We start from the raw sequence: 144,179 nt of genomic DNA, 5'->3' as shown, positions 1-144,179 counted from the left end.
TAAGTATAACTTGGTCTAGTGTAGATTTAGGTAAAGTGTGTTTCTTTACTATGTACTTTTGTAACTTACAATCTAACGGTCATGATATGTTCTAGACATGTAGTGATCGGACGATATATTCTCTCCTCGGTATTACCGACACTTGATCCGTGGCTTAACACCTGATTGGTCCATGATCTTTATTTAAAGAGCATGGAGGGTCATTTGTAAGGTGACCGTTCATGAGATAAGCTTATGTAATTTTTCTTTCTTTTATTAATAAATTTCCTGAAGTTGCCACATTGGCTGAGGCCGTGGACAGTTTCCCTGTTTGAGGGTTTTAACCACGTCAAGAATACACCAGCATTAATATGTGATCTGTTTGTGAGCGGTGCCCTTTGGTGTTCTATCTGAGGAACTTCCCTATAAATTCCTGCAATTTCATCAACCATGGCCTCTTTACGAAGTTTTCCATCCTCTAAATCTATTGGTTCCCTCATAGTTCTATGATCATCATCAATAATAGATAAAGAAAATTTTGAATAGAAAGCAGTTGGACTATACCTTTATAGCTATCTTCTTTCATGAACTGATCTTCTCATAGCCAAAGTTTGTGGCTCTTCATCTTCTTATTCCTCTTCTGCTGCAGAGTCAGATTCTTCCTCCTTTAGCTCAAGCTCTATCTTCTAGCTATTAGGAATTCATGTTTAGTAATGTCTTTCACCTCTCTAAACACCACATCTCGGTTGTACACAACCTTCTTTGTTTATTGGTTGCAAATATTATAACCTTTTAAACCATCCTTATTCCCAATAAAGATGCACTTTTCAAATTTACTATCCAACTTTGTTCTTTTCTCATTTGGAACAAGTACATATGCATCACATCCAAATACCTTCAGATGTGAAAGAGAAGGTTTCTTACCAGTCCATACCTCTTGTGAAGTCTTATCCTCCAACGATGATGAAGGTGATTTGTTGACCAGGTAACATGTAGTCTCCACTGCCTCTGCCCATAATTCTTGTCCTAACCTCGCACCACTAAGCATGCTTCTTTATTTTTCCATCAACATTTTGTTAATTCTTTCTAAAACTCCATTTTTTTGAGTTGTGTATGGAGTAGTCTCCTACCATGCTATACCACACTTCTTATAGAACTCTTCAAATTTATTCTTGCAAAACTCTCCACCACAATCTACCCTCATCACCTTTATCTTCTTATCTATTTGGTTTTCCACCAAAGCCTTAAATTATTTGAACCTGTCAAAGACTTATATATATATTCTTCCTGAGGAAATATATCCATGTATTCCTTGAGAAGTCATATATAAATGATACATAGTACATAGACTTACCCAGTGATGGAATAACACAGGTCCAAACATATTACTGTGCACAAGCTCTAATATTTGTTTCTCCCTCTTAGCACCAGAGGGGAAACTCACCTGATTCTGCGTCCCATGTACACAATTTTCATAGAAATCAAAATCCGGAGAGAAATTAGACATACCTTCTATCATACCATTACCATGAAGTATTCGAAGGCCCTTCTCTCTAATATGTTCAAGCCTTTCATGCCATAGCATGGTCTTTTCTCTAGAGACCACTAGATTTTCTACTCCACTTTCCGGAACCACAGAACTATTGCACCCATCAATAACAGTGATACCTTGAAGCTTGTACAGAGTTCCAATCCGAACTCCCTGCATCAATATTAGTGCTCCCCAAACCATCTTGTAGGTATCTTTCTCGAACATTGTTTTTACACCTGCATCATCTTGCTTTCTTATAGAAATCAGATTTTTGGTCAATGCAAGAATATGCAGAACACCGGAAGTGTTCTAATCCTTCCACCTTGCAACTTCAACTTGACTTTTTTGTAACCAATGATTCTAGCCTTCCTTTCATCCCATAAGAGGACAACACCACCATCATATTTATCATACTCACAGAACCAATATCTATGGGGAGTGAAGTGAAAGGATGCACCCAAGTTAATCAACCATGCCTCATGATCTACATGTGTACTTGAAGAAGAAGCCAAATACACATCCCCACCTTTATCTGAGGTGGTTTTTTCCTCTGAAGAAGAAGCATCATCAAATCCCTTTCCTTTCTCAGGAGCTTTAGATTTACAGTCCCTTTTGAAGTTCCCTTCATTTTTGCATTTCCAGGACACCTTTACAAGTTTTCCTGGATATTTAGATCTCCCATTCGAGGACTTATTTTTGTTTTTGTTCTGAGACCGTCGCTATACAGAGAAGGCATCACCATTCTGGCCCTCCATATGTTTCTGTCTCATCTCCTCTAATAGCAAGGATGAGAATATTTCATCAAAATGCAAGCCAGTTTCATTGCTACCTATTGCAACAACTAGACTCTCCCACGAATTTGGTAGAGAACACAACAAATTGATGCACTTATCTTCATCTGAAATTTTAATGTCAATAGATAATAACTGGCTTACCACAGTATTAAATGCATTTATATGATTTGTCACCGAGTCTCCATCTTTCATCCTCAGGTTATAGAGTTATTTTTGTAGTAACAGTTTATTCACTATAGACTTAGATTGGTACAAAGTCCCTTAGTTGTCCCACAAAGCCTTCACCGAAGCTTCCCCTGATACATTCAACAATAATGAATTTGAGACACATAATCGTATTTTTCTCTTTGCCTTCCGATCCAACTTCAGCCAGTCTTCAGCTGACATTGATGTTGGTTTAATACCCAGATCTACTGCGATCCACTGATATTTATCCACTAGCAGATCCTCCATCTTGAGTTTCCACAACTCAAAACTCTGACCATTAAATTTTTCGATCTCTATATTTCCACTGCTTGACATCTTTTTTCACTAAAAGAATTGATCCCGTAGATTTTCCAATAAATATAGTCTACTATAGGCCTGAGAAAAACCCCTCAATAGAAAAGGTTTCCCCTTGAAGCCAAAACAGCTCTGATCCCAAATGTAGGTTTTAACACCGTACATAAAGTACTTGTATAGAAATTCTAAAAACAGAAAATACATAATGGGGAGAGCATAAGACATAAAATATATAGTACAAAGATTTTCCCCTTGATCCCTAAACCCAGACTACCAGATTGAATTTTCATTATGTTCCCTTCAATGTTACAATACATATATATACATGTCGAAGCGTCCATAAACCCCAATCCATTAACCTTAGATTAGAACATAACCGTAGCTCCCTTGATCGGATCTACAAAATACCATGGAGAGAAAATCATCATGCCCAAAACCATGTGTGAAATCCATGCACAAAACCATAGGTAGGTATGCCCACCTAATATAGGATCCAAAAAAACATTCCTAGGGCACTACCCCAGATTGCTTACATACCCCCCTGTAGGGGGAGGGGGGCTAGTCGCCCCCCCATGACCACCTGGTAGCACCCAACGCAATGTACAAGGTGGGCTACCACCCCTCTGTGCATGGGGTAGTCATGGAAAGAATATAACACAACCCAAAAAAAAATTTGCGGTAAAAGTGCTTAATGAGTTTTGTTTTTATGTCTTTTTCAAACTCTTTAAACATGAAAAGGACATTGATTTACCCCTTCATTAGACTTCTAAAAAATTAAAAAATATAGCACTCATTAAATATGATGAGACCGAACCACTCCTTAGGGTTTGTTAAAAATAATTTGGAGGACTCATCTGAAGGATGAGCTTACATGACAAGAATATGTTATCGTCCTCAAACTTGTAAAAAAATAAAGAGGTGCTTGCTAGTAATTGTGGGGGGGAATTGGGAAAAGGTATTCATTTTACTTTCATTATAAAGGAAGCATGTCACTCTTGAACACGACACTCTGTTAGACTTGTGCCCGAGTTTGGAAAACTATTTGTCTTATAGTTAATCAAACCCCATTGAAATTCTTGAGCTCATTCTGAGTATTATCATTCATTCAAACGACGCCAAGTCATTTGTCGTTTCACTATGAGTTCAAGAGAAGTTCAACCTCTGTTTATGTTTCTTTGCAAATTTTAGCCTTTAGTCACATCAGTCGTCGCTGAGTTAGTCCTTGCAACTATTATTCAAAACTTGACATTGCATTTCGTGTTGTAGGCCCTCCTACGATGGGTCATTTCCTATCGACTTCAACTCATTATCTAGGAAGTTAATCTAGAAACCTTCAGTACCTTGAGGCCTGAATTTCTTAATAGTAGGTTTCTTGCCTTCAACGATAGGTTCTGATCATTGGCCTTCAATCGAATGATTCTATGAGTGTTCAACTTCAGATAATCTTTTCGCACTTGTTAATGGTTCAAATGATTGATTGGTAATCAAGTGATTTATACCATTTCCGATTTCGAGACATTCACTCACATGGCTAGATTCGTATTATAGATTGAGATATGGAGATCAGGACCCTAGATCTAGTTTCATCAATCCAAGTTGTGAGGAGTTATATGTTCATGATTATGTAGACAAATTCATAGCTGATGGTTGTGCCCATATTGTGTCTACTATTGATATGATTCTTTATTTTTCTATACTTGGTCATTGAGTTAGTTTTACTCTGAGTATGGGAATTCCTACCTGAGTGATGATTATATATTGCATTGTAATCCTTGAATATTTCTTGCACGTTTCCAACCATTGTCTCTTATCCAATTTTTGGCATGATAAAGCACTTTAATATTTAAAAATTACTTTTTATACTTCATACTTTAGGGGTCAATTTGTTACACATCATTTTTTCACCATGACACTTGACTACTAAAATGGATCTCTCACCATCCATAAACATGTTCCATTACAGCCCCGTAGAAGTCAAACAATAAAAAACTCCTAAGGAAGTTGTGAATTTTAAGTAAAATGTCTTTATAACTTATTTAGTATGACCTGCGTGCTTTTCCTAGTCAGTTTCCATGCATTTTCAGTTTCTATCCTGAAAACCTTTACAAAATTGTGGTCTGTCTTCCGTTATAAGCAACACACATAACTCAAAGAAAAGTAAAAATAAAAAGTGAAGTTCAGAAGCATTTTTGGGCGACTATATCCCAACTGAAAGATTTTGGGTGATATCTATTCGAGAAATGCCCCTCATATCATGGAGCTAATTCCCTCTCATCAAGGAACCATAATCCCCCAATTAGAGGGTCTCATCCTTCTCTTTTGGATCCGAAACTTCTTCCTCTTGGCCTATAGATTGACTACAAGCTAGAGGGATTGAGAGGTTCAGAAAATATACCCCTCATGCTATTGGATTTAGATTTGAAGGCTTATCATCTAAGGAGAGGGTTGGGGCTAGGCATTTAGGAGGAACCTCATGACATCAAGGCAGAGGTTGTAAGGCCCTTCTTTATCCTTGAATTACTAAAAATGAATCTCTTTTTCCATTTTATTGCCTTATTGAAATGATGAATGATTTATGTCTCTTTTCATATTCATTAAGATGATTTCAATTTCTAATCTCCTTGATCATTAAATTAAGCTTCTTTGAATTGTTATGTTGCATATGCCTTTGACCTTTCTTATGTCTGTGATTACAGGTCTTTTTAAGAATTGAGAAGCTGCATCGGGACAGAGCATGGATCTCCATCAAGCATTTCGCCAATAGGTAAGAGGATTATCCTCCTTCTCTTGTATCTACAATTTAAACAAAGTAAGCTTAGGAAAAGAGTTATTCAATTGTTTGTATGTTTCTAGTTTCCTTTAGGATATAGGGAGATCGCTCTTGTCAGCGATTTATCCGCGTAACAATTGCCCATCTTATTCACCAAACGGAGATTCATGAAGTCCTTCAAGCCCAATGCTATTATTTGATAGATTCTTGGTTTTTTTTTTCAAATATGGAAGGAGTCCTTTGACATGGTTGGTTAATGTGAATTTAACAGCTCGATATTAAATAACAATTCCATAAGTAACCCTACTTCTTAGGACTTGCAAGTTTTTCCAACATTGCAAGGTTTTCAAACTAGTTCCATTGTCTTTGTTCCTAATTAGCTACAAGATGGATTTTGTTTCGGCCTCTAATTACTCTTTATAAGTTCTTATACTTTTTATTTTCATCTCTTTTTCATGTTTTCTCATGGCATGCTTTCTTTCATCCTTGGGGATCTCAATATGAATAGATCAATTTCTACATAGCATCAAAGTTGTTCTTCCCTTCTTTTCTTCCTTTGCAGGGAAGTTATACCTTGGAAATTGAGGTTACACTAGAAGCCAGCAACAATGTGGAACAATTCAAATCTGGTGCACACTCTTTGGAATGGACATCTAGGTGGACAAGAATGGGCAGAAATTTTAGTTTTTCTTGAACATTTAACACCTGATTTGGAACTTAAAGATGAGTATGAGATTTATTTGGAGGATCACTTGAATTCTTTGAGGATGACAAGACAAGATCGAAAACAGTTTAAGCTTGAGCTAATATCAAGGAATCGTTTCTTTGTTTTTTTCCGAGTGACCTAATCAACCAATCTGTTGTTACTATTAAACCATAATTTATTTTTTCTCTCTTTAAGGAGTACAAATGACAAGCTATTTAAGAGTTCGAAGGTGGAAATTTAAATTATTGTATGCATTGAAATCTTAATAGATTCACATGCAGGTTGTAAAGTACCTAGTAAGCCTCATAAATAGCATTTACAACATCCTTGTTTCAAAATGTTGCACAGTTTATACCACAGCTCCACCCCGCTCTCTCCATTTTTTAATAACTTTTCTCTCTTTGGGTTCTCCATAAACACATAAAAATGAATTAGAGTGAACACAAGAAACCTGTCGTTTAAACCACCTTCAAGTAGTAAGACTATTTGGCATTTGCACGTTTAAAAATTAATATTCACAATAAATAATATGCATCGGAATGGACACTAAAGAAATGAGTTGTTTTGTGTAATTGTAGTGTGTCATCCCATCTTTTTGCTCTCTGTAGAGAATTGCTAAAGGTACTTGTTGGCGTAGACACTGGTTTCACTGAAAATAAAAATTAATGCATGTTGGCGAATAATTCACATTTTCACTGGAGACAACAACAATTTTTCCCTTGCCATCGCCAACAAACATTATGTTGGTTTTTCGTTTAGAAATTTTGACAGTTTCAAGGTACAGTCCAGCTTTGACATAGATTATGTATTTTCTACTTCTTAAATGCGAGGGTGCCTTCTTGACAGCGTCGGTTATGCTTACATAGTTGCCACTGCCATCCTGGGCCACAACAGCATCAGGGTTTAAGTCTGCAGGGGAAAGCTGTAGGAGTAAACGATCAGTTGCCGATAACCACATAGGGAATTCCTTCATGTCATATCGATCCAACAACCCATAATGGTGATAGAATTCCTGATCCAGACCAGCGTTATGCCCCTCATCTTTCTTGAATTCCTTATCTAGACTACTGTTATTCTTTTCTAACATCCATCGAGGATTTTTTGGAACTGCAGACTTATTCGTCTTTTCACTAGGAAAAGCATTATATTCCAAGTTGTCCATCGTTATTCCCCTCATCTTTCTTGATTCCTAATCGAGATCAATATTATTCTTTGCTAACATGGGGAGAGGGGTTTTGGAACTACAAACTTATTCATATGTTCATAGGGAAAAGAAACATTATTTTCCATGTTGTCGTTGCTGAACAAGGTTTGGAACAATGCCGGGGAATTTTTCATCAAGTGGGATAATTTTTTGGATTCTTTGTATTTCATGGGTTCTCATTGCCTCCAATCAAGTTATGGAAACCCTCAATGCAATGGGATTCATAATTTCACCCATGACATACCCTCGAGGCATGTATCATGGTTTGTGAGAACGACACTGAAGAGCGAGATTCATACAAGGTCTTCATGTTGACTAACCTGGCGAGATTGATACAAGGCCTTCATGTTGACCACTGTGGCATTAAGATGATATATTGTATCGTGCAGTAGCTCCACACAATTTTGTAGGCCATACATTCATCTCTGCAAACAGGAACACAGGCTGCAACATTCAGAGAGTATGAAGCAAAAGTTGCTCCACGGTTGCTTGAACAAAATATTCGCTGATTAATACCTAGATATGTGACCTGCGTAGACATGCACAACATAGGCGGTATGTATACAAGTCAGTATACTTAGCAAATTCGACAATAGATATGAAGATGAATTTTTTTTATGTGCAGCTTACATAAATTTATAATATTTCAATTGAAAATTTATGATTTTCTGTAAGTAGTTTATATTAATTTACAAAATAATGGAAGAAGTGAGAAAAAATAATAAAAGTTTAGTCAATTATTTTTTATTTTTTACATAAATTTACATTGTTTTAATTAAAAGTTAATGGTTTTTTAATGAGTTATATATATATACATATATATATATATCAAAATATTTGGGATCCAATTTATTTGATTGGATGAAAATATAAGAAATATGTTCGTTGAAAATCTTTATATATTTAAACAAAAAAATTATAAGCATATGCATAACTCTAATCATAAATTAGGTTGCCAATTTTCTTTAATGAAATTATGAAAATATTTAGCCTAAGTCATATTGGAAGAGATCTTGGCCCAACCAAGTCTATGTTTTGACGTCTATTATTGAGTAGGAACTATAAAAGTGCTTTTAAACAAGCCCAATTACTGAGCCCAACCACCAAAGACTATTTCTTTCTTCAACAATTTCTTCATGTAATTTGGTAAGGTGACAACATAGATCTCTAGCCTAATCTAGACACGACACAAATCGTGATGCTCTTCAAGTATAGAATAGAAAGAGCACAGATGTGTATATTGCCATACATAAGATGGGCACTAGGTTCTTCGAACCCATCACAAGTACCTACAAGCTTCACTTTCTCAATGAATTCAATGACCTCTAGGCTCATAACAGTGAATGGTATAATAAGAAATGGTATCATGAGAAATTGGCTCTAAGCAATGTATTTACAAAGCCTTTATGCAAGGTTGTGTCCATTAATTTTGCATTTTATTCCTTTTACAAGGGAAAAACTTAAGAGTAGGATATGTAGCATTGTGCCTAATTTCAGTTTTACTTTTGTTATTGGCTTCTCAGAAGTGTTTAGTTTAACATAGATTACTTTCAAGTAGATTCACAACTCATGATAGTCTTGAAAAAGTATTTGGAATAACAACTCTAAATGTTTGAATAAGTTTTAGTTTAGAGTACTAATACAAATAAATGGTAGAGCTAAATTTATTTATTACTTTTTGTTAAAGGAAATAATTTGTGTTGCAAAATAAAGAATTTTAAAATAACCAACATCTAGATCACATAACATATCACATCTTTTTCATCTATACTATTCTTAGATATTTTATACTTTACCGCATTTCTTTTGCAACTTGTGATACAATTGCTAATTTTAAAACATTAATACTATCATTCTAAACATAAATATTAATAATCAAAATCAAAATCATATGATATACATTAAATTTTAGTTATATATTTTTTATAAAAATAATTAAATTTACATAGATAATGATACCTATATTTATTTTTTTAATCTATCATTTTTAACAATTTCATTTTCATTTCGTTTTTTTTTCCATACTTATGTTACTTTTATCACGCAACAACTTGTTTGACGTTATCCTTTTGTCTCAATCTATATTAACATACTTGGACAGCTAAATTGAGATATACATAATGCATTAAATTAAAGCTATAGATAACAATATCTTAATCTATTTGGTCATATAAAATGAGATATGCATAACGTATTAAATTAAACATAAATATAGTTAAAGGATGAAGATGTTCGCATTTAATTTTATTAGTATTATTATTTTTATATCTAATATTGATGTGAAAAAGTGTGGAAAAACCATATTTTTTAAAATTTAATTAGTAATTTTTTAAATTTTAAAATAAATTGAAATTAAATTTTTTGGGTTGCTAATTTTTTTTATAGTATAAAATTTATAAAAAAAATTACACATTTAATGATTTTATTACATAAGTTTGATAGATGATGATTAAGATGAATATATATATATATATATATATATATATAGATATATATATTTCCATTTTTTGAATGGTATTTTTTAATGATTAAATAGATTCAATCCCTTGAAATAACATAAATATGGAATTCCAACAAATATTTTCTCCATTCAAAATATACCCTTCATAAAAAGGGTCAAAATGTAAAAAGCTAATAATAAGAATAAGGATTTAATTTTTCAATTGCTTTATATAATATTGACATTTTAATAATAATAATATTATTATAAACAGTCATATATAATATGTAAATCGTTGACATTGATAGAATTTTAAAAGTTGATATAAAATTATCTTGTTTCCTTTTTTTTTGCCGGTGGAAAAAGTTGCACTTTCTTTATTAATAAAGAAACTGCTTTTTGCAAATGCGTTGCATATACAATATTCAGGCGTGGCCTGTCTACAACCAAAACATTCAAAAAATGTGTTCTACCTCATGTGTGAGGTGTTTCAAAAAATAGTCTATGTAAATGTTATGAAGCTCTTCGCAGAGAGCCCTTACTGTGTTGTAATATAAGGAAAATAAAACAGTGAATAATTACATATGGACTTTCGGACTATGGATCCAAAAAGCAAAAAAATACAATCTCATTTGTGTATTGTTCATGTTCCAAGCTCTATGAACGGCCTATGGTAGTACTGATAGATCAACCAAGTAGTTTCGTCCCTGTGCACCGCCTCCTTGGATAAGATGTCAACTGTTGTGTTGCATTCCCAGTAGATGTGATGGCATGAGAAGACATCAAAATAAGCTATGAGTCTATGTGTTTCATCCAAAATATGTTTTAGAGAGTATGCATTGCATTAAGCAGTTTTATTTATCCAATTGCATATGATTTGTGAGTCACCAAATAACTGTAAATGATGGCAGTTTATGGATAATGGAAAATGAATGAGGTTTTTGGCCGCAATGAGCTCTACAAAGTTGTTTGTCCCCCTTCCCAGTCCCATTTGTATTTTAAATACATGGGATACATACAGATGAAGAATAGCCCCCCCTCCGCATCCAGCCTCCTATGCTGATCCGTCAAAATATGCCCATGGATGAGCTGAGTTGATAACTTCTGGTGTTATGATCCTATGGGTCGGCTGGTTGTCCTCTTCAGGTATGGAGCTGTATTCGGCTAGTAGCCTGGTGGTAATGGAGGGCCAGTGGGGGGGTCTTTGATGAAAAATGGCTTGGTTCCTGGCAATCCATATGGCCCAACTAATAAGAAGCAGGATGTTTTTTTGTCTGACAGAGTTAGTTGAGCACCAGTTGTTCCATGCTTCAGAGAGATGAGGACCCTGCCATTTCATTGCAGAAGAGATCGAACCGAGGAAGCCATTCCATAGTTCTTGTGTGCAAGGACATTTGAGAAAAAGGTGTTCGGTATCCTCATTGTCACTTTTGCAGAGATGGCACCAGAATGGCCCTGAGAAAGATCTTTTCATCAAGTTGGCCCCAGTCGGGACTTTGTTGCAGAGGATGGACCACATGAGCAATTTTGTTCGAGGGGGCGCCTTCAACTTCCACATCTCCTTCCACTTCCTGTGGTTTGTGCCTCTCCATGAATACTTGGTAGCCTATCTTGGGGGAGTAAATACCATGTTTAGCATGTGCCTAGATAAGCTCGTCCTTGCCCTCAGTTATTCTGATGTGGGCCTCGGTCAAAAAATTTGTATAATTACACCATTCCTGGTGCCAACATCTAGGGATATTTAGATCGATGGCAGTTTTCCAAGCTTGCTGAAAGATGGTAGTATGTGCCTCATCTGTGATCTGATTAATGTGCACAATGCCATTGGCCTGTAAATGTCCTCTCAGGCCCTCAGTGAGCCTGTGAGTGTTACCACAACCCACCCAGGGGTCTGTGCCAATCTGTATCTTTGTCCCCGATCTAATTCTCCATGTCAGGCCACTACGAATGAGCTCCTTAGTGTTATTGACTGCCTTCCAGATAATAGAGATGTTATTCATCCTGGTGTCTTGTTTGATCCAGGCTTGCACACTTGATGGATGGATGTATTTGGACACTGCTACCTTCATCCAAAGACTATTGTTGTTAAGCAGTTGCCACCCTAACTTTGCAGCCAAGGCTTGTGAGAAGGTATCCAGCCTCTTAATGCCCCATCCTCCCCAGCTCTTTGGTAGGGCCAATGATTCCCAGCTCGTCCATGCAAAAATTCTCCCCGGCTGATTCCCTTTCCACAAGAACCGACAACATAAGTTTTGTAGGCAAGACAGGATGCCTCTGGGTATCCAAGCCAATGTCATCCAATAAACTGGTGTAGCTTCTAAGACAGCCTTGATGAGTACCAGCCTCCCCGCCCTGGAGAGATATTTGTGGTACCAGATGTTGAGCCTCTTCTCCACTTTTGATATGAGCCATGTCCAGTCAGCTATCTTGTATCCAAGGGGTTTTAGCCTATATCCTAGATATCTCAACCCTTCTTCAATTAGCACTTCTGCAAAAGTGAATCTTCTGAGAGCAAACTGGATCTCGTACTGAGAGCATCCGGTGGCAGTAATTGTAGATTTTGCCTCATTTAAGACCATGCCCATGGCTTTTAGGAAGATGCCAAGGGATCGGTGAAATGAAGTGGTGTCCCCAATACCCCCATTTAGGAGGATCAGTACATCATCCACAAACAGCAAGTGGGTGAGGGTGCAGTCTTCAGTAATTTTGATTCCCCTTATTCACCCTTGTCTGCAATCCTCTCCAATGGTTCAGCTGAGACCCTCCATGATAAGAAGGAAAAGTAAAGGGGAGAGTGGGCATCCTTGCCTCAGTCCTCTTTCTGCGTGGAAAAAAGGGGAGGCTGAGCCATTGATAAGCACGCTGAAGGATACATTCGTGATACAACACAGGATCCATTTGATGAAGGAGTAGGGGAAGCCAAGATGGGTTAGCAGCATATGAAGGTAGAGCCAGTTTACCCTATCAAAAGCTTTGGACAGGTCAATCTTCAGTATCATGCCTTTGAGTTTCCTGGTTTGTACAGAGTGGAGGAGTTCCTGTGCAGTGCCAATGGCCTCATGGATTTGTCTGTTCTGGAGGAAAGCAAACTGTTCCAGGGAGATATGGGCGGATAGTATGGGCTTGAGGCAATTTGCAATAATTTTAGCAATGATCTTATATATGCAGTTGCACAGAGAGATGGGTCTGAAGTCATCAAAGGACAAGGGCTTATCAGATTTGGGGATGAGGGCTATAAACGTAGAGTTGAAGCTCTCCCACATTCTACCCCTCAATCGACATTCTTCTATCAGTCGCAGAAGGTCTGTTCCCAGAATGTCGAAAAAAGTTGTGTAAAACTCGACTGTCCATCCATCCGGTCCAGGGCTCTTGTCTTTTTTAACCATTTGAGGGTTGCTTCCAATTCTCCCAGACTCACCTCCTTAGTCAGCTCCTGCTCCGCTTCCTCATCCACAAATCTAGGGAAAGTCTGTGCAATGCGCATGACCTCCGCCAGGGTGGCGGTTGAGGGCTCCTTGTAAATTCCTTTGAAGTGTGCACTTGCTAGAGATGCAAGTCCCCGAAAGGTTTTTACAGAGGTGCCATCCTCCTTCTTGAGCTCCCATATAGTGTTAATCGCCTTTCTCCCATTTGCATGTCTGTGAAAAAACTTAGTGTTTTCATCTCCTTCTTTGAGCCAAATGGCTCAACTACGAAGCCTCCAGCACTCCTCTTTGTCTTTTAGAATTTGTGCCCTTTTTTGGAGGAGGGCAGCCAACTTGTCCTTTTGTTCTTGTGAGGTAAGTATCCCCTCCGAATCCTCCTCCATTTTAGCTATTTCTTCTTCTGCTAATTTGAGCTGGTGCTCGTCCTATTCTTTTTTCCTCCTGGCCCACTCTTTTGAAAGCTCCTTCAGGGCATTCATGTTTCATGCAAACCCTTCTGCAATGAGGCCTTCCGAGCCCACTGGGTGGGCCTTCCAATAGTCACTGACTGCCTTCAAATAACTAGCATCCTTTAACCATGTAGAGTTGAACTTAAAGGGAGCCTTTGGCTTGTTATGGGCAGATTGTAGTTCCAAATAGATAGGCCTATGATCCGAGACCCCTCCCGAGCCAACCCACTGTCTAACGTGATAGCCTCTATTGACCAGAGCTTCACGAATGAGAAAACGATCCAATCTTCTGGCCAAACTGGCCTCTCCAGTTCTATTGTTCCTCCATGTAGGCTGGATCTTTGCAGTGGGAATGTCAATAAGATTGTGGGAGTCCAGTAAATTCTCAAAGAATACCGACAGAGAATCCATTTGAGCATTAGGTCCCCATGACTCCGCATAACCCATCGAGAAATTTAGATCACCTCCGAGAATGATATTGTCTCCTTGCATGGTGGAGGAGGTGAGCAGATTCCTCCAGAAAGCCTCCCGGTCTCGGCAAGGCCCATAGATGTTGAAGAGCCTTAAACAGGATTCCAGGGTCGACGAGTAGATGTCAACACCCAAAAACCCTACCCCTCCCCAGACATTTAACAACTTTATAGAATGGGTGCAAAAGCCTAATGATATCCCCCCTGATCTGCTATCGCATCCAGGGAGTGAAAGGACCAGTTCGGGAGCCAGGATTCCAGGAGGGGTGTGATGGAACTAGCAGGTCCAAGTGTTTCTTGTAGAAAGATGATGTCCACAGGTTCAGTAGATAACAGTCGTCTCAGGGCTAGTTTTTTCCCAGGGCTAGCCAGCCCCCTACAGTTAAAGGAGAGGATTTTCATGGAGGGAGGGGGGAGGGGGCATCCTCTGCTCTAAGACCCCAAGGGATTTTTGTCTGTCTACCTAAAACAATCTCTTCGCCAGCCCGATGTTTAGCCTTGGTGAGATGGGAAGGCCGACCACGGGGAAGCTTTGGGAGATAAGGGAAGGGAATGATCCCGAAGCCGACCGCATCCTTGCCAAGTGAGCGAAACTTAGAGCGCGTTGGATAGCGATGGTCTGTGCAGGGGGAGGGCATCTGAGGGGAAAGAGGGAGGGACTCCGGAAGAGTGGGTTGGGGAGGAGGGTCCACGGAGGGAGGGGCCACCATGGGACAATGTAAATTGGGGAAGGGATGCTGTGAGGGAAAAGGGGGGGAAAAGGAGGTCAAGGGAGGGGGGAGGGAGCTCATCGGACCGCCCACAGGGTGGGAAGTAATAACATGAGTATGCAATGCAGATACATTAAGATTATCACAAGCAGAGATAACAGAAGGGGAGATAGAAGGAGTCGTACCCACGGTAAAAGCCTCCCCTGAAGCCACCCGAGCTCTCGTCAACGGCAGAGAGGGTGGCCTGAGTGGAGCTTTTCCTTGCTTCTTACTGGGACCTAGGTCAGCATATTCAATTCCCTCATCTGCATCATGTATTGGCTATTCCACTGATGGCTGCACTTGCTGGGTTGGCTCCGAAGGGGCCTCATTATGCTGATCATTTTCCTTGTCCTCTGTCCCCTTTTTAGGTTTAGGGGGGCAGTCCCTGTATACATGGTTGATCTTATGGTAGCATCAGCACCTATAGGGCACACCTTCATAGTCCAAAATTTGCTTTCTGGTGAAGTTCCTCCACTAGATAGTGATAAACTCTTGTAGGCCTCCTCGCGTATCCATGTGTACCAGGATGTGTGCATAATACATCTTCCCTGTGACGAGGTAGGATTTATCCGAGCCCATATATGAACCAAGCGAGTTCCCAATTCTCTTAAAAATCTCTTCCGACCAAAAGTGTGGGGGAAGCCTTGGCAACCTGACCTAGATTGGTCCTATCCCCAGCTGTTCAGATTTTGGATCGAACAGCGGCGACCATCGCTTTAGGTGGACCGGAGCTTGGTCGAAATGCCAGTATGAGGATAGTACCTAGTTTGTATGGTCTGGTCGAGAAAACCTGAAGGCGAACCAACCTCGCACGAATGTCTGTATGGTGGGTAGATTTGCAAGTCGATGGCCCCATACCTCGGACACCCATGCCTTTAGTCTTTCAGCTGAGTAGTTCCGACCACGAATCCTTCTGACCAGGACCCTATCCACGATATCCATGGATTCCGCCAACTGTATGTCTTCCTCGAGCCATAGGATGATGTCATCTATCTTCGATTTAAAACACTTAGACTTCTTCCAGGGCCTCGCCTCCTCCGATAGTGGCACCCTCATGTCCAAGTTGCTTCTAGGGTTATAGAGATCCTCAGGGCCGAGTGGAGGGGACGATTGAGGGATGCCTGTGTGGTTCGAAGGGCTGTTAGGGTTTCTAGGGAGGGGTTCAGTACTATCATCCAGAGTTGGAGGTGCCGAATGCGGGGGAGCTGACGAGCAATGCAAAATGGAGGAAGGTCCACTTGTGAGGGGAATGTAAGGAGGGTCAGCCCAAGACTCTGTGAGGTTAGGGTTTAGGCAACCCATAACAAACCCTAACAAGGACAGGGAAGCCAACGGGGTGGAGAGGGACGGCCAGGTAGGGGGAACGTCTGGTAGGATGATCGGGCGACCAAACGGCCCTGAGATCGGAGGTAGGTTAGCAATGGCCTCATTCAACTCACAACTGAACGGAATGCGGTCTGCCCTTTCAGAATGCGGCGATGTCCAGACTGAACCTTCCAGCAAGGGATCCTCCGAATAGTCGACGATATCGAGGTCCATTGCTGTCGGGGGAAAGCTAGCGCTAGCTACTTGTAACCGACAAGGAAAGTTGATAGTGAGGGGGAGGCAGCCCTAAACAGAGAAACGTGGTAATGGTAAAAACTGACGTTGTAAATCGCAGTAAACCCTCTGCAGGCCAGGAGAGCAGGGTTAAAGGAGGGATGACCGTAGCCCTAGGACCAGACTACGTGGTAACCCTCACGCCTGCCATCTACTGCACATGTCTACCTCCACGGCCAATCAGCCGTACTCGCCATCGCCATCATGCTTCAAAGCCATAGCGTCCGACCCAACCTCCCTCAGGTTTATCTTGTTTCATGTGGACATGGAAATATTTTATTTATAAATAAGAGTGAGAATGAAATATTACATATCTCCATTCTATTGAGTTGTAATATCAAAAACTAAAGCAGAACTAGTTATAGTGGGACTATGTAATAATTTTAAGTAAAAGAAACCAAATATGTATATTTGTTTTCTACTTTGATCATAGTTGATATTAATTTTTAAGTGAAATAATATTTTATTTGAATGTTAAAAGGTACAAGTGTGAACTCCAAGCACCAACTGAATTACACGTTGCCTTCATAATGGGCTATAAAATGAGCTTCTAGACTCAATAATTTTTTAACTATTATTATTATCATTATAATTCTAAAAATTTATTCAATTTTAATAATTTTATATTATTTAGAATATACAACATATATTTAAAAATAGTATAAAAAATAAAATTAATCATAATTAAAAATATATATATAATATTAGCCTATAAGGTATAGAATAGATGATGATGGGCTACATTATTATTATTATTATTTTTAACCACATGGTGAATGGGTAACTGCCAGGCCTAATCTAGGGGAGACCTAGGATGAGACCTCATAGGTGCCACTATAACACCAAGAGCATAACCAACCACTTGCAAGTCGGGTATACTAAGTTCCTATGACTTTAGCAAGAGCAGACTCATGAGAAAGGAGAATCCGCCCCTCTAGCCACCACCACAACAGGTCATTGTACTCAATGAGATTTGAACTTCGGTCTGCCCGGGCTTTGCCCATGTGACTTACCGTCAAACCACACATCACTATACGATGATGGGCTCTATTATTAAGAGACTCCTTGATGTGATGCCATAGGACTATTGGAATCCCCAAATAATTTTGACTATTTAAATGCCCCTAGACCTTGATTTCTCAAGAATTAGCTCACAATCATCTCAAAACTCACATCACTTAAAAAAAACAAATTCAATTTAAAAATCTTATTCAATTGCAAATATATGAATTCTTTAATATTAACGTATCTTGTATATAAACAAAGATATCTATTTATTTTAATTATAATCGAAATAGATGAATAATTAATTAATCGAGTGAGTTGGATGATTAAAAATATATATATTTTAAAAAAAATCATATTATTTAACAAATATATCATAAATTTAGATTATTATTATAATAATAGAATATAATAAATTAGACAGTAATTGGTTCTAGTAAACAACAATATTGGGAATACGACGAAATTTGTATACCATTTTGATACCGAACTTTACCATAACCTTACAATTTTCATTATTATTATAATCACAACTGCGCACATTATAAAGTCATGGCTTACGCATATTCGATCACTGTATATCAATGTCTTCGTTGTTGTGTCCGACTTCAGTTGGCCTTTTGTCGTGCTTATCATGACTTCTTAAAATTCGCTTCCTCCCCACTATATCGCATCGCCATCTTCTTTTATCCAAAACCCCAACTGTCTGCAGCAGCCAGTACGGTAGATTATGTCCATTGGTAGCGGTACCAATGGATTCCACTTTTGAGTTCAGTCCAACAATATCCGATTGCATGGATGGAGAAGCGCTTTCCGTGACGATGTCGCCTGTGGCATTCCCAAATGCGAGAGGGTCAAGGAGAAAATATAGTTTAAGAGATATTTTTGTGTGTAGAAGTAAGAGCGAGGGCAGAAAGCTGAAGAGGGATGAGATGGAACTTTCCTTTTCAAGCTATGCAAAGAGGTCAATATTATCAGACAAAGAGGACGCGACCGCTTCGGCTCAAGGAAAACCTGGCCAGAAGAATAAGATGACCGACACCACTGCTAACAGAACTGCTAACAGGGAGGGGATCCCGGTGTCAGCCCAGGAGCTTCATTGTATATCGGGTCCCAAGAGGAGGGTGGTTCGGGTTTCAGCGCACGAGCTTCACTACAAAGCAAACAGGGCTCAGGCGGAGGGGCTGAGGAAGAAAACATTCCTACCCTACCAACAGAGCTTGCTCGGCTTAGCTGTGTTTCTTTTTTTTTCTAAAAGGTCATGAAGTAGGTCAACAAAGGAGAGAACTTTGTTCTTTAGAGTGGTAAGATATTGTACTGTGCATTCGTTAAAAAGGTTTCGGTCATATTGTACATTAAAATGGGGAAGATACGATTGGATTGTATATTATATTAGTTTTTATTTATTTTGATGTTTTAAACGTTGAAAACTAATGGGAGGAATTTATGTGTATGAGTATTTTAATGAAGGTTTTAATTTGTAAAATTGCAGATGGAAAAAAATTTAGAATCATTTCAAGGTCTTGAGTCCCAAACTCGTTATGAATTACCACGATTCCATATTTTATATATCAATTACTTTCTGAATATGCAATAATTGTACTAATTATGATTTATATAAGAAATTTACGTCTCTCATAAGTTGACTTACCATGTTGATCATCATGATATGAGTGGATACTATGTCAATTTTTATTACTCATGCATATGTGGACATTGAACAAGACTTAGAAGGTTCAAACTCATAACTCTAGTTGAGCGTAGAGGGGTAGACATTCCATTCTATGTTATCATTAAGACAATTTTCAGGTTAACCTTATAAAGAAAATAATAAAATGATAGCTAAAATAATAATAAAAAGTTATGAATTTTTGGAGGAAAAATAAGAAAGTTGCATCTTTTTAATTGTATTTTCTTATTATCTTCTTATAGGTTTACTTAAATGTTGAGTGTAAGCACATATTAGATGTGTACTTTTTAAATTCTACATTAAATGAGTACCTACTTTGGATACTTTTGAGTAAAATCCACAACCAGAAGAATTGTAAATGAATAAAATAATAAGCCAAAAATATCATTAAAAAAGCAATTTTCATCTTTTCCTTAAAAAATATGTACTCTTGGGTATGTCAACAACATCTTGAATCTTAGATCTTAGACTTTTGTGATCCATATTGTAGATAGATGTCTTTCTGATTAATCACATCATTAGGATTTGGTAGAAATTTTGAACCAACTAATGTGGTTCCTTAGGATGAACCTCATTAGTTGGTTCTAAACATGGACCAAATCCTAATGATGTGATTAATATGAAAGACATCTATCTTGAGTCTTATTGATTTTATTGTTGTGTACTTTTCTTCTGTAAAAAACCACGTTGATTATAGGAAATGTATGATGGTTTAGGTGGATGTTACACTCGTCATCAAGGAAACACAAATCTTTTCATGACAGTAATGAGTGTAGGAACAAAATAAATAGATTGTGAGGTATTGGTAAATTGAAGAGTAACATTAGTAAGATTTGATCTAAATTAACATACATACATACATACATAGTCATGGTGAATTAGGAACTTGTTGGGGTTGTCTCGAGGAAGCCCAAGATCAAACCTAGTAACTGCCACTATAACACCATGAATATGAATAGATATATATATATATATATATATATATATATATATATATATATATATATATATATATATATATATATATATATATATATATATAGATATATCTAAGTCTATGGATTTCTATTAATTTAGAAAAAAATTACATAGCTGCGAATAGTTCTTCTCCCCTTTTACTAGATTTGTTGGCTAGAAGAGAGTAACAAAAATAGATATCAAAATGAAAATCGATACTAGATAACCACCACTCACAAGCCCATTGGAACCAAAAAAGACCCAATATGTGAATGCGGCCCACAATCATTAAGGGTTAGAAGATTTGAGGGTTCTCCGGTCTAGTACCACGTGATGGGGGGGGGAGGGGTCTAAAGTCACAATGCACATGTTCTTCCATCTGTTCCAACCTACCTTCCAAATGCTCCATCTTAATGTATATCCTCTTCTCCCCCCTGTGCATTGTAGCTAGATAATACTACATATGCCATTAGTTTCATTGTAAGTTGTTCATGAAGCTAATGACAACATTCCTATGATTATGTTGATCTCTACCCAACTGATCTAGGATAAGGGAAATATTTATGAATTGGATTATAAGTGCATCGAAAAGGTGCGGGGGCGGAGGGGGACAGTTCAACTCTACAAGGTGAGTTTGCGAGATTAGGGTCTAGTGTTTCCCAAAGCTCCCTTTCCTCCATTATGTATGTAGCCCTCTGTCCGCTCACACTAATTTCCCTTTGCACCCTTCCTCATTGTCAATGCATGGGCACTGAGATGTTCTTAAATGGCCTCTAGAAAAACTAAGACCAAAAACTTTTCAAAGTTGAACTGCCACATGTCCCCACCAAAAATCCTCTTGAACCACAATGCCACCCTACTTCAACATACCTCCTATACCAGCTCACCGTGCCAACTTTGAGTGGGATGGTCACGCCGACCCACTTCCAAACCATATTCCTTCAAGGTTTTCTCCAGTAGACAATTATGATACCCCAAGCTATGAGCTTTGTATTCAACATCACCCTAAATTAAAAAAACGAGTCCCTTAAGGAGACTCTAATGACTCTAACAAGAATATAGCTTTAGAATTAACCACCCTAGAAATACTTCCAAGCATTGAACAAAGAGGACCACCCTCTCGTGCTCCTAGGGTCTCTGCAACCTATAGTGGTGGATTCTAAGTGCAAACCATAGAACCTACGTGATAAATCACCATCGCTCGAGAAACTAACCCCATAATCCACAGAGACTTCAAAAAACCAACTAACAACCCCAAAAGAAACCAACACAACACAATTACGTGTAATTGACCAAGAAGACCAAAAAACAAACCAGAAAGAACTCCTAAGTATCGTGAGCACCAATTTAAATTATATATTCTCTCTATGTGTTGGATTATTTTATATTCTTTCTATGACTGCCCCATGCGCGGTGGTAATAGGGGGGTGGAAGCTACCCGTGTATGTTGTGCTGCGAGGGAGTCACAGGGGTGGTAGCCCAGGGGCAGTGGTCGGAGAATTTTTTTTTTTGGACCCTATATTAGTTGGGTGGATCTACCTATGGTTTTGTGGATGGATTTCAAACATGGTTTTGGGCATGATGGTTTTATGTCCACTGTATTTTGTAGATAGAGTCAAGGGAACTACGGTTATGTTCTAATCCAGGGTTAATGGATTGGGGTTTATGGATGCTTCGACATGTATATATATGTATTGTAACATTGAAAGGAAAATAATGAAAAATCAATCTCATAGTCTCGGGTTTGGGATCCACGGAAATCTCTGTGTATATCTGTTTTATGTTTCATGCTCTTGTCATTGTTTATTTTCTATTTTTAGAATTTGTATGTAGGTAATTTTTGTATAGAGTTAAAACCTACAGTCTCGACCATAAATTCCACCACATTTAGAGCCCCTTATTCAAGAATAAACTCCAATGACACACTCACATCTCCTAAATAAGAAAAGTCTTCCCTTTTTAAGAATCAAACTAGCAATCCATATTATAGGACATGGAACCTTATGAGAGTGTGAGACACAAGAATACACATACATTTCCACTTCCATAATATCGTGAAAAACCTCCACCACATTAGCTTCAATTACATCCTACATTGAGTGCTATGGCGATAAGCTTACATCCCTAAGTCCCACATTCTCAGTTATTGGACCTTCTTCGTTAGCTCTTCTCTCCACCTACAAACTAATAAAGCATAAGTAGCCTCCCTCTCAGACTCCCATGCCCAGGTTAGCACTAACCAAATTTCAACTTGCATAGATAAACTACTTCTTGCACCTCCCTCACACATGCCCATAATAAAACCCATAAAGCTCATAACAATGCTCACCGCCTTCATTTATATCTTACGTCTAGGTTTTGGAGTATTCTCCTACGTTACTTTCAATGGTGTCAACTTGCCATGTTTCCTATGCATCCGCTCACACGGTTAATGGGGTGGCGGCCCCCTCATCCATCCTCCATTACCACGATCCACCAGCCCCATCATGGATTCCTTCTTTGTTTCCACTGCATAGATCAATTATTCTATCCCGCTATGGTTCATTTGGGCAGGCCAATGGGATGAAAGTTCTAGGTTGGAGTCTTCACTGCCCGAATTGGCTAACAAGTCCGTTGCTTTATTTCCAAACCTTTGTGAATGAGATGCTATTGGATAAGGGAAAGAATTAGATTCAGGATCCAAGTCACTGGAATTTTTAGTCGCTAACTCCGGACTATTTTAGAGACCAGAGATCCATTGATAAACCTCTGAATAACATTAATGATTGAGTGATACCCAATTCTGCAGCTAGTAATAATACTCATTCCATCACGATGAATATGGCCATGTTATTATTGTTGTACCCACAATGTCCTCTATAAAAACTTAAAGTGTTACCTTAGTCATCACGGAAGATTCCCCGTACCCTCGCAATCCTCGTTTTCTTTTGGAGTCCCCATCGAAGATAAGCTTAATAAAACCTACGAGAGGAATGGATAACCATGAAGGAGAAGAGCGAGGAGCCTTGGAGGGAGATGTCTTTTGCTGCCTATCATTATATCATTAGTTTAAATTATTAATTTATGTGGTTGATAATTATATTATTAATATTAATAATCACTATTATTAGTTTATCATTAATTAAATAATATTCTAAGTAATTAGTTAGGATAATGGAGTTATGAAGAAAGAAGATATTAATAATTTATGATAATAATTAATAATTTTTATGATGATGTTACTTTTAGAAATGATATTAAATTTTATTAGAAATTAGAATTTTTTATTAATGATTAAATTAAAGGGTTGTAATATAAGAATATCAATATAAAATTGTGAAAATAGATGAGATTAATATAATTAAAAATAAAGAGATTGATATTAATTAATAAAATAATAAAAGTCATAATACAATTATATCTAAATTATAAGAGATTAGTATAAAAAGATTATCTATTAAAATAATAAAAGTAATTATATTATTATTACTAACTACTTAATAAGTATAACTACTAACTATTACTTAATAACTATTAATATAATAACTTGATAACTCCTTATCTAATATAAAAATATAAATTTTAGAAGTTATTAAATTAATGATGTGAACAAAAGAAATAATATAAACGAGTTATTATTATTATAAATTATTTGCCATATGTTGTTATTAATATCGTTAGTAAAAATTATTAGTAACAGTTTTTAGTAAAACTAAATTTATATTGGAAAAAGAAGTTTAAATAATTTGTAACCTAAAATATTAATATAAAATAATAATTATATAATGTTAATGTTTATATTTAAAATGTTATTCAAAATTATTATGAATTATTTAATGATAATGTTAATATAAAACATTATCTAGAATAAGAAGAAATTACTCTTAATGATCAAATAAGGCATATTAATGTAAAAATAATATTATTAACTATACATTGTAGAAGATCAATATAATGGAATTAATAAAAATTATTTAAATTTAAAAGTCTTAGGGAAGATATAACTTGAGTATTTAAAATAAAAATATAAGATTTGTGTAAAATTTTGAAGAGTTAAATTTCCAAAGAATAAAATTAAATTAAAGATGTAATATAATGAAATTTTATATAAGGTATTATTATAGATGATCGAATGTAGTGAATTATGTAATATAAGGATTATTAAGTGATTATTTGAAGGAGTAGTCTAACAAGGTAGAGAAATTGTCCGGATGGTCAAAAGTGGTTGGAATCCGGGAAAAAAAAATTCAAAAAATCTTGTAGAGACAGTGTTTGAGTCGTGTTTTTGATGGTGGAAATGGATTGAGCACCATCAAAAACGTTTAGAACACTTAAAATTTTGAAGTTTAACAACTATAACTTGGATTTACAAAAATCCTTGTTGCATTTTCTCTAAATATAACTAGAATTTCTATAACTTTCCAGGCAACTCCTCTGCCTCGTTAGACTAAGCGTTATTTGAATGGGAGAATGAGTAATTTATAACTATTTAATTCTTTAAAAGGATGGAAATATGAAGAAAAACTTAAAAAGATTAAAGCAAGAAAGAAATTAGGGTAGAAAATGAAAGGGTGAAAAGAAAAAAGGGGGAAAAGAATCCAAAGTAGTTAATGGAGTGAAGGTGGGTCCAAAGGAGAAAATTGAATAAAACTAGGACAAGAGAGGAAGGGTTACAAGTGGTAGGAACATTGATATTACTAGAGGGAAAATGGATAGCTAGTTTTCAAGATTAACTTTTCTTATAGGTGTCTTCTTGGTTGAAATTGCTAGGGTGTTTTTCATTTCAAGGGATTTTCTAATGATGTGACTAGGGTAGAAGGGAAACGAAGCCATAATTTTGAAGTCATCAAAATTGATGAGTTGTTTAGTATTGTGGGAATGTTCAACTATAACCAATTTGAAAAATCGATTATGTTGGTTTTGAGCATTATGCTCTTTTAGCCAAGCCTTAAAGAATCTTCTTGTTTAGACAATGCATGCCTTACCATAGGAGCAAGGAATTCAATTTATCCCTTAGTCTGGCATCATCGGATGTGACATGTATTTAGCATACATAAATGGTTTTTAAAGGGTGATGTGAGGTCTAAATAAAGTTTAGATGTTCTTTTTTTCTATAACCCTTGTGCTGTGCTCAGTGATTCCATGGATGTAGGGAAGGGATACCCTAGTGATTTGGGTATATGTAGGGTATATTTTGGATTTAGGTTCTATTGTAGAACAAAAAATATCTTTTTAATTTGAGATAATTAGTAATCATTGGAAAGTATATTTTTTGTAATGTGGGTTTCTCTTTTTCAAGGAATTGGGGTGTAGAGTTTGAAAAGGTGTGGGTGACCAATCTATTAAAAAATATGAGCTTTGGGTAGGGTAGTGGTGAGAATTAGCATGAGGGTAACTATATGTGTGAATCTTCATTCTATAGACCTTTTGGGAGAGGATTCCATAATGATTGTGCATGACAAGAACATCAAGGAATGGGAGAAAACAAAATTGCTTAGTTTCCACGGTAAAATGGATTTTGGGGCAAGTTCCATTAAGATGGGATACAAAGGACTCTATTGTAGGAAGTTCATGGGGAAAAATTACAAAGGTGTCATCAAAAAACCAAAATAACATGTGTGCTTTAAATGAAAGGAATTTAACGCTTTCATCTCAAAATGTTCCATGTAGATGTTGGCGACAACAAGGGGAAGAGAAGATCTCATAGTTGTACACTATGTTCTTTAATAGAAGATTCCTTTAAAGGTGAAGAAGTTGGAGGAAAGGAAAATGTCGATGAGATTGAGGGCCTCAAAGGAAACTAAACGTGAGATAATATTGGTGGCTTTATGGACCAATATTTTGATGAATAAGGAGATTCCATAAAATCTCACCATGATATCATGCTCATTTAGGTGATATTTTTTTTTTTTCTTTTGGATAAATTTAGAGGAGTCCTAAATGAAATGGGGGGTATGACTAGTAGAAGGTCTAAGTTTTTGCCTAAGAAAATGAGAGAGGGCATGGATAGGTGAACCAATTGTGCTGACAATGGGTTTAAGGAGGGCATATCATTTTATATATTTTGGGTTTCATTTATATTCTAGGGATTTGAGGGTTATTAGATAGGAGTTGTTTTTGAATGGAAGGTCTAGGGAGGAGGATTTTAAATATTTGGTAACAAGAATATTAATATAATTAAATGGGTTGTTAGCAAGGGATTTGTAAGAGGAAGCTGAAAGGAGGCCAAGAATTGTAGATTCATAGGCATATGTATTCATGACCACTATAACATTTCCATTGTGATGTTTTAGAATAATGATGTTCCAGTTGTTTTTTAGGCTTTTAAAATAAAAAAAATGTTAGCAATTTCAACCGAGCAAACAACCATAAGCTAATTCAATCCTGGAAACCAACTTTCTATTTTCTCTCTAGTAATCTCAATAGTCCTACTACTTCTAAATAACCCTTGGTCTCCTGATTTCCTTTTCCTCTTCTAACCCTACCTTCAGTCCATTAACTAATTTTTATCCTTTACGCAAACCCCCTTCCCTTCTTTACCTCTCATTTTCTACCCTAATTTCTTTCTTAATCTAATCCTTTTATGATTTCGTTCATATTTCCATCCCTTTAAAAAATTATGTCATTTCAATTTCCCCTTCCCCGGCTCAAATAATCACTTGATAATACTAATATCTCCTAATTCATTATATTAAATAACCCATAAAAATACCTTATATTAAACTACATTATATCACATCTTTAAGTTAATTTTATCCGTTGTAAATTTAAATGATGAAAACGTTTATTCATATTTCATCTTTGATTTTAAATACTCAAATTTATATCTGGAACTTTAGATATAAGACATTGGACTTTCAATAAAAAAATTAATTTCATTTTATTAATCTCCTACAGTTTGTAATTAATAATAATTTTATTATATTAATCTTAATTAATTTAATGATTAATAATAATTTCTTCTAATTTCTAATAACATTTTTTATGTTTAAATTATCATGGAATAATTCTTGATAATTTTGAATAACACTTCTAACGTTGATATTATCATTAAATTATTATATTATATTACAAGTTATTTAAACCCCTTTTCCTAACTAATTAGTTAAGAATATGAATTATTGTTTATCAAAAAGTTTTACTAATAATTTTAATCGATAAGATTATAATAATATTGAAAATAACATATATTAAATAAATCATAATAATGATAATAATTCTTTATATTATTTTCTTTGTTCACATCTTTATTTTGTAATTTTTCATTTTTTTTATTTGATCAAAATGATTCTATTAATTCAACAAAATTTTACAAAAAATAGACATGCTAGCCCCTACTCTCCCAACCTCACCCCAATCAGTTTTTTTGGCTAGGAGAGCATAAAAAAACTCGAGAAAAACCTGCCAAGCTTCACAAGATATCAACCACTAAAGAGACCATAAGGCCCAAAAAACAAAGAGAATGAGAAGACAACTACTATCCATCAAAGGACAAGAGGTAAATCAGGAACATGACTAGATCCATGCGTATCTGAGGGACAAGGGTGACCATGAGCATGAAACTCCACATGTGCTACAACCGCCTCCATCTGATCTAGGAAATCATTGCTAGATCGTTGGCTCCTTTCAAATGGAGTCCAAACAGTCTATGGTATCCAATTTGCTCTATTGTAAGTTGTTCAAGAAGGTGATGAATTCATTAAGGTCATCATGTCTTTATTGTTGCATCTGCTCCAACATTTCGAGATTATGCCTCATCTAAGAGTATAATTATTCAAAACTGGGAGGCTAGTCAACAAGACCCAAGGAAAGGTCACGATCTAAGCCAATTCCCCATCAAACTTGGCCCTCAAACCCCCATTGTCCACCATTTCTCCTCCACATTGTGCATGTTGGCCCTGCGGACCCATCCCCCTTTTAGCCCAACCTCTCTTCTTGAGAATTGCTATAGGCACACAAACCACTAGAAAAGAAACCCTACAACAACACATGCACGAGCCTGGTTCCTATTAACATTAGACCACTTCACCCTGACAACAAGATTGATAACACTACTCTCCACAACCACTTGCGTCACCAGAACATGACTCCTACTCCTCCATCTCTTGTCAAGAATAATACTCTCTCCAATTTCAACAGGGAAATAGTCCATGCCCTAGCCAACACCCAAAAACTATAAATTGTAGAGATATTTGGCCAAGGATATCATAATACACCATACCACCAGAAAATACAAGGAATTCCACAAGGATCACTCGCACGAATGGGACCAAAAGAAATGAAAACTAGAAACTAAACCACAAAAGTGGACTTACCTACAGGATTGTGCAAGTGTGAGAGTGCGTTCACTCGGAACACCACTATGTAGCCATGAAACTCTAACAATTCCATTGTCTTCTCATGCCCGAATCCAAAATTATGTGTCGTAGCTTTACCTTAGGATCATCCAAACAATCTTACCTTCCCTCTTCAATAACTTCCCATTGAAAAACAAAAGTATTGTGCACAAGTTGGTTTCGTATGCATACTCAATGATGTATCAGCCATCCTTATGTTCTCCCATACCAAAAAACCAACAACAGAGGAACCAAACTATCATCAAGTGCTTATAATCATGAGATCACTTTGCAATGTATCCAAATGTCACATGCCAGGTGTCCTGGCAACTCTTTTCAACATTGTCATTTGTCATGAGATGGGTTCCCTGTCACATTGGTGTACACCAGTATTACTTAGTTCTTTCACCCCCATCGAGGTCTCCATGTCTATGTCTAGGAACTCTTATAACTAACCCACCCAATGAGAAAAGAGCAATAGGGCCCAGTTCTAGGAAATTCAGAGACTTTGGTTCTGAATGCCCCATATGGAAAGCAAGGTTGTAGCATTGTTCCTAGTTCACAATGAACGGTTGGTGATAGCATAAGGAAACGAGAGCACTAGGGATTGTATTATTTGAACCAAAAGGTATAAAATCCATATTTTGATAACCTTGTGAATATGCGAGATCTTCAAAACTTTTTGGATTATAAAGAAAACAAGTTTATAGTCTTCATCAATTTGAAGGCATAGAAAGCCCCACTCATGATAAATGGTAAGACCATGTAGAAGAGTAATGAACTCAGCTGCATTCTTTCTAGTATTTCTATAGTACATTCCATAAAAACCAAGACCTCTACCCCTATCATCCCTAAAGACTCCTCAATACCCTGCTGACCCTAGCTTCCCTTTCAAAGAAACATTTAAGTTTAGTTTGATTAACCCTGTGGGGGTTCAGGAAAAACTATAAGAAATCTCATTAGCCCATCTAGTAGCCTATCTGGGTGAGAGACCACCATACTCTCATATGGTTCTAGGTCCTTAAGGAGTTGTGCCTCCTATCCTTCTAGCTTCGAGTGTTTGTCAGTCCATTACTCCAAAATGACCATTTCTTTAATATTCAACCTCATCCTCTACCAGATTTTCTCCCCAGATCTAGAAATGTATTTGAAAATAAGTCCATTACATATTTTCCATACATTCCAAAGAAAAAGGCTTGGAGACAATTCCCATGCCTTCTTGGCTATTAGGTTTTAGAAGATATTGGGATGCCACATCTCTAATGTTCTCCACAAACTATTGTGGATATATCAAGATGTCCAAATAAGGAGCGAATTATATTCCAAAGGATTTCCATTTTGGGGCACATATTGAGGAGATTCTCCATATGTTCCTCTTTCTCTTGAAAAATCAGACACTTAGACGTACCTTAAAAACCTTTGTGCCACAAAATATCCTAGGTTAAAAGTGTACAATGACATATCAACCATAGAAAGATCTCAAATTTTAGCCATAATTTCCCTCCCTAGAGCTTATGCCAAAACCCCTCTCTAGGTATATCAAGGTGCTTTGATATAAGATCGTAAGCTTCCTTTAGTGTGAACATCCCTTAAGCTTAATAAACCAATTTCATCCTATCTTCATATAAAGTGACAAGGATCTTTCACTCCTTCAGTGTCTCTTCCATCCAGTACCAATCCTGGATAAGGGGGTCGTGATTCCAACCTTCTTGGTTCTTCCAGGTTCTCTACAAGTTTTGAGGGGCCCCATTCTTCCAATAATCTGCCACAACTAGAGCCCCTACTTGTTTTGTGTGCTCTTTAATATGCCTCAACTCCTCTCTGTTATGAGTTTCAAGAATTGATTCCATGAATCATCCCAGAAATGTGCAATGTCTCTTCTTCTAATCTCCCAAAAAATATGATGATGGAAAAATTGATTTTGAGCTCTTGCTAAAATGTAGATTGAGGAACCCTATGAAAATTCCTTATGACTAGATATAGCCACTTATCTCTGCACTGGAAAATAATTTCTCTCCCATATATTCTTCCATAATTTTATGCCTCTCTATAGCCATTTACATGACAATTTATCCCACATGGCTCTAGTAAGGGTCTCAGGGTCCCTCATTCCTAGGCCTTGTCCATGTTTTGGAATACAAACTTTGTCCCATGCTATTAATGTCCATTTTGTGGACTTTTGTGGACCTTTCCATAGGAACTTACAAAATGAGACAAAAATATCCTTATACATAGCCTTAGCTATCAGAAGTAGCATCAATTAATAGATAGAGAATGCTTGGAGCACCTCCCATGACTAGGGAGGTTGAGGGCATGAAAATTGTAGTGCGTTAGTCTCTCAGATATTTTTTCCTTCATTTCTGACCACATGGAAATCTTCAAGTAACTTTTGATCAAGGGAATACCCAAATATTTAGTTGGGAGAGTGTCAATTTGAAATCCTAAGGATCTGGACCAATTCCTTTGCAATAATTTGTTTGTCTTGAAGAAGTACATACATGAATTTTCACCATTCATCAATGTACTAGAGGTGTCTTGAAAATCCAAGAGGTTTTGATCCAAATCTCTTACCTCCTAAATTGTTGGTTCCTCAAACAACATGATATCGTCAATTAACTATTGGTGAGATAGAGGCATATTTGGTCCCCATAAATGTAGGCCTTTTACAAGACTATGGTTGGTTGTCACCTTGATGTATATTCCTACGTTTTTGATGACCATAATGAAAAGGAATGGTGACAGTGGATCACCTTGCCTGAGACCTTGTGAAGCCATGAACGTTTGGGAGGGTGATCCAATGATCATAATAGAAAAAATGGGGGAGGTTATCAAGGTGCAGATCCACCTTAACCACTCTAGGAAGAAACCATATGCAGATAGAATTTTGAGTAGATACTCATATCTTAGTTGATCATAGGCCTTTGATAGGTCCAATTTGATCATCGTTGCTATATTTCTACTTCATTTCAAGGAGTGAACAACCTTATAAGATGTGATAACCTCATCCATTATTTTTTTCCTTTCTACAAAGCTAGATTGCTAAAGATAGATTAGATGTTTTAATAGGGATTTAAGACTGCATACAATGACTGCATATATGATATTATATATGACAATATAAAAAGCAATCAAACTCAAACCATTACCCTGCTTAGTGTGATGAGAATTGGGGATTAGGGTGAGGAAAATAGGATTCAAACCTACCCACACTTCTTATGATCGATGTGATTCCTCAACCACAACATGTACTTCTTTACTAGTGAAATTCCAACATATCATAAAAAAATTTGTGGTAAAGTTGTTCAGTCCCGAAGCTTTGTTGTTTTCAATTTCTTTAACCACTTCATTGATGTCTTCAAATGGGATCATCTACATCACAACCACGTTATGGTCATGATCTATCAATTTGGGAATGTGTTCTTGTTTGGTCAATTTAGTGTGTCCTAAATTGCTATTTAAAATGTCAATCCGGGATTCGTAAACTGATGAAGTAAAACGCACTATATGTGCAAGATAACCATTTTCTTAGTCTTTTGTCGTTTTTGAGTTTTTTAGTTTGTTTTTGGGTTTATCTTCTGTGGATTCCCTAGTGTGTGATGGCGAAGTTGAAAGTTAAGTATGGATGGTAATGGTGATTTGTACAGTGATTTTCCAAACTTAAAAGTTCTCGAAACGAAGGTTTCAAACTGACTGTAATGAAATCAATTCTCAAAAGGAAGTAAATGTACCAAAACATTGAACTAGTGACAATGGCCCAGTATCCTTACTGCTGAATGAAAAAGAAAATAAAAACTAAACTTAAAGCAACTCAAAGACTGAAAGCAAAGCAAACTAAATCACACTACTTCAACCCACATTCTGACCCTTCACCTTTCGACTCACTCCGACTATAGGAAGTAATCATAAACAAGCTGAGTAATATCATATCTAAATTGCAGGAGATTAAATTGCATAAAAGGAAACTAAGATTTAACTACTCATTCATATTTCAACTCTTGAAAATGACATAAGTAATTCAATCTCTAACTTGCAGGAAAGAAAACAAAATCATACTACAACAAGTAATATTCTGATTCCTTACTAATTGAGTCACTTGGCTATAGAAAGGAAATCATAAACAGATGAGTAATATGATGTCTAAGTAGCAGAAAAGTAAATAAGCAAAACAAAACTTGAAAGAAATGACAGTGCTGGAATTAAACTCAGGAAATGAAAATCAGCAGAAAGGACAAGATGATCTCATGTCAGTAGTTATCAAAAATATGTAAATTTGCCCAGGCTGCCTAAAAAAACCTGTAAAAGAAGCACTGATCAGCTAACAGTTAGAAAAGAAAACATAAAGGAAATATGGACAGCAATGAACATTAGAACAACGCAATATATATATATACAAGCAATGAATATAAAAACAATAAATGAAAGAAAGTAAGAAACTATACAAAGCTTCGGTGTACAGGGGCCCTCTGCAACCTCGACCAGTCAATCACTTAGTCACAAATTAAATTCAGGAATGCTGTCTTCTCATGTATTTAAAGTGCAGTAATAAAACAAAGTAAAGCACAGTACAGTGGGCTGATAACAACAGTCAAAATTACATCTCAAAAACTAACTATCCAATGCATATCAACGCGTTATTTATAAGTGAAAGTGCTGCAAATAATTCCTAGATTTTATGTTGCCAAGAGACACGTAAATCTCCTTGGCCTGAGATCTAGTGTTATGGTCATCATGACAGTTGAATCCATGGAGTGGTGGCTACTCAATTCAGTTCACAGGCTGCTCTACAGGTGTGCCAGTACCTCCAGAAACTAAGGATCGTGCCGCGAAAACCTTCACGTGGACAAAACAAATCCGTGCCACCGCAAAACTCCTCGTTTGGCCCTTCCTTTGACCATCGTTGACCACGACCGTTTATGAGTGATTTGGCTGAACTGAGGGGAAACACTCCATGTACACATCACTTGCAGCTTGCCTATGTGGCCGGTTTCAACATTGGACACCTGTAACATAGCCTTTAACAAAATGGCTATGGAAACTTGGGCTGGCTGCGGAAAGTGACAAGTTCCCGCAGCTGTTTGAACAAAAATCTAAATCAAACAACAGTTATAAACATAGTTAGGAAACCATTTCATAAGCTCTTTTTAGACTAATATGCAATGATTTGATAGCTTGGTGGATGAAGTAAATGGAAAAGGAAGGCTGAAAGGGTATATAGGGAAGTACAGGTTTGGGACTCAACATACCCCCACTGTGAAGGTGTTGCATGTCCTCATGCAACCAAAATTTAGTCACTCCCCTCTAATCCATATGTTCTGATGCTTCTGCTAGGACATCTAGCCCTCTTTTCTTCTTCTTTGGTGCTACCACCATCCTTGGTTTCCTTATTAGACATCTGAATTTGAGATTGATCAATGCTCTGCTCAACTTTTTGCACTTTTTCTTTAGTTTCTTGTTTTTCTTTTGCCATAGTCCTAAATGGAGCATAGTGTTATCATGAATAATTTTATCTACTTTGCTCTGCTCTTCGAGTGCTTCATTTTCCTGCTTCATATGCCTGTTTAGGACTTCTAATTCAAATACCTCCTGCTTTAAGGACTGAACTTGTGCATCTAGTGGCAGAGTGGTACTCGGACTTGCAACTGATTTTTCTAATGATTCCAAGTAGTCATATACCTCCTGTTGATTGGGATCTAGCTCAGGTGTCTTTCTTGGACTGAGTTCAAAATCTGGTGGAGGAGGAGGACTTCTCTCTAGCTCTGGCCGAGAAGGACTTTCATCATGTGGAGGACTAGTTTCAATGCTTGGCGGAGGACGAGGTGGACTACGGCCAGCTGGAGTTTTCTCAGGTGTCTCTCCACCCAAGTCGATGAAGTGGGGCCATTTTATTTGTGTTTTACTCCCCTTTCCTCTTAGCCTGGTGCTTCTCCTTAAGTATGGTGGACTAGTACTCTTTTCTTGTATACTCTGTTTTCCTTTTTCCTTTTTCTTTGCTATAGCAGCAGCCTGAAGATGTACTAATCTTTCTGACAGTGGTTGATAATCCTCCTCTATGGATGGCTCAGGTGATTGGTAGACTTCTTGGATGGTCCTTTTGCCTTTTTCTTTCCTCTGTTTCTTGTCTTTAGTTCTGTTTTCTTCTTCTTTTTGACCAATTTCTTGAGTTTATGTAGTAGGGGAGTCTTGGACTATGGTGCTCTTTTCTCTTCTCCTACTTTTTCTTGGTGTCTTTGGTGTACTACTTTCAGAGGCCTCAGGTGGCTCTTGGAAGTAGTTTCTTATCAAGAATTGTTCCTAGGTATCTTTTTTTTTCTTTAATTGGTCTTCAATAAGAATTTTTATAAGTCCATGACGATATAGATGAGGTTCTATATTGCCTATGTGTTTTTGGACTGTAATACTCATCTTCTTCAAACTCAACAGTAAGAAATAAGGCAAATTAAGAGTCTGATTCTCTAAGAAATTCATCAACAGTCTAGCATGGTACATGTACATCGAACCAAAGCATCCTTCACAAGTGACAAATTTTTGGATAACTAACAGCAGATTGGTCCATTCTTCCTCCAATGCATGAACAGGAATTCCTTTAGTAAACACAGTGGTGTCCATACCTGGGTTTCTTAGCATAATTCTCCATGCCTGTTCATCCACGCTTTTATTTTTGAACCATCTCTCACCTTCCTGGGGTAAGCCTGTGGCAGCTGCTACTGTTGTTTCGATCACCGTGAGCTTCAAATCTCCAATCTCCACCATTTGACCATCGAAAGACCATGCAAAAGCCTTGGTTACTTCTTTGTTATAGCCTTTAAACTTTTGAATGAAGCATAACCATTTGGCTTTCTTCAGCAAATCCTTGGCTTGAGGGTAACCTTCTATATATTTCGGTCCTTCTGGCTTTGCCCTTAGTAGTTTTCCCATTCCTTTCTCTATTTTAAATTTCAACTAAGGATGCAATTGCGTATGAGGATTTTAGCAGAGGGAAGGTAGATCGGTTGCAGGGTTTATGGTAAAATCAGTGGCTGCAATCGGTAGCTGTTATAGACATTTTTGGGCACTGCAACCCCAAGCATGAAATTTCCATAAACCAAGGGCTCCTAAGTCCCTAAAAGTTTTGTTCTAACCCCTAAAGGAACAAGGTCAACTGATTACAGCTTCTCCCAGAAGTTCTCCATGAAAAACTGCTCAGAATTGGTCAAAACAAGATCATTTCAGTTGCTCCAATGGACAAGTGCGTTGCATCTCACCTAAGTACACTGTGTGGGTGCATTGCATTTCAAAAATCCCTTCTATGGGGTGTGATGGGCGAGAAATGACAAATGGCAGTGTCATTCCGCGAGGTGGAGAGGCAATGGAAGCTTCCAGAAACTTCCCCTGTGACACTTGCCTCTCTGAATTCGACCAAAGATGAGTAAGAGATCATCAATCTCCAAGTGGAAGCAAGAACTATCAGAGGGAGGACACTAATCAAATCACAAGTTGACTCATCCCCCTTACAGATATCTATATATGGATCCCTCATCCCAGAGATTCAGAGGCTGGAATTTTGCATATTGTAAGGAATTGTTGTTGGTTTCTTGAGACAAACATCAGATTGTTGGGTGATCTAAGCTTTGTATGAGGTGAAGAGGGGCTTCCTTGCTGAGAGGTTGATGCTGGGTCAGAACAACTGGTTGTAACTCCTCTTGGCTCTTTCTTGTTTATCAATAAAAGCTATTCAAGTTTTCCTCCGTACTCTTGTGTCATTTATGTTTGCTGCATTTGTATGGTCAATTTACATCTGATCCTAGATTGTTTATGATTATAGATCCATGTTCTTGTATAGTGCTGTGCTACTGTGATCTTACAGGTACTCTGTGAAGCTGGGCATGCAAGGGAACAAGCAGCAAAAAGACTATAAAGGAAGAGAGGAATCGAACCAGGAGATTAGTGCAAGATAGAGGTTGGTCTTCTTTGTTCCTATCTATCTATACTTCATCAAGGAAAAATGAAAGTAGCTTTACTTTGTTTGTTTCTAAGGCAGCTATCACACCTTAGTGGGATAAGCAGTTCTGAGTAGGCACTTTTCCCTGTAACAGTAGCAAGTAACGGGAATGCTTCAGATTATAGGCGGAACAGAGGATAAGCAGTAGCAAATAAGTTCACAAATTGAAATGCGTGTGTATGAAAAGGAAGATCTTTAATGAAATGGTAAGTGAACGGAGTGGAGGCAAGATCTTTTTTTTTGAATTAATGGCTGCATACGGGAGATCACACGTTTTGATAGATCGTTGCGGGAAATACGGTGGAGAGGAGCCGTAAAGGGATTGGTCACATCTTATGAGCGCAGGTGGAAAATGAAAGTGCAGCCAACTTGAGTTTAAACCCGAAAACCCATCATGAGACTGTTAAGAAATGAATGCATGGTGTATGGAGTAATATCGTGGGAATAGCAGTGGGTAATGGGGCTATCATATCGAATCATTGCACATAGTAGAACTTTTTATGGTTTGATAACTATGCATAATCATGACTTTAATTTCTATTTGATAAAAAAAATTGCTCATACCTTTGGAAACTTTGTCATTTCTTGCTCATAACTTTTAACCAATTGTTCTTTCTTGATGTCTTGGAGATGCTCCATGTCTTAATGGCATTTGCTCACTTACACCTATATTTTCATGATTTTTGTACTAATATTTTGACTGTGAATTTGAAAAACAGAGTGGTGGTAGCTGCGAAAATCGTTTCTGGCTGCAGAAACTGTTTTTGGCTGCAGAAACTGTTTCTGGCTGCAAAAACTGCGTCCAGCTGTGGAAACTGGGACAACACCCACTTAGCTGAACAAAGATAGTTAGAAAAGAACTAACTGAGTGAAAATAGTCCTGAAAGGAACTTTTATTAATGAAATGAAAATGAAATGAGTGGAATGGAGTGAAAATGAAGTAGAGTGAAGTGAAGCGAAAATGTGAATGAGATGGAGATGGAGTGGAATGGCAAATGAGGTGGAGTGAAGATGGAAAAAGAAAGAGAGGAGATTTTTTTTTGGGAAAATATAGAGTGTCAAGTGTCCCTTATTTTCACTCTATATTTTCTGTATAAGACTGCCAATCATTGGTTTTCAGGCTTATACAATTATTTATTTATTTATTTTAACTGAAAGAAACAAAGGCTAGGCTAGTGGGGAAGAAGGATTCTTCTCCACTAGCCTTATTGCAGAATTCTCTTGGAACATCTTGATAAATTCCTCTTTTGAGAGTGGCTTATGATAAATTTTCAATCGGTTGCCATTCACAATAAGAGGAATCTAAAATTCATCAATGGTTTTGATTCTTACCGCTCCATTGTTAAAGCCTTTGTCAATTTCATATGGCCCAAGCCAATGGGTCTGAAATTTACCTTTGAAGTCTTTGAACTTGGAATGAAATAGTAACGCCCAATCCCCCTCTTGAAACTTTCTCTCTTTGATGTATCTGTCATGCCACTTATCTCTTTGATGTTGAACTAGATCAGTCCTTAAAATTGCTTCTTTTCTGATCTCATCTAGCTCATTCAGCTTCTCCATTCTGTGCTTTTGGCCTTTTGATAGATTCATCCCCAACTGGACTGCCATCTTGAAAGTCTTGACTTGAAACTCAATGGGGAGCAGGACTTCTTTCCCATAAACAAGTTCATAGGGAGAATGTCTTGTTGTATTCCTCCATGTAGTTCTGTAGGCCCATAAGGCTTCAGGAAGCCTTTCTGCCCAATCTCTTCTGTGTAGATGAACAGTTTTGGTGATGATGCTCTCAAGAACTTTGTTTGTAGACGCCACTTGGCCATTTGCTTGTGGATGGTAAGGAGTAGATTTTCTGTGCTTGATTTTGTATTCTTCCATCAGCTTCTCCATCAAGTTAGATGTAAATTGACTTCCCTGACCTGTCACAATTTCTCTTGGGACACCAAAATGAGTAAAAATATCCTCAAAAAGAAATTGAACAACTGAATTTTCAGTGGCAGAAGGCAATGCTTTGGCTTCTACCCATTTAGTGACATAATCAGTGCATACCAATATATACTTTTTTTGTTTAGATGGTGGATTAATGGGTCCAATGAAATCTAAAGCCCATTTTTCAAAGGGTTCGATGAGTACCTGTGGTTGTAATGGCATTTCATGTGAAAGAGTCAGTCTCCCAACTCTTTGGCAACTGTCATACCTTCTGACATATTGTTTTGCATCTTTGAAAAGGGAAGGCCAATAATATCCTAAAGAAAGGATTTTATAGGCCGTCCTTTTGTCAGCAAAGTGTCCACCGCATGGTTCATCATGACATGCCTTGAGGATGTTAGGCATTTCATCTTCCCGAACACATCTTCTGATCACACAATCTAGCCCTATTTTAAACAATTCATTAGAAATCCATGAATAATTTGAACTCTCCTGAATAATTCTTCTTTTTTCACTAGGAAATAAATGAGGAGGTAGCTTTCCTGTAACCAAATAGTTAGCAATATCTGCATACCAAGGAGTCTTAGTAGTTACTGCAAATAAATACTCATCTGGAAACTTATCCTCTACAGGAGAATCTTCATTAGTATTTTGGATTCTAGATAAGAAATCAGCTACTGTATTTTGTTTCCCTGGTCTATCCAACACAGTAATATTGAATTCTTGTAAAAGTAAGAGCCATCTTGTAACTCTGCGATTAGTAACAGGTTTGTTCATAAGATATCTAATTGCAGAATGATCAGTATGGACAAAAGTTTCATAGCCTGTTATATAATGTCTAAACTTATTGATTGCATGAACAACAGCTAAGAACTCTTTTTCAGTCACAGTATAGTTTAACTCGGTGGGAGTCAAATTTTTACTGGTGTAGTAAATGGCATAAGGAACTAAATCCTTTTGACCCAACACAGCTCCTAGAGCTGTATCTGAAGCATCTGTGGAAATATGGGAAGGAAGTTTCCAATTTGGCCCTCTCAAAATGGGTGCTTCAGATATTCTTGTTTTCAAAGTTTCAAATGCAGATTAAAAATAAGGATCGCATTTGAATTCACAGTCTTTTGTAAGTAATTTGAAGAGTGGAGATGCTATTTTGGTGAAGTTTTCAATAAATCTTCTATAGTATCCAGTAAATCCAAGAAAAATTCTAACATCTTTTTTACAATTTGGAATAGACAACTTGGAGATGACTTCAACTTTTGATCTATCAACTTTAATCCCATCCCCTGAAATATGATGTCCTAAAACAATCCCTTCAGTAAACATCATAAAGAATTTTTCATGACTCAATGATAGGTTTGTTTCTTTACACGTTATAAGGACTTTTTCCAAATTCTTTAATGCCTCTTCAAACGAATTACCATAAACTGTAAAATCATCCGTATAAACCTCTACACAATCATGGATTAGATCAGAAAAGATTCCTAGTACTACCCTTTGAAATGTTGCGGGTGCATTACATAATCCAAAAGGAAGTACTTGGTAAGAAAAAGTTCCCCATGGACAGGTAAATGTGGTCTTATCCTGATCTTCAGGTGCTACCTGAATCTGATTATAGCCACTGAAACCATCTAAAAATAAAAAATACTTTTTGCCTGCTAAAGTATCTAATACCTGATCAATAAAGGGTAAAGGAAAGTGATCCTTCAAAGTTGCTTTGTTCAATTCCCTGTAATCAATGCATACCCTCCGTTTACCATTCTTTTTAGGTACTATAACCAAAGGAGAAACCCATCGACTATCTGAAACTCGATAAATGAAGTTTACATTGAGTAGTTTTTAAAGCTCTTCTTTCACTATCTCCCTAAGGTTTGGATTCATCCTTCTCTGAGGTTGTCTGATTGGTCTACTGTTTTCCTCGATATAGATGTGATAAATGCAAGTCTTAGGGTCAATACCTTTCATATTAGTATACTCCCATGCAAATGCAGTAGAATGTTTTTGCAAGATTTTGGTTAGCTCTTCCTGTTGTGATCTTTCCAAGTTTTTGTTGATATTCCATGTTTTACATGGAAAGATCTCAATGGCGGAACTACCAAACTCTTCCATAGAGAAAAGAGACATTTGTCTAGATGATAGATACTCAATGTCAGAATCTAACTGAAATTGTGTATGGTCATATTCTGAAGATGTTTCAAAGTTTTCTAAGGTGTTCAGAATTTGACTATCTTCACTGACTTCAGAAATGGTAAAGACAGGTTGTATAGTATCGTCATCATCAACCCACTCATTATCTCCTATTTCTGTAATTTCTTTTGCTGGAGGATACAGATTGAATTTCTTTGTCAAATTACCATCAGAAATATACATATCCCCAGACCTACAACTGATAAAAGCATCAGCTATGGCTAGCCAAGGTCTTCCTAAGATGAGAGGGTGTCCTCCTAAATTATTCTTGGGAGTTAAAATCATGAAATCTAGTGGATATTCCCAAGAGTCTAAGGAGACTGAAATTTCTTCTAATACACGATCTGGTTTAGTAATTGATCGATCTGCAAGTTGCAGTAAAGTAGGTGTAAAAAGAAGATTAGGAAGTTTCAGCTGTTCCATAGTCTGTCTACTCATAATGTTGATAGCAACCCCTAAATCAATCAAAGTATTTGGAATTTCTACCCCATTGATGTGTGTTTTGACAATTAGACCACCAGGATCTACATACTTTTGCATAGTAATTTTTCCCATCATGATATCTGCAATTTTTCCTACCAGGTGGATTCTTCTTGTATCTCTAGGTTTCCTTCTTAGTCTTTTAAGACTCAACTCCTTTATTGTTTTTTCTAGAATAGGAATCTCTCTAATGGCCTGTAACAAGGGAATCTTGATACAGACATTCTTCAATTCATCTAGAAAATCATAGTCAGGCAACAAGATTTGTTTTTCCACCCCTTTGTCAATTTGTAATCTTTCAGGAAAAGGAGGTGTGGATGAAGATGCAAGTTGCTCAACTATAGGAGTTGTGGGGGTTAACTCTTTTTCTTTTTCTTTCTGAGTGCTTGGGTTTTGAAGAGATGCTTCTGAACCTTTATTGGCTTCAAGAGAATCTTCCTCAGAAATGCTTTGCTTTTGAGCATCTATAGAAGGCTTATCTAAAACTCTACCAGATCTGAGTTGTACATCATTGAGAGGAACAATCATATAGGTAGGAAATTGTTTACCTTCTACCATGTAAGCATTTTGAGGGTTTTTATTATTGGGGTTTGGCAATGGCTCGGAAGGAAGTTGATTTGACTTCTGTTGGAATGGAAGCAAGAGTTGAGAATTTGAATTCTGTTGAGAAGGTTGTTGTTGTTGTGGAAATGGCAATGATAGTTGTGGATTTTGATTTGGAAGTTGTGGAGCTTGTTGGTTTTGAAAGGATGGAGGGTATTGATAAAATTGAACAAATCTCCCATAAGGATTTTGCATGCCTTGTACCCATGATTGAAAAGGATTTTGAGGTTGGGACCAAGGATGTTGCCAAGGATTCCAATTTGGTGGGGTTTGAAAGTTCATAGAGTTGTTAAACCCTTGGTTTTGTTGCCCCTTCCAAGGTCTCCTTGCAACAAAACAGAGAGACTCAATTGTATTTGGATCTTCTTGAAAGACAACTTTGAGCCCAGGAATTGAAGGACAATCCTTGGTCTCATGATTCTCTGAACAAATCACACATATTTCTACAACTTTTGCATCCAAGGGACATTCCCTTAGAGCATGTTTCTTTCTACATTTTGGGCAAAAGATGGCCAAAGCTTCAGCTTCTGCTTTCTGCTTATTGTGTATCTTAAGAGTGTCTAGTTGCTCACTAAGACTCCCTAAGATATTAGTTTTTAATTCATCAAGCATATTGCCAATCTCAGCCCTACTTACTGATCCAGTTGCAGATTTGTTTGCTCTGATGAGAGAAGGATCTGTAGGCCCTTTTCCAGTTTTAGATTTTCCTCTTGAGAGATGGACACATAGCTCAGCTATATCATGAAGTGGAAGTTGAGATATATCTCCTTTTCCCATCATGTTCAAAATATCTATCCATTCATCTCTAATGGCTTTTAACAAAAGGGCTTTCAAGGTTTCCTCATCTAAGTTACTCATTTTTTCTCTTTTCAGGTTGTATTGGAATCTTTCAAGTAAATCCTCCAAGTTTTCATCTTCTCTTTGCACCATTTTGAATACTTCATCCTTTTGATTGATGGGCATACAATAGTCCAGTTATCTATCCAAAAATGTTTGTTTCATATCATTCCAAGTCCTAATGGATTGAGTGAGTAATCCCATGAACCATTTCAAAGCAGCTCCTTTCAATGTTGAAGGAAACAGTTTGAGTTTTTGAGAGTCTTCCAGATAATCATAAGTTCGACACACGACCTCAAACTCAAATAGAAATGTTTCAGGATCCTCATTTCTTAACCCATGAAAGTTTGGGAGGACAGATGGTGAAATATTTTTCATTGTTTCTCGAGAATCCTCATCGACTATAGGAAATCCGAATGAGTTATCTCCATCCCTATTTCCCCCATTGTTACCTCTACCTCCTCCATTGTTTCCTCCTCCCCCTTCTCTACCTCTACCTCTACCAAATCTGTTAACTACCTCTTCTGTCATGATAGCTTCCTCAGAGATTTTAGAGTCCTCTGGCTCCTCTACTAATGGTGAATGAGGAGGAATTTCTACCTCTTCTTCCTCAGGTGATTCTACTTCTTCAATTACAATGTGTCTCCCTGTAGAAGGAAAGAAATGATCTTTTCCTAATTCAGATTCGATGGGTGGTGTGGGAGAGTCTCCTAATTCAACTATTGCCTCTTGAATTCCAGGAATCCTAAGGCTAGGAGTGTGGGTTGGAGATGATGGAGGTGTCTCTTGTCTATTCCTTGAAGTAGATGGAGTTGTGAAAATCGAACTCTTGGCTCTAGCTAAAAACCTTCCCCTAGAATCTCTTGCTCTATGCATGTCATTTTTATTTTTCTTCAAGTCAGGCTAATAATTCTCTTTCTGATCTTCCAGGTCACTCTAGGTGCAAGAAGAGAGCATACTCAAGAAACTATTAAACCAATAACTTTCTCTTTTCTGATCCTCCAGGTCACACTAAGTGCAAGAGGAGAGCATACTTTGAGAGGTTATCAATTTTCCTTCCTTGAATTTTTTTTTTTTTAAGAAATTGGCTACCTAGTTTCACTTCCCCGGCAACGGCGCCAAAATGTTTGGTCAATTTAGTGTGTCCTAAATTTCTATTTAAAATGTCAATCCGGGATTCGTAAACTGATGAAGTAAAGAGCACTATATGTGCAAGATAACCATTTTCTTAGTCTTTTGTCGTTTATGAGTTTTTTAGTTTGTTTTTGGGTTTATCTTCAGTGGATTCCCTAGTGTGTGATGGCGAAGTTAAAAGTTAAGTATGGATGGTAATGGTGATTTCTACAGTGATTTTCCAAACTTAAAAGTTCTCGAAAAGAAAGTTTCAAACTGACTGTAATGAAATCAATTCTCAAAAGGAAGAAATGTACCAAAACAGTGAACTAGTGACAATGGCCCAGTATCTGTACTGCTGAATGAAAAAGAAAATAAAAACTGAACTTAAAGCAACTCAAAGACTAAAAGCAAAGCAAACTAAATCACACTACTTCAACCCACATTCTGACCCTTCACCTTTCGACTCACTCCGGCTATAGGAAGTAATCATAAACAAGATGAGTAATATGATATATAAATTGCAGGAAATTAAATTGCATAAAAGGAAACTAAGATTTAACTACTCATTCATATTTCAACTCTTGAAAATGACATAAGTAATTCAATCTCTAACTTGCAGGAAAGAAAACTAAATCATACTACAACAAGTAATATTCTGATTCCTTACTAATTGAGTAGCTTGGCTATAGAAAGGAAATCATAAACATATGAGTAATATGATGTCTAAGTAGCAGAAAAGTAAATAAGCAAAACAAAACTTGAAAGAAATGACAGTGCTGGAATTAAACTCAGGAAATGAAAATCAGCAGAAAGGACAAGATGATCTCATGTCAGTAGTTATCAAAAATATGTAAATTTGCACGAGCTGTCTAAAAAAACCTGTAAAAGAAGCACTGATCAGCTAACAGTTAGAAAAGAAAACATAAAGGAAATATGGACAGCAATGAACATTAGAACAACGCAATATATATATACAAGCAATGATTATAAAAACAGTAAATGAAAGCAAGTAAGAAACTATACAAAGCTTCGGTGTACAGGGGCCCTCTGCAACCTCGGTCAGTCAATCACTTAGTCACAAATCGAATTCAGGAATGCTATCTTCTCATGTATTTAAAGTGCAGTAATAAAACAAATTAAAGCACAGTACATTGGGCTGATAACAACAATCAAAATTACATCTCAAAAACTAACTATCCAGCGTATATCAACACGTTATTTATAAGTGAAAGTGTTGCAACTAATTCCTAGATTTTATGCTGCCAAGAGACACGTAAATCTCCTTGGCCTGAGATCTAGCGTTATGGTCATCATGACAGTTGAATCCATGGAGTGGTGGCTGCTCGATTCAGTTCACGAGCTGCTCTACAAGTGTGCCAGTACCTCCGAAAACTAAGGATCGTGCCACGCAAACCTTCACGTGGGCAAAACAGATCCGTGCCACCGCAAAACTCCTCGTTTGGCCCTTCCTTTGACCATCGTTGACCACGACCGTTTATGAGTGATTTGGCTGAACTGAGGGGACACACTCCATGTACACGTCACTTGCAGCTTGCCCATGTGGCCGGTTTCTCCATTGGACACCTGTAACATAGCCTTTAACAAAATGGCTACGGAAACTTGGGCTGGTTGTGGAAAGTGACAAGTTTCTGCAGCGGTTTGAACAAAAATCTAAATCAAACAACAATCATAAACATAGTTAGGAAACCATTTCATAAGCTCTTTTTAGACTAATATGAAATGATTTGACAGCTTGGTGGATGAAGTAAATGGAAAAAGAAGGCTGAAAGGGTATATAAGGAAGTGCAGGTTTGGGACTCAACAGTTCCATCATTCAGTCTATAGCTCTAGTTTGATTTTCTTGCTCCTAAAAAAAAAGATCTATAAAAAGGTATCATCTCCTCCTCTATATCTTTGTGCTCCAAAACCCTCTGATCATTACTGAAATTTAATGAGTATATGCAGTTATGGTGTGAGTTTTTACTTAAGGCTTCATGGATGAAGCAATTGTTTCATTCTCCCTCTTGTAGCCATTTGATTTGATATTTCTGCCACTAGAGAAACTCCTCCTATTGGCAATGAGATTCTAGGTCATGCAAGATTTTCCCTTCCTCTTCCACTAGATTGGCAATTCTACCCTTCTAGACTATGGTAGTTTGGACTTCATCCATCCATTCCTACAATTGTAATTCCTCTAATCATGGATAAAACCACATCTAACAGTTGATCCAAATCTTCGCGGAGTAATTACGATCAATTATAGACAAATATCATTCACTTGCGTGTAAATACAAAAAATACACAATGCATAAAAGTAGACATATATTTTCTTCAAATATCTTTCTATTACTTCAGATCTTCTTTTACAACCCTTCCAGACCCTGCTCACATAGTTTTAGGGGTCCCCACACTCAGCTGCAGACTTACCTAGCTCTCTACACATTGAGCTGTAAGAGCCTTCCCCTTCACCCAAAACAAAAAAAAGATCTACAATTACAGACCTAAAAGCATATGATCGTCAAGTACTTGATTCAACCTTAAAATTTATCTATTTATATATCCTTCGCTATTATAATACCATGGTTCGCAAACCATGGGTGGATCTCAAAACAATATCAAGACATGCTGGGTTTTGACCTTCCTAAAACCCCTTGACTCCTATTTGACCTTCACTACTTGTTGAGATATTAAATTGGTGAATTAATCTCTTAATATTTATATGTCAATCCGGGCTTGTAAGCACGAGCTGTCTTGTCCTTCCTTCATTCAGTTCTAGGTCAGAGTTTTAACGTTTCCTTTATAATGATCATATGGGTAATAGACACACTAGTGAATGAAAACTCAAAAGAAATAAAAAATCTAGCTAGCACAGGCAGAATCAATAATCAAATTTAATTTAAAGACTTCCAAAATCTCTATGAACTTAACCTATTTGGAACTAGAATTGAAATCTGGACTTATAGGTGACTTGACTCTTTACCATAGATTCCAAGTGATGAGAATGAATACCTAGTTGAATAGGCTGCATATAAAACTTAATCGATCGAAGCACTCAAGTTATAATTCTTACAATCAACACTAGAAGGAATTGAAGATTCACTACTTGTAATGATAATCCAATTCTAGCTAAATAATCAAACTGTACTCAATAACTCATTAACCCTACTAGCTGGTCAACAAACCAAGGATCTTGGTGTTAAGCACTAATCTAGATACTATGTTTTACTCTCAACCAAGCTGCATACAAGTTCCTAAATGATCATGACTACAAGCACAAATTCAAGCACTAACTCTATTCAAACATGGAAATCGAAACAACTATGAGAAACTGTACTCAAAGCTACCCTACAGTCACATCAATATCTGAAATGTAAACAACCCTATTTGAAACCTTAACAAATCAATACTTTGCTTTTGAAATCCAGTTGGGCATCTAAGCTATGGAAAATATAACCAAGCATTCAAACAAAACAAAGGAATCAAGTAGTCCAAATGAACTAAAGGAAATTGATTTGAAAACTAACACTAGATCACTCTTTTGCACTCTGAAATCAATCCACGTAGTCTACTTAACAACTCAGAAATCCATTTGAAAAATGAAACTAACTAAAGCTATAATAAATCATTCAAATCAATTATTCTGAAAGAAATACTTCTATTGATCCAGATTTAAGCAGGAATGCAATAGATTACAGAGATAACCATAAATACAGAGATGCGATAGCCATAAAAACAGAGATGCAGTGGAAATAATACTTCATTTCATTAATGGAGAATACTGAAATATGCTTACAAATAGAAATAACCCAGCTAGGGCGATGGTAGCTTATCTCTGAGAAGAGATGTGTCGGCTACATGCCTCTGAACTGTTTCGAACTGTGTTTACAATGAGGCTCGAAGGCCTATTTATTATTGAGAAACAATGGAAAACCCTTCACATTCCAAAACCTAACCCTAGAAGATGAAACACCAAATTGTGGGCCCCGTTTTGGGGTGAGTTGGACAGCCAACTTCCTAGGGTCGCGAATTGGTCGTATTATCTCCGTTTGATGCGCATGATAGCCCATTGGAAAGATATCTCCGAGGACTACAACGAAAAAGACGATTTTTATCAGAAAAATCATTGGCGGTGGATTTCCCAAAAAACGTCGTTTAGGGCCTCAAAACGGCTCCGGAAGTTTAGGACCCGAAAAACTGCTAAAAATAGTAAACTGCGCTATAATTAAGGAAAGTGAAAAACTGAAAGATACAGTTGTGGAGGTCCAAATGGGATAGGTGGGTGGCCACCAACATCCACCTGGATCATTCCTCCCCCCTTAGGGAGCAATGGTCCCCATTGCATTGAGTTCCTCCCTGAGATGAGGAAGCTTCTGTTGAGCTGGGTCTCTGGTGAGATGTTCTGCAATCTCTAATGTGTCCAGAAATGGTGGGAAGCATGGTCATCGACGGTCCACATTGAACACTCGGTGCAAGCGAAGGAATGGAGGAATGTTGTGCTTCAAAGAATTGTTGCCCGTAGCCTTGGTACTGGTGTAAGGACCATGTCGGAGTGGCCTGAGCTTCTGATGGGTTCTGGTAAGGCGTTCTTTCTGTCGATGCAACCAAAATTTTTTCCCGACTTGAAACTTGTGTGGTACCCCTGTGGGTGAGAAGAAGTTGTTCCTGTGTTCTGTTCTGACTGTATCCCTCTGTTGTTGCTGCTGCGTGGAGGAACCCTTCCTGGGGGTCATGGATGTAGCAACGATCTTCCCCTTACTTTGGGAGCGAACCAGACAGAAAATAAATTTCCTAGTCTGTGAGATGAGCTTGCTGCCTTTCTTAGCAGTGATCAAAGAGGTGGAAGTAGGTGGGGCTACCTCTGGTATCCTGTATAATGAATTATCCAAAGAAATAATGACAGCGCGAGGCCTTGATTCATACACAGCATGTCGCCTCCACAAGTATGGCTCGCCTAATAGTGCATCACAAACATCCAGAGGTGTAACATCACGTAATACCTCATCTGGGAAGGGCTTGATGCTGTAGGGAAGGCGGCACTGCTGGCGAACTTTGAGATCTCGTCCTTCGTGAAGCCAACCGATACTGTACGGCTGTGGGTGTGGTGTAGTTGGTAGGCCCAACCGCTTCACGACCTCTGCTGAAATGAGGTTCTTTTGGCTGCCACTGTCGACAATGAATTGCAGCGGCGAACCCTTCACCCACATCTGTGAGTGGAAAAGATGTTCCCCCTCCTCTGGATCTTCGGGCTCATTTTTCTGGATCTTGGCAGTAGCAACAGTGGCGCTGGGATCCGCATCAATGATCTGCTTCCCTTTGTCATTCGCCTTGTTGGGTTCTAACTCAGAGTCGGAACATCCATATGATTCGGAAGCCTTCAACTCGGCCACCAGCGACTGCTTGGTCCAACACTCACTTGTGTTATGAGTGGGACTCTTGTGGAACTCACACCACTTTCCTGTGTCCTTCTTCGGCTTCGTGGTGTTGTTCTTTTCTTGCGGCTTCGACGGGTTGTCTTCGGTCACCCCGCCTTGGCTTTGTCCTTTGGGCTTTGGATTTGCAGATCCAAAGTCTCGCTTCTTCTGTTTGAACTTTTGCTCTATTTTGACAGCGTATCGGTATGCTGTGCCGAGTGAGGAGATGTTTAAGAACTCCATCTCTTCCTGGATGTATCTATGTAGGCAGCTGCGGTATTTGAGTACCAGATGCAGCTCAGAATATTTGATACCCAATTGTGTGCGAAGGGTATGAAAAATGTTTGCGAACTACGGCACATCTTGGTCTCGTCCCTGTCGCAGTGTCGTCCATTTGATGTATTTGTCCTCATAGCTTCCGACAGGGTAGTACTGCTCCTTGATGGCATCCCGGAAGTCATTCCAAGTGGGTGCGGCTGAAAATAGTGAGCCTGTACTTTCATCCTTCTGCTCGCAATAGGTTTCCCACCAGTCCTTGACGTGGGGGGCTGCTTTGAGAAGAGCGAAAATAATCTTTTCCCGACTTGAAAAATCATGAACAGAAAAATACCCATCTAGCAGATTTAACCATTTATCTACGACATCTGCATCTATTTGACCCTCGAAGATGGGGATTTCAAAATTAACTTGTACCTTAAACGGTGTGGCGTTTCCAGAGTAGCTGTTGGAAGCCGATGCGTCGCCTCTGGGTAGCCGCTGAAGGATCTGCGCAAAGCTATCCATCATCGCGTTCCTTTGTCGCTCGAGGGCTTCTTCGAGCAAGATTCTGATAGGATCTCCTGCCCCGTCATCTTTCTTCTCATCCGCCATGGGAGGTCGTCGAGATTTGCGAGGCTGGTCTTGCAAAGGTTCGACCAATTCAAGCCCTAACTCCTTATATCCCGACCTCGTTGGGGACATGCAAAGAAAAACAAAGAAAAAGCAGACTGCTCTGATACCACTGATCTGGATTTAAGCAGGAACGCAATAGATTACAGAGATAACCATAAATACAGAGATGCGATAACCATAAAAACAGAGATGCAGCGGAAATAATACTTCATTTCATTAATGGAGAATACTGAAATATGCTTACAAATAGAAATAACCCAGCTAGGGCGATGGTAGCTTATCTCTGAGAAGAGATGTGTCGGCTACATGCCTCTGAACTGTTTCGAACTGTGTTTACAATGAGGCTTGAAGGCCTATTTATTATTGAGAAACAATGTAAAACCCTTCGCATTCCAAAACCTAACCCTAGAAGATGAAACGCCAAATTGTGGGCCCCGTTTTGGGGTGAGTTGGACAACCAACTTCCCAGGGTCGCGAATTGGTCGTATTATCTCCGTTTGACGCGCATGATAGCCTGTTGCAAAGATCTCTCCGAGGACTACAACGGAAGAGATGATTTTTATCAGAAAAATCGCTGGCGGTGGATTTCCCAAAAAACGTCGTTTAGGGCCTCAAAACGGCTCAGGAAGTTTAGGACCCGAAAAACTGCTAAAAATAGTAAACTGCGCTATAATTAAGGAAAGTGAAAAACTGAAAGAGACAGTTGTGGAGGTCCAAATGGGATAGGTGGGTGGCCACCAACATCCACCTGGATCATCTGTCATATACACATTCATGCAAATAACCTAACATAAAATGAGTCAACTTAAACTAAATCAAGCTCATGCCAATCACATTATTCCAAATAATCAACCTGAAACAAATACTTCTTATGTCACACGCACCTACAGAAACAATCGAGAAGAGAGTCAATCAATTCAATTACTAGAAGAAACAAGAGAAGCGATTTTGAAATTGACTGATCACAATCCAAATTAAACTCAGATTCTATTCAACTCTGATTTCTAAATACATTATCCAATTTAGGCATTTGAAAGTAGCTTCTGTGTTGTCAATGGATAATCTAGCTCCTCATAAGCATTAGATGACAATGTAATTCAACAAACTTCATATGCATCTATGACAATCATAGTCCAATACAATGTGCAGTGTCCATGAACAGTGTAGGTCTTTGCCTTGAAAGAAAAAGCGATGGTCACACAAGAGATTTATATTTGGATTGTTGAGGCAAAGGGGACTAAAAGCATCATATCATCAACATAATACAATCATTCGAAACTAAGGAAAATCCCCACATAGAAGGTAAACTAATAATGAATCACAGATAAATGAAGAGTGACTATATCTATCATACAGGTATACTCCTACGCAATATTACAGAGCTGAACCCAGATGGGTGGGCCCAACCACACCTGGGGAGCTGATTAAATGACAGAAAATGAGAGACTTCGATCACAATTAACTCGTCACCCACAGCGAACCATCGAACAGTTTAACTCGAACTTAATGCATAACCATTGTAAATGTCTTTGATTAAAAATAATAAGTTGTAAGGATACACAGTGACAATTTAGCTTCTATTAGCTAGCTTATGAGTATTACAGAGCAACCTTTTATAGGCGTTAACTAAGTTAACACAAACTGAAGCATGGATAGTAAATCCTAACAGCCTAGCTAATTGATTCTTCCAAATCGGATGGCTCGAACATGTTGTCCAATTTAGCTTAACAACCTTCAACCAATCCCAATCTTGATGTCTGCTCCATTCAGACAGGATAACGAGGATCTTTGTCATGGCTAGAGTCAAACACATTCAAACATGGCTAGAGGCAGCTTGCCCATCTAGAAGTATATGACCTCTTATCCCCTGCGTTGTTAGGTATCGAACCCAAAATGGCTATTGAGTACGAAAGTGGAGGAACCATGGTTCACTGCTTACATTCTCCTATTGTCACCCTGCTCATCTGCTACAATGTCTACACTTCGACCATAGTGATTAGTTAGTACATGGAAAGCTACTCATATTCACTTAAATTCACTAGTAAACAACAAAATGTTATCATGAAAGACTTTACCTCATAGTAAGATTAGGGCAATGTTTAGGGCAATAAGAATGGTAGGTGAGTGGGTTTAGGAGTGAAAAAAGATCAAAATAGAGATGAAAAAAAATAGTGGTGGGAACAAAATGGGGGACCAACACTACTCGTACTCAGCTCCTTAAAATTTGGAGACTTACAATATTTAACAAAATTTTAGCCAGGGGATCCCATCCCAACAGGCCCGACTTGAGGGGCTTTCGACCCAAGTTCAGAGTTAGTTTCACTAACCAACAAAATGCTACACTACCGACTCTTTTGGCAACAAACCGTGTAGCGCAGGTTGCAGTCTAACTCGAGGCAGTATTAGTGGATGCTAGAACCAGGCTTCTACATCCATAAGCCTATGTGACATGGTTTAAGGTGCTTTCTGCATTTTTAGTTTAGATATGATCTTTGCAAACCCTTATTCATGAGACTTAGATTATTTCCAGTTAAAGAAAGTTATAAACTTCGTGTAACTATATAATCATGCATAAAACCACATCTAATAGTTAATCCATATCTTTGCGAAGTAATTAAGATAAATTACAGACAAATATCATTTAGTTGCGTGTAAATACAAAAAATACACAATGCATAAAAATAGACATATTTTCTTCAAATGTCTTTCTATTACTTCATATCTTCTTTTACAACCCTTCAAGACCCTGCGCACACAGCTACAGGAGCCCATGCACTCAGCTGTAGACTGGCCAACGTCTCCACGCACTCAGCTGTAGGTGCCTTCCCCTTCTCCCAAAACACAAAAAATATCTATATCATGATGAAGTACTTGATTATGCCTTAGAATTCCTAAGACATCTCTTTAGATATCCTTCGCTATTACAATACCATGGTCCGCAAGCCATGGGTAGATCTCAAAACTATATCAAGGCATAAGAGGGTTCGACCTTCCTTAAACCCCTTGACTCTTATTGGACTTGTGCTACTTCTACTCAGCTTCTTAAAATGTAGAGACTTACAATATTTAACAAAATTTGACCCAGGGGACCTTGTCCCAACATTTTCCTACCATGAACTACAACTTTTTTCAGCTCGGGCCTGCAACTCTGTTAAGCCTAACAGTCTACAACTTCATTCACCCATCATTCCATTCACCCAAAGAAACCCCAAACTCTATGCTATGGAAAACTTCGGCCCTGGCACTAGCTCACCTACCTACTACCTTTGTTGTTCAGTTTCCTCTTGTTTGTCTTGATTTCTTGCTTCTCGATGATCAAATTTATGCCTTGAACGACATCTCTCTACACAGATATATACTCAAGCTATAATGTCCAACTCGACCAAGGGACGTGGCTTTTCACCCATATGTGGTTCAACCCCACCATAGTCTATACGTCAACCTAACCACTCCAACATGTCATCCTTCCACTTTTGTCAAGTCAACCTCCACCCATCGCACTACCTCCCTCTCTTCTTAGACTTACATGGAGATGAGGCTCATTGTTAGCTGCTCATGGAAGTCAGTGCTCTATACTTATGCTTCAGGTCAGATTGACATGATTGACAACGGGATGCCAATATCGGTCATGATGATTTAGTGAGCATGCATTCTTGTGGAGGCGATGTTATGGTTGGATTAGCTACGCCATCATGGGGGAATCCAACACATGATTTTCTTGTAGACTTTGGCAGATTGGTAGCATGAAGTAGGTCATAGGTGGAGATATATGGGTGCCCATACTTATGGATATGTCTTGGAGATGGATGTTGTTGGGATGGTGTTGTCAAGGATGACAACATTTTTAGAGTGATGGAGGATGTCAGGCTCACTAGATGAGTCGACCGAGTTAAGTTGGGCACGCCAATGTTTGACAGGCGCCCGTAATACTTGACTTAGGTGGTTGTGTGATGGAGAGAACGAATGCATCGATTAACGGTGATGGGCAGGGTGCGCCCATAGCAGTGAGCGAGACCAATGAGCACTCGGTGAGGACGTGCAATGATGAAGGGAAACATGGGTAATCCATGTGACCCACAGAAGGAGAAAGTGTGACGAGTTGCGTAAGAGAAATGAGGACAGGTTTATAAGCTAGCCAAGACGTGTGACCGGTGGAGGTCAACTTGACAAAAGTGGAAGGCCGATGTGTTGGACTGGTTGGGACAACTTATAGACTATGGTGAGGCCAATGAACATATGGGTGAAAAGCCACATCCCTTGGCCAAGCTGGACACTATAGCATGAGTATATATATACGTGGAGAGATGGCGTTCAAGGCATCAATTCGATCATTTGAAATCAGACAATCAAGTTGAACAAGAGGAAGCTGAACAACAAAGGTAGCATGTGGACAAGAAAGTGCAAGGGCTAAATTTTGCCGCAACATAGAGTTTGGAGTTTCTTTGGGTGGACAGAATGATGGGTGAACGAAGTTGAAAACTGACGGGTTGAATGGAGTTGCATATCTGAGCTAAATGGAGTTTCAAGGCACGGTATGATGACCCGACTCAAGGCATGGTAGGGAAACCCAACCCGGCAGGGCGACCCAACCCAACGGTGCAGCCGGGTGAACCGACTAGAGGGTGTAACAGGGTAACTTGACCCGAGGGTGCGATAGGGCGACATGACCCGAGGGTGCAGTAGGGTGACCCGACCCTGTTAGCCTCCTGCTGCAGCAGGTTAATCATCTTTCATGATCGACAGTTTTACATGCCAAATATGTCGTGCTATGCATGCTACAATGCTCCATATTTGCTACAGATGGCCAAAAAGTATCCATAAGAGTAGGCTGGTCTAAGGACCACTACTGTGTTCCAATTTTGATAAGGCAATCCATTTTTGGTTTGAGGCAGTTTTTCAGTTGGAGGTACTCAGGTGGGAGTTCACTAACATCTCTCTTTTTCTCATCACCCTTATTATATAACTCCCTATTAATTTTTCCCTTCCCCTATTAAAATCATGTATATAAATCCCCCTATGTAAATATCCCATCCCTGGCATTATAGCCATAATTATACTAAGTCAGGGAAATCACAGTCCATTTGGGACTGTTTTTAGCCCATCCGTGTCATTGAGGAACTGGTTTGACACCTGGTCAGCTAGCAACCTCTCCCTTAACCCTAAAAACCCCCAAAAAAACCCATGTTTTCACCTTCCCCTTGTAAAATTTCACCCCACTGATGTAAAAAACCCCTTAAATCCGTTTCCCTAAGTCCTTACCCATACACCGCGCATATTAAATTCAGAATATTCCTGTGAATATTCCCGCCCGTTAACCCCATATCCCGTCGTGTCCGCCGCCAGCCGTCCGATCCACAGCCCCGCAGATCTACGGCTGGCGGGCATCCTTATCCCCGATGCGCCAGGCCTTTAACGTCCGGGAGTTCGGCGGTTTCGCTGTCGTACTCCCGCCACGCGTCAGGCGCCGGGCTGTGGCGGAGCCCCTCCCTCTGAAACTGCCATCCCCCATAAGCGGTACGCCACATACCGCTTACCGCTTGGTGACGTCAACAGCCCACATCACCCCCCTTGTACAATCACCCGATGAGTCACCCTCCTGCGTGGCCTCCTGCCACGTCACTGCCACGTGTCCCACCACCGTACCTGCCACGTCATCGTCCGTATGTGATGACATCATGCTGACGTCATCCTGCCACGTCGCCATGCTGACATCACCCGCCGTACAATGTTGACGGCATGCTGATGTCTTCAGCCCTTTTTGGACGCAGAGGCGCGAAAATCGCACTTCGGAGCCCCGGAATCGAATTCTGAGGCAGGTTTTGATGAGCGATTTGTGCCTAGTGCAAATCGCTCATCGCAGGATTTTTTTGGCCAAAATGGAGAATCTTCAGGGAATCTTTAAGGAATCTTCACTCCATGCAGCCCCAAGAAGCCCGAAAAGGCGCAGAAATGATCCGTTTTCTTCACAGAGCATACCAAAATGATCAGAAGACAATTCCAGATGATACAGAGGCCGAACAACGGCCATTTACTGGTGATTAAACATGCAACACAGCAGATCAGCAGCCCCGATTTTGTCAGAGAGTATCAGTGGAAGAAAGGATGCCAGAAAGAGTCAGTCATGATTTTTAGGGGCTCGAGGCACCTGAACATTGATGAAGCCCCCAGAAAATCAAATCGATAAGCATCAGCCCATCCTTGCCTTCAAATCACCTTCAAGGCATTTAAGGCACCAGGACAACAAGAAAGCATAAACCCATACCCATTTATTGCAGAAAGCACTGCAGCAAGCCACCGAGGACAGCATCATTCATTCAGTTTTGACACATCAGCCCTGAGCGCGGCCCGAGACATTCTTTGCATTTATTTTTAGATAGGATTAGGTCAAGTATTCATTTTTATGACCTAATTAGGTCAAGATGTAATAAAGGAACTCTGCAGAGAGTTTTGCCCTATATATACCACCCTCTGTATAGTTTTAAGGGTGGGTCAATTGATAATTTTCACTAGAGACTTGCTCTGTATACCTGAATTTTTCTGTAATCAAAGATTGCTTAAAGCTTGGAGAGCGAACTGTCTGTTGTTGACGAATGTGTTAAAGAGTTGGAGATGGAATTCCTGCGCTGCTGCCTGAAGCAATAAGTGCCTCTCATCTCTGTTTATGTGTTTGCCATTATCTAAATAGCAGGAAGAAAGAATAGCCTACAATTAGTTTAAATACTCTCTATGCACAATTCCTACTGTTTCTTGATGTTTTCTTCTGAATGAATTGGTTATGAACATTGAATTCCTTCTGGCTCATGTTTACCCCAGTTCACCTGTGCTGGCCAATTATCTAGGGATTCTTAACTGCTCCTAGGTAGCACCTTGTTGTTTCCTCTGCTAATCTGTTGGAGAGATTCTTAACTGCCTCTCTTTCTTTAGCATTCTTGCCATCCCTTGAACCTAAAAGTTGCTTCTGCCTCAGTTATCTTGCTCCATTTTCCCCTCACTGTTATTAAGGAAAGACACCAGCAGTTCCCCTCCTCGACTCCACACCCAATGGTTTGAAACATTCAGACTATACTCAGCCTCTCTACCTGAAAGTGTTAGTTTTCCCACCAAAACTCAATCAAAACCCCTGTGCACCATATCTAGCCTAAAATCGTCCCTTTAAACAAAGCTAAATCATAAAGAGAGAGCCCTCTCTGACTGCAAGCAGGTTAGGGCCTGCAGTCCAAAGTTGGTTTGTGGTTACCTCGGCCGTATCCCTTTAGGAGTCAAAAGGGACAACCTGAGTGATAACATAATGGCGACTCCACTGGGGAATGAATCATGTGTCTATTAGTGTGAATCCTCAATTTTGACCAGTTCACCTCGTTTTCTGGAGAAAGCGTTCCTTTTCTTCAGGGTTTTTCATGTTCAGCTCTGATCTGTGACGGTGGACAGAGATCAGGCACTTCAAGGTTACATCATCCACTTGGCGACTCCACATCATCCTCATAATAAAGACTCCGCTGGAGAAATGAACCCGAAGGAATTATATAAGCAGATCAGGTTCTTGATTTGGATGATCATCCAAGAGACCATGTTATTTCTCTTGAACCAAATTTTGCTGTGCATATTGTACTTTAAAAGCGATTTTATGTCAGATTTTTGTGTTTTTCCTTTGGAAAAGATTGTTGAAAAGCCTCCTTGCACATCAGAGCAGCAGCTTTCAAATGCTGTTGAAGATCATCATACAGTCAAGGAGGAACCAAAAATAGAGTCCAGTCTTCTAGTTCCTGTACATACTCCCGTGCCTCGTAAAGTTCCTGAAAGATATAAGCCGCTCATTTTGCCTCCTGTGCTTGGTCCCCTGCCGGCAAATCATCCTGAATATCTCCCTAGATTTGATGGAGAGAATGCACTACCACCCAGAAACATATCCAGGCTTTTGAAGACTATCTTAATACATTTGAAGTGGAAGATGAAGATGTCAGTCTTAGACTATTTGCCCTTTCTTTGCAAAGCGAAGCTAGGACTTGGTTTAAACCGTTGCCTGAGGCAAGCATGTCTAAGTTTCAGCAGTGTGCCAAGCTTTTCCTCGATAAATGGATGATCAGAGGTAATCTCTTCTTGCTCATCGAAGAATACAATCATTTAGAAAGGCATCTAGATGAATATGTTCAGTAGTTTTCAGACAGATTCAATCAAGTTTATCAAGCCATGCCTCTAAATATAAGACCCCCCCTTGATTTATCTCTATTGCAATATCCTAGAGCATTTGACACAGAAATGGAATTTTGTCTGAGAGAAAGATGCCCATCCACTTTGAAACAGATGCAGGACATAGCTATGGATGTGGAGGCAAATCTAAAAAGGAGGGAGGAACAACGCAAAGTAGAGCAAGAAGAAAGATTTCATAGCATGTTACAAAAGACAGAGGAAATGATGCAGCTGATCACAATGAAAGTAGAAAGTTCAGAGCACCAGAACAGATCTGTTTCACAACAGGAAAGTAGTGACATTCACGAAAAAACCTACCACAAAACAGATGACATATTCATCCAGCCATACATGATGGAGCAGTCTCCTGATATACTGTGTGAATATAATAGCTCCTCTTCTTTCAACTGTCTGCCCAAGGATGATCTATATGACGATGATTATGAGCCTAATGACCAAATCAGCCTTGCAGAGGAATCAGATCCTATTTCGGTAGGAAGCAGTATTCAGGATCAGCAACCTGAACCCAATGATCAGCGTGCCCGTCTTAGCTATGAAGAAAAGGAGGAAAACGCAGAGTGTGCCGATTTCAGTGAAGGAACTTTACCCTTTTGTTTTGAATCTTTCCAATTTATCAAGGATAACTATCATGCTATATATGATCAAGTGTCACCACGTGTTGCTATTGACCGTCTGGGGGTTAATCAAGATATTGTTCCAAAGGTATCGCCTCTAGTTTTGCAGCCCCAAAGAATCATTGAATATCAGATTGAGGAGGACCCAGAAGCAGAAGTATATGACCAGATGATCCAAGTGGATCCCCTGCCTCTTTGTTTTCAGCCATCTGAATTATTCAAAGAAGAAGAAGACCAGCAGCCCGCACAGAGCAGTTTGGCCCTATTCGAGCCAGATTGTAATAAATTACAAGCACCTCTGCAAGTACTGAATGACCTATCCGCTGGCAGGCAGAATGATGAAAGAAATCAGTGCACGTCGCCATCAACAGGCTGCAAGGCTCAGTATCAAGTTGACAATGATCTCCCGACTCCAAGGCATGGTAGTGATCCTGAACCTTTGTACAGTTCTTTAATTCAGCCAAAAAATTGTATATATATGTTGCAGGACAATTTTGTACAGTATTTAAACACCGCAAAGGAGGTCAGTAGCTTCCTGATCTTCTCAAAGATTGACAAAGCCATAACAAATTGCAAAATCTCAGTTGATGTCACTAGCAAGCATAAGCAGCAAAGCCCCCTCATGCTATTATTATTACTTAAGTGGCTGCATTGGTTATTTCACTTCACCTAACAGCAAAGTAAGTGCTGGTTAGGGTAGGTAGGTAGGTAGGATCAATAATGCAGCCAACCAAGAGAAAGTTGTAGAGCACAGCAACAATTGAATGCAAGGCAGTCTGACCTGCTGTTCTTGACTTTTCACAAGGAAAAGCCATCCCCAAGTGGAGCCACTGTTAGCCTCCTGCTGTAGCAGGTTAATCATCTTTCATGATCGACAATTTTACATGCCAAATATGTCGTGCTATGCATGCTGCAATGCTCCATATTTGCTACAGATGGCCAAAAAGTATCCATAAGAGTAGGCTGGTCTAAGGACCACTGCTGTGTTCCAATTTTGATAAGGCAATCCATTTTTGGTTTGAGGCAGTTTTTCAGTTGGAGGTACTCAGGCGGGAGTTCACTAACATCTCTCTTTTTCTCATCACCCTTATTATATAACTCCCTATTAATTTTTCCCTTCCCCTATTAAAATCATGTATATAAATCCCCCTATGTAAATATCCCATCCCTGGCATTATAGCCATAATTATACTAAGTCAGGGAAATCACAATCCATCTGGGACTGTTTTTAGCCCATCCGTGTCATTGAGGAACTATTTTGACACCTGGTCAGCTAGCAACCTCTCCCTTAACCCTAAAAACCCCCAAAAAAACCCATGTTTTCACCTTCCCCTTGTAAAATTTCACCCCACCACTGTAAAAAACCCCTTAAATCCGTTTCCCTAAGTACTTACCCATCCGGGCCTAGCGCAAATCGCTCATCGCAGGATTTTTTGGGCCAAAATGGAGAATCTTCAAGGAATCTTTAAGGAATCTTCGCTCCATGCAGCCCCAGGAAGCCCGAAAAGGCGTAGAAATGATCCGTTTTCTTCACAGAGCATACCAAAATGATAAAAAGACAATTCTAGATGATACAGAGGCCGAACAGCGGCCATTTACTGGTGATTAGACACGCAGCACAACAGATCAGCAGCCCAGATTTTGTCAGAGAGTATCAGTGGAAGAATGGATGCTAGAAAGAGTCAGTCATGATCTTTAGGGGCTCGAGGCACCTGAACATTGATGAAGCCCCCAGAAAATCAAATCGATAAGCATCAGCCCATCCTTGCCTTCAAATCACCTTCAAGGCATTTAAGGCACCAGGACAGCAAGAAAGCATAAACCCATACCCATTTATTGCAGAAAGCACTGCAGCAAGCCACCGAGGACAGCATCATTCATTCAGTTTTGACACATCGGCCCTGAGCGCGGCCCGAGACATTCTTTTCATTTATTTTTAGATAGGATTAGGTCAATTACTCATTTTTATGACCTAATTAGGTCAATATGTAATAAAGGAACTCTGCAGAGAGTTTTTCCCTATATATACCACCCTTTGTATAGTTTTAAGGGTGGGTCAATTGATAATTTTCACTAGAGACTCGTTGTGTATACCTGAATTTTTCTGTAATCAAAGATTGCTTAAAGCTTGGAAAGCGAACTGTCTGTTGTTGACGAATGTGTTAAAGAGTTGGAGATGGAATTCCTGCGGTGCGGCCTGAAGCAATAAGTGCCTCTCATCTCTGTTTATGTGTTTGCCATTATCTAAATAGCAAGAAGAAAGAATAGCCTAGAATTAGTTTAAATACTCTCTATGCTCAATTCCTGTTGTTTCTTGATGTTTTCTTCTGAATGAATTGGTTATGAACATTGAATTCCTTCTGGCTCATGTTTACCCCAGTTCACCTGTGCTGGCCAATTATCTAGGGATTCTTAACTGCTCCTAGGTAGTGCCTTGTTGTTTCCTCTGCCAATCTGTTGGAGAGATTCTTAACTGCCTCTCTTTCTTTAGCATTCTTGCCATCCCTTGAACCTAAAAGTTGCTTCTACCTCAGTTATCTTGCTCCATTTTCCCCTCACTATTATTAAGGAAAGACACCAGCAGTTCCCCTCCTCGACTCCACGCCCAATGGTTTGAAGCATTCAGACTATACTCAGCCTCTCTACCTGAAAGTGTTAGTTTTCCCACCAAAACGCAATCAAAACCCTTGTGCACCATATCTAGCCTAAAATCATCCCTTTAAACAAAGCTAAATCATAAAGAGAGAACCCTCTCTGACTGCAAGCAGGCTAGGGCCTGCAGTCCAAAGTTGGTTTGTGGTTACCTCGGCCGTATCCCTTTAGGAGTCAAAAGGGACAACCTGAGTGATAACAGACCCGAGGGCACAATAGAGTTTCAGTGTGTGAACAAGGACTCAAATTGGAAAGTTGGGCATGGGGAAGTGCTAGAAGAGTGTGCAGTAGTGCAAGGAAGTGTGGGGGCAGCTGAACCATTACGACGAGTAAAGGCATGATAGTGTTTGGTAGGCTGAATTGCGTGAACCGTGCACAACATCTTTGGTAAACTGTAGACACTTGTAAATTAAAGTGTGATGACCATGTTGGCAGCATGATTGTTGTAAACATATTTTAAACTAAACTTGTATATTATTTGGGGCAGACTTCAGTATTTGGAGATTCCCCTCCCATTGAATGTTTTGTATTTTATCCATTATGCATATATAATGATTTAATGATGAAGTATGAATGAATGTTTTATTTCCACTACGATATAAAACTTGAAGAATTGGAAAATTTACTAAGTATTAAAGAGTTAGGTGTAGTTTGTATATTCAAGTATTGGTGAAAGGAAAGAGTGTAGTGGTGTCACACCCGCCTATGTGTGGTTGAAAGACTACCACCGGGATAAGGGCATGATAGAAATGTATGCATATGATACAACCCATGTTTCCTAGAGCTCGTAGAGGACAATCCCCCCTCAGGAGTAGGGTTTTCTTTTTTATAATGGCTATATAAATGTAGGAAGTGGTGGAGCTACTCTATTGGAATTGAATTTGCCTCTATTCACACCCATGTACACAAGAATTCTAGCATGGTTTTTTCATATGCATCTAGGTTATATTGTCAATCCTCCACCTTAAAAATAGATGAAGTGATGGTGAATATCTCCTTGAAGTTGGAATGCTCCCAAGGTTCCTCCATAGGTTTGCACTTAGCTTGATTATCCTCTAATTGGGTCTCCATTTCCATTAGTTATACCTCTGAGGGACCAACCTCTTTCTCTTGTGCTTCCTACATGGGCTCCTTATGGTTGAGGATTGCAAATGGGTTGGAATCTTTAGGCATTTAAGCTAGCTCTCCCTTCTTCTTAGGCACTAGTTTCTCCATGTTTTGTCTATTTGCATTACCCCTATGATGGGTAACTTCATGAAAACCCTTGAATTTCTCCTGATCCCGAAGAACTTGTTGCTCTACTATAGTTTGAGGGTAGTATCTAAATAGATGGCCATATTTATGGTGTTATATATGATAACAAAAAAAAATTAAAATTGATTGGTCATTATAGATAGTGTTTTTATGTTTAGGTTCATGTGAGACTTGTCATATACTCCATTTAATGTTTGATAGGGTCATCATAAAAGGAAAAGGTCATAATTCCATCTATTTTGAGGTTATCATTTCATAATAGACTTGTCTGACAATTTTACAAACTTTCACAGCGAATGCAGTTAAGAAAACCCAAAATTTGCTATGAAAGTCCCTGACAGTTTCGTAGAAAAATAGTCCATTCAGACAATTATCTCACTGCAAAACTTTGTTGTTGTTTAATAGTTTTATTGTAAATGATTGTTAGTGATGCTGAATGTATTGATTCATTATACACCTTGATTCTCATGTCCTCCACTCCTTTTCATTCACCCTTACCTCTCCATTTCCCATTTATACCATCTGCTCTTATCAAAAAGTTCACAAGTGTTGTCGTGGAATAGGGTTTTCGTTTTCAAAACAAGCTTAGTCGTAGTCTGAGTGAGGTCTAGGTGTTCTAAATTTAGTTTGCAGGTGAAGAGGAAGCAACTCACAAGCAACTCTCGATGTGTTGACAAGCATGGACACTAGAAAACACTACAAAGGATAGGTTTTAGTACGTTATGAGCCCACAGATATGAAACTGCTTGAAGAAGACCCAAATTTTGCGTAGTCATTTTCCAGCGTGGGATGCCTTCAATTTTGTTAACAATTGCAGGGTTTTCATGCGCAAATCACTAAGTACTTTACCCTTAATTTCACAACGATTGGAACAAATGTTGGCATCTTAAGTTTGAATGTCTCCCTAGACACCATTTATCATGCTACTGAAATCCTAGGGTTACGGGAAACATGGTTGAAGGTTTAGAAGTTCCAGCTATAGAAATGTGATGAATTCTTGAAGGAAGAACATCAAGGGATTGATATGACAATGGGAATCCCCAAAACTTGCCTTAAGGAGCATTATTCCAAGTTGTTGATGGTTATTCAAAAGTATTTTACATGTGAAGGAAGGTTCCATATGGTCTACCAATACCACTTCAGGTTGCTGCTCCACTTCACAGGTAAACAATCCTTAGATATCCCTTTCTATCTCTTCATAATTTTAGGAAAGATGGCTGACAAGGTTCAAGCTAAACCAGATACAAGTAGTACCTTTGTTTTTCATCATGGTATTATCAAATTTTTATTAGTTTAAGAATTAAATAGATTGAATAGGGATTGGATTACCTTTTTGTTCCTAAGTGGATATGAACTAGATGTTGCTGCCCCCTCTAGAAGAACTCCAGAATCTAAATCTACAACTCCTAAAGCAGAGAAGAAACCTAGAGCAGAGCAAACATTAATGACAAAGAAACCTATAAGTGAAGCTTCTATATGTACTAGGAGGATAATGAGTAGAAGACAGAAGAGAGAATATAATACAAAAAGGGAAAAGTGACTAACATTCTAGAAGATATAGACATTGAAGAAAGCCCAGTTGAGTATCCTGTAGAAGCAACTCCAAGTGAAAGCAAGAAGAAAAGAAAGAGAGCAAAGAAATTATATTTTACTCAAGAATAACATGGTTTCATTTGTAGGCCAAGAAAACATGACACAAGATCAATGCAACAAGTTGAAGAGATACCTGAAGCACCATTGGATAAAACAGAACCATCAAAGAAACCATCAAAGAAAATGAAAGGCAAGGAGGTTGTTTAAGAAAAAAGTGAAATAGAGGTCCTACAAGAATAGTTAAGGGAGGCAGACAAGAAATGATTAATACCAAGCTTGAGTTTGACGAATACCAAAATGAAGTGTTAAAACAAATAGATTTTTATGATGAAATTGTAGACAAGTCTAAAAAGATGATAAGAAGGACTTTTCCTTTGCACAGAATGCCAGAGAATATGTATAACATAAATATCTGGTTACAGGAAGATAGGAAAAGTGTATAGAGACAATTCACAACACTAGAAACTCAAATTGAAGTGATTGAGGTTGAGCTAAAAAAGAGAAACCTCAAGATTATTGTTGAAGTAAGTGATACTCCCTTCACTTTTGTCTTCACTATACCTAAATTAGTCAAATCAGCCATATGTATAGTCAATATGATATTAGGAGTCATAAGGGGGCATTAAGAATCATGAAAACTAGAAAAACGCATACTTTTGGAACTTTCATAGCAGCTGCCCATAATGAAGCCGAGAATTTGCTACGAAATTGCCGCAACTTTCCATGGAGGTTAAGGTTGGTATAAAGTTCAACAAAGATAATTCTAAAGGCCTATGTTTATCTTATAAACATCTAAGAAGACCTCAGAATCAGAAGAGAGAGAAAATAGGTAGCATAAGATTGTTTTTCGAAGTTTCTACCAAAGTTTGCTACGAAACTGCTGAAAACGTCGTTTTCTCTACGAAATCATAAAAAGCTTTGTTTTTTTTGCCTTTTTGATGATTTTGAATATCATACATCCAAGCTCTAGATGGATTAGAGATGATAAAGGGTGTCCACTTCATCATGTTGAACTCCTATTTTTCAGCATGCCAAGTCAGCACATAGCCACATCAACATGATAGCCATCTCATTAATACAGTCACCAAAAAATGAATTTTAATTGATGTTTATCAACATGTTGAAGATTTAATGACACTCCAGCAAATCTAGCATGCAGTTGGGCTTGGTTATCTATATCAACAAAAAGTGGTTATAGCTTTAAAGCTAGTGGAGTCCTAGTTGAATTCCAACTATTGTAAAATAGAAAATCCATATGAGGGCTCTACTAGTTAGAATACAACTAGGAATAAGTCTCTGAAATAGTTGATCGAATTTGGCCCAAGTGGCAAGATAATGTAAAGAGATCTTTTATCTATAAATAAATAGGTTTTCTACTTTAAGAAGGTTTGATGGAGAATGTGAAGAACTGACCTTTTGTAATCTTTTGATCCTTTAATAGAAAATTTGCAGCAACTATATTTTTTTGTACCTAAGATTCATGTCATGGATTTTATGGGTTTTTATCACGTTGTTTCAAGTTTTACATAGTATCTTGATTATTGGAAATCTTATCAAACTGTTCCAATTTCCTTCATTTTCTATGTATGACTGTGGATGTTCATTTGTATCAGTTTCAAAGCTATAGATGCCTCGGCTTCCATCAAAATTTGTTGTTGGCCATAATTTGTTTTAATTTGACTTCATGTCCAATGGTGGCAATCATCACATTTTTATTCACCTACAAAATCACAAAAAGAGATCAGAGTTAGTCATCTATTGTTTGAATTGTTTCAAGAATATTTGATAAACATTTGAGAGAGCCCTCTCAGATTGGAAGGACTAACTTCCAGTTCAAGTGGTCTGAAATAGTTACACTAGGTTAAAGGTTGAAACAACCCAATTCTTTCTAACCTAGTGATAACATATGAAATCTATGACACTTGAAGGGAACATGCTCATAATCCAATGGTTTTGTCTAGATTTCATCATGATACTTGATATATATATATTTAGGCAAGGGTTTTGAAATGTTCATATACATACAAATCTTGGCATAATATGCATGGTGATGTCGATTTTTTTATTTTTGAGACTTTCAAAAAATTTCCTATGGAATTTCCTATCCCTTCCAAGATGTGAGGTTCCTAGAAATCATCTAGAAGAGAGAAGACGTGAACCTAGATTAGAGATGTAAGGAATTTCTCTTTCCCCAAGTTGTAGCATTCTCAAATATCCTCTTCTAGTCAGTTAGATCTTCAAAAATGACCCTAGAAAAGACTTTTCCTCTAATATTAACTCATTGGAACCTTGCTATTTCCATTTCAACCAGACCCATTTAACAATGTCCTTCGCATTGAGCTAGATTCCCATGAACTTGTAGATGAGTGCATGATCAATCATGAAGCTGAAGGATCGTTCTAATTTGTTGTTTGGGATCAGAAACTTTGGATTTGCGGAAGCCTTTTGTAGGAATATTCTTTTCAATCAAGCTTTCCATTGTGTACCCAGTACCAAGCCATCACTGCTTGCTCCCTATTTGCCAGATTAACCCTCTCCTCCCCCTGCCATTGATGCAGATCCCTTCATGGAGATACCATAGGAGGGGGTTTCCCCCTTCCCCACAGCTGTGTACATGGAGTCAATCATTGAAACGATCATGCATAGATACCTCCCGTTGACGAATCACAGCCCTACTAGACCTATCATGACTGAATCCAAATCAAATTCCTACATAGAAACACTAACCCCAAGCCCGGCTAGTGATTTTTCAAAATTATATTTTGGCTTTAAATAAATATTATTGAGTACTTAAAAATTAATTTTATTATTAATTTTGATTATTTGAATAATTAATCTGATCATATTAATCTCTTTATACTTTAAATGTTATTTTACTATCACCTTTACTATTTTATTAATTGATATCAACATCCTTATACTATTATCCTTTATTTTTAAAAATATATATTAATGATCTTACATTACTTCCCTTTAATTTAATCATTAATTTAAAAAGTTATAATTTCTAATAAATTTTAATATCAGTTCTAATTTTTAAATCATCATAATTATTATTAATTATTATTATAAATTCTAATATCTCTATTTTTCTAAAACAATCCCTCCCATCCTCTAGCACCTACTAAGCCGAATGGGAGGTGTTACTTTTCTGTAACCCAACTTCCATGGTATCACTATGGAAATGGGGTTATAAATCCCCCCCCCCCCCCCCCCCCCCCCCAATTTGAAATTTAGCCTATATAACTTTGAATAATACCATCACATTAAAATCATCAAGAGATTTCAGATAATAGACATTTCATCGTGATCTAAATCCCAGGTCAAAATATATGCTCATTTAAATTTTCGCCATTTAAACCCTGCCATATAGGAAAGGATCTGCCATGTGGCACCCACATGGCACACATGTGGAACCCATGTCGCAATCATACCTTACCTGGATGGACTCAACATCATCTCATGATGCCATGTGACCATAGATACATCCACATCACACCAACCATGCCACTTAGCCTTACAGGCCCACAAATTTGACTCACAGTTGAAGTTCGCAACTCTCACATTATATTAAGCTTTTCAAAGATATAACCTTTTCCATGATATTGCGGTTGTAGAATGTTGTAGAGCCCCAAACTTCCACACTAGTTGTCATCAGTGCACACCTTTATCTTGGCCCACATCCATGCCTTCCAACCTCTCTTTCTCGCTCATGTCCCGAATGTCCTGAACCTCCAAACAAGTCCTATTAAATCTAGCCTGAACCACCTTTTCCTGCGAGGCGCCCACCTTAGACTTCTATTCAGTTTGGCTTGCGATGGAGACCAGAACATGTTGAATAAAGTATAACTAGGTTCAGTCTTAATAAATTTAATTTTTATCTTTGTATTTACAAAAGAAAAGAAATATTATTTTTGTTATATTTATCAATAAGTTTCTTGCTCATTGAAATAAGTATAGCACATATCAAAGTGCTAGAGGTAAGTCAAAGAGTCAAAATAAAATGTTGAATACCCTTAAGGGCATGTGACACCATGTATATGTTTGTATAAGAGTCAAAGATATCCCTCTAAAAAAAGTCACAAGTCCTTCCATGCAAATACACCCCAAAAGGAAGAAAAAACAAAGTGGAAACTTAGGTCGGCCTCAAGTTGGCCTAAAGGAGGGACAAACCTCTATATATAGAGGTTTTCCACTCCTCCGATGAAAAGAAATCAAGCCTTTCAAACCAAAAAGATAAGAAGCCAAGGAAAGGGTGAAGAAATATGATCATAGGGAGCCTCTAGTGCAATGAAGAAGGATGAGACAAAACTGAAATGCAAAGGGTTGTTCTAAGGGTAGATTACAATCACACATGCAAAGAAAGGAGGGTTGTATGCGGTCACTAAAACTGCAATATCATAGTTTCATATCTATCTTTGTTTGGGCTAGAAACTTAGGCCTATAAGCCCCCCTACTAGAGTGAAGAAGAGGCTCTCCCAAGTGAAGGAAAAACAGAGACAAACATACAAGGAAACCTCCCACACGTGCGAGAAACTAGGGCTGCAGTGTTGTCATTTCAAGTCTGTAACTACACGTCAAGAAGAATCTTGGTTGAACTAGAGAAGGAAGGTATCTTCATAGGTGAAGGATCTCACTAAGTATCAAGGATAAGTATCTCTTCTAGACCTCACATAAACAAGGTCTATCACCAATTGCCAAAGGAACAAGGAGGATGGAGTGTCGGGTAACAAAGTGTCGAAAGAAGGAAGGACTTGGCTTGTGCTTGGAGGATATACTTGCCAAGGGTTTGGAATTGATCAATAAGAAGATTCAATAAGAGAAATTTCTGAAATGTTTTTTCTCTCTAAGAGAGAGAGGTTTTGCCCTAGCAGAGAGCTAATATCGTATGTTCTTGTTTCTTATGTTTTGGTAGTGGTTTGATGAAGTAAACCTACATATAATAATAATAAGAGAAGACGATCAAGCTAAAAATTTAAATTGAAAAAGTTCTTCACAAATTGTTATCAAGTAAATAAGGATCCTATTATATCAAGTTTCCCTAGATTCTTCAACATGGTATCAGTGTTAAGGTGACGCATCAAGGAAAGGGCATCTCAAGAACACTCATAAGGTGACACATCAAGGAAAGCAGAAGAAGGACTTGACTTGTGCTTGGAGGATATTCTTGCCAAGGGTCTAGGGTTTGGCATTGATCAATAAGAAGATTCATTACAAGAAATTTATGAAAGGGTTTTTCTCTCTAAGAGAGAGAGGTTTTTCCTTGGTAGAGAGCCAATATCGTATGTTCTTGTTTCTTATGTTTTGGTAGTAGTTTTATGAAGTAAACATGCATACAATAATAATAAGAGAAGAATATCAAGCTAACAAGTTAAATTGAAAAAAAACTTCACAAATTGTTATCAAGTAAATAAGAATCCTATTATATCTAATTTCCCTAGAATCTTCAACATGGTATCAGAGTTAAGGTGACACATCGAGGAAAGGGCATCTCAATAACAACTACAAGGTTTTAGCATCAAGCCAAGAAGTCTCAAATACATCAAGGACAAGAAGGTCTACCATCTACTATCCATCAAAGAAAACCACTAAGAAAGAATAAAAGCCTTTCATATTAAAGGAACCTACAAGAGGATGAAGTAAGATAAGGACCTACATTAAGCTACACCATCTTCAAGGAAAGAAGAACTACAAGTAAATTCATCAATCTCCAATAAAATCTCATCATCAAGCAAGTCTATTTGAAGAAATAATTTTGAAGAACATCAAGATCCAAGAAGGAAAGCCATCAAGTCCTCAAGAAGAAAAAAAGTCCACTACATCACAAACTCTATCAATTAAGTATACATGTCCCCTCCTGAACATACATGAATGTATTTTTTCAAGGAAAGTAACAAACTGGTTGGGACCACTAACTTCCTTGAATGGAAGAAGAGGATTGATTTACTTCTCAAGGCGAATGAACTTATAGACCTCATCAAATGGAATACGCCAAGGAACAAACTCAAGCCTTATACAAGTACAACAAGGATGATACAAGAGCTCAAAGGATTCTAATAGAATCCATCAAGTACTCTTTCATTCCTTATGTCTCCAAATTTGAAGCATCAAAAGAAATCTATGATAAACTAATAGAGCTATTCTCGGTAAGCACAGTTGGAGAAGTGATATCTCTACGTAATGAGCCATAGAAGATGAATATATAAAAGGAAGGAATAACTCCCTACTTCATGAATATCTCTAAAATGAGATACCACCTTCAAGAACTAGGAGAAGTCATGTTTGACAAAGAAATGACAATTTCAGTACTTAATGCTCTACCTGAGGATTGGGGAAACTTCACATGAAGCATATATTCCAAGAAGGAAGCTACCCCACTAAGTGAGTTATGTTGTCTATGAAAAATTGAGACTAGAATCAAAGAAAAGGATGATGTGGGATCAAAGGAGTAATAATTTGCTACCATGACCAAGAGAAAAGGAAAATTTGGGAAATTTGGTCCTCTATTCAGTGGCACATGCTCTATGGCTTCATGCTCTGTGGCTGCGGCTGCGGCTTCATGCTCTGCGGCTTCACGCTATTCAGCTTCACACTCTGCGGCTTCGGTTTCACACTCTGTGGCTCTACACCTCAGGCTGAGATCTGCGAGTGATGAGTGATTGGTTATGCAGGGTATTTCCGCTAATGCGAATCCTCTCTGCCATTTGTGTGAGTGATCGGCGCGCGTACTTTGCTTGATTGCGTGATCCATCGACCTGCTTGGGTATTTCGTGGAGCACAAAGATTGCCAGATTAGCGAAGAATGATTCAAAGATAGCACGTTGTCCCTTTGGCGGCCTGCTCCTGAGAATTACAGTGGGGATTTTCAGAGTTGTGAACGGCTTGTGGGCATCCCCGATCCATTAAGTAGGCATCTGGTTCTTAATAATTCTTATCCACACTTGCTGTTTAGGTGAGACCTGGTTAGTCACAGGCATCTGAAATTTTGAGTGAATAAGTTTGTTTGCACATTTTGCGTTCTAGATCTAATCTTCTACAGCTAGATCTAGATCTAATCTTATCTTCTACCTTATTTCTTTGCGGATGGGGCTACGAGCAAGTAAAATATGGCTCTCAGCTTCACGAAAATAGCTGTTGGCTCATCCACTTCTGAAGGGAAAGCTCCTACCCATATCGTCAGTGAAGCCCCAACTCCAACTGTCCAGGTGGTCCAAGCCTCACTCGATGAGGCTTTGAAGTTTTCCGAAAGTGCCCTAATCTGCCGGTTCAATGGTTTTTGGCCGTGGTTGACAGCTCTCCACAATTGGATATCAGAGGTATGGAAGCCTGTCATTTCTGATGAAATTAATATCTACCCCTGTGCTAGGGGTTTCTTTATAGTATATTTTGAAAATACTGAAAGCAGACAATGTATTCTAGATTCCGGCCCTTGGTTTTGGGAAAAATAAGGCCTATTCATGAAGCCATGGAACCCATCATTCGATCCCTCTACAACAGTCATAACCTCAACACCATCTTGGGTGAGATTTACAAGCCTACCCTTGCATCTCTGGAATATCTCCTCGCTAAAAGCCATTGGAAATGCAATTGGGAAATTTTACTGTAGGTGCCCAGAAATAGAGGAATATGCCAGAACCACCTATGCACGCATTTGTGTGGAAATGGACTTCAGCGTCAGATTCCCAGCTAAAATAAACCTAACAAGTAAAGACTATGTGTGGAACGAGAAACTCGATTATGAAAGTGTCCTCTTTGGATGTCGATCTTGCTTTGAGATGGGCCATCTAGCCAAAAATTTCCCAAAAGCATCCCTGAAATTTTTTTCGAGAAAAAGCCACCACAAATCTACATGGTGGAAAGGAGCACAAAAAGAACACTACACTGTCATCAAAGAAGAATACTCTAGAGAAAACTCTGAATCACAAGAAATCGGGCAAGAAAGAAACAACTCTTAAGACAAGCAAGGAGAAAGCCCCTCCCAACAAATCAACAACTATGAGGATTCGAATACCGCACAAAATAAATCTTCATTTAACAGCAAAGCAGATCTCCTAGACCAAACTTCTTCTCTGACTATCTTCAAAAGGACAAACACAATAGATCACGAAGCTAAGACACCAATGTCCCAAGAACCAGAAGAGATGAAGGAGATGCAAGATAAAGGAAGTTGGAAGACCATAGAGAAAAAAAAGAAAGCTACAACACCAATCTTGCCAAGAAAGACGAGGAGCCAGATAATTAAAAACTAAGAAAATTGTAGGTCCAATAGACCAATTTGGTCTCAGTGGACGTTAACCACCACCACCACCACCATCATCATCAGAAACAAAGATATGTCCAAAGTTCAATGCTTTGGCTGTCAAGAATATGGACACTTCAAAAGGGATTGTCCCAAACTTAAGAAGGACAACAACAACAAGAGAAAAAGGGAAGAAGCTCACTTAACTCAAGAAGTGAAAGAAGAAGACAAGAAGCATAAGAAGGAAGATCCTTGAGATCTCTGCTATGACTAAATCAACCTCTTTACATATGTCTTCTTTCAAAGTTTTGAGTAGAATAGGAGCATATAGAGATAGGATAGAATGCATGGTTAAGTAGCATATTCTAGAATATAGGATCATGTTGTAGATATAGCTCAAGGTATTCATGGAAAAGGAGCATACCTATTATAGGACCTCATCCATAATAAAAGAATAATTGATCATGATTAAAATCTTAGAAGGCCTATATCATCAAAAGGAAAAAACATTTGTAGGATAAGGGTCTGCAAGATCCTCTGGTAGAATATTCAAAAGAAGGCTCATAAATAAGAGTATATGTCTCATTAGGAGTCCCATTCATGGAATTCAAGAAAGAAGGGTATGCAGGCAAGAAAGGAGGAAGCAAGAAAGAATACACCAATCAAGAGAAACCATCAAATGAGGCCAAGATGATAAAACCAGAATCAAGATGAGGAATGTATGCATCAAAGTTTAAATTCATGTCATAATATATATTATTGGGTCACAGGAATAGTTATAAAGCATGATAAGTATCAAAGGATCTCTCTGACCAATGAAAAGCGCGAAGGCACGTTCTACACTACAATAAAGGTCAACATGAATAAGTTATCCCATAAGAAGTATAAGGTGGTCGAATATGTAGGTTTTAACCCCATACAGAAATTACCTGCATACAGATTCTAAAACATAGAAAATAAACAATGCGAGAGCATAACACATAAAACAAATATACACAGAGATTTTCCCCTTGGTAGCACAAACCATAATCACTAGTGCCACTCAAATACCTAAAAACCCACTTCACTGTTGTCCAATGCTCCTTTCCTAGTTTTGACATAAACTTTCTCAATACTCCCACTGCATGTGAAATGTATGGTCTAGTAAAAACCATCACATACATCCGGCTATTGAAAACACTTTCATATGGAACATGGGAAATGTCCTCTTCCTCTTCTTGTGCCTTGGGACACTGTTCAGCAGATAACTTTACACCAACAAGAATAGGAACCTTTACCGGTTTACTATCCTACATATTAAACCTCTACAATATTGCCTCGACATACTTCCTCTGGTTTAACCAGAGCTTCCTCTTTGCCTAATATCTTTTAATTTCCATGCCAAAAATATAGTTTGCAGCAACAAGATCTTTCATGTTGAATTTGGAGGACAATTGGGTCTTCAAATCCTGGATAATTTCTTTGTCATTTCCAACCAGCAACATGTCATCCACATACAATACCAGATAAATAACACGGTCACCAATTAATTTAAAATACACACAGTGATATGCTTTGCTTCTTATGAAGCCAAGTCCTAGTATAAATGTATCAAATTTACGATACCACATCATTGGCGACTGTTTTAACCCATACAGAGACTTCTTTAAGTTTGATACCAGTTCTTTCTTACCCTTCACCACAAAGCCTTCAGGTTGCTTCATGTAGATCTCCTTTTCCAGATCCCCATGAAGAAATGCTATCTTCACATCCATCTATTCTACCTCAAAATAAAAAGCAGCAGCAACAGATAAAAGTAATCTAATAGAAGCTACCTTGGCAACAGGAGAAAAAATATCACCAAAATCAATTCCCGGCACCTAGGAATAACCTTTTGTTACTAACTGAGCTTTGTATTTCTCCACCTTTCCTCTACATTTTTTTTCTTCTTGAACACCCCTTTGTTGCCAATGGGTTTCCTTCCATCCGGCAACTCCACTAGATCCCAAGCCTCATTTTTGTGCAAAGATGCCATTTCATCAACCATGGCCTCTTTCCATAGTTTTCCATCCTTTGAATCTAAAGCTTCCTTTAGAGTTTTGGGATCATCATCAGTAATAGATAAAGCAAAATTTGAACATAAAGTAGATGGAATATACCTTTCTTGCTACCTTTTTTCTTGAATTTATCTTCTCACACCCGAATTTTGTGGCTCTTCATCTTCTGATTCTTCTTTTGCTATAGAGTCTGATTCTTCCTCCTTAAGATCAAACTCTATCTTCTCAGGTTCCTTTGGTTGGAATTCATGTTTAATAACATCTTTCACCTCTCCGAATGCCACATCTCAATTGTACACAACCTTCCTTGCTACTGGGTTCCAAAGCTTATAACCCTTTAAACCATCTTTATACCCAATAAAGATGTACTTTTCAGACTCTAATATTTGTTTCGCCCTCTTACCACCAGAGGGAAAACTCACCCGATTCTGCTTCCCATATACACAATTTTCACAGAAATCAAAATCGAGAGAGCTATTAGTCATACCTTCTACCATACCTTTACCATTAAGTATTTGAAGGCCCTTCTTTCCAATATATCCAAGCCTTTGATGTCATATCATGGTCTTTGCTCGAGAGACCACTAGATTTTCTCCTCCACTTGTAGGAAGCACGGAACTGTTGCACCCATCAATAACAATGTGTCCTTGCATCTTGTTAACACCCAGGTTGTTCCCTTTGACTCGTGAGGGAATACGGCCGGGGTAACCACTAACCAAACTTTGGATTACAGGTTCTAGCCTACCTGTAATCAGAGAGGGCTCTCTCTTGTAGGACCTGAACTCTGCTGTACACTTGATCTCTGGTTTGCTGTAAACAAATAATCTGATTGATTCTTCTTTGCATGTCATTTGGTTCAGCTTGACTTTCTTGAAGTAGCCTCACGACAGAAACCCCTAATGATGAAGGGAATTTGGCTTCCATTCCATAAACCAACTCATATGGGCGGACCCCAATAGATCTTTTGGTTGTTAGCATGTCTGCCCATAAGGCATTTACAAGCTTCTTATGCCAATTTTTCTTATTCTCTTCCAGTATCTTCTTAATGATGTTGATAAGACTTTTATTAGATGATTCAGCCAAACCATTGCCTTGGGGGTAGTATGCAGTAGAATGGCCCAAAGTGATATGGAATTTGTGACAAAAGTTCACCATCTTCTTGGATCTGAAAGCAACAGCATTGTCTGTTATAATCTTGTCAGGACAACCAAATCTGGAAAGAATATTAGTTTCAAGGAACTGAATGATAGTAGAATCATTTGCTTGTCTGCATGGAACAACCTCAACCCATTTAGTAAAGTAATCTGTGGCTGTTAGAATCCATTTATGTTGGCCTAAAGATGAAGGATGAATTTCCCCAATGAAATCCAAGCCCCATTGCTGAAAGGGTCTTTCTGTTGCAATAGGTTTTAAGGGAAGTGGTAGTAACTTTCTTTTTCCCTCAAACACTTGACACTTGTGACATGAAGTGGTAAAATTTTTAACATCAGAGAACAGAGTGGGCCAATAGTAACCTGCCCTTAATATCTTATCCACAGTGGACTTCCAGTACAAATATCCACCACAATCACATGCATGAAATTCTTTCATAACATTGTTTGTCTCATCCATATTCAAGCAATTCAGCAATATACCTTCATGATTTTTCCATAGTAAATTACCATCCATAACACAATATCTTGAAGCTTTCATTTTTAGAAATCTAGATTTGGTTCTGGACAATCCTGGGGGAGCACACAGGTTTTGCAATATATAACAGATATCAGAATACCACAGGGATTGTTCAAAGGCTACATTGATCTTTGGAGTCGCCAGCTCCGATTCATTGTCCAGTTGGTTAATATCCAAGGCTTGGAAGTTTGCTTTTGACATCAATTTAGCCAAACCTTGCCCTTTTATCAGTTTTGTAGGTCTTATCTCAATGTCAAATTCCAAAATGTTAGCAATCCATTTTCCTCTTCTGCCCTCCAAGTTTTCTTGAGTCAGTATGTCTTTCACAATGGGATTTGGTACATAAGAAACAACATGGGAGTATAGGATGTAGATCTTAAAGTCTTTGATGGCTTTGACCAAAGCATAAGCTTGCTTTTCCATGATCTGATATTTTAGAGGTGCATCTCTAAGAGCTCTACTAAAGAAAGCAATAGGTTTTTCATTCCCTTGATCATCTTTCTGCAATAAGACAACAGCAATGGTATGCTGGGAGGCAAAAGAGAAAATGATAAATTCTCTGTCAAATTGAGGATTTGTTAAGACTGGGGTTTGGATGAGGGCCAATTTAATACCTTCAAAAGCTTGGCTTGCTTCTACTGTCCACTTTACTTTTGAATCCTTTTTTAGCATGTTGTTTAGTAATCTGATCAATTCTGCTAGGTTTGGGATAAATCTCCTTAAAAAGTTGATCTTTCCCAAGAAGGCTTGTAATTCTTTAATATTTCTTGGATGGGGCATTTGCAAGATGGCCTGTATTCTGTCTGGGTCAATTCTGATGCCATCCTTTGAAATGATATGACCCAATAGCTTACCTTCTTCCAAACCAAATAGAGACTTCTTAGGATTTAAGGAAATCCCATATTTCCTACATGTTATGAATATTTGTCTCAAGTGTTTTAGATGTTCTTGGTCAGACTTTGAAAAAGGTGCGAGGTCATCTAAGTAAATAACAAGGAAATCACGAATCTCTTTAGCAAAAGCAATATCCATTGCTCTTTGAAATGTAGCTCCTGCATTTTTCAACCCAAAAGGCATTTTGACATATTTGAAAGTCCCCCATGGGGTTGTGAATGTTGTTTTATCTTGATCATTAGGGTGGACTAGGATCTGATTAAAGCCTGAAAATCCATCCAGTAATGAGATTCTTGAAGCCCCCACCACTCTTTGGAGAATGTGATCCATTTTAGGTAAGGGATAATTGTCTTTGAGGGACACTTGATTCAGATTCCTTAGATCAACACAAAGCCTAATCTCACCAGTTTTCTTTCTTGTAGGGACCAAATTTGAAATCCAGTCTGAAAACCTGATTGGTGCTATGATACCCGCTTTAAACATTTTTTGTACCTCTTTCTCAATTGAAGGGAGAAGCATAGGGTTGATTCTTCTTAATTTTTGCTTGAATGGCTTTTGATTAGGCTTGAGAGGGATGGTGTGTTGAATAATAGAGGTGTCATAGGATTTCAAATCCTCATAACTCCATGCAAACACATCTTGGAACTCTTTAAAAAGGTCAATGTATTTGGGCTTCTGGTCAGGAGGTAAAGATGCAGACAATTTTATTATCTTGGGTTTTTCAATAGTTCCAATGTTGCATTCTTCAGTGGCAGCATTAAGGGGTTGCATTTTTGGTTTTCTAAGAACATCATTTGAGTCGAAAATGTCCTCCAAAGGAGTCAGGCCTGTTGGTAGAAAATTGTCTTTTAGCTGTATGATTTCAGCTTCTGTAGCAGCTATTTCATCAAAACGCAATTGTTTAAGTTCTTGTATATTTTCCTTGTCAAAGGTTGTTGGGAAAAGTATTTGATTTACTGTTTTGGGTGATATAGTTGTTTGATCCTGTTCACTTAGTGGTTGTATGTCTTTTACAGAATCAACATCAATGTTCAAACCTGAAAATTCATGCGGCAAGGTCAAGAAACTATTTATCTGTGTGTCATCCTCAAATACTTGCCAATCTTTAACATTGTTTGGGATAGAAGTTCTGTGTTTCATCTCAGCTGTAAAACAATGGTTGGGTTCAAAAGGCAATTTGCATGTGCTGGAAAATGTAGCTAAATTGTGTGCATGAAGGTTGTGGGTCATAGGTATTTTGGTCATTTGAAATTCAGTGAAAGCTTTGAGTATTTCAATAGCAGCAGACCTGTAGGATCTTAGTCTTTTGTCATTAGTGACAAAATTGCCTTTCACTTGTTGAATAATTAGGTCTGAGTCTCCCAGGATTGAAACTTTTGTTGCCTGTAAGGATCTTACCAATTTGAGGCCTAGCAGAAGAGCCTCATACTCTGCCATATTATTAGTACATCTGAAATTAAGCCTATAGGCTCGACCTTCTACATGATTGCTTTGTTTGTTATGAATCCATACTCCAGCTCCTGCCCCTAATTTGTTGACTGATCCATCAAACTCAAGAAACCAAAGGGTTTCTTGATTTAGGTGAGGTTTAACAGCCTCTCTATGACTTGGAATTATAAGCTGGAGTTCTTGTTTTTCATCTGGTTTGTCTTCTAGAATGGTCTCATCAATTGATTGCTCAACCTTGATTTCTTGGGAACTTGATCGCTCACTCATATGCAGGTCTTGTTCAAGTAAGACAGATTTGTCTCCACATATTGGACTTATATCATCATTGAACAGAATGAAGGAATCCATGTCAGAATGGACTGCATAAATAGGGAAATTTTGAGGTTTTTCTTCACTGCTCACCATGTATTTCATGAGTGACTCTCTGTATAGTCTCTTTGGCTGCCCAAAGACAGAGATGGTGGCATATGACATGTCCAATTGTAGGGAACCTTGGAGTTTGGCTCCCCATGATCTTGATAACAACATTCCATATTTAGGTGGGATATCAGCAACTACAACATCCATTAAGATTGTTTTATTTGGGTACTGGACAAGGGAAACACATAAATCTTTTATCAAGCCTAAACACTTAACTTGGCTGGAGTCAAATGAAAATAGGTCCTTATATGGTCTTGTGATATCTAGATTCAATCTTTCCATTACTGACTTAGGCATCAGGTTATGAGAGGCGCTTGAATCAAACATTGCATTGTGTAATATCTTATCATGAATATGCAAGCTGACATAAAAAGGTAAGATTCCAGTACCTCCTGTCTTTCCATCAACTTCTGGACCGAAAAGTAATTCTGGGGTATCATCCAACACATTGACATCATCTTTATTATGGGTCAGTTGAAGGGACTTCTTGATTTGTTGTTTGTAAATGTTATGCTTGGCTAGCTCTGAAAGAGGAATGGCTATCTTCAATTTACCAATTTCAGCTTCTAAGTCAAAAGGTTTTTCAGACTGGATCTTGGTGTTCTGGTTAACAACTTTTTCTTTGTTAATTAAGTTTTTAGAGGTTTCTTGTTGACTCTCAGTTTGATCTTGAGGTTTGTACTTTTTGTTCACCTTTTGAAAAGTGTTGCTTGGACTATGCTGTAAAGGAGGTGTAACCAGTGGTTGTTGATTTGAGGGAAATGCTTCAGTTACCTCTTCAACTATTACTTCATTTGTAATTGCATCAGTTTTGTCAATTGGCTCTGTGACAATAACCTTCTTAGGCTGCTGGCTATCCTTTGTTTTCTCAGGCTGTGTCACATTTATAGTTCTGCTTCTCAATTTATATTGCTTATGAACTTCAAAAACTGTTGTGTCATAGCCTTGTTTGAAATCAAATGACTCACCTGATTTAGTTTGGAACTGCTTGATGTCATCATCCTTATGATCTTCTTGACTCAGAAAAACTTGCTGATCATCGTTCAGGCCCATCAAATTGATGTGGGTATCATCTATCTGTTCACTAGAAGTGGATGCTTCAGCATAGTTTTCTTGGAACGGAGGCCTTATCTCTGGTTCAGGGCTGGCCTTGCCAACATTAGGATTTTGATTTCTTCTAAAATTGGGATTCCTGATAGGATTATTCTGTGGTGCTTCCCATGATGATTTCCTCTCAACTGATTCTACTCTGTCACCTAACCTATGCATACCAGTGATTATTGCATCTAATTTCTGATCCCAGCCTGAAGGCTCTTCTTTGAAGGTAGTCTTTCTTTCAGTTCTGGTCCTATTTCTCTTAGCTATCAGGTTGGCTTCTACACTAACTGCTATGTCTTGCATCTCAGCTAAAGTTTGGGGAGCCCTTTCTCTTAATTGGTATGCCATATCTGAATCAAACCCATCAGGAAAGGTGTATAGAGCTAGATCAGGTGGGGGTCTGAGATTTTGAGGAATAGCATTGTAGACATTGTTGAACCGAGCACAATAGTCCAAGACCGTTTCTTGGGGACCTCTTTTAATAGTATTGTATTCAGATAAAATATGAAGTGGATCCTTTTTCTTCTCCCATCTGTTGATAAAGGTTTGATACAGGGCTTCAGGGTCAGCTATGGAGTTTGCTGGGAGTGACCTAAACCATGATCTTACATCTCCTGTTAGGCTTTGCACAAAAAATTTCATTCTAACCCCATCATCATCTATCTCATAATTTTCAAAATAGTCCTGCATTTTCTTAGTATGTTGAAGGGCTGGATAAGAGCCAGTACCATCAAAATATGAAATCTTGCTTTGGTAATCTTGAGGCATAGGCCCTGGATTGGCAGGTAACTGCAGTGGAGCATATCTATTAGCCATGTTTGGTGGGACAATAGGGATAACAGGAACGAATGGGACAAGGGGAGGAAAGGGGATGAGAAGGGTATGTGTAGTTGATGGAGGGGTTGAAAGGACACCTTGTGAAGTGGATGAAGAACTAGGAGATTATGGAACGGTGGTATGAGGATGTAGAGAAACCTTAGCAGGGGTTGGAATATTAGTTTGAAATCCTACTTCAGAACTTGAATCTGATAAAGTCCCTTCTGATTTGTGTTTCTTAAGGATTCTTGGAATCAAGTTTGGGTTTTGGAACTCAGGTGATGGATCTGGATCTAGGTTAGATCTTGTATGACGAGTTTTCTTCTTAGGAGCCAGTTTCTATGATTTTCTTTAGGAGAATTTTCTAAGAGGTATTGATATTTGACAAGGACTGATCAAGTATAGCACAACTGTATGGAACTTAACACTGAGTAAATATTGACTGAGGCAGCTTTTATATACTCCTGCATATGCAAAGCAGAGGCAGTTTCTAAGGCTGTCTGGCTGTCACTCAGGCTTTATCTACAAACAGGGATTTATGAATTTCATTCACTCCCCAGTGGAGTCGCCATTTATGTTAACACCCAGGTTGTTCCCTTTGACTCCTGAGGGAATACGGCCGGGGTAACCACTAACCAAACTTTGGATTACAGGTTCTAGCCTACCTGTAATCAGAGAGGGCTCTCTCTTTTAGTTCTAACTTTGTTTTGTGAAGATTTTAGGCTAGTTATGAGGTAAGAGTTTTGTTTGAATTTTGGTTGTTTGGCTGTTGTTCAAAGAAGGGGATGCAGATATCAAAGAGAGTTCAATCCATTGGGCATGTGGAGTCCAGAAATGAAAGTGCTTGATATATGTGATGAAGAGAGGTTCACTGCAGGGCCAGATGGGTATTCATGATACAAGCTTTGATTTTAGACAATAAACAGTATAGATTACACCAGTAAGAGGCAGTTAAGAGTTCTTTTACAGTGTAACAGAGAATAACAGACAAATCATAATCAGCAGCAAGTGAGAATTGTTGAATAAAGACTTATCATATGATTAGAGCAAACAGGAGCATTTAAGAATTCCATAGTTGCAGCTAACCCAGGAGAAAACATATTTAGTAGCAAGGTTTGAGTTTAGGGTGTCTTTAATGGACAAATCCTGAACTAATCTTTTACCCTTCTACCAAGACTAATCACCATGCATCACAGACAGGTTAAGTAAGAAAATGAAATACAAATACGGTTAGAAAACACTTATTGTATCACGCCATAACACGAGAATCCTGCAGCAGTCAATAATTTCATCACATCATTTCCAGGCCAAAATCATTCCTTTGGAAACCAACAGCTCCTTTGCATTATATATTTCAGAGTAAATACAGCCGAGTTCTCTTGAACAAATGAGTAACAACAACCCCCAATAAGCTATGCGGGGGTGCATATATACAAAATATCGCAAAAATATCTCAGTTCTGAGTTATTGCACAATAACTGCTCTTACCAACTTTCAAAGATATTTCTAACAAAATTAAAAGCTACTTTAATGAATATACAACAACTGCTTGTTGTTTGTCAGAAGTTCTTGACTTTTGAGGGCAACTGGCTCTGCAGGGTGCTTTGCATTGATTCTGAATAATACACCCTTTATTGCTCTGTCGTGCTGTAGCTATCTCAGCCCTGTCATCTGCATCTGTCGGTATTGCTTTAGTGGCCAAATTGGTTTGCTGAGTTGGCTCTGTCCACTCTTTTCCAGTCATAGTAAACATATCAATTTTCTGAACATGATGACTTATAATTGATGTATAAAAATTTGGTGAAAAATCTGTCTCTTCACAACAATGTCTATATCATGCTTGTCCACCATTCCTGAGTAGGCAACTGATGTCTCAAAATTGTGCCTAAGGTTTCATCTGCCTCAGTATATTTGTAGTAGTTTGGAGGCACTTCAAACAGATGTCTATTCTCATTCATGATAAAAAACAAATTCTCTATTCTGTCATAGAGACTCTGTTATGCTCTTAACCTGCAAAGCAATACCCAAGCAAAGAAAAGATACCGAGAACACAAAATATGCGAAGAAAATATACCCAGAACACAGAATAGCAATGATTTTATTATTCAGAGAGAAATGTTCACAGGCCTCTTCGAGGGGGCAACCTCCAATAGAGCAGAGCTCGATTACAAAACAAGACACAATGCTCCTCGCAGGGAGTCTCTATCCTTTATATATGACTCATACATGCAATACCACAAGCCAATATCGTGGGTTTTATTAATACCATCTTTCTAATACTACCGCCTATTTACCATCTATCTAATACTTCCGCCCATTTGCAACTAACTGTGGTCCCGTCATTAATTGCGGGTTAACCACTTACAAATATTAATATGGGCTTTATTGACTCTTGACTATGACGTGATCCCAAGACATAAATAAGGGGGTTAGGGTGGGACCCTAACATGCCCTCCCCCTTAAGACTAGCCTTGTCCTCAAGGCTGAAGCTACGGAAACTGCTGAAGAATAGTGGCTGGTTCCCAAGTTGCATCTTCCGGAGAGGTGTCTTTCCATTTGACGAGGACCTCCTTAATCATGCGGTCGCGCAGGTGCTTGTCTCGTGTGTCTAGAACCTGTTCAGGTTGAAGCCAGATTGACCCTTCTTCGTCCAATTCAGGTAGACTGGTTTGAACTCGACAATTGTTCCCAATCACTTTCTTGAGGCACGATACATGGAAAACTGGGTGGATTTTTGCTATAGGTGGCAAAGCCAACTTGTAAGCCACTTCTCCAATGCGCTGAAGTACTTGGTATGGTCCATAGAATTTTGGGGAGAGCTTTTGACAACCCTTGTCTTTGAGTGATGTTTGCTTATATGGTTGCAGCCTCAAAAATACCTGATCCCCTTCTTGAAATTGGCACTCTGAGCGATGTTGGTCAGCCTGTTGCTTCATACGGTTCTGAGCTTGATGAAGATTCTCGCGCAGATGGGCAAGCATGGTTGCGCGGTGTTGTAGGAGTTGATCCATGGCTTGTACTTTGGAGCACCCCGTGAGATAAGAAGTAGGGGAAGGCGGAAGTTGTCCATAGACTGCTTCATAGGGAGTCATTTTGGTGGTGGCATGATAGTTGGTGTTATACCACCACTCCGCCAGAGGTAACCACTGTGCCCAAAGGTGTTTCTTTTCTGAAGTGAAACACCTAAGGTAGGTTTCTAGACATTTGTTCACGGCTTCGGTTTGACCATCTGTTTGCGGATGATATGAAGTACTGAGTTTGAGTTGAGTGCCTTGTATTCTGAAGAGCTCCTGCCAAAAATTACTGGTGAAGATTGGGTCACGGTCGGATACAATAGAAGTGGGCATGCCATGCAATTTGAAGATCTGATCCATGAAAGTTTGAGCAACCAAGGTTGGTGTAAATGGGTGGGGTAGGGCACAGAAATGAGCATACTTCGATAGTCAGTCCACAACCACCATGATGACTGACTTGTTCCCAGACTTTGGAAGACCTGTAATGAAATCCATGGAAACCTCTGTCCAAATTGACGCCGGAATGGGCAATGGTTGTAATGTGCCTGGTGTGTTGACGGTTTCCCCTTTGTGGCGTTGACAGACGTCACATTCTGCTACGAAAGTAAGGATGTCCTGTTTCATGCCTGTCCAAAAAAATGATCTTCTGGTGCGAGCATATGTCTTCTGAAAGCCCGAATGTCCTGCAATGGGAGATGAGTGCAATTCTGCCAAAATGCGACTTTTGAGGGTGGATGTTGGTGATATTACGACTCTGTCCTTGTAGCGAAGAATATCATTCTGCCACAAGTAGCCCTTGCTGGAATAAGGATCTACCTACAATTGAGAAATGAGTTGGGAGAGCCCTGGATGTGAAAACCATTCCCTGCGAGCCTCTTCAATCTAGTCTGGAATGGGGAGGGAAATTGCGAGCAAAGTACTTTCCTCCTCAAATTGGCGCGACAATGCATCTGCTACCCTGTTGTCTTTCCCTTTCTTGTAAATGATCTCATAATCATATCCCAGCATTTTGGCTAACCATTTATTTTGTTGAGGGGAAGATAGGTGTTGCTCAAAAAAATATTTAAGACTGTGATGATCTGTGCGGATTTGGAAACGTCGTCCCAACAAGTAAGGTCTCCAGGTCTCGACTGCATGTAAGATGGCCATCATTTCCTTCTCGTAGGTAGATTGGCCCAGATTCTTCCCACTTAGTTGTTGGCTGGTGAAGGCCAATGGTCGCCCTTCCTGCATTAAGACCGCTCCAATACCTGTTCCCGAAGCATCACATTCAATGACAAATGATTTAGTGAAGTCCGGTAGTGCTAAGACAGGAGTGGAACACATGGCGGTTTTTAGAGCGGTAAATGCCTGTTGTGCTTCCTCATTCCATAAGAAGGAATTTTTCTTTAGGAGTTGCGTTAGGGGCTTCGCTATGCGGCCATAGTTGCGGACAAATTTACGATAATAGCCTGTGAGACCCAAAAATCCTCTCAAGCTTTTCAAGGTCTTAGGTTGAGGCCATTCTTGCATTGCCTAGATCTTTTTGGGGTCCACCTTGACACCTTCGCGCCCCACAATGTGGCCCAAATACTCAACTTCTTCCATGCCAAACGAACACTTAGACATCTTGACAAATAATTTATGTGTTCGGAGTAGTTGCAAGAGTAGATCTACATGCTGAAGATGTGCCACCCAAGTGCCACTATAGATGAGGATGTCATCGAAGAAGACAAGGACAAATTTTCTGAGATATGGTTTGAGGAGGTGATTCATAAGGCTCTGAAAAGTAGAGGGGGAATTACAGAGACCAAATGGCATGACGAGGAACTCATAATGGCCTTCATGAGTTCTGAAAGCTGTCTTGGGAATGTCGACTTCCTTCATGCGAATTTGGTGATAGCCTGAGCGAAGATCCAACTTAGTGAAGAATTGAGCCCCATTGAGTTCGTCCAACAAATCGTCAACCACTGGGATGGGAAATTTATCTTTGACTGCTAACTTATTGAGGGCCCTGAAGTCGGGACACATCCGCCACTCCCCATCTTTCTTGAGGACCATGACCACTGGGGATGAATAAGGACTAATGCTTGGATGAATGACACCTGCTTCCAACAATTCCTTGATGATTTTTTCTATCTCATTCTTTTGGGTGAACGGATATCTGTATGGCCGCACATTTGGGGGTTGGGCCCCTGGAACCAATGTGATGCTATGATCATGTTCCCCTCGCGAGGGTGGAAGCTCATGAGGCTTGTCAGAGACCGTCCGATGTTTATTTAAAATCTGTTGCATCTCAGGATGAACTGGCGGAGACATGGTGTCTACTACCTGGATGGCATTAAATTGAGCTACCACTCCATGATGGCCCTTTTTTAACAATTTTTCCATCCTATGCGAGCTGATGATAGAGGGGGCTCCTACCTGAAGTCCACGGAGGGTATGTGTGGAGTTGTTCTGCTTAAAAGTCATATATAACTCCTGGAACTCCATTGTGATTGGCCCAAGGGTGCGGAGCCATTCAGCACCTAGGACAATGTCGCATCCCCCCATGTGTATGGCAAACATGTGGGTTTTCAACTGATAATCCCCCATTTGAAGTTTGACATTTTCACAGCGGCCTTCACATTTCATTGTGCCCCCATCTGCAATTTGGACCTGGAAGTTAGAGACTGCCCGTACATAACAATGCGCTGCTTCGGCGATTTTTTGATGGATGAAATTATGGGTACTTCCACTATCAATCAAGACTATTACTGGGTGATGTTTAAGAAAACCCCTGATTTTGAGAGTTTGAGGGGAAGAGATTCCTGCCAACGCATTGAGCGAAATAACTGGGTCATCAGATACAATCTCCTTTTGGTTGTCTTCTTCGATCGCCTCCGGTTCCTCAAGAGGTGGATCTTCCTCGGTGGAGCTGTAGTCAGTGGCATCTATTTGAGAAAACTTGGGCTCCTTGCATTTATGCCCAGGGGAATATTTTTCACCACAGTAGTAACATAGTCCTTGCTTCCTTCTCTCGGCCATTTCCTGAGGTGACACCTTTTGGACCTTAAGTGTCTGAGTCGTGGTATGAGCTTGTGGGGGACAACCTTTAATGGGGAAATTGGGGCGGCTATATTGGGCTGTTATGGCACGCTCCACCTTACGGGCTACCTGGCAAGCCTCCGTCCATGTGGGAGGGTGGTGGAGTAGAACTTGAGCTTTGATGGCTTCTTTAAGACCACTGATAAAACATTCCGTGTAGAACTCATCTGAGAGATGGTCAGTGCGAAAGGCCAAGGCTTCAAAAGCGGTGATATATTCATCCACTGTACCTGTCTGTCGAAGCTTACTGAGACGGCCCAAAAAGGAGTCTCCCTGTTCAAAGGGATCTCGAAGAGCTTTGGCAAATTGGGCCCAACTCGAAAAAGATGCATTGCGACGTTGATGCCATTCTGCCCATTGCCATCGTTCATTGTCCAAGTACATGGTCCCCACTCCAATCTTTGTCCAGTCATCTTGGAGATGATTCAATTTGAAATACTGTTCCATTTGTGCTAGCCATGCGGACGGGTTAGAACCATCAAATTTCTGTATATCCAACTTGGGAGGTCGCTGACTATCCAACTTAGGAGGTGGTGGATGGGTGTGCCAGACATGAGGAGAGTGGCCAGACTCACCCTCATGGTGTATATGGTCATTATAGGGTACCTCCAGAGCAGGCTCCTTGCCCTTAGTGAGTGCTTGCCGTACCATGCTCGATAGGTCATCAAGCGAATTTTTGAGCTCGTTCATATCTGTTTCAAGTTTGTCTAGTCTTTCATTGGCCATTGCTTGAGCTCTAGTTTCTACCATACACCAACTTGATGAAAAATTGGGACCGCCCAATTTTTTTTTTCTAAGAAATTGAATGGTACCACCGTGCTCAGCTCATTGTCCTGATGCTGATGGGCTAGGTCACAAATAAGCACTTTGGAAGATCTCAGAATTTTTTTTTTTTTTTTTTTTTTTGGAAAACTCCTAATGGAGTTTTACTCCTTCCTGATCAATAATGCAGTGGCCAAATCCTCAAACTGTCAATGCCGCCAAAAGTTCTGCGAAAATCATATCCAGGTATAGGAACCCTTCACAACTACTCCGATTTGGTGGATCTGAGATATCTGAATGGTGGAACAACTACTGCTGCTGATCTGGAATATCCGATCTGGTGGATCTGAGAGATCTGAACTGCTGCTACTGATCTGGAATATCCAATCTGGTGGATCTAAGAGATTTGAATGGTGGAACAACTGCTGCTGCTGATCTGGAATAAATGATGTGTGATCCCGCGATAGAAAGGGAACTATGGTCTTGGGGAGTGTCAGGTGCTACAGATCGCAATATAGATAAGGGTCTGACAGTAGTACTCGGCCCAATGTTTCAGGGCTCTAACTAAGGAGGATCAACTGTACCCTTAGCCGTACAACCCAACTACCCTATCGTACGGGCGAGTAATCTCTCCGAGTGCTGTTCTCGGTGTACTGTAGCAACAAGACAGCCGAAGGTTTATCTATGGTGAGGTTTCAAGGGAGCTAGGGGGCTTCCTATATACCCAGAGGGTACGTGGAAGACAGTCCGTGCGCGGTTCTGTCTAATGCGCTACTACTCGAAGGGGTACCCACAGGTGTTACAAGGGAGTCCAACAGACGTGACCACCTCTTGTATTTCCTGCGTGCATGCCTCCCCAAATCCGCAGGTTTATGCGCTTAACGACAGATCCCGTGGTTTAAAGACGCCGGAACACGTCTCTAGCCTAAAAAAATTTTGCTAAAATTTGGAGATCCCACCGAGCCCTGGAAAGTGCTCTGATACCACTTGTTATGCTCTTAACCTGCAAAGCAATACCCAAGCGAAGAAAAGATACCGAGAACACAAAATATGCGAAGAAAATATACCCAGAACACAGAATAGCAATGATTTTATTATTCAGAGAGAAATGTTCACAGGCCTCTTCGAGGGGGCAACCTCCAATAGAGCAGAGCTCGATTACAAAACAAGACACAATGCTCCTCGCAGGGAGTCTCTATCCTTTATATATGACTCATACATGCAATACCACGAGCCAATATCGTGGGTTTTATTAATACCATCTTTCTAATACTACCGCCTATTTACCATCTATCTAATACTTCCGCCCATTTGCAACTAACTGTGGTCCCGTCATTAATTGCGGGTTAACCACTTACAAATATTAATATGGGCTTTATTGACTCTTGACTATGACGTGATCCCAAGACATAAATAAGGGGGTTAGGGTGGGACCCTAACAGACTCTGCCCAGATGCAGGCCCTGCTTCCTCTAGGGCACTTGATGCTGTAGTGATCTGATTTGTAGCAAATGTATTTACCCTCTTGGCATAGTTTTCATGGGATAGTAACCTTCCTGCACTGTTTAGTAAGATGGGAAGGCCTCTGTTATGTAATGCTGTAAATTTCTCCATGAACTTGTTCACCTCTGTCTGCATTTCCTGGCATCTTCTATCCAATGTTTGCACAAGATTTCTCAAAGTGAGCACCCTTTTTACTAGTAAGATGGTGTCAGTTCTGTTAGAGATGCCCATTGCTGCCAGCTGAGGGCCTGTGCGGTTGTTAAGGACATTGATCATCCTATTGGCTATCTCAGGCATATTTCCTAGAGATGCCCTTGCTCTTTGACTTTCTTTTTGGGCCCTGCCTATGAGATCTATATGCTCATGGATGGTTTCAATATATTTCCATTGATCTGTTATAGACTGGCCAATGTTGTCCCACAGGACTTTCTTGGTTTCAGCCACAACTTTATCAAGAGAGAGCTCTTTCTCCAGTTCTTTTATCTTCTTCTCAAGAGCCTTTACCTCTCTTGTTTTTTTAGCTACACTTTGCTTTGATTTATCATATTTTTCATTAAGTGTAGCCAATTTTTCCTTGGCTCCATTTAGTTCTACCATCTGGGCCTCCAGAGCTTGAAGTTCTTTCATCATATTTTGCATATCCAGGCTGGGTGCCTGTCCTGATGTTGTTGCTGGTGCTGCTACTTTATTTGGTGCTGATGTTGAAGGGCCTGTCCCAGCCGTTTGTCCTGTGGGAGGACTTATAATTTGAGGAGGTTCCTCAAGGTTAATCACTAGCTGAGGGGGCTGAGATGTCTGCCCTCCTTCTTTTTGTTTCAGGGCTGCCTGTAATGCGCCCTCTATTGCTATCAATCTCCCTTCTGTTTCTACCAATTGTTTGTGTAGTGTCAGCAGCATGGCTGCTACATCTTGGTCCTTTCTCTGCTGAGCAACATCTTCTGTTTGAGGGTGAAGGGTTGCTGGAATTTTGACCATTTTCCTCAAAGCTGCTATATCTTCCTCTTTTTTCTTTAGTAGTGCCTGTACAGCTTTGGGATCACTTGGGTCATGCCCAAGCTCTATAATGATATCTTCCAAAGACCTAATCCTGTTGTCTTTGGCTTGAGAAGATGCTTTCTCCAATTCTAATTGGGCAGTAGTATTATGGAGAGAGTTTTGCAGTTTGTGTGCTAGAAATGTTTTATCTGCAAGAGTGGAGTAGACCATCTCACCCGTTTGCTTATGAAGCTCTATTTGGTCCATTGGGTGGATGTCCTTTGCAAATACCTCAAGGTTGGTTCTGATGTAATCTGCAGCTGACTGTGGCTGCAGCATGGTAGGCATGAAATGGCTCATAGTCATCTTCCCCTCTGTAATGTCATATGCCGACATGAGCCTCTGTTGGTTTGTGGGAGCCATTTTGAGCAAGTGATTGTAAAGCTGGAGTCTGACTGGCTCATTCCTTTTCTTAATGTCAATGAATTGCTGCTTAATGTTGGATTCTGCCCTTCTTTGCTGGCTTGAGGAGCTGACCTCTCCTCCAAGTGGTCTTTCTTGTTCCTGTTGGAAGGAACTGGCTGATGCTTCCATGCTAGGGGACCCATACCTATGGATGGCTCAATAGGCATATCTTCTTCAGCAAAAGGGTTTAATCTTTGCCTTTTCTCCCCTTGTTGGCTTGCTGATGTAGTGAGGGGAGTTTCCTGCTGTCTATCCCTCTTCCTGGTTCTCTCTTCATTCAACGGGGTTTGGAGCACCGAGGTATCCACTACTGTTTCCTGCCTTGGAGGCACACTTTCTTGAGCCTGTTGCTCTGTAGACACAGGAGCCTCAGCCATTTCTTCTTGCTGTTTGGTCTGCTCTTTCTGCTGTTCTGCTGTTGGGAGTGTCTGCTCCTGCTCCATCTCTTTCCCTTTGTCTGTACTAGCTGCTTGAGGAGTAGTTTGAGCTGCTTGCTGGGGAGCTGTAGAAGATGAGGCAGCTGCTCCAAGTTGAGTATGATAAGAAGAAGAAACCTGTCCACAATATTCCAAGTCAGCTTCCTTCTCAAGTTTCTTTGCTTCTTTTTGTGCTATTTCCTCTTTAGTACTTGCCTCTTCTAGGGTGCCCTCTTTCCATCTTAACAGATTTGCATATTTTTCAATATGAGGCAACCTGACATGATCATAGCTAGCCAACTTATATTTGACCCTTCTAAGACTAATGAAATGATTGGGATCATAGGGTATCCAGAGGAAACTGGTTTGCAACTCGAGGCACTTCAGGATCTTATCTGCTTCTTGCCATGCCTCTTCTCTTTTATTATAAATAAATGGGCCTAGCTGGTTTCTGACTTTGAGTTGTACCTTCTTATTTTTGCTGTGGAAATGGACCATGTCTGCATTTCCAAATTGTCTGAAATACTCTAAGGCAAAGAGTCTCATAGGGACATATCTTGGTAGCCTATATGGGGCCAACTCACAACCATATATTCTGATCACTGTATGGTGTTGGTAAAAGTACCAATCCCCAATGCTGTAGGCCTTTGAGAGCTGGAGGATTCTTTGCATCTCATCTATCAATCTTGGAGGAGGGGAACTCAACAGCAAGGACATGGCTGGATGGATAAAAAGGTCTATGAATTCACAGTAGTTGTATGGTGAATAGGATGTGTGATGAAAGATTGAAGACCAAAATACAATAGATCTTGGGTTTCCCTGAGCATCAAATTTCTTGAGAGTAATAGGGAAGCTATCAGGCTGATAAAATAGGAACAAGTGATAGATGTAAGAAGTGTATCTAAATATCCTTTCCCTCTCTAAATTCATCAATTGCTCATGAATTTTATTGGCAATGTATGCAGCATAATCATAGTGAACAGAAGGAGGCTTTCCAGGGGAGTAGATAGACAACATTGCCAGAATGGTTTCATCAGCATCCTCAGTTGACCTGTAACCCAGGACATAACTGATCATATCCACAAGCAACCTGCCCAACTCATTGAAATATACATTTCCTATAGGAGGGGTCCTCACAGTTTGAGAGCCTGGTTCAATGAATAGCTGATTAATCTTTATGATTTGGGCACTGGACAGCTTGCCTCCTTGGTCTATTAAGTGCATCATGGACAGAGGAGTCAATGGCTTTGTAGTGTGAAAGTGCAGCATTTGATTTATAGCCTCAGGGGTGACATGGAACAAAACTGAACCTGAGGGACTGAGGACAGCTCTTTGACATGGATCATAGTTGGCACTGCATCAATGAATTAAATCTGGGAGGACATTGACTTGAGGAAGATTGAAAATGGGCAAATTGGAGTCCCAGATCCCTAGAATATCAGTTCCATTGAGATGTTTGGCTTTCAGCTCATTGAGTACATGAATATGATACTTGCTGTGCAGTGGAATTACTTCTGTCATCTGGTAGTCTCTGTCAGCCAGGGCCTGCCATTCTAGCTCTCTTTGTGGGGCATTTAAAGGTGCAATGTTCAATGCCACTGGAGTTTCCATGGTCAATTGGTACTTTGAATTGTATTTGAACTTGTTTTTCTGGGCACAGCAACACAGAGCAATGAATTTTGCAGGAGCAGGGCAATTTGGAGAGGGGAAGAGGCAGAGTGGGGTGAAAATAAGTCAAATTGCTCCTAAGATCAATTCAGAGAGCAAATGTCGGGATTTGGGACTTTCTTTCCCGGTGAATTGGTCTAGCAGAGGTTTGAGATTTGTGAATGCGCAACAAACAGTGAATTTGTGGCAATTTGGCACAATGTGGAATCTCTGTGGGTAAATTTGAGCTTACAGTGGGAAATGGAACAGTGGTCACTGAGGATTCCTGGTAGTTACTGCGTTTTCTCCCTTTTCTTACTTATTTTGGTGAATTATGCAAAAACCACGGTGCACAGAGGGATACCGATAAATACCTGGTGCAATCGGCCAATGGTGGAACAACAGGTGAATTGAGGGCGCCCACGGTCTTTAAATCAATTTCTGCAGGTTGGCGGCGAGGACGACGTGAAATTGCATGCAGGAGGCGCAACAGTCTTTTGGTGAAAAAATGCGAAAAATGTGATTTTTGGCGAAAATATGGGAAATTTGGCCTTTGGCGCGCTTTTCTTGGATGACGTCAGCATGACGTCATAGGTGGGGTCAGTACGGAGTGATGATGTGGCGGTCAGTGAGTGGTCCGCGTGGATGGGGGACGTGGCGGACAGCTCAGGGTGATGGCGGATGGAGCGGTGATGCGATGCTGAGGTGGCAGTGACGTATGCGTGACATGGACGTGACGTGGTGGGCGGTAAACAAAGGCGGTAAGCGGTAATATCGGACCGCTTGAGGTACGGGCGTGGTTTTGGCAGGAGGCCGCCCGATACAACTCAGGAGCGACGCGTGTCCGAGCCCTGATGTCACCCTCTGACATTTTTCGGGTGCTAACGTCCGGGTATCGGGGGCGGTCCGATATTGATATGAGCCGTCGGATGGGAGGGCCCTGATCCGACGGTCGACGGGAAGCAAAGGAGATCGGACAATACGGAGGGGAGCGGGTAATAAACAATAATATTTCTGGGGATGCGCGCTGTAATCAAAACTTTGGATATGCGGAGAAAATGGGTTTTGCGATGTTTTATAAGCCAACATGGGTTAATTATCATTTGTTCGCAAAGCGGGGTTAGGGCTGTTAAACCAAGCAGATCTTGGATTAATCCCTAAACTTTGTTTTTGGCGTTATTTTGCCTATTGCGCTTAAATCTCTTAGCGCTCCAACCTTTGAAGTTTTAAGGCTATATTGCCTAGGGAAGGGGGAATATATACTTTGGGGCTTTTTATATACAATGGTGATATAGTAGTAGGGAAAAGGGGAATATAGGGAATTAAGTAATAATGGTTAATAGTTAATATGGGAGGGGGATATGAATGAGAGGTGATAGACACTAAGTTTTTAGGGAATAAACTTAGTTTTGAGAGTAGATCAAAATGAAGAGATTTTTACACAAGAAATGTGGCTCTTCTATACAACAAGGATCAATAAATGAGTTTGATTTCTGCAATGAACAAAGGTGGTATTGGGATGTTAGAAAGAAGTCTGATAGGGGATGATTGGGAAGTTAGACATGCTTCACTTTGTTGGTACAAAAATTGCTGAATAGGAAGATCTGCACTTGCCTCCATGTGTTTCCTTTGCTTAGGCCAGAGATATGAAAGAAATCATGCTTCTGCAACCCCATCTACCTACCCATTCTATTGCCTAGCATTTTTTATTACTTCAAGGAGGGTGCACTTAGACTAGCAAACCCTCAATTGCTCTTTTTCTTTTCTTTTTCCATTTTCTTTTGATTTTCTATCTAAAGCTAGCCTTATTACTTCCAAGGCCCCAGATTAAGCAGTTGGGAACCTTCATTCTCTACCTAACTACTGATCTGCCAAGATTGTACAGTTTGGACAGATTTCTTTCTCTAATCTACAACAAAAATTGAAATGTGGCATGACCCAGCTTAGACTGTTGGATCACCCATTCCGAAGTAGGACAGCATCAAACAACTGTAGATAGTTGTTTTCCACAAAAATATGAGATCTTTGCATCATCAAAGTAGAGCATATTTGCACTTCCCCTGCCAATCATGAAAAATGAAACCTATTGGTATAGGTAGCTAACCCATCTTCTATAGAGTTCCAATCTGAACTCCCTGCATCAATACCAGTGCTCCCCGAACCATTTTCAAGTATCCTTCTTGAACATTGTTTTTACACCTTCATCATCCAGCTTGCTTACAAAAATCAGATTTCTGGCTAATGCAGGAATATGAAGAACACCCAGAAGTGTTCTAACCCTTCCACCTTGCAACTTCAACTTTACTTTTCCACGACCAACGACTCTAGCCTTCCTATCATCCCCTAAGAAGACATCACCACCATCATATTTCTCATACTCGCAGAACCACTCTCTATGGGGAGTGAAGTGAAAGGATGCACCTGAGTCAATCAACCATGTCTCATGATCTACATGTGTACTTGAAGAAGCCAAGTATACATCCCCACCTTCATCTGAGGTGGTTTTTGCCTCTCCAGAAGGAGCACCATAAGATCCCTTTCCTTTTTTGGAGCTTTAGATTTACAGTCCCTTTTGTAGTGCCCTTCCTTTCCACATTTCCAGCACACCTTTACAAGTTTTCCTAGAGATTTAGATCTCCCCCTAGATTTAGATCTCCCACTTGATGACTTATTTTTGTTTATATTCTTAGACCGTCCTCATATGGATAAGGCATCACCATTTTGGCTCTCCATATTTTTCCGTCTCATCTCCTCCGTCAGCAATGATGAGACTATTCTGTCAAACTGCAAGGCAGTTGCATTGCTACCTATTGCAATAAACAGACTATCCCATAAATTTCGTAGAGAACACAACAAACTAATGCACTTATCTTCATCTGAAATTTTAATATCAATAGATAATAACTTGCTTACCACAGTATTAAATGCATTCAAATGCTCTGTCACCAAGCCTCCATCTTTCATCCTGAGGTTATATAGCTTTTTCCATAGGAACAATTTATTCACCAAAGACTTATATTGGTACAAAGTCCCTAAATTGAACCACAAAGCCTTAGCCGTAGCTTACCCTGATACATTCAACAATACTGAATCTGAGACACACAATTGTATTGTTCTCCTTGCCTTTCGATCCAACTTCTTCCATTCTTCATCAGACAGTCCCGTTGGTTTCGTACCTAGATCTACTGCAATCCATTGATCTTTATCTACCAACAGATCCTCCATCTTGAGTTTCCATAACTCAAAAATCTAACCATTAAATTTTTCGATCTCTATCTTTCCAATGCTCACCATCTTCTTTCACCACCAGAATCAATCCCCTAGATATCCCACTGAACAGGGCCTACCATAGGCCCGAGCGAAACCCCTCAACAACAAAGTCGTCCCCTTGAAACAAAAATAGCTCTGATACCAAATGTAGGTTTTAACCTCGTACATAGATTACCTACATATGAATTATAAAACACAGAAAATAAACAATGCGAGAGCATAACACATAAAAGACGTATACACAGAGATTTTCCCCTGGATCCCAAAACTGGGGCTACCAGATTGATTTTTCATTATGTTCCTTTCAATGTTACAATACATATTTAGACATACCAGCCTCCAATACCATGGACCAAAAATGATCGCATCCAAAACCATGTGCAAAAACCATGCACAAAACCATAGGTAGGTCCGCCTAACCTAATATAGGGTCCAAAAAAAAATTCCCTGGGGCACTACCTCGGAGCCCGTAGAGGGGTGCTACCCACTCCCCTCAAACCCCCTGTTACCCCCCCATTTTACAATAGTCACAACGAAGGCGGGGCTCCTCCCTCCATCTAACTCCCCAGTTAACTAGGGGAGCTAGTCGTGCAAAGAATATAACACAGCCCAACATTATTTTGGTATTGTTAGTGTCAGTGTCTTCACACTTCCATCGGTGATCAAATTTCTCTTTTGCATGCATATTAGGTGTCTCATTAAATCAACTGCATTCCATTAGGTCATGGATCAATTGATGGTAGTGGTTTCATGTCAATTTCCCTCATGATATTCACCTGTTGACCTGTTTACACATGTTTTTAGTCATTCACAATCATCCTGTTTCATTTCATTTATAAAAACCAGTTTTAGGGTTTAGTTTCACTAGGTCTTAGGGTTTGTCATCATGGTCATCCGAATTGAATAAAAAGGTCTGCAGGCACATGAGGAAGATAAAAAGGTTCATAGAGTCATAAGTTTACTTCTGTTATGCTAAATAAAACTCTTTTACCTCAAAACTCTGTTTTGAGGTGAAATTGAGCATTTGCAGTTAAAGAATCACTTGATGTAATTTTATGTAATTTTATTGTCCTAATATGTAATTAAATTGTTCCTGGTGACCTGGTGACAAAGTCAACTCCTGCCACTGCAAAAAGTCAATGTAATAAGTCCACCTGCAAAAAGGCAAAAGTCAGATGTAAGTGAAACAGAGCATTTTGAAAAAGCTGACAAAACATTAGAAAAGTGGGTTTTGGTTAATGAAAAATTAAAGGAGAAGGGATATAAAAGCCAATTCATGTGTTTTATGTCTTCATTGTTGAATTGAAAGAGCCAAAGGGAGAAAATCGCGATTTTGAGTAAAGAAGGAAAAACAGGGGAAAAAATCGAAACATCTTCCTGGTGCTGCGCATTAAACTAGCACTGTGCACCTATTGCAGTTTTCCAGTTAAAACTTGGTCTGGCGTTGCGCATTAAAAGTGCGTTGCACACCTGTTCCTTGGCACTGCGCACCTGTTAGAGAAGCCAGAATCGCTTCAAATCACTTCCAAACTTCCTAGAAAAACAATTGATGCCTGTTCCAAGTAAGTATATCACCTCTCCTTGCTAAGAAAAGTTATGCTTGGTTGCTTGAGTGTGTTTGGCTTCCTTTAGAGCAAACCCTAGCTAAATGGTGAACACAAACCCTAACTAATTGCTAAATCATCTCTTACAAGTTATCAAAGGTCATTTTCTCTTCTTTCTTACTCCATTCATATTGAGTTTTCCAAATCCCATTCCCTCTCCCTCAGTCATCAAAATTCACTCCCCAAAACCCCACTCTCCTTACCAAACCCTAGCCCTATACCCTATTCCCAAACCCTAACTCCCACATCCTACACTTTCACTACATCCACTTCACTATCAAACCTTTATTCCACAACATCATTCACTCCCCTCATTTCCCAAAAGAAACCCAAATTCCTATTCCCCCTGTTACACAGTAATTTGTCACTGTCTTCACTCCAGTCTTCCTACTGTGTCATGTGTCCAAGTTATTCATGCTCATGTTAGAAAAATGCTCTCTGATGCTGTCAAATGACCCACTTTTCCAAAGGTTTCTGCCTCATCATGTCTGTTGGCTAAATAAACGCGCTGAAGGGCGCTCCAAAACAGCCCAGAAGTGCTGCCATTGCGGAAGTACACCTAATTCCCGCGATGGTCCAATTTTATGCTCCAGCGCGACTGTCGCTTGTAGTCTTCGGCGATGACCTGATTAGCTATGTTATTCAATAGCGATGTCAGCACGAAAGACCAGTTATTTGCCAGCGATGATCCAGATTGGGCGAATTTTTTCCAACAGTTGGCCTTCCAGATGACTCCAGACCTGGTTGTTGGCCTAGTTTATGTCGTCCTCCTTCCTCTGGCATGGTTGTTCCATCATTTGTGCTACCCTCCTTGGAGATAAGCTCACACTTCCACCTTTCATGGAGACTCCTTCTCCTATGTAAACTCTCACCATTGCTATGTGCTGCTAGTTTTGGAGTTCTTAGTTTCTGGGAATGGTTGCTGATAGTGATGTTAGTATTTGTGAGTTTGCTAGATAGCTAGTGTGAGTGTGACAAGTGTGGGATTGTTGATAGCTTGAGGAAGGTTGTGAAGTGCCCTTAATCTTGTGTAAAACTTGTGAGTGAGAGAGACTTGTATGTTGGGAGATCCATCTTCAAAGAGTGAATGCTTGAGGAACATGCAGGCTAGCCCTCCTGAGAAGGCTTGTGACGTCAAGACTTTGGTTGTAAGCTTACTCTTTTTTCATTATTAATGCAATCAATGATGTTTTCATGTGTCTTTTGTGTGATGTACTTGATAGGTCATGACTTCTTGACTTTGTGAGTAAATAGATCATTGTTGTTCCGATTATGTGCTTTGTTGTATTTCCTTTGCATTGTTTCAGGTTGATTACTCATTAGGAGAAGGAAGCGGAAGCTGGAGCAGCGCAACGGAACTCCATTGACCACTGGTTGAGGTAGGCCTCTAGCTATGACTATTTAAGGAAATCTATTGTTGATCTGTCCTTGTTTGTGACTAGACCCACTCTAGGGCTAGAAGGGTTGCCTCTGTCTGCAGAGGGAACACTTTCCTGCATCACAAATTGGCGACTCCGCTAGGGAGCTTGGCCTTTGTTCTTCCTTTGTTTGCTCTTGTTTTAATTTTTGATTTGGTCTCTTTTGAAGTTTGGGGATTAATTATCAGTCTTTTGAGTTTCCTGGGTTGATCTGGGAGATACCTCTATTTGATTGAAGTGTTGACTGGTTTTGGTTCAGTAGTTTTTGTTCATTTGTCATTTTTTTGAACATCATCACGGAAAAAATCCTAACAGTCGCGATGTGATCGCCACTTTGTAGCTTTTTGCACGTGATGATCTTGGGTTGCTTACTTAATTCCTGCGACGACTCTTGAAATCACATCATTGCGGAAAATAGGTGTTTTTCCACGATCATCTCGGGTTGTCTGTGTAAAATTTGTGCTAACATCTCTAGTTGTATGTCCATCACCAGCGATGGTATCTAAACTAGCGATGACATCTCTAGTTGTCAGTGTACAACTTGCGATTATTCTTGAAAATTTATTTTTTATAACTTTACCTCCTGAATTCATTAATCTTGATTATCCCCTGTTGTTTCTTGTCTCTCATTAGCTTGTCTTAATTGCTTTTGGTTAGGGGCACTGTCTCTTTGATTTCATTTGAGTGAGTCTTGCATTTTTTAGACTATGTGACCTATCCCTTTAGAAGTTTCATCGAGAAACCATTTTCTTGGGTTACTTGTCTATTCAAGGTTCATCCAGAACCATCTTATTGATTTGCTTGAGGATTTTTCACTGCTTGTTTTCTTTCTGGTTGATGTTTAAATTTTGTTGATTAACTAGGTCACTGTTAATGGTTAGAAAGAATTTTGAATGCTCAGATTTGCTTGCTTAGTTGCATGAGTTAAAATACATGGTTTCATTGCAGGTCACACTTCTGTTCATTCTCTTTACTGGCAGCTAGCAGATTAGGTCAACGTAATTAGGTTTTTGAATTTACAAGTCTTCGTTGGATCAGTTGGAAAAACGCCTTGCAGAGCACCTGTACCACTCCTTCATCTATTTATTCTCCATCAGCACCATCCACTCCACCCTCTACTTAGCATCCTTGCCTCCTATTCACCATTTGCTCCCATAACCCTAGTTTTTTGTGTAACATTGCTTCAATCTTCTTTGAACCAAATCCAGCCATCTACACATGTCCACAACTACATCCACCGAGTCATAGACCATCTCCAACCGTCACCCTACCTCCACACTCATTCCTTCACCTTTCCCTCTCCATTCATCCACCAAAAACCTCATTTTTTAACATCCCATAGAAAATTACAGACGTCCTGTAGAAAATTGCAGACATCCTGTAGAACCCCTGCAGACTTCCTGTAGAGGCTCACGAATGAGGTTTCTTGATAGCCAAACTCAGTGGAACTCTATGGAAGGGTGTTAGGGACCCCTTTGGCCCTCTCTGAACCTTCTTGACCTCCTCCAAGCATTTCTTCTCGCCCATCCACCTCTGTACAGCCCAAAAATAGTCAAATCATATGCATAATAACTCTGGCAACTTATTCAAAAATACAAAAAGATGTTTTTTTCTAGATGTTACTATAGAAGTAGCTTAGATGCATGTATTTACCTTTCTAGAAATTAATGGCATCTCCTTCAGTAGCTTATATCCTATTTCTTGCATCGGTAGGGTTAGCTGGTAGAATTAGGGTTTGCTAGGGTTTACGTTTCCTCTTAGCTTTCCAGTTTCTTTCTGTAAATAGATCAGCCTTATTTAAGTTAGCTTTCATGCATCAGTTAAAAAGCTTCTTCTCAGAGCTCATAGAAGTTGGCTTAAGCCCCTAGCGGACTTGTGCCAGCTAACCAAGTGACAGCTGCGGCAAGAGCTAGTACTTGTGCATACAACATCGTCGCTTCCAAGTTTGTTACAAACTACGGGGTTGATAAAAGTAAAGAAGGGAGTCCCAAGAGTTGTAGCATTATTGTTTCAATACTGGAGCTCACCACTCTTTTTGGCGCCGTTGCCGGGTAAGCATCAGAGTATTTGTGATTGCTGCTTTTCTTCTATTTTCCTACTCTAACCTTCTGCTAAGTAGTTTATTTCATTTCCATTCTGCAATTTCATTTTTGCAAAAGTAAATTAGACATTTCCTGCTTTCGTAGATTAACCTTTCAATTCTACAAGCATAAAATAGAATTTCAATTCTGCAAGCGTAAAATAAAATTTCAATTTTGCAAGCGTAGTCTAGTATTTCCTTCTCGCAATTTGATTTCAGCAAAATAGATTAGTCTTTTCCTGCTTTCATTTCAATTCCGCATTCTCATTTCTACACGACAGATTTTAGTTAGTTGCAATTCCATCTGTTTCCGTTTTGCAGGTACAAGCAGAGAAAAAATCAAAAACAACCAAAAATCCTTTCATGCCTCGTAGGAACAGAGATAATACTGGAAAATTCCTACCCAAAACCCCCACCACTTCACTGAGTCACCCTTCTCTCTTCTTTGGTGGCAGTGATCCAGAAGAACCTATAGGTGAACCTCCTGAGATATACAAAGATCCTATAACAGAAGAAGAGCAAGAAAGCATTCCTTTTGAGACCATGGTTGACAATAGAAATGGTAGGAACGATGATGAGAGAATAGAAGGTACCTTCCCCATCCGAGAGACTAACGGGGACATGAAAATGAAGAACATAAGTCCCTCAGCCTTACCTCATTTCCATGGATTGACCACTGAAGACCCTGATACCTTCTTGTTTGAGTTTGTTGTCCTTTGTCGAACTTATGACTATACAGAAGACGAGCAAAAGTTGAATCTCTTTCCCTCTACCCTCAAGGATGCAACATTACGCTGGTTCATGGGGTTACTTGGAAACAATATCACTACTTGGGCTCAGATGCAGCAAGCCTTTAACAACAAATATCGGGGTTACTGTAGGTCAAAGGAAACCAAGGGAGAAATCTTTCAGATGACCATGGGAAATGATGAGTCTTTAGAGGACTACGAGGAAAGGTTCCAACTCAGCTATAAATGGGCCATGTGCACACTTGACCCTGAATCTCTAAAGCTGGTCCTGCTCCGAGGAGTCCCTGAAGACCTTCTAGATACCCTTCACATGCTAGCTGGAGGAGATATTTACCAACTACCTTATGAGGACATAAAGACTGTGTTTAGAAACCACTCTAGGGCAGCCCGGAAAAGAGGTAGGAGGAATCCACTTTCAGCTAGTACTACCTTCTCCAAGCATGAGTTTGCTAATCAGATGGAAGACCTCAAAATTGAGATGAGACAGACCATTGCCATGCAACTTGATACTTTCCAAATCCAACAAAAGAAAGAGGAAGCTGAGAGGGTTTTGGCCATCTTCTGTCCCATATGTACGAGGAAGCACCCTAAGAACGAGTGTCCATTGCACTCAGTAGAGGTATGTTTCGTTTGTGAGGAGGACCACCCCACAAACCAATGTCCAACCTTACCCGGATTCAAAGCCATGTACCAAGGGGTTGAGGCACCCACTAAACCTCTCTACTTCCTTAACCAAAGGAGACCGCATGGACCTAGACCTTACCAGCAGGGGATGCAAGGGACATCCCAAGCTTATTTTAGCCCCAACCAATTTGCTCACATGCCTTCTTGGGGTCCCCCTGCTCATCCTTCCTGGTCTGCACCTCCTCCGTGGTCTTATCCACAGGAGGTATTATCCACCTCAATACCATACTCAACCCATTGCTCATTCGTTTCACTCACATGTCCAGCCACAGCTTCAGTGAAATGCACCTCAACCGGGGTGGAGGCCCCAATACAACTCTCCTCCCACCATTCTGCCTCCACCACTGGCTCAACCACAACCATTACCTCCTGCTCCTCCAAGACAACCCCAGATGCCTGCCCAACCGAACCCGAACCCCAACAACCGACAAGCCCAGCAGGTATACACTGGGGAGACAACATGTCCTACCTATGCTGTGGAGATCTAGGAGATCAACCTGTGATCCGGGAAGACCCTTCTAGATCGCCAACCTCCTCCCCCAGAGGGCGAGGAAGACAAACAGGAAAGTGAACCCAAAGCCATTCCACCCTTTCCTGAGAGACTAACAGTAACCACACAACCAAACCCAGAGGAGACTGAACTTCTACGGGAACTGAAACAGTTGTGTGTGAAAATACCCCTTCTCCAAGCCATCAAAGATGTACCGATATACAACAAATTGATTAATGAGAAGTGTTTCAGGCACCCAAGTAGGAGAAAGAGAGATGCCTCGACTATCAATGTCATAGGACAACTCTCTAATCTAATGTTGGGGAAAGTAATCTGTCCAAAGTATTTGGAGCCTGGGAGTCCTGTAGTTGATGTCCACATCAATGGCACCATTATACCCCATACCTTGATTGATCTAGGGTCTTCCATTAATGTGATGACTAGGGTCACCATGCTTAAACTCAACCTTCAGAGTTCCTTATGGAAGACCTCGACAGTCCTGTAGTTGGCAGACCGCTCCACCGTGACTCCCGAAGGTATTGTGGAGGATGTCTTGGTCTCTGTTGACTCTTGGGAGTATCCTGCAGACTTCTTGGTCCTTCAACAAAAAGAAAATATTACTGGATACCCCCTCATTTTGGGAAGGCCTTGGTTAGCCACTGCGGATGCTTACATCAGTTGTCGAGCTGGAAACATGACCATCAAGAATGGTCCTATGTCCAAGTAGCTAGTCTTATACCCTCCTACCCAACCTCTACTAGAACATGACTTACCACTCTAGTTGGAAGAAGGAGATGAGGATGAGGTCTACTCTGCACCATTGTGCATAGTAGAAACCACTAGGGGAGGCCCTCAAACTGAGGATGATCTGATTGAGACTTTGATTCAAAGTCCTCCTCCCAGTGCACTATCCTTAGAGGAATTGGTGGAAGATGCCCAGGCTGGCACCTTAGTGGACCTCTGTGTGACTGATCCACCCTCTCCCAGAGTTAAGAATGTGGAGTTTGGTCCCGAAAGGACCTTAAAAATCAGCTCCTCCCTATCTCCTTCCCAGGAGAAGGAGTTGTGTAGCTTACTGAACAATCATCTAGATGCTTTCGCTTGGAACTATAAGGAGATGAAAGGAGTCCATCCTTCGGTCTGTACCCATCACATCTACATCAAAGAAGATTGTAAACTAGTCAGGTAGCCTCAGAGGAGAATGATTCCAGCCCTTAAGGATATTTTCAGAGAAGAATTGCAAAAATTATTGGATGCAGGATTCATCTATCCTATCTCCGATAGTGAGTGGGTCTCGCCTCTAGTGCTGGTGCCCAAAAATAACGGGAAGTGGAGAATTTATGTAGATTATCGAGAACTTAACAAAGCCACTAAGAAAGACCATTTCCCTTTGCCTTTCATAGATCAGGTGTTGGATGGACTAGCAGGGAAGAATTTCTTCTCTTTCCTAGATGGGTTCAGCGGGTATAACCAGATCCAAATCAGCCTGGAAAACCAAGATAAAACCACCTTCACCTATCCTTGGGGTACCTTTGCCTATCGAGTCCTTCCCTTTGGGCTATGCAACGCTCTTGCCACATTCCAGAGAGCAGTATTAAGCATCTTTTCTAAGTTGGTCCATGATTCGGTAGAAATCTACATGGATGACTTTACTCCTTATGGGTCCAACTTCCACGAAGCATTGACTAATCTGGGAAAAGTTCTAACCAAGTGCATTGAGATGAACCTGTCCCTCAGTCTTGAAAAATGTGAATTGCTGATGAATGAAGGGACCGTGCTAGGACATACCATTTCTCGCCAAGGATTATAGGTGGATCCTAACAAAATTGGTATCATCCAAAAAAAACCATCTCCTCAGAAGCTAAGGGATGTCCGAAATTTCCTAAGCTTAGCAGGATATTATCGAAGATTCATTAAAGACTTCAGTAAGCTAGCCTCACCTTTGTTTGGACTCTTAGGGAAAGATGTTGACTTTAAATGGACTGACAACTGTCAAGGGGCATTGGACGAATTGAAAGATAAGCTGGTGTCCACCCTGATCTTGAGAGGTCCGAACTGGGCCCTACCTTTCCACATCCACACTGATGCCTCGAACAAAGCCATAGGGGAAGCCTTAGGAAAAGTTTAGGAGAAACTCCCATATGCCATATACTTCGTCAGCAAAAACCTGTCCAACGCAGAAATGAACTATACTGTAACTGAGAAAGAGTTCCTGGCCATATTCCATTCCCTAAACAAGTTCAGACACTACATCACCGGTTATCAAACATTTGTACACATTGATCATATTACGATTAGATACTTAATGAATAAGCCTGATGTCAATGCTCGTATTATTAGATGGTTACTTTTGTTACAACAATTTGATTTGACGATTGTCAACAAGCCAGGTAAGGAAAATGTTGTTTCTGACTTCTTGTCTAGATTGGACTTGCCTGCAGGTGAAGAAGGAACAGTGGATGACCAGATGCCAGATGAACATCTATTTTCTATCTCAGTACTCTCTCCATGGTTTGCTAATATATCAAATTACTTGGTCTCAGAACAGTTCCCTCCGCATCTGTCCTTAAAAGAGAAGAGTAGAATCGTAAGGAAGAGCACCCCGTTCACTTGGATCGGGGGAAACCTGTTTAAGCTTGGCCAAGATCAGATCTTGAGATGTTGTGTTAGGGAGGAGGAAGTCTTTGACATCCTCCTAACCTGTCATGATGGACCTTGTGGAGGCCACTTTATAGCCAAAAGGACTGCCTTCAAAATTCTACAGGCAGGCTACTATTGGCCTACTCTTCATCAAGATGTCAGAAGATACATAAGCCAGTGTGACCGATGTCAGAGGATGCGGAAATTGAATGCAAGGGATGAAATGCCTCTCCAACCTCAAGTGACCTTCGAGCCATTTGAGAAGTGGGGCATGGATTTTGTGGGTCCTATCAACCCTCCTTCAAAGCAACGGTCTTACATCATTGTGTGCACCGACTATCTGACTAGGTGGGCAGAAACGAAGGCAATCAAAGTAGCAACAAAAGAAAAGGTGGCTAAGTTTCTGAGGGAAAATATCTTCTACAAGTATGGCTGCCCAAGAGAGTTAGTCACAGATCAAGGAAGCCAGTTCACCTCCAACCTGATTGAAGATTTGCCCGCTCATCACAAGATCAAGCACAAGACTTCCACCCCTTATCATCCTCAAGCAAATGGGGAGGTGGAAGTCACTAATAGAGCATTGGAAGGGATTTTGACTAAGGTTGTGAGTAGCAGTGGAAAGGATTAGGCAAATCGCCTAGTTGAGGACACCTAGGCCTACAACACCACTTGGAAGACCACAACCGGTTTCACACCTTATGAGCTAGTCTATGGGAAGAAAGCTTTGTTGTCCATAGAGTTCGAATACAATAAATTAAGGGTGGCAGCTCAGATAGACCTAGATCTCAGCCATGCTCAATGTGAAAGATTATTGCAACTGAATGGATTAGATGAACAAAGAATGCAGGCCCTCCTCCACTCAGAAGTAGTTCAACTCTAGAGGAAGATATGGCATGATGACACCTTAATGAAAAGCAATTCCAACCGGGAGATTGGGCGTTGTTGTATGATTCAAGATACAAGGATTTCAAAGGGAAGCTGAGGACGAGAGGGTTAAGACCATATACAGTGGAGAAATGTAACGAAAATGGTTCAGTCCTTATTAGGACCATTGATGAAGAGGCCATCCACATGCTTGTCAATGGGCATCGACTGAAAATCTACAAGAAACCCCTCTCGAGGTAGGAATTCATTGAAACTATGGAAAAATCAGTGCTAGTAATAGAGCAGGGTTCTACCTCTGTTTCGACCACACCTTGATCATAAAAAAAAAAAGAATAAAAATATCCCTAGACGAAAACCTCTTTAAGGTGGCCAGGGTAGGCAGTGAGGGTGAAAACCTCATGGAGGCGCCCCAGCTGTCTCTCAGAAAATAAAGAAATGGAATTAAAAAAAAAGATCCTTGGGTGAAAAACTCTTTGAGGCACCCAGGGCAGATAGTGGGGGTGAAAACCTCATAGAGGCGCCCCTGCTGTCTCTCAAAAAAAAAAAAAGAGAAAAAAGAAAAAGAAGAAAAAGAAGAAAAAGAAGAAAAACAGGGCTGATCTTTGAAATTATTGCAGGTTGCAGGGATATAATGCAAATAAAGAGGGTCGTGAAAATCAAGGACAAGGGTCCATCCCAAGCTATCAGGCATCCTCACCTACACTCCCTCCATGGCCACACACTTTTTCCAGGGTTTGGACACATTCGGGTCAAGATTCAACCTCCCACAGGAAGTTTCAGGGCTTTCTACAGGAAGTTCTGCATTTCTACAGGAAACATCTTGTAGAACCCTTGGGTAGGAAAAAATTGATTTTGGAACGAGATTTAAAGCTTGAGGTTTGGTGATGAGGCCTGCAGCCACCTCTCTCTCCCATCCATCACCTGTTTCATCTCTTTCCACCACCATTACCACAATTTGGTCCCGTATTCCTACACAGTCATGCAAAAAGTCCTGTTTTCCTCAGAGTGAATTTTTTTTCCTAAGGGACAAATCAAGCGTTCAAAAACTCGCACACTCTACCTGTCAAAAGCTTCAATAGGACCCTTCATCTATGACCATAGCCGTGCCCATTTCAGCATGCAACACAAGAGGAGAAGCATCTACAGGATTTCCTACAGGAATCCTGTAGCAGCTGATCCGCTTGGAATACACACTATGGAGTCAAGAGTAGTTGAAATCAACACAGGAGGCATGCAATCAGCTCCGTGTAAATGTGAACACCTCCTCAACAGTTGAGAAAAGACAGGGCCGTGCATGCAACGTTCGCCACCAGAGGACCGGGTCATGAAATCCTTGCATCCATCATCAACCAATGAACGAGGGAATTCAAATGCCTGTGCATGAAGCAACAGTGAGAAAATCCATTGTTTCACATCCAAAAACCTGTGAAACACGTCCACGGCCACACAGATAAGTACCTAACCTTATTTCATCAAATTGCATAAGCTATACTATGAACACTGTATATCTGTGAATGGGGCGGATTGAACGAATTCAATGGCCAGTCAACAAGCCACCCACAGCCAGTAGAATTGCCTCGTGGGATCCGAACGAGCATGGTTACGCTCGATTCTGCCAGAAGGACGTGGAGATGACATGTGGGAAGTGTCCAGTCGGGGGAAATCAACAGATTTGCAGAGAAATCGGCGGACTGAAAGGGATGACGGTGGGTAATGGTGGAGATAGATATTGGCGGTCAGAGACACGTCGAGGAATGATGGCCATGTCGTTGTCTAACAGCTCGGCCTGGACACCTCATCCCTGCACCATGAATTGTGTCGTATTTCAAAATCATTCGGCTAGAGCACTCACATTAAAAACTGTCATTTATGCCTACAACCGGTTTTTCAGCAACGTGAGCGTCCTCCTCCGTAGTTCATTAGCCCGAGTTTCTCGGCCCGGTTAAAACTCTTCCCGCGTCCCAGAATTGCTCAGCTGCGCTGTGACATCCTCCAGAAGCAGCAAAAGCTCTCTATAGGAAGGAGCTCTACAGGAAGCACAGCGAAAGCTCCCGAAGTAGAGAAGCCCATGTCTGTTGCATCGGAATTGGAAATTTCGAAGAGAGGTAGGCTCAAACACGCCATCGCCATGCTTAATTTTCGAAAGGTGGTGAACTAGCTTGTTTGAAGTTGGGAAAATTAAAACCAATCTTCCTGTGGGTGAAGAATGGTGGTTTTCTTATATGATACACATAATTTCTTTCAAATGGTGCTGCGTCATATTCACCTCCATGGTTCCTGTTAACAAACTCTCCCCATTATAACGATAAAACGTTGTAAGGCTCACCTGTGAACATATAAAAATTTTGTGACTGCTATGTGGTTGGTGTGAAAATTAGCTCTGCACTCTGTCTATGAGAGCTTAATTCCTTTTGACAAGTTGAGTTTTGGGTGACAATAGTATTATAACCAGATAATTGGTGAACGGGGAGATAGAAACAGCGGAGAAACCCAGTCCTGAGAGTCAAGGAGGAAAACCATATCAGAATTTCCATTCTAACCAGATCTCAAGCTGAAAACAGGGTATTTTCACCATGCCAGGAGGGTTTATCAGAAAAGAACCCTCGGATTCCAAGAAGTTGCGAGAAACTCCTGAGGTAGTAGACCTATTTACCCGTGCAAATTGGATGACCTTCTGTGATAAAATTCAAGGTCACGCTGATGAGATAACCGAGGTGTTCCTAAGGTACCTGCAGCCCAAATCAGAAACACTGGCCACTGTAAAGTTTAGAGGATTGACCTTAAAACTCACTCCACAACTCATTAGTCAGGTCACGGAGTTGCCATTGGGGATACCATGGGATAAAGAGGAAAGGAAATTGGGCCAGAAGACCAAAAAGGAATTTTTCCTATCGGAAGAACAGTTTTCAGAGGATAAGAATGGGGTTCGAAGAGCCAGCTTTCAGCCATTTTGGAGCGAGGTCAGCCTTCAAATTATGAAATATATTACCTGTGAGGGGCGATTTAGTATTGTGTATGGTTATCACTTCCGATTGTTAACTGAGCTCAGGCATAAGATGGATTTGCCCTCAGAACAAAAATTGAGCATCGCATACTTCCTCCTACAGTCATTGATTGAGTGTAGCACAAAACTGAAGGAGGGGACACCAGACCAGTTGGCTCATCATGGGCTTATCAAGCTCCTCGTAGAAGATGCCCTCCATACTTATACTGTCCCTATCTCCTGGGAGATTTTTCGCAATATGACCAAGGATGATGATATCCAGATTTTGGCCGAGGAACTCACTTCATCCAGCAGTGAGGAGAAGGAGCATATTGAGGCAGAGAAGAAACCTAAGGGTAACAAAACCTAGGGTAGACCATCATAGGAAAAGCCACAGGAAAGGCAAGAGGAAAATCAAGAAAAAGGACAAGCTGCTGAGGCCAAATCTATGAGTGGAGTAAAAACACAAACACCAAGGGAGAAGCGGTTGCAAACCCGGGAAGAGAGGACTGAAAAAGTCCAAAAAAGTAAAGGCACACCCAAGGAAACCACAGCACAAGTCAACGAGAAGGCACCCCCAGCCAAGCAAGCCAAATAAGGGAAAACTGGTTCTACTGGAGGCCAACAGACTGTTTCTACAGGAAGCCAGAAAACTGCTTCTACAGGAAGCCAGAAAATGGCCACTATAGGACTTTCTACAAGAAGTCTGGGGAAAGGGTAGCAGAAGGAGAAATCACCCGAGATTTTAGCTAGGGAGGCAGCAGCTGTGCTGACCACCCTAAGCACATCCCCCAAGCAGAAGGAGAAGTGAAAGAGGGAACTTCCACTATATTTTAAGGCAAGAAGGAGCGTGAGGATTAAAACCGGCAGACACCAACCACCGTCCAAAGAACCAATCACCATTGTCGACACCCTTACCACACCAAAGGAGAGGTCCCCCTCCAAGGCAGCCATCACTTATGAACGGGGAAGCCCGAAGACATCCACCTGGAGGGAGAGGATGAAAATGTTGGACACCAAGGCCTCTCTACAGGATGTTGAGGCTATTCTACAGGAAACACTGGGTAGACTGAAGGAGACCGAAGCAATGGAGGGTGAGGCAGCTAAATCACCTAAGAGGGAAGAAAAGGTAGAAAACATTATGGAACCTAGCCCCTAGCCTATCTTGGGCTCCTATTATAACTTTTTGGAAGCCGGAAAGATCATTCCTCAGAAATTCACAGTGCCACTTTTCCTTGCATTAGAGGAAGAGAGAGTGAGGACCCACACTTGGATGAAAATCACTAAGTCCAAGGGTGTGGCAGATATAGGTCCTCTGGAGGAACAACTCAAAGAGGAAAGGAGGGAATTGGCTCTAGTACGGCATGTGGAGAGCAGCTAGCGGGTCAGGCTACAGGAAGAAAATGAGCTGCTTAGATAGCAACTACAATTACAGGGACAGAGGAAGGAAGATAGACCTCACATCTTGGGGGAACAATAGCAGCAGGAGGGGCACACAATAGCCAGAGATACCCCTGATGAACAACAGAGAAAGGAAGGGGTGTAGATAGAAATTGAGACACTGAATCGGCAGCTATAGGAAAAAGAATTGGAGACACAATCCGTGAAACAACAGATACAAGAAAAGGAGGCCCAACTGGCCTGCATGGCTAACTGGGCAATGGAAGCTCTACAGTGTAGGCAGCCTGCAAAATCCTATGCCCTATACCTCAAGGATTAGTGGTTACAATTTCAGATCAATACCTTGGCTCAAAGGGGCATCACCCCATTCCAAAATTATCATCAGTTTGCAGCTCTATGTGGCAGTAGTTCATCTGAGGATAGGGCCAAATTATCAGAGTTCTACCTGGACAACTTTTCCCTTTCAGACATGAATGCATGGGATCCTAACACGGTGATAGGAGATGTCCATCTTATGGCCATGCCCTCTTGGATGAGCCATGAGGAGAAGAGAGCAACAAAGGTTCGTAATATCATAGGCAGAGAGCTCACTGAGCCTCTCATGATCAGAGCAGAGCCAGATGACCCATCAGCAGTGATAAGTGCCCACCAGCACTTGGCCAATAGTCCTCAGGATCTACCAGAATACATTGAGCAACAGGCTCAATCCATTTCCCATTTTGAGGACATGGAGAGACTGTTGAGAGAAAACTGTATGCATGCCTGCACAAGGCGATGGAACACACTGCCTCACAGCCTGAAGATAAAAGAATACCACTCTCCCACTAGGATGAGGGAAGCCTTGGCAAGGGTACCCCTCTACAAACAGTTGATGTAGAACTTGCAGGCCAATTGGATTGGCTTGAAATTCAGTCCTCCTTTACTTTTGGGATTGCTAGAAGGAGTGAAGGAAGACGAAGAAGGTAGACAATGTGAGGAAGTGGAAAGGAAGGCAGGATTCCACGACCGGGAGGAGGATATCACAGCAGAGGCTTGGGACGTGAGGGAGGCGATCAAAGCCATAAAGGATGATGAGCTGGACTAGTTGCTCAGAGGATGTGCAACCGATTTAGCAGGGGGGTGATGATGAGCCCCAAATTTGGTAACTTATTGGGCTCATTTTGCCTAGTTTTCCTTGTTCAATCCTCCATTTTTCATAGATTATGCATGTTTTCTTAGTATGTTTGTGTTATTTGAACGAATAAGGGTGGTCACTCTACCTAGGAGGCTAATACGTGGTTATTTCAGGATTTTGGACAAATTTTGGACCAAAACCAAGCAATCATGGGTTAGCTGACAGCCAAGCTTGAGGTGAGAATTCGTAGGGATGTTGTCTCTTGCATAAATGGCCTTCCTCGAAATCTCCACCCTCAACTCCGAGCTCCACAGGCCACCAAAACGAGTTTTAAAGGCATCCAAGCAGTTTTGGGAAGAGTGACTATTTACTAGCAGTTGGGATAGCCGAGACCCTTGAATCTAGGAGGGCTACTAGCCCCCTCATATTGTATAAGTAGGAAGGCCTCAGCCTTCGTAGTTTACTTTTGGAACTATTGTTATTTTTGCACTATAGTGTTGTCATTTTGCTCAGCCTGTTTTCTTGTAGCTACTACTATACAACTTTCATATGATGATTATTTTTTAATAATGAGAAACAACTTTACTTGGCATCAAATCTGAGTTCTTTATCGAAGCCTGCGGCTCTTGGGGTTGGGCCCAACCCGAGTGCTAAGGCCTCCTTTATGTATTGTTATTTGTTCTTTATGCATTTGCAAAAACATTTCTGTTAAGTAGATTAAAGTTTGCTGATTAACTAGGTCACTGTTAATGGTTAGAAATACTTTTGAATGCTCAGATTTAGTTGATAGGTTGTTAACAGGAAAAATCTTCAAGAAAAGGGCCATCAAACATCTCTGGTTTCACCTCTCCTTCAGTAGGATCAAGAGTTGGGATCAGGATAACTTTGCTGCCCACAAAAACACAAATTTTTCTTTGCCATGCAATCACTAGTGTTTGATTTTCATGTGTAGAAGTTGGTTACAAGTACAGACTTTTGCTTGCTTAGTTGCATGAGTTAAAATACATGGTTTCATTACAGGTCACACTTCTGTTCATTCTCTTTACTGGTAGCTAGCAGATTAGGTCAACGTAATTAGGTTTTTGAATTTACAAGTCTTTGTTGGATAAGTTGGAAAAACGCCTTGCAGAGCACCTGTACCACTCCTTCATCTGTTTATTCTCCATCAGCACCATCCACTCCACCCTCTACTTAGCATCCTTGCCTCCCATTTTCCATTTGCTCCCATAACCCTAGTTTTGTGTGTAACATTGCTTCAGTCTTCTTTGAACCAAATCCAACCATCTACACCTGTCCACAACTCCATCCACCGAGTCCTAGCCATATCCAACCCTCACCCTACCTCCACACTCATTCATTCACCTTTCCCTCTCCATTCATCCACCAAAAACCTCATTTCTGAACATCCTGTAGAAAATTACAGACATCCTGTAGAAAATCGCAGACATCCTGTAGAACCCCTGCAGACTTCCTGTAGAGGCTCACGAATGAGGTTTCTTGATAGCCAAACTCAGTGGAACTCTATGGAAGGGTGTTAGGGACCCCTTAGGCCCTCTATGAACCTTCTTGACCTCCTCCAAGCAATTCTTCTCACCCATCCACCTCTGCACAACCCAAAAACAGTCAAATCATATTCATAATAACTCTGGCAACTTATTCAAAAATAAAAAAAGATGTTTTTTTCCAGATGTTACTGTAGAAGTAGCTTAGATGCATGTATTTACCTTTCTAGAAATAAATGGCATCTCCTTCAGTAGCTTACATCCTCTTTCTTGCATCGGTAGGGTTAGCTGGTAGAATTAGGGTTTGCTATGGTTTACGTTTCCTCTTAGCTTTCCAGTTTCTTTCTGCAAATAGATCAACCTTCTTTAAGTTAGCTTTCATCCATCAGTTAAAAATCTTCTTCTTAGAGCTCATAGAAGTTGGCTTAAGCCCCTAGAAGACTTGTGCCAGCGAACCAAGTGACAGCTACGGCAAGAGCTAGTACCTATGCATACAACACCGTCGCTTCCAAGTTTATTACGAACTACCGGGTTGATAAAAGTAAAGAAGGGAGTCCCAGGAGTTGTAGCATTATTGATGCAATACTGGAGCTCACCAAAAACCTTAGTTGATTAGGGTCATCCACTTGAAGGCAGCAGATCTGACGGATATCGCATCGAAAAGTGAACGGGTTTTATTTTAAATTTCGGACCCGAAAAATCTTTTCATCGTAGTTTAGTTTCCTATCGGGTTCGTCGGGAAGTCAAAGGCTTGTTGAAAATGCGAATGTGATAAGGTTTTGTTCAACAGGTTTAAAGTCTCGTTGAGTTCCCAAGGATTGGACTGTCCATTGAATGGGTGATCAGATGGTGATTTTACTCAAATGTGCACGTGGGTTAATGACTCAGGTGGACCCGATATGTAATGGACTGGGTCTTAATTCCTTTGGTTTCTGGTGACGATGATTGGTCATGTTTCCTTTTGTTTTGGCCAATCACAACACTTCCGATATGTACATGGTCCCATAACCCACAAGTCCCCCATAGATTTCTTGTAAATTTGCAATTTTCCGTGTTAAAATAGTCTAATTGTCATCAAGACATCTACATGGTTACAGGTTACAGAATAACACTCAGACCACATACTCAAGCCACAGATTCGAACAAAGAACATCCATCACCTTCTAATTTCTATTACCTCTCGTTATTTTGTTTTCTTGAGGAGAATGAGGTGCCTTTTACCCTCCACTATAATATTCTGTAATAACTTTTACCTTAGACAGTTAGGAAATAGCTAAGTAGTTTGACAGTTTTGGTGATTACCAATTGTCTCATAATGTATAAAAAGAGGAAGATTCACAGAGAAAGAGTTCGAACTTTTAAGAACCTGGAGACTAGGCCACTGTATTCTTGATAAAACTGTTGATTCATGAAAGAATCAGAAGTTTTCCACATGTTGTTGGGTATGATTTTCTAACTTCTCTATTATGTGTCATCATATGTCTTCTTTCCTTTAAGTATAGTAATGAAGCTACAGGTCTTTGTTTACTTGTGTGAATAAAGTTAAAGTTCCTTAAAAGAGTGCTCCTATACTTAAAACCCCTACCTATGCAATTCTTCTAAGTTACAATAGTAGTTTTTGTGTAAAAAAACATATTGTCTTTAACTTCGCTAAGTGTCATAGATAATAGTTTTTGTGTAAAACAACATATTGTCTCTGACTTCTCCAAGCATTCTTCATTCATCATTTATATTCATCAGCCAAATGGCATTCTGAGACTTTCATATCACCTAAGTACTGAGGGTTTAAAACCATGTCATTCAAGTCCTTCATTTGAGAATACATCATGCAACTAAGTGACATAAATAATAAACATTAACGTCTTAAGCACAATTTCTACACAGCCAAGAAATTGGTTTCTTAAGGGAAAACATTAATTAGTGCCACTGCCGGGAGAGAAGTCAAGAAACACTTTTCCCTGGGTTTTTAATATTTTCCTCTAGTTGTTTAGTGAGCAGGAAATATTTGGTTGTATTGAACAGAAAGCAATCTTTGGCTTCAAAGAGGCCTCATACGAGGTCAGATACCTCACAACAGAAAGTTCAAGCCCTTTCAGACCCTGAGAGGCTAGTTTCCAAGAGGGCTGGAAGGCCAAAAACTCCATTTACATCAAGTCCTACACTGTCTGCACCTGGCAACAATTCAACACATCTTTCATCCAAACATTCATCTTTTATTGACCAAGAGTCACCTTTTATATCCACTTCATTTCAAGAACCCAACTGTCAAGAACAATCTTTAGAGTCAATTTCTTTCTCAGTGTCTTCTATAGTTATTCAACCTGAACCTATAACTACATTATCACCTTCTCATACTCCATTTACTCCTTAGTTAGGTTCCACATTTGTTGGTGATCAGGGTTTGGTAAGTTCAGGAGCAAACATGGCAGCACCTGCATTCTTGATGAATAGGTATGCACCTATTCAATTGCCACAACAGTTGAATCAAATGCCACATGAATACTTGAAGATTATTCCTTGTTTCACAGGGGAGGATGAACAAACAACATAGAATCATATAACAATATTTTGTAATTTTGCAAAAAATCTAAATTTTGAACATCTGGATGTTGTTTTAAGACTTTTGTGCAATCCATGAATGGAGAAGCAAGAAAATGGTTTAAAGGGCTTCCTAATAACTCTATTCCTAAGGAAGAGATGGAGTTCCTATTCACCCAGTGATGGGGAGAGAAAAGAGACCATGGGTATTCACTCATAGAGTTCAATGCTATTAAGAAGAAATCTGATGAAAGTGTTGTTGAATTCATTAGATGGTTCAATAAATTGTACAATAGTCTTCCAACGGAGATTAGTCCCCCTCCTACTGGTGCAAAAATAACTTTTGCAGGGGCTTTTAAGTCAAATTTTGGATTCACATTGAGTGAGAGAAGATCTGCAACCCTTGATCAGATCCAAACTAATGCCTTAGAGATAGAAGCAAATATGGTGGTTGTAGGTAAAGCACCAGAGACACAACCTATCCAAGATAAGAGAAAGGCTAAAGTGGAATCGTCTCAACTTCAAACATTAGACGATATGAGTAATGTAATTACAAATTTGTCAAATAAGTTGATTAAATTAGAGTTGGAGAGTAAGAATTCTCAGAGGCAAGCACAATAGAACAAAAACTTTAATCCTCAGTATAGAAGACAACCTCTGCAAATTTTGCAGAAGGAGAGAAAAGATCAAGATCAGGTTCAAGCATCATTTTACTTAGAGGCGGATCCTGATGAAGTACTACAGCATTCCAGGGACCATGATGATCGTATTTACACATTGTATGCAGTAGATGAAGATGAACTAGGTGTTGAGGGAGAAGAATATGAATATGCTGAAACAGATGCCATTTATGATGAGAGTGAAATTAACGAGTATTGGAAGCAATTTTCTAATTTTATGCAGGCAGAATTACATAAGAAATATGTTTTGAGATCAAGGAAAAGATCTAGAAGTCAAGAAAATGAAGGTGAGCAGCAAGTTCCCACTCCCTTAAAAAAGGCGACCCCACAAGAACCACAACCAACAAAACAATTGAATAATGGAAAGCAACAACAGAATACAAGTAGCAAAACTCAAATACTTCCAGGTGAGTCTTCTCAAGACAAAATTGATAAAATTCCTTTAGAAAAGCTTGTTTCCATTCCACAAGAGGTTTCATTGATGAAGAGTAGTGAATATGAAAATGAAAGGAATACTAAACAGGTTCATGTGTTTAGTCTTACTAAAGAATTAGAAAAAAACAGAATTCAAGTGCCCCTCACAGAGTTGGTCAAAACACTAGTTTATCAGAGAGAGATCATTGAGTTCATCAATATAAGAGAGAATGTGAATGTAAATGACACTGTGAATCTACAAGAAGATAAATCAGTAGTGGTTTTTGGTCCACATGTGGAGGAGGTAGATTCTTCAACACCTCCTTTCTACATTTCTTTATTAATTCATTATTTCCTCTTGCATAATTGTATGTTTGATTCAGAAGCTTCACATAACCTTATGCCCTTATCAATGATGAAACAACTAAACCTACAAGTTAGTGAACCTTACATAGACCTGTATTCTTTTGATTCAAACAAAGTCCAGTGTTTGGGGGTGATTAATGATATGGTGGCATCACTTGCCCAGATCGCAGTTAGAAGCTTGGTAATGGATGTAGTGGTAGCAGATATCCCTGTTAGGTTTGGAATTTTGCTATATAGGTCATGGGGAGCTAAATTGGGTGGTGTTTTGCAACTAGATTTTACTTATGCTGGCATACCAATTTTTGGTGGAGAAGAAAGGAGGTTGTACAGAGAAACCAGATTTGTAAAAGCAATCACAAAAAATGGAGCAAGTAATTCACATGTATATAGTCAAGAGAAAGATGAATTTTCTTACTTCGTGCTACATGAAAATGCAGAATTGGCTGAAGATAATTAGAGGCCGCTTACTTTGGCCAGTGAAATACAGAGCTGCAAATAGAAGGGGTGTGGTAGTGCTTCTTTGATGGATCCTATTCTAAAGAAGGAACATGTGTTGGTTTCCTTCTAATTACACCTGGAGGTAATATGTTCCCTTTTTCTTTTAAATTGGAGTTCGAAGAAAAAATAATGTGACAGAATATGAATCCTTGATCATTGCTCTGCAAACAAAAAAAAATGGGAGTCCAGTCAATTTTTGTTTTTGGAGATTCAGAGCTGATTATAACGAAAATAAAGAACCACTGCCAAACAAAAAACCCTACGCTTAGGGCATGCAGAAATGAAATGTGAGATTTGGTTGAGAACTTATTTGAAGCTTTCAACATTCAGTTCATTCAAAGAGATGGAAACAGATTAGAAGAATCTTTGTCTGTGGTTGTTAATACTTTTAGGCCTCCTATTAATCTAAAGCTAAGATATGAGGTTGAAATGAGGCATAGGCCTTTTGTTCCTAATAATATAAAGCACTGGCATATTTTTGAAGATGATCAGCAGATTGAGGAATTCTTGACTATGATTAAAGATTTTCAGGGCACAGAAATTGATCAAGATGAAGATGAAGCAACAGAAGGTGCAGAAGTAAGTGGTTTAAAAATTCTATAGTTAATTAAGGAATTATTCAATTGAAGGATAATACTATGCCAAGGGGACTTTTCCCTCTGGAAAGACTTTTTAACTCCAATGATGTAGCTATTAGTTCACAGAAAATTCCACAGGATGAGTGAATTCAACATCACAATATTGGAACTTAGAAGGAGCCCAGGTTAGTCAAATTATTTAATGGAGTTCCACTTAATTACAAGGAGAGATATATTAAGCTTTTCAAGGACTATATTGATGTTTTTTCTTGGTCCTATGAGGATCTCAAAACATATGATATAAGTATTATTCAGCACAAGATTCCCTTGAAATAGGGGATTAAGCCATTTAAGTAGAAACTTAGACAGATAAACCCTCTGCTTTTACCATCAATTGAGAAAGAAGTCAAAAGGTTGCTTGATGCCAAAATAATAGTTCCACTCAGGTACTCTGACTAGGTGGCCAATTTAGTGTCTGTAAGGAAGAAAAATGGAGAAATAAGGCTATGTGTGGACTTTAGAAATATAAATAGGGCTTCCTTAAAAGATAACTATCTGTTACCTAAAATGGATCATGTGCTGTAGAAGGTAACAAGATCATTCATGGCGTTAATGCTGGATGGGTTTTCTAGGTATAATCAGGTGGTTGTTGATAAAGAAGATCAGAAGAAGACTACATTCACAACTCCTTGGGGAACCTTTATGTATGCTCGAATGCCTTTTGGGTTGATGAATGCAGGTGCTACATTTCAGAGGTCTATGGACATTGATTTTGTGGGTGATAAGTTTATAGTGATATACTTGGATGACATCACTATTTTCTCTATGTCTAATGAGGAGAATCTAGACCACCTTAAAAAGACTTTTGAGAAATGTAGAAGATTTGGGCTTTCCTTGAATCCTAAGAAGTCTATTTTTTCTATAGAAGAGGGCAAAATATTGGGGCACATTGTCTCTAGAGATGGAGTGAAGATAGATCCAGCAAGGGTGCAAGCTGTGCAGAAAATACCCCTGCCCAGGAGTAAGAAAGACATTCAAAAATTTCTGGGAAAAATAAACTTTTTAAGGAGATTTGTGTCCAATTATGCTGATATTGTAAAATAAATTACAAATTTGTTGAAGAAGGAAAATGAAGTGCATTAGACAAAGGAAGCGAGATAGTCATTCTCTAGGATTAAAGAAGCATTACAAGACACTGTTATAGACATTTTTGTGCCTTGCAGCTATAAGCATGAAATGTCCATAATCTAAGGGATCCAAAGTCCCTAAACATGTTGTTCCTACCCCTAGAGGAACAAGGCTAACAAATCACAGCAATTCACAGAAGTTCTCCACCAGAAACTGCTCAAAAAAAAGTCAATTCAGGATCAATTCAGAGGCTCCACTAGCTGTTTGCGCTGAAATGCAGAGATTACACTGGCTAGGTGCACTGCAATGCAGGTAGAAGCACTACCAGGGTGTGCTGAGCGGGAAGTGACAAATGGCAAGTTCATTCAACGAGGTGGAAAAGATCCTGGAAGCTTCCAGAATCTTCTCCAATGACACTTGCCTCAATGAATTCGACTAGTGATGAGTAAGAGGATCTTAGTCTCCAAGTGGAAGCAAGAACTAACAGAGGGAGAGGACACTAGTTAGATCTCAAGCTGACTCATCCTCTCTCCAAACATCTATATATGGATCTCTCTTCCATGAGATCCAAGAGGCTGGATTTTTGTTGTTGCAAAGAATTGCTGTTGGTTTGAGACTGGAATCATTGGGTGCTTAATGCTTTGAAGGGAGGTGAAGATAGGAATTTCATTTGCTGGGAAGGAGATGCTGGATTGGAACTCTCTTGGTTGTATCTCCTCCTGAACCTTGTTATTCATCAATAAATCTATCTTGGTTTCTCCTATATACTGATGTATCTTTGATGTATGATTGCATTAGTATGTTTAGTTTATTTCTAATCCTGAACTAGTTATGAATATGAATCTATGTCTTTGTGTAGTGTTCTCTTCTTGTGATCTTGCAGGGACCTGTTGAAGCTGGGCGAACGAGAAGGTAAGTAGCAGGGAACTCTCAAAGAGAAGAGAAACCGGATCGAGGGACAAACGGAAGACACCGGTTAGTCCATCCATCTCTCTTCATTCTTAATTCATAAAGGAAGAATACTAGAATAGTTGTGTCTGTTTGTTGCTAAGGCACTGTCACACCTTAGGTGGATAGGATCGACCTGCATAGGCATTTTTCCCCACAACAAATTGGCGACTCCGCTGGGGAGATCTGTTTAGTCATTTTACTTGTGTCTCTATCATTGTTTGTTTCATAGACTCAACAGCAACAATCGAACTGCATCTGCTATTCTCAGATGCAAAGTAGACAGCTGCTGCTTTGATCCAATCACTGGATTTGTCTATGATCTGAACAATGGACTCACAAATGATTTGATGATCCTTTGTGATAGATCTTAGTCCTCCCTCAAAGCATACCTTTGATTGTACCTTGCTTGTTGCTTTTATTTGGCCTGAAACCGTAGATTAATCAGCAAACTGTGACCCAGAACCCAATGAGGAACTCTCGTTTCTCCTTCAGCGCAGACTCTGTGAAGAGGTTCTGCATTTCAACGCAGGTCCCGTGAAGGCTACCTGCACTGAATGTCAAAACCTCTGTGTTGAGGGTGTGTTGATCCAGTTAGGCCTTGTGCAGCTGGGGTTCTCTACTCTGTTTTGCCTTGTTTTGATCTCTGATTTTTGCAGCCTGTAACCAGCATAGGTACCTGTCTGATAACTCCTTTTCTCTGCTTAAATTCCGCCTCCTTTTGTACAAAAAGACTGTGAGTGTTTTTATGTGTTTGTGGCGTCATTTACAGTTTTCCTTTGCAAGAGTGAAATAATCATCCTGTAGCCCTTGATTCAGATCTGTTGATTGTGATCTTAGGAGAGAGTTCATTGGTTGTTTACAGTTGATTATACATTTACTTTTGCTTTTGGTTTGAGTTTGTCTCTTTTAAGTGTCGAAACAAGTGTTCATTTCGAAAGTCGTAAAGTGTTGTATTCTCTTCTACCCTTTCTGATTTTGAAAAAGTAAACTTGTTTGTATTTGTCATTTAAAAGCAAATTCAAAGTTGTACAAAGAGCTTTCTTTTTAGGCATCAATATTAACAAAGCGGAAAACAAACACCTGCATTGTGCATTTTCATCTTGATAGTTTGCATGCTTGATTTAGGAAAAGTGCATTAGAGTGTGCCGATTGCTCTTTGAGAAAAGATGGTGTCTTTCTTTTCCCTTTGTAGCTAGGATTTTCATTGTTGAAAAGATATAAAAGCTTGCTTATCATCTTTAGACTGCATTTAGGAATTGTATCATACATCTCGTGGTGATCCAAAAAGGGAAAATTCTAAAAAGATCAACCTAAAATAAATTGAATGAACTTAACAACGCTTTGTAACTTAACGCACAACATAGAGGTCTAGGCTAGAGACGTGTTCCGGCGTCGTAAAGCCTGGTGACTGTCGATCTTGCTGATGGTGGGTGATTCCTCCTGAGGGACGATAACGCCAGTACAGATTGTGCTCCCACGTACCGTCGAGTATATATTGGGAGACCCCTATAGGCATAAAACCTTTATCCCTAGGAAGTCGTGTCGGCCGCCCTACTGATCGCAATGCACTGAACACAGCATTCAGGAAGATTGACCGCCCGTACTTTAAAAAGTATTCTGTGGTTTTGCGAAAAGTTTGGCACACCCTCTACCTAGAAATCCAGAGCAGTTCCTTTTGGCCTTTTTCAGACTCTATAACGGAAAAAGTCCATCCAAGCATTTGTCACTTCGGGCTCGTTAAAACATCGAAGGAGACTAGAGTCATCTTTAGCTTTTTCTCGACTCTTTAAAATTGAAAAAGCAAGTTGTGTCTAAAGCGTCGTTAAAATTTATTTTAAACGGAACAATCACCCCTTCTTCCTGCGTTGATCTTTAGGTTGAGAAAATGGAGCACACCAACCAAGGAATTCCCCTTGGTGGAAATCCTAGTCCCTTCTCCTCTTGGGGAGATGTTGGTGTGCCCCATATGGCCACATTGTCGCTTCCAGGACTGACAATTGGCTTGCCGGTCTGGCTCTTTTCAACCAATGTCGTTCAGAACACCACTATTCCTGAACAGTCGAATCAACAGTTAGACCAGACCAGAGTTACCCACCAGCCTTCTACCTCATCTAATTTTTCCTCTCCTCCTTCCTCTTCGCTTGACAGAACTGGTAAAACGAAAAACCAAGTTCCTAAGGAGAAGAAGGAAAAGAAGAAGAAAGAGAAGAAGAAGAAGGAGCCAAAAGCGACTGGGGGCAAACAAGTGTCGTCTGACAAAAATCCACACACAGCACTGACTAGGCCTAAATCGCCATGTGTCATATGCAAGGGAGACCACTTCCACAGAGATTGTCCCTGCATCCCTCGGATACTAAGGGACTGGTCTCCTCGTTTGCATAATTCGGTGGCGTCAACCTCTGATAGCCATGTTGACAGCACACCGTCAACTAGTGAAAGTGAAGCCACAGGACAGAGAGGGAAAGCTAGATTTCCTTGCAAACTGTGTGAAGGCGACCATGCCATCCACCGTTGTCCCTTCTTAGACGAGGCTAAAAGAGTTGTGGAAGATCGCCCGGTTTTACCAGCGCGACTTCCTCCTGGATATCAAAAACTCCTGCCAAGTCCTTCACCAGTTGAGAACCTGACTGGCCCGCTCAGGTGGTCAGCCGAAGCACCTATCATTGAGGATGAACCATCCGAATCCATACCTGACGAAAGTCAAAAGGTCGAGGCGGCAGTTGACCCGGTCTTGCCTTCAGAGGTTCTATCTTCAAATGATACCATCACAGAAGCGAATAAAGACGACACCGTCCAAATTCTCTTCATCAACACAGACTCCAACGAACAAGGGGGCAATTTGCCCATTCCTTTATCGCAGGAAGGAACTTCGTCAGAGTCATACCCGGCTGTCTATTCGGCCCCACCACCAAGCAACCTAGTTGTATCCTTCGACTGGAATCAACTAGGCAGACCCCGGTTGCCAGCAAGCATACCATTCAGAATTATCGTTCAAATATACAGAATGGTAATGGCTGGCACCATCATTGATGAGGGGGCATCTGTGAGTATCCTTTCCTCTATTGCTTGGAAAGCGCTTGGTTCACCAGCGCTTTTGCCTGAAATGAGAAATCTGACAGGCTTTGATAAAGGAACCAGTCGACCTTTAGGGATTCTTCCCAATGTGCCAATCACATTGAAAGGGAAGACCGTTCAAATGAACGTGATGGTCGTTCAAGGACCCTTGGATTATAACCTACTCCTTGGACGAGACTATATATATTGCATGGGAGCCAGCATCTCCTCACTCTTTAGAGTAATGTGTTTTCCATACGAAGGAAGAGTGGTCAAGCTCGTGGACCAACTTTCATTTCCCGGATCACGCATCGCAAATAGTCATACACCATCCCTAAATGGTCTCTTCACGCAAGAAATGTCTCAACCCACGGTCCGTCCTCCCAATGAGCGCGAGTGATTCGGAAGGATATGACTGGAACCCAGGGGGCATGCGTCCTGGTCTGCTTCGGCAGGAAAACTTTGGGTATAGGGTAGGTTTCCACGGGAGAATATGACTAGTCCGTACCCCGTCCGGCATGGAAGAGGGGTTGTTCTAGAATAAGATTCTTTTGTCAAAGTTATGTGAGTTGACAGATGGAGTCTCTCACCTTTGTCTATTTCGGTAGACATCGCTGAAGAAGTGTCTTGTTTGCTGTGCAAATGAAACAATCTTTGGGTAACCTGAAAGAGGTAGGCCTTTCCTGGTAAAACAAATGTTTTATCTGCAAATTGAGGGGTAACCTTGAAATCGTACTTTATACCTGGGGGCATGCAAACCTTTTGGAGTGCAAGCAAGGGGCGGCTATTTATTTTTTAAATTTTTAGGTCCTCCCTTTAAACCTGTAGGTCTAACCCTTTAAACTCGTAGGATTAGTCGTTTCCGAACTTGCATAACGAAAGGATCCGGAGCAAAGCTTTGTAAGATCTAAGCTCCATAAAAAATAGCATCTTCAATGAGACATTCTTATCATATGACTGGATTAATCGAGCAGTTTTAGCACACAGTTCATGCTCGTTAAAAAATAAACGCAAGATCCGAGCAGTTTTAGCACATAGTTCATGCTCGTTAAAAAATAAACATAAGACTGAGCAGTGTTTTTCCGCGTTTAAGCTCGTTAAAAAATGAACTATCTTCCGGTAAATAACCACTGTGAATGTAACATTATCAGCCATTAAAGCCTTGGTCGTGTTTGCACCGTCACCTCCACTTTTCCATTGGCCGATCATTCACCTCCATATGATTGTTTACCCATTTTGAGGAACAGCTGCGAAGAGTGATTTCACTAGCCATCCTTGTGACATTGCCGTGATTGGAAAATTCCAACCCATACTTGGAATCAGCTGCTAACCCGTTTTATCACTCGTTCCTCAAAAGACGAGTCTTCTTTAAGCTCTTTTCATCTGACTCGCAAAATATGAAAAGATTGCCGAGTTTTGGCCTCCCAGCTCGTTAAAGCGACCAGAAGTGCTATCCCTCCTCTAGATTTTAATCTTTTTGGACCTGAGGGATTATTGCACAAAAAGATCGAGCGCTTGTTTTGTTCAGCTCGTTAAAACTATCGAAAACTCATCCCTTCTGTATTGTTTTATACTTTTTCGGACTTAAGGGATTAGATGACGAAAAATGACTTTCAGAGTTGACTTTACGTACCTTTTCAGACTCTCTAAAAATGAAAAGGACCGAGTTATCTTTGTCGTTAGACTCGTTAAAATCATTAAATAGCGACAAACTTGTCTTTAGATGAGAATGAGTTTCACTATCACTAGGCTCGTTAAAACATAGCGATGGGCTTGCCCGAAGGGCAAGTTATAGAACAAGCATATGTTATCCTCCTCAAGCTTGACAAAAATAAAGAGGTACTGGTCAGCAATGACTGGGGAAAATTGGGAGAAACTCAAGAAAACTTTGATGGTAGCAAGTCGCTCTTGAACATGACACTTTTCCTCCGTACCAAAATCGGGTTGGGTTGTTTCATTCACCGGTCACATCACCATGGTCTCACCATACCATCCATATTTGGGGTAATGCTACCGATCCATTGCATAAGTGTCGCCATATGTTCAAGAGAAGTCGTTCAGAGAAGTCAGCCGTGTCCCATCCACTGCCGTACATTATCCTTCATCCTTTCATGACCGCCACCCTGAATCATATGTCCTCAGATTGTTTTCACCTCCATCAAAATCATTAGCTCCGTTCCATGTCATTGATGTGGGATTCATTAAGGCCCTCCTTTGACGGATCGCTTCTTGTCGACATCAGCTCATTATCCAAGAAGTTGATCTAGGAACACTCCCTTCAGTACTTTGAAGCTTGCATGCCTCAATGGCAAGTTTCTCACTTCCGGCGACAGGTATACATCAATGACCTTTGACCGAAAGATTTTGCGTGGTGTTCGACGCCAAGTCCTTTATTCACACCACGTGAATTGTACTGCAGTACCTTGAGGGTCATTATCATTATCGGTGATTCCTCTCGCGCTTGTTAACGATTTACCTCATTGACCGGTAATCAAGCGATGTCTTTCCATGTTCGACTTCAGAACATTTCTCACATGGATCGACTTGTACTTAGAGTGAAGATTGAACGAGTTTGAAGACCCCGGATCTAGTTTCATCCATCCGGGCTACGATATATATTCAGGAAAGATAAAGACATTAACATGTACATCATTGCAACAGATAATCATCCTACCCAAAGGATGATAATTTCATCAAAATTATCAGTCTACCATCAGACGATTGTCTGTTCTATGTACAGAAAAATGAATTTATAAAGCTGAGCATGGGAATGCCCGCCTCAACGAAATCATGAAAGCAATATGAAAAATAATGTATTGTATTGTATCTTATTACAGGTCTCCTCCCAGCATTGGATGAACTTCGGATCCTCCTAATAAAGCATTTCACCCGATAAACGGCCTCATACTTTAGGGGGCAACTGTTATAGACATTTTTGTGCCTTGCAGCTATAAGCATGAAATGTCCATAATCTAAGGGATCCAAAGTCCCTAAACATGTTGTTCCTACCCCTAGAGGAACAAGGCTAACAAATCAGAGCAATTCATAGAAGTTCTCCACCAGAAACTACTCAAAAACAAGTCAATTCAGGATCAATTAAGAGGCTCCACTAGCTGTCTGCGCTGAAATGCAGAGATTACACTGGCTAGGTGCACTGCAACGCAGGTAGAAGCACTACCAGGGTGCGCTGAGCGGGAAGTGACAAATGGCAAGTTCATTCAACGAGGTGGAAAAGATCCTGGAAGCTTCCAGAATCTTCTCCAATGACACTTGCCTAAATGAATTCGACTAGTGATGAGTAAGAGGCTCTTAGTCTCCAAGTGAAAGCAAGAACTGACAGAGGGAGAGGACACTAGTCAGATCTCAAGCTGACTCATCCTCTCTCCAAACATCTATATATGGATCTCTCTTCCATGAGATCCAGGAGGCTGGATTTTTGTTGTTGCAAAGAATTGCTGTTGGTTTGAGACTGGAATCATTGGGTGCTTAATGCTTTGAAGGGAGGTGAAGATAGGAATTTCATTTGCTGGGAAGGAGATGCTGGATTGGAACTCTCTTGGTTGTATCTCCTCCTGAACATTGTTATTCATCAATAAAGCTATCTTGGTTTCTCCTATATACTGATGTATCTTTGATGTATGATTGCATTAGTATGTTTAGTTTATTTCTAATCCTGAACTAGTTATGAATATGAATCTATGTCTTTGTGTAGTGTTCTCTTCTTGTGATCTTGCAGGGACCTGTTGAAGCTGGGTGAGCGAGAAGGCAAGTAGCTGGGAACTCTCAAAGAGAAGAGAAACCGGATCGAGGGACAAACAGAAGACACCGGTTAGTCCATCCATCTCTCTTCATTCTTAATTCATAAAGGAAGAATACTAGAATAGCTGTGTCTGTTTGTTGCTAAGGCACTGTCACACCTTAGGTGGATAGGATCGACCTGCATAGGCATTTTTCCCCACAACAGACACTCCAGTTCTAATTAGGCTTGATTATCAAAAGCCTTTTCAAGTTTTTTCATTTTCATCACCTAATTCAATAACTATTGTTTTGTTATAGAAAAATAATGAAGAAAAGGAGCAGCCAGTTTCTTTCTTTAGCAAGATTCTCAGAGATGCTGACTAAAGTACAATATTCTTGAAAAATAGGTATATGATTTGGAAAAAGCCCTAAGGGCCTTAAGGACTTATGTGCTGTAGTCACAGATCATTGATTATGTGCCAAATTCTACAGTAAAAGATGTCGTAGTCCAGAGTGATGTGGAAGGCAAAACAGGGAAATGGATTGGCTAAATCCACTAACAAAACATTGATGAAGATCCTTAAGAAAAAAATTGTAGAGAATCAAAAAGACTGGGATTCTAAATTAAATTTTTCTCTATGGGCTCTCAGAGTGACTGCAAGAAGGTCTACAGGCAAATCACCTTTTGAATTAGTGTATGGAACTCAAGCTCTGTTCCCTAGCCAACTTGTGAAGCTTGTGATTGCAATGATTCAGGAGGCAAAAGAAGAACCCAATGCTCTGATAAGAAGGATGCATAAGGTAGTGGAATTAAGTGAAAGTAGGGATAAGGTAAGAGAAAACTTGATTATGTATCAATCAAAGATGAAGGGTATTTTTGACAGAAAGGGCAAGGAAATTGATTTTAAAGTTCGAGACCTGGTATTAAGTTGGGATACTAGAAGAGAAGATAAGGGTAAACATGAGAAGTTTTATCCTCTTTGGTATGGCCCATTCAGAATTATAGAAGCAAGGAAAAATAATACATTCTTCCTGGAGAATCTTGATGGTGAATCTTTATAGCTGCCTGTCAATGGGTAGTACCTCAAACATTACTTCCAGTTCTGAAGTACAAGTATCCTATCATTCTAGATATCAGAGTGAATTCATTGTACAAATTCCATAGAATTTAAATTAGCTAAGCAATATGTGACTCCATGCCTGAGGTGAAGGCACTGATCTATGGTTCTTAGTGCTTCTGTCGCAAAAGCACTATCCCCAGGTGGAACTAGATATTGTAGCATCCATTTTCCTTTTAATTTTATTTTCAGTTTTATTGCAAAAATGGAAAAAAATCAAATATTGTGTTAGAGCGGAAATAAGAGGAAATGTGGAAATTTGAAAGAAATGACTTATTTTATATTATTAATGGATTTTGAATGTGAGAAACCCATGAGAAGATCTGAGCTGTCAGCTTGGAAGGCAACAGATCTGACGGTAATCGCGCGGTTAACAAGTGCGAGGGTTAATTCCAAATCGGACACGATAAAATAAAATGGGGTTAAAATATTAGTTAATCAGGGTCGTCCGCTTGAAGGCAATAGATCCCATGGATATTGCATCGAAAAGTGAATGGGTTTTATTTTAAATTTCAGACACGAGAAATATTTTAACCGTAGTTTAGTTTCCTATCGGGTTTGTGGGGAAGTCAAAGGCTTGTGGAAAAAGCAGATGCGATAAGGTTTTTTTCAACAGGTTTAAAGTCTTGTTGAGTTCCAAAGGATCATACCGTCCACTGAATGGGTGATCAGATGGTGATCGTGCTCAAATGTGCGCGTGGGTCAACGACTCAGGTGCACCTAATATGTAATGAACTGGGGCTTAATTCATTTTGTTTCCGGTGACGGTGATTGGTCGTGTTTCCTTGTGTTTTGGCCAATCGCAACACTTCCGATATGTACATGGGCCCATAACCCACAAGTCCACACACGAATTTCTTGTAAAGTTGCAGTTTGTCATGTTAAAAATGTTTAACTATCATCAGGACGTCTACAGGGTTACATCTTGCAGAATAACACTCAAACCACATACTCAAGCCACAGATTCGAACAATGAACAACCATCACCTTCTAATTTCTATTACCTCTCATTATTTTTCTTTCTTGAGGAGAATTAGGTGTCTTTTACCCTACGTTGTAATATTTTGTAATAACTTTTACTTTAGAAAATTAGGAAATAGTTAAACAGTTTGACAGTTTTGGTGAGTACCAATTGTCTCATATTGTATAAAAAGAGGAAAATTTACAGATAAAGGATTCGAACTTTGAAGAACCTGGAGACTAGGCCACTGTATTCTTGATAAAACTGTTGATTCATGAAAGAATCAAAAGTTTTCCACACATTGTTGGGTATGATTTTGTAACTTCTCTGTTATGTGTCATCATATGTCTTATTTCCTTTAAGTATACTAATGAAGTTGCAGGTCTTTGTTTACTTGTGTGAATAAAGTTAAAGTTCCTTAAAAGAGCGCTCTTATACTTAAAACCCCTACCTCTGCAATTCTTCTAAGTTACATATATTAGTTTCTGTGTAAAACATCATATTGTCTTTAAGTTCCCTAAGTGTCACAGATAATAGTCTTTGTGTAAAACAACATATTGTCTTGGACTTCTCCAAGAATTCTTCATTCAACATTTATATTCATCAACAAAATGGTATTCTGAGACTTTCATATCACTTAAGTATTGAGGGTTTACAACCACGTCTTTCAGGTCCTTCAGTTAAGAATACAACATACAACTAAGTGACATAAACAAAAACATTTATTTCCTTAAGCACAATTTGTACATAGCTAAGAAATTGGTTTCTTAAGGGACAACAGAACCCATTAAGAAGAAGTTGTTGATGTATGGACAAGTCCCTAGCTAAGAGGGAATTTCTAAATGATTTCCTAATTACAAAGGAGCTTGGTCAAGTTCTTGGGCAGAGGAAACTTGGGAATATCTTAGCCAAGTAAGAGGAAGAGATAGACACAACATTCTTCTCTTCGCTTGGTAATAAATAATAGAAGGATTAGGTAATCATCTGGAATCCAATAATATTTGAGGATGTGTAGGGAATCCAAGACAAGAGTAGGCAAGAGGACCAATATTATTTGAGGGTTGGGAACCCAAGACAAAAATAGTTCTAGAAGGTCATACTTAGTAAACACCCAGGTGGGTATCTACATTGAGAGACAATGAAAAATGTGTCTATAAGTCATTTATCTCACAAACATTATGCTTTGATATTATGAGAGATAGAGCTATTAGTTAAGGCCTTGCTATAAACAATGTTTGTTACTATGAATAACAGATGGATTACCAATCCAGTTTCTCTTATGTGAATTCTTCAAGATTGAAAAATAGTCGAACAAATTATAATGATTTAAGAATACCTCCCTAGTTAAGAGGTAGTGTTGAAGAAAGTGTAACAAGGTTCAGTCTTCATAAATGTAATTTAGATCTTTGTATTTATAAAATAAAATAAATATTATTTTTGTTATATTTATCAATGAGTTTCTTTCTCATTGAAATAGGTCTATCACATGTCAAGGTGTTATAGGTAAGTCAAAGAGTCAAAATAAAATGTTGAAGACCCTTAAGGGCATGTTACACAATGTATATATTTGTATAAGAGTCAAAGATATCCCTCCAAGCAAAGTCACAAGTCATTCCATGCAAGGAAACCACCAAAAGAAGAAAAAATAAAGTGGAAAAGTCAAGTCGGCCTTAAGTATTGAAGCCGGCCTCAAGTTGGCCTAAAGGAGGGACAAACCTCTATATATAGAGGTTGTCTAGTCCTCCAACGAAAATAAATCAAGCCTTTCAAATTAGCAAGATAAGAAGTTGAGGAAAGGATGAAGAAAGACGATCATAAGGAGGCTTTAGTGCACCGAAGGAGGAGACAAAACCAAAGTTTAAAGGGTTGTTCTTAGGGTAGATTGCAGCCACACATGCAAGGAAAGGAGGGTTGTATGTGGTCACTACAACAAAAATATCACAGTTTCATATCTATCTTTTTTTGGGCTAGAAACTTAGGCCTATAAGGCCTCCCACTAGAGCGAAAAATAGGGTCTCCCAAACAAAGTAAAAACAAAGACAACATACAAGGAAACCTCCCACACGTGCGAGAAACTAGGGTTGTAGTGTTGTCATATAAAGCCTGTAGCTACACATCAAGAAGAATCTTGGTTGAATTAGAGAAGGAAGGTATCTTCATAGGTGAAGGAGCTCATTAAGTATCTTTTGTAGTGGCTAAAACACTCTCCAAAAAATTTCTGTAGCTTTGTTTTGGAGCCTCCCTACCAACCTCTTGCAGCAACATATCTCGCCTTGTCAAGTACACAAGCTTTAGTAATTTTCTTGCAGAATGACAACCTATCCATCAAAGTTTGTTGCATCCCCCTCAGATTATTTCACTAGACTTGGTCTAGCTGTAGGGTGAGAAACTCCCTCATAAAATTGCGCAATTATGGAGGAGAACCAACCTTCGCTCCAAAAGTTGCGCAATTATGGAGGAGAACCAACCTTCGCTCCAAAAATTGCGCAATTCTGTCTTGCATCCTACTAGGCTCCAGAATTGCACAAATCTGCGTGTCACTATTCACTGGAAAATTTTCATAATTCCTCCTAGTAGGGCTGCTCAACCTAGAAATTGTGCAATCCTAGGCAGCAATCAGCTGCTCTACCTAGAAATTGCGCAATGCCTTAGGGCATCTAGCCTAGCTCCCTCCCAGAAATGCGCATTTTTTCCTCCCAGGTGAGCAAACTATTGCATGTGCAATTGAGTTGACCGGTTCCTTCCAGGACCGAGAAAAATTGATTTGTATGCATGGGCTACTCCTCTGAAGGTAGCATGTAAAGGAATCCCTTGATTCAAGGATATACTTTTAGCAGTGGAAGGTTGCATGCAAGGATCGTTTCAGAGACCTCCCACTAGGTATCACTCTTCGTATATTTGTGTCATGCACGTGACATCTTTGATTTTATCAAAACTCATGAACCGGATGCTACAGATCTCTTTCACATCAACCTCATAGCTCTGACATCCCACATTGCATCTAGGAGTTGTTGGCACATTCATCTTAGTTGTATTGCAGTAAGCCCACTTTTCATGGCTTGCGCTAAGTTCCTATCACTTTTTTTGTTTCTCTTTGTGTGAGTGTTGTCTACTTGATTTCAGTGAATGCTTGTTGTTGTTTACATGCATACTAGCTTGTACTAGCACCGTTTCAGTTTTCGATAACATCTCACAACAGTCGCTTGCATGGAACTTTTTTTGCATAGATGGTCGTCGTTATGGAGACTCACCTCACATACTTGCATGCTTTCCTGTTTCCTAAATCCTGCAATTTTTGTTTGCATGAATGATCATTCACTCTTGTTTGGACTCATCTCATCATGCATTCACACTTCCCATGCTTTTAGTCACCCGTCGGCTGGACTAGGATTCCTTTTCCCGGACCGTGCCTTGCCCGACTAGCAATGCACATTTCCAGAAGCGAAGGCTCTTCCTTCCCTCCAGAAATTGTGCAAGTCTTCCAAGGCACTGACCTCCAAACTTGCATTGCACAATTCTTGGAGGCAATTTCCTGTTGGCCCCAAAAACTGCACAATGTAGTTTGCTGGTTGCATGTCACTACTGACTGAAATTATGCATTGCATAGTTTCAGTCCTTACCAGGCTAGCTAGATTGTGTAATGTACACTTCCAGCAGTCAGTCAACCTCCTGAAAACCTAGACAGTGGCTTGCTTATTTTTGGTAGTCAGTCTCCCGACCTCCCGGGCGAAAATTTTGTGACCTTCATGATCAGTCACACAGGTATGTTGCAAGTCAGTGCTCAAGTTCCTTTTGGTTTTTGACTGAAAAATTTCGTGCCATGAGTGTTTCCGTGTCTCCAGGTATCGTAGCTGTTCATCTGCCTCTTAGCAACATAGGTACAATAGTTTCCTGGAGAGGAGAGTTGAAGACACCATTCATAGCACACTGGGGGATGCAGTCGATCAAGTTTCTATGAACTTGCCTACCCATGAAGACCTCAAGTTGTTCGTAGACAAGGACATCAAGATATGACGACAGTAGCAGCATAGGAAGCAACACCATGAACAATAGCTAAAGGAAGCATACTGAATGCAACAAATGCAAGAGGAAGGTTGTTGACAACACAGAGGTAGAACAAAGTTGCAAGCTTAGGCAAATCCACTTTTCATGACAACAACTTTGGAGACTGAGGCTATGAGGTGACAATGTGACATGAAGATCGCGCTAAGGTAGAGAATGAAACAAAGAAGGAGTTGCATGTGCTAAAGCAACAACTTAGGGAAGAATAGGAGCTGCATAGATGAGAGAATGAGTTGCAGCAATAACAGGTACAACAGGGAGTACAACATGCACTCATGGACGAAATGTGCCCGTACAAGTTATAAATCCATCCCAACAGCTGGCACAGAGCATACAAGGTTAGCAGTGTTGTTGATCACATGGAAGGGAATGCAACAACATGCATGTGATTGTGTGCACGCATGTGATCCCACCCATTTAGGACACTCACCAAGGAAAATACAAGTAGCAAGTCTGATTAGAGCTGAACATGAAGTTGACAGTTGATGTGCATGACCACCAGCACACACTGGAAGGTCAACATGCACACTATGCATCAGTGTGTTCCCAGTTCAATCGTACCCAGGAAGACCATGCACATGCTAGCAGATGAGTGGGATGAAGGAGCCATACCAATGCACCCAGAGGCAATGGAGGCAAGAGTTCGCTTCAGCAAGATGTCACCATGGAGTGCATGCAAACCATCATGGATGACAAATCTTGGCATCAGCTCACCACCTTCACCATCATAAGCATTAGGGAAAATTTTAAGAAGCCCCCCTAAATTTATATGTATAATAAATGGGCGAATCTCCATGGTATATAGGAAAAATGGAAGGCGATTTTATCAATAAAATAATATGTATATATAATTTTTTGGCGAATCTCTCACCAGGCATGGCGAATATTTTACTCAATTATAAAATCTTGTAAGATCTTGGTGAGTCTTTCACTAAATAATAAAACTTTGTAAGGTCCTAGTGAATCTTAGCATTGTGAACTCTTAGAGAATTTTTTGAAAAAGTATAAAACCATATATGACAAGAGCCACATGGTGGCAATATCACTGATTTTTTCACATTTCCATGAAATGGAACTTGTTTATAAAATTATAAAAAAGCCAACCAAGTCCATTATAATATGCTGGTAAGCTTATAACAGAGTCTGATACATCTACTATGCTTGTCTTCATTCAAGTGTCATAGCTGCTATACTTAACACTGTGAATCACAACTCTCTCAGAACTCAACTCTATAGTGTAATTAAAACCTTTGGAAATTGAATCTGACAACTCTATAAAAAGGATTAGTGAAATAGAAGCTTTTGTGAATGAGCCCACTAATTATCACTGCTAAACAATAAATCTAGACTATGAAGTCTTCCATCTTGATCCTAATCATGCTCACGATCAAGGGAGTGCGACCACCTAGACTGACATAATGGCCATCATAGCTTCCAATAATCAACGACCACCTTGCAAGGACATCCTAGCTCATGTCTCATGAATTTTATTCATCAATCTTAACTAATATAGATCTTATAAAGATAATATTAGAATCCTCTCTGGACTCACTGTTAATACAAGGGTAAAAGAAATTTTCTAGCTCAAGGCACTAGCCAATACCAACTTTAGTATTTGTGACCCCTTTGTGGGGATGCACCTACCCTGCCCCATTGGGTTTCTGCCTTGTAACATAGTTCAAGGATCACAAGACTTTCCAATCTTCCTACTCCATTAGACACACTTTATATGCTATACATAGTGAATGGAAAAGAAGCATTATAGAACACACAATTTCACAGAAGGAAGAAAAATCTTAGCCAGTTCAATATCAAAATCTTAACCACTGATTAATAAAGAATAAAAAGTAGTGTAATGAATTGTTCCGAGTTATTTATTTACAAGCTAAAAAGAATGTAGTGGATTGGAAAATATTACTTAGGCAACCCTTCAATATTTTCTACTAATATGTCTGTGCATGTACATATGAAATTAAGAGCATTGTTGAATACAAAGTTTCCTTTTCTCTTGCCTCCATTTTGACAAATCAGTGTGAAATTAGTGTCACTTTGAATCTCCTTTCTTGTGTGGATGTTTTGACAAATCAATGTGAAATCAAAGTCACTTTGAATTTCCTTTCTCGCGAGGGATCACATCCACAGTTGATTAGTAAAATATAATCTACTATATATTATGTTCAAGAAACTGACTGCAATCTACAGTGGAAACGAGACCTCAATTCTTATTCTGAATTTGAATATCTCAAGACAACATAAGAGATAAAAATGCATATGGCCTTAGTAGCTAGAAAACAATCACTCCATCATTACAAGACCACCTAGATTTCAACACTTAATCTAAATAATGGCACTAGTTGTAGTGCTTATTTGCATTAACACCATGGAAAAGCAACAACAATGTTTCAAAGTACACTTACTAGAAAATTTGTAACGTTCTAAGAATATTTAATGATAGCATCTGAACCTCATAGCTATGGTGGGGAAACTAGGGAACCCAAATATTGGAAGATATCTCATACCAAATCTGAGAAAAAATAAAAAAGGGAAAAAATCAAAATCTATAAATCAAACAATGAATTGTTTACAAATCAAATACAATTCCTTTAACTAATAGTTAAATTCTGGTGATATATTTAAATATTTAGTAAGAGGGTAACTTCAAACCATGGAATATTACCTTTGTCATTACTGTCATCCCTCAGTGATTGAGATTACAAATCAATACTTATGGAAGGATTGTAAGAAATTCTGTGAAATAGTAAAGCGTAACCTCTATTTTCAAGCAACAAAATCAAGATATTGTTACATCAAGAGCCATAATTGATACATAATCAATGAATCAAGTCCTTGTATGGCACAAACTTGTTTCACTACCTCTATATTCTCAATAACAAAATCAAGACATTGTATGTGGTTATTGCCAAAAGGAAACTACATTCTAATTTGGAAGAGGATATTATCAAAGGACATGGATTTATTCAAAGCTACAAAGCCTAATGGGTTACTGAAAAATAAGTTGGAATACGGGATCATGATACTTAAATTGAACAAATATGCTTTCCTTTTAGAAACATTACAGTTATACAATGTTTTTTGAAAGCATTAGAATTTGAAATTGGGCCCTTCTATCAAGACAAATTTTCATTAACAGAATGTACTTTCCTACCTGAAACGTTGTAGATATCCAAGAAAAACTTGAAAAGCATAAGAGAACTTAGCATAATGTACTTTCTTTCCTTCCTTAACATTCTTAAAGAGTTGAGGTTCCCCAAGTCATCATGTAGCTTTTGAAGACAATTAGTAATAGTCCAATTCACAACTGAAGATGTGTCACAAATACGAGGGGGCATCTCCTCCAAATCACAAAAGTGCTCCAGGTTAAAATCTAGCATTATTGGAAGCTTAATGCTCGACTGGTTGTTATTGAACCCAAACATCTTTCCATTCTTCACTAAAAGCTTAAAGATAGCTTCTCTAAGTTCTACATGACTTAACTATGCTCTTGAAGTGGGGGCACATGCAGGCTCTCCAAGTGAATAGTCTTAAACTAAGTGAAGGTAAGGCCAATAGATCATTCAGTGTGGATCTCTTTAACCCATAACTGAATACTATGTCTCTCTTGAACCGATAATTCAATACTATTAGGACTTTCAAATTTTTCATGGAACTCAAAAATGTTGGAAGAAAGTATTTGCTTCCAAAAAGAGTAAAACTAAAGCCTCTGCTCGAGGACAATTGATGTCACACCACTAACACTTCTCCATGGAATCTATATAGGTAAACCACAAATGCAGAATTCCATTAGAATATTGTGTTTATTGAATACACAAATGAAATAATTGCATTTCTTTAAAATATCTTTTGAAATCAAAATTACTGAAATTACATATCGATAACCTAGTGAGTGTAGGATAAAATTCACCCGTGTCATTCACAGAAAGCATGAGAAAAAACCTAATACTATATATAAAACCAAGAAAAATTCAAATTCATCACTTCTAGGGACCTCGTAACCACCCTGCCGATACACAAGTATGTTCGTGTTTGCAATTAGAAAAATTACCCAAATTACAATCTGTTTACTCCAGCATATGTTGGAAAGTTATAGAAGGATGACTAGTGCAATCAATCCATTCCTTTAGCCCTGGATTTGTTTCAGTTTAAAACAGAAGTATACAAATATACTTGTCCAATGTCTATGCTTTAACCATTCACCTTAAGATGTTTTTACAATATAATTTCCTAAGTCTATTTAATATCTTCATTATCATAAAAACCAACCTATATCCATCTTAACTCCACATCTACCACTCTTAGGGGGATGAAATCTATTTATCCCTCTGAGCACTTGGTAGACCCAGAATTAAGATGGATCTAAGATAATAGAATTTCCCCTTTAAATGGTCTATGCTCACATGAATACCATGGTATTACCATGGGTTATCATAAACCTGGAGCTTAAAAATTACTATTAGTAATTTATAAAAATTAATAAAAGTAATAGTTGAATTTTATTTTATTTTTTATTTTAACCAAGCTAAAATGTTTAACATACATTAAATTACAGCATCCATTTTTACTCTTGATCCACCAAGCCCTGAGAGGGATCAAATATTTTTTCACTCTATGCTAGTTTGCATATCACGATATTTGATACCTCTCAGGGGTTAGTAAATCCAGATTAAAGATGGATCTATGCTGGTTTAATTCCCCCATTTAAATAGGCTACATTCCAGGTGAATACCATGGGTCAATACCATGTGCCATTTTGGTGAATACCATGGGTCAATACCATGTGCCATTTTTATTTTTATTAATAATAATATTTTTTTGCATGGTATTAATAACAATCTAGTCCATGGTATTTGTCCCATAGTATTTTGCCCATAGGTTTCACCTAAATATAACACATTTTTTGAGTGTTCGTAAATATAAGGTGCCTTATGGAGTAAATATAAAAAAAATGTTTTATTTGTTTACCATACCTCTCGTTTATTTATATTTTTATTAATTTACCATACCTCTTTTACAAATATGGTATTTGGCCCATAGGATTCACTTAAATAAAACCTTTTTCTTGAGCCTTCATAAATAGAACGAGGGTTATGGACTAAATATAAAAAGAGGTTTTATTTATTTACCATACGTATAGTTTATTTATATTGTTATTTATTTACCATACCTTTTGAGTAAGTATAAAAAGACATTTTATTTATTTACCATACCTCCACTTTACTTATATTTTTATTTGTTTACACCCTTGCATGTATATAAGGTGACTTATGGATTAAATATAAAAAATGTTTTATTTATTTACCATACCTCTCATTTATTTATATTTTTATTAATTTACCATACCTCTTTTATAAATATGGTATTTGGCCCATAGCATTCACTTAACTAAAACCTATTCTTGAAAATGGGCGAACGGAAGGTTGTAACTCCTAGTTTCAAGGGCTAAATTTACCTTTTTTACCCTCTCCCTTAAAATAAGGTGGGCTATTTGAGGTGATTTGTAAAAATGTGCTATGATACAAAATATTCGCCCACTAAAAATTTAAAACCCTTTAATTTCACCAAAGGGCGAACATTCACCCCTAAAATTTTCTATGATAAGCATGTCAAAGAGTTGGTCTCACCACAACAAATCGAGTGTTAGTGATGTCTTGCAAGGCTTTCTCAAGCTATTTTGTCTCACATGAGCACATGTGCATTGTAATGTAACGTCTTCTCAAGTGGAAGTTCAAGTGTCGATAGTTGGATGTAAGAGTCATAGTGTAGATGAAGAGTCATGAGGGTAGATGAACTATCAGAAAGGGGAATGTCAAGGGTCACCCCACCCCTTGCTATAAATAGAACCTCATAACTCATTGTAGAGGCTTTTGGTGAGCCAAGCTTCCGATAAGACTATCTTGGAGAGAGCTTGGATAGTATTGTAACGAGCCTTGGCTTCTCCACTACGCAGAGCTAGTATATTTCTTTGGAGGAGAAGGCAGCTGTCATAGTAATGTTTCGCTGTCGGAACTAGTGGTTAGACATGCATGTTTTGCATGACTAGAACTTACACTTCTCAATATAACAAAGCTAACACGTTTCATGCATATGTTGTAGTATATTATATGCTATCTAGTTTACTATAAATGATATATGTATTTTTTTGCTCAGACATGCATGTATGGACTATTTTGTATAAGTATGTATGAATCTTTCTGAAATGTGTTGTTGGTTTAACCATCACTTTGGATTGCTCGCTAACTTGCTTTCCAGCTTATGATGCATCTTCACTCATGTGTTACGTTCCAATCCGCATACTATTACATCTTTCCAAGGGGTGCAATCACCTCACCCTCAGTGTGTTATAACCGCTCATGCACCTTCTTTGACTTACTGCAACTATCACAACCTTGCTACCAACAAGGACATCTTACTTTCCTCTATATGAAATCATGGTGAGGGCATTACCATATGATCCACTACTCGGACTCCTACACCAAATGGTTTGAGGTCTAATTGGGACTTCTTACCATGGAGAACCCCTTACATGTTGGCAGGTCCAACACCGCCAACATTTTAGTGCTAGAAGGAGGACCAAATGAAAAGTCGAGTCCTCACATCTGTTTTGAATCTCTACATATCTATCATGACTTAATACCAAGTTCCTCTTCTGGAGTGTATGTCTTATGGAAACGACTTCATTATATTGAAAGAGCTCTTGGAAAACTTCTCACATAGGAAATATTATGGCAAAGGCCAAGTAGCCTTGGTTAGGCACGCGACCAATGTTGTAGGTTCATGTGAAATACATGGAGTCTTTGAAGAATACACAACCTGCGCGTTGTTCGTCTACACACTTGGAGGGCCCCTAATGGACTTGTGTGTTATGCTGCCTAAAAAATCTATTCATTCTCTTGCTCATTTGGTCATAGAGATAAATCATGATTTCAATCACTTTAACCATAAATCACTTGATCAAGAAATTATGAAATTACGAAAAACACCTAATGAATCTATTGATTAGTTTTACACATGCCTTTGTAATCTTGAATATCGATTTCCCGAAGATGAAATTGATTGGGAATTTCTTGATGGAAGATTTGAGTATCTTCTTCACATATCCGAAACCCATTCATCACACTTTGGTGATGGAGCTGCACAATCACATGCAAGCACAGTTGTTGTCACAAGTGGTTTTCTGCCTTCACCTCATCAAACAACTCCATTGTAGAGTGATGTGGCAGATCATGCACACACATCTGTTGAACTGTCACATCCTCCCACCCCACCTACTCTTGATATTTATGCATATCTGGCTTGCAATCTTGTTGGTTGTCACGTGGATTCATTCCCTCAACCTCCATCCCTGCATTCTATTGATCCTCCGGATTGTACTATCTCGTGTTCTCCCATTCTAGACTCATCACCTGTTGTGAATGATGATCAAGTTGTGGACATAGTTGGTGTTATGTAGCCCACCTATGCCATCATTCATGAGGAGTGTGCGTGGGAATCTAAAGAAGAACCCGTGGTGAAGGATGACTCCCTTCCAGTCGCACCTCATCTACTTTATCCTGACATCCCTTGTGACTCTGCCACTGCTGATTTTCTCTGTTAAAACCCATTTCTGGATGTTTCTACTTCCGATCATTCACATGACACTTCGGATGTCAGTATGTCATTATAGTGTAGAGAGGACACATGTTCCTTCGAAAATCCGTCCAGTTTGTCATCTGTCATTTCGGAAAACACAGAGAGCAAACATCTTTAATTCTCATCTACCAATCTGCCTGATTCATCAGATCATGAGGATGTTGACAAACATCATGAATTTTTTGATCTTGGTTGTTATGATCTCTCTACTTCTTCATCTGATCACGATGTTGATTCAATCATCGTTAATCTGTCTAAGACATTTGTCTACGATGATCTATCTGTCAACAAAGTTGAAACCCCGCAGACTATCGAGGCACTTCAGCCTAAGCTAACGGTTACGTCAGGGCCTCGCTTTCCTGAGGTTGGTTTCACTTCCAATAAGGAAAATTTTGAAACACTCAAGGCTCCTCATCACTCTCTTATTTGCATTGAAGATAAACCAAACACCCAGATTTGGCTTTGTCCACTCAAACTACATGATCCCATCGCTCATCCATTGGAGGAATCTTACACAACAAGCACACATGCACAATGTAAGTGGTTTACCTTTCTCACGTTTGCTTGCATGTCATAGTCAAGGGACTTCATACACTCAACATCTCCACACAGTGTAGTACAACACCATGGAAAGTCCACAGAGTGCATGTCATGCACTTTCACTCATCTTTATTTTGTGGTAGCTTGTAAGCTCGAAGTGTGTCTACGTTCATTGTTATATATTTCATGCTTGTTGGTCTTTGCAACTGCAATGTTCACAAACCATGCCTTCACCAACATGGGTCAACAAATGCGCCTGTGGCTACATTGAAAGTATCACTTCACGTGAGATGACGCATGCACTGTTAGCTTAGGAGTAGGAGTAGTGTTTTCTTTTGGGTTGTTTTCTTGCATGCATGTTTTCTCCTTTCTTTGTGTGTTTGTTTTCTTTCTTGTTTGTTTTCTTAGTCACTTTGCTTTCACATTTTCTTCTGCTTCAACTTTTTTTTCTATTTGTTGCTTGTTTCACACTCGTAGGTTAGTTTTGCATGAAACTATGTATGATTCTTGAAACAACTAGGTAAAGTACAAGAGGACTTGTAAAGATATCAACATTTGGTTATCTGTTGTCCGCTCTCTTATGTAAGAACTTGTTATCTTTAGTCCATGATACATCAATGGAAAATACGTATTGTTCTAAGTGAACCTTGGTGAAAACACAATGCTTACACGCTAACTAGTATCACCTATTCTAGTCGGTTGATTTTGGATTAATCCTTGTCAGCACAGTCAAGTAGAGTAAGGTGAGGGGGAAAACCTTAACAAGCATGCCAGAGGTATACATAAACTACTTCTTTGAAGGAACAACCTCTTATTCTTTCAATAAGTCGGCATCCCTCTTCCTCCTTCGAAATGAATAAGTGTTATGAAAAGTTATGAAGATGAAAAATGAAAAAAATGAAAAAGTAAAAAAAGTTTGAAAAAATGAAAATGAATAAGGAAAAAGAAGAGAAAGGCTTCCTACGCAAAGAGGTGATGCAAGTAACTCTATCGAGGTAATGACCAAGCTTGCTGGCAGTGGAGACATGCTTGTGTTTCTACGTGACTTTCCTAGGGTACTGTCTAGGCCTGGTAGAAGCAGAGCAACACCAGAGATGAAACTAAGACTCTGAAGACTATACTACTTGTGCACCAATATATCCCACAACCCCAGTCGAAACAACTGTGTTGACTTGGCTTGGAATGTGTATCAATCGACTAATATCTTGGCAAATGCTGCATCTTATAGTCAAGCAAGTGTGGAAACTAAGACGAATTGAGAATTGAACAATACTTCCAGAGGTGTTAGACTTGCTTTTCATGAACAAGGTCCATTGAGAGAGCTGGAGTTCTACCAGTGTGTTTCCAAGTGTTGTAGTGGCTACAAAACACTCCAAAATTTTGCCTTAGTTTCATTTTGGAGCCTACCTGCCAACCTTTCACAACAACATGTCTTACCTTGTCAAGTGCACAAGATTCAGTGATTTTCTTGCAGAATGATAATCTATCCATCAAAGCTTGTTGCATCCCCCTCATAGGATGCTTCATCGAAATTGGTCCAGCTACAGGCTGAGAAAATCCCACAAGAAATTGTACAATTATGGAGTGGAACCAGCCTTCCCTCCAGAAATTGTGAAATTCTATATGGTAGCCTACTTGGCTCCAGAATTATGCAAATCTACATGTCACTATTCACTAGAAAAATTGTGCAATTCCTCCTAGTAGGGTAGCTCAACATAGAAATTACGCAATCTTGGCAGCAGTTAGCTGCTCTGCTTAAAAATTGCATAATCCCTTTAGGCAACCATTCCATCTCCCTCCTAGAAATGCACATTCTTTACTCCCAGCTGAGTAGTTGAGTTGACCGGTTTCCTCTAGGACCGAGCAAAACTAATTTGCATCAACAACTTATATTCTATCTAAACATTTTAAATGGAAAATTAAAAATTAATAAACACGTAACTTTCATTTCTTCATTTAAGAGTAGTTTTGAGTTTTGCATCAGCATGTACTTGTTGCATTAGGATAAATTTGTGCATCTTTTTAGGCATCCATAGTTTTGTTAATTTTTGTGAGTGTGAAGCGTGAGTAAAAGAAAAGAAAAGAAAAAATTGTTGCTTTCTTTGAAGTTCCTCTGAACCTAGTAGAAATTTCTTTCATCGAAAAATGAAAACAAGTGCATTTGCATATAGTTTGGTTTTTATTAATTTCTTTTGCATCAAAACACCACTAGTTTCACTTCTGCTTATCCCTTGACTTAAAGAACAACCCATTTAAAAACAAGTGCTAATTAAAATATACTAGAA

The sequence above is a fragment of the Pinus tabuliformis genome, chromosome 4_1 (assembly GCF_031772625.1).
Source record: "Pinus tabuliformis cultivar Carrire ecotype Pingquan chromosome 4_1, CPIR1, whole genome shotgun sequence".
Classification (NCBI taxonomy): Eukaryota; Viridiplantae; Streptophyta; class Pinopsida; order Pinales; family Pinaceae; genus Pinus; species Pinus tabuliformis.
This window is presented reverse-complemented; position numbering follows the sequence as displayed.